The 142171-nt window shown below is 46.4% G+C and overlaps 3 protein-coding genes across 9 annotated transcripts; all 3 read left to right on the forward strand.

Annotated features, from left to right (window-relative positions):
- Positions 1 to 1114: 1114 nt before the first annotated feature.
- RAPGEF3 (Rap guanine nucleotide exchange factor 3) lies at positions 1115 to 30542 on the forward strand. Of its 5 annotated transcripts, none has more exons than XM_045829107.1 (30): positions 1115 to 1363; positions 5890 to 6088; positions 8477 to 8572; positions 9027 to 9239; positions 15543 to 15596; positions 15685 to 15791; positions 15996 to 16117; positions 16260 to 16428; positions 17061 to 17145; positions 17465 to 17525; positions 17637 to 17713; positions 17911 to 18057; positions 18556 to 18668; positions 18943 to 19031; positions 19342 to 19420; positions 19622 to 19772; positions 19856 to 19938; positions 20781 to 20820; positions 23168 to 23249; positions 23542 to 23688; positions 25698 to 25795; positions 26264 to 26389; positions 26479 to 26660; positions 26943 to 27033; positions 27189 to 27239; positions 28128 to 28215; positions 28572 to 28636; positions 29079 to 29133; positions 29228 to 29299; positions 30117 to 30542. In XM_045829107.1, exons 3-30 carry the CDS (start codon positions 8567 to 8569, stop codon positions 30233 to 30235), a joined length of 2772 nt encoding a protein of 923 aa, XP_045685063.1. In that variant the 5' UTR covers positions 1115 to 1363; positions 5890 to 6088; positions 8477 to 8566; the 3' UTR covers positions 30236 to 30542. The 5 variants fall into 5 exon arrangements, with proteins under 5 accessions (XP_045685063.1, XP_045685065.1, XP_045685066.1 ...); XM_045829109.1 differs by having other exon boundaries at positions 1115 to 1331; XM_045829110.1 differs by lacking the exon at positions 8477 to 8572.
- Positions 30543 to 39104: 8562 nt separating this feature from the next.
- On the forward strand, positions 39105 to 57312 carry ENDOU (endonuclease, poly(U) specific). 3 transcript variants are annotated; one of them, XM_045829746.1, is made up of 11 exons: positions 39106 to 40258; positions 40927 to 40997; positions 41315 to 41470; positions 48339 to 48410; positions 48910 to 49044; positions 49541 to 49712; positions 50056 to 50255; positions 53318 to 53431; positions 54012 to 54118; positions 54860 to 55002; positions 55922 to 57312. In XM_045829746.1, the coding sequence occupies exons 3-11, from the start codon at positions 41416 to 41418 to the stop codon at positions 56040 to 56042; spliced, it is 1119 nt and encodes a 372-aa protein (XP_045685702.1). In that variant the 5' UTR covers positions 39106 to 40258; positions 40927 to 40997; positions 41315 to 41415; the 3' UTR covers positions 56043 to 57312. The 3 variants fall into 3 exon arrangements, with proteins under 3 accessions (XP_045685704.1, XP_045685702.1, XP_045685703.1); XM_045829747.1 differs by having other exon boundaries at positions 40933 to 40997; XM_045829748.1 differs by lacking the exon at positions 40927 to 40997 and having other exon boundaries at positions 39105 to 40258.
- Positions 57313 to 60430: 3118 nt separating this feature from the next.
- RPAP3 (RNA polymerase II associated protein 3) lies at positions 60431 to 91220 on the forward strand. The gene is made up of 17 exons (XM_045830099.1): positions 60431 to 60504; positions 63647 to 63805; positions 64805 to 64945; positions 68859 to 68981; positions 69807 to 69934; positions 72775 to 72896; positions 73580 to 73650; positions 74891 to 75016; positions 75801 to 75928; positions 79053 to 79174; positions 80704 to 80774; positions 80890 to 80991; positions 84264 to 84502; positions 85723 to 85909; positions 87762 to 87859; positions 88344 to 88444; positions 91043 to 91220. Exons 2-17 carry the CDS (start codon positions 63653 to 63655, stop codon positions 91126 to 91128), a joined length of 1998 nt encoding a protein of 665 aa, XP_045686055.1. The 5' UTR covers positions 60431 to 60504; positions 63647 to 63652; the 3' UTR covers positions 91129 to 91220.
- The last annotated feature ends 50951 nt before the right edge of the window (positions 91221 to 142171 follow it).

Consider the following 142171-nt stretch of genomic DNA (forward strand, 5'->3'; position numbering starts at 1 on the left):
CTCACTGGCCTTTCTGCTTCTCGGATGTGCCCTGTTTGTTCCTGCCTCAGAGCCTTTGTGCTTTGTGCCTGGGAAGCTCTTCTCTGAATGCTCCTTAGATCAATCACTCACCACTCTGGTCTCAGCTCAAATGTTACCTCAGAGAGGCAACCCTGTTTTAACTGAAGGTATGATCCCTCACCTGACTTATTTCCCATAGCACTTATACTATGTGAAATGGTCTTATGCATTTGTTTATCCTTTCCACCCATGACCCTGTCACCCCATCAGAACATAACTTCCATGAGGGCAGGGGCTTTATCTGTTAGGGACCAACTTCCATGGCTGTCCTGGTTTTACCACTAAAAGTCCCATGTCCTAGAAAACCCATCAGCCTAGGGCAAAGCATGACGGTTAGTCACCCAATGTCATGCTTTGATCACTTCTGCATTCCCAGTATCTAGTGTAATGCCATGTGCATAGGGTGAACTCAATAAATATCTGTGCAATGAATCAAGAAAAGGGCTGGCTGTCCATAAAGAATTATTTGATCCTGGCTCTAGGGGGCAGCCTTCCCCAACCTCTGAATTGAGACCTCACTTTGCAAAGTTGAGCTAAAATCTGTGTATCAACTCAGGTGGTGAGTTCCACAGGATTCTCCTCAGACCTTACATGGTCCCCTTGCGCACTCCCAGCTCTGTGGAGTTCAAGTCTCGGGCTCTCTTTAAGGCAGCCTGAGGCTCTGTCTGACACAGAGGTGGATCCCCTGTCCCCACCACACCTTGGCCCCCCTCCGGCAGATTCAACCTCCTGAGGTCAGGCTTACAGACCACAGAGCAGAAATAACTGTTTTAGAGGGAAGGAGGAGGACCTGGCCCCATCATGAGCATCCTAGCCGCCCAGGCTGCAGGAAGGCATCCCGAATCCAGGGCTCAGATCCAGAGGGTCGCCTTGGCTCCTCAGTGCTGCCCCCCAGGGCTGTGGCTGCCTTCTGACCCTAAAAGGGAATGTCTTTACTTTTCAGGGCTAGAGTGAAACTGCTCAGCACCTGGCTTCTCACTGAGACCACTTCCTCTGCCTCCCCGCTGACAGCCAGGAAGTCCACACAGAGGGCAGGATGCTGAGTGAGAAGAGGCTAAGTGAGAAGATGCTGAGTGGAAGCAACAAGTCTCAGTCTTCAGGAGCCTAACGAGTATCTGAGGCAGGGTGAGAAGCAGCACGGGGAGGGGAAATGCGTGTGTCACCACAGCTGCAGTGGCATTTGGGAGGCAGCGTGGAGGGGCCCAGGCCTGCCTGCCTCTCCTAGTGTTCTCTGGCGACCTGCACGTCCTGACCTCAGCTCCCCAGTCAAGGTACCTACTCCAACTCTCTTTTCACTTTCACGGTGAGTTTGTTGTTGAGTGAGGGGTGGGGGGAAAGAGAGAGAGAAGGGTGAGGTGAAGTCTGCAATTAAGTGCTGCATGGCCTTGCACCTGGTGCAGTGGGGTGTGAGAGAACACTATACCTGAGGGCAGGAGGGGAGGGCACTAACTCCTTCTGAAGGGCAAAGCCTGGCACGGGGATTAGTACATATTTGCCATTTACATCTGAAGTTTGGGTGTGATTTATTGAACGAGAAAGTTAACCACAGAGCTTAACCAATGGACACGGGTCCTCCTCTGGTCCTGCTGCAAGAGCACTGGGTGAAGTAAGGGGACTAGAGTTCAGGTTGTCACCTATGCCCAGTCCAGGGCGTGGGACCCAACAGTCACACCCTAGAGAAGTCCAAGTGGCCACATCTGAGGTGCTTCCAGGAGGAAGAGGAGGATGGACGGAGGCAGTGAGGCATGGAGATCGGTCCAGAACTGTGTGGAAAGGTACCAAGAAGAAAGACAGATGGGGGCGGGGGCATGAGGGAGCTGAAGAGGACCTGGGGTAGAAGAGGGGAGACTGGTTTGCCTATTTAACTCAAGAAACTTTTCCCGAGGGCCTTCTGTGTCCTGGGTGCCAACTATGCAACTTGTGAGCCTGGAGCCAAGCAGGGCTAGTTCCTCCCCCCGGGAGCCCACGCTCTCTCGGAGGAGGGATCGCTCATAATAACTGGACAATTATTTGATTTCAGTGGTGGAGAGTTCAGACATTTGGCAAGGAAATATGGGGACCCCTGGCACAAGCTGTGGCTCTCTCAGGGAAGAAGAGCCGGGCCGGGGTCTCCGCTGCTTTGGCTGGCTCCCCGGGCCCCAGCAAGGACCTTTGGCTAAGGCCTGAGGAGCCTGCGGCCAGCCGGCCAGGGGAGAACGGAAGCCTCAGGGGAGATTAAAAGGACATTCGGGACTTTCCAGGCCTCTGCTTGGAGGGGCAGCCAAGAGCAGGAAGGACTTCCCAGACACCTGGGCTGGGACATCTGACATCTGAGCAGCAGGTGCTGCCTCTCCTCAGGGAGGGAAAAACTGACACCTCGCAACTGCAGACTTTCCTCTCCTTCCCATTTCCCTCTCTGCACCCCATTTCTCTCCACTTGCCTCTCTGGACCCCATCTTTGCAGCTTTCCCTGAGCTTTTACAGTGTCCTCTCTGGAGGGAGGAAACGGGCAGTGGGTCTGGTGCCTGGAAGTCTTTGAATGTTTGGTTTCCTCTGTGGCCCCAGCACTTCCTGAGTGGGCTTTAGGGGCAGGATGAGGGTCTGCCCTGATGCTAGGAAGGGGCCTCTCCCCTCGCCTGCTCTCCTGATTACCCACGTTCGTGTCCCTTCTTCGGCAGTGCTCTGGATCCAGACAGAACTGGGCCTCTATGAACAGGGGCTGGGGCTCTACTGGGACCCCTCTCCAGCCCCGGTAGCTGCCTGCCAAGTCTCTGAAGCATGCGGTCAGACTGCAGATGCTTTGAGTCCTGAGCAAAGGCTGCCCAGGATAGGTGGGAAGATGGGAGTGTTTGAGATGCAGGTTTGGAAAGGCTGGAAAGGGGAGAGGGAAGGGAGAGGAGGTAGTGTGGGTGGTGGCCAGGGGCTGGTGTAGCTGGGGAAAGGCTAGTGCAGACCAGAAGCTGGGGCATGGGTGCAGAACTGAGAGGAAAGGACACTCCGAGCCTGAGAAGTGGCCACAGCCAGACTAGAGCCACCATTTTAGAAGATGGATCACTCAAGGTCAGAAGCAGTGTCTCCTGGGTATTTGGAACACACACACATACGCACCTTAAAACGCAGCAGCTGGTGGGAGATTTCAGCTACTAGTTTATGCACATTTGTTCGTGTAACACCAAATTTCCCTGGTAGGCAGGCCTGTTCCCCTTCCTTTAGCACAGCTCCTGCCTTCTCTGCGGCTCTCCCTGCCTCTCCTTCCCTGTGGCCAGTGGCCACCCCCACAGGCCTGCTCAATGATTGTTTCCTTGCCACTCTCGCACCGGGGTAGCCTGAGCACCAGCCCAAAGAATGTGCCTCCAGGAAAGTGTGGGATCCCTGCGCTTGCCTTGGTCATCTCCCCACTGGTCCCCGGCCCTGTCTAGCCTTCATGACCCTCCTTCTAGCTTGCTCACCTACCCCACCCGGAGAAGGCAGGAGCCTGCCTCTCCTCTGCTTCCCTGCTCCACCACTTGTCACAAGTGGCTCCTGAGTGACTGGCTGTGACCTGCCAGTCCTAGGGAGGTTTGGCTCAGTGCCCATCAGCATTCCAGCCCCCGGTCTCTGCCCCCACCCCAGGAATGGGCAGGAAGGAGGTGGGAGAACTGAACTGGAACCATTCTGGGGGAAAGGAGCTTGGGCAAGCATCATGGGACCTTGAGCCTTCCAGAGCCAAAAGGTAGAGCCCCCAGGATGGCATCTGTCTTCTCTTCTCAGTCCCTCTTCATGTCAACCAGACACGGTCAAGGTAGAGTCCCAGGGGAGCTCTCTGAGGCTTCAGCGGCCCAGGTACCAGGCAGAGACCTTACACTCTCTGGTCTCCAAGCTGGCGCTTTCTGCAGGAAGCCTGGCCCACTGGCGGCCTGTTAGTTAAAACTTCCTCCAACCTCCCACTGTCCATTCTACCAATCAACCTCAAATGACATAGCCGTGTCTGTGAACAAAGTCTGCAGCAGCAGACAAAGGGAGAAAAGAGTGGAGGCAAAGAAGCAGCAAGGAGGGAGGGAAATGGAATAAAATGCCATGAAAAAACTGAAAGCTAAGACTGGTATAGCTCAGTGGGTTGAGTGCGGGCCTGTGAACCAAAGGGTTGCCGGTTTGATTCCCAGTGAGGGCACATGCCTGGGTTGCAGGCTAGGTTTCCAGCAGGGGACACATGGGAGGCAACCACACATTGATGTTTCTCTCCCTCTCTTTCTCCCTCCCTTCCCTTCTCTCTAAAAAATAAATAAATAAAATATTTAAAAACAAAACTGAAAACCACCCCCATCCGTTCCACCCTGCCTGGGTGTAGACCCTCAGTGGGCACCAGCTGACTTCCCACAGTTCCCATTCATTTCATTTCCACCCATAATCACTAAGCACCTGCTTTATGCCAGATGCTGTGCTGGGTAGGGAGGCCCAACCAGATTTGTGTGATAGGGAGACAAAAGAAAATTCCATTAGACTCTGCGGTATGGAAGGCCCGTATCTGCTCAGTTAGATCTTTAGTGTACAGCAGCGTTGCTGGCTGTACCTTTCCTTGCAGCACATGTTGTGGACTGAATCCGAGGTTCTGTGGCATCACCTAGGAAGGGCGAGGAAGGCAAGTCTGAGTGCAGTGACCAGGGAGGCAGTGCAAAGTAGTGATGAGGCATGCGGGCTCTGCGGTTGGACTGCCCGAGTCTGGCTCTGCCCGGTGCAATGTGTGACCTAGGGCAAGTTACTTCACCTCTCTGAGCCTCAGTATCCTCATTTGCAGGTAGGGATTGTTCTGAGGACTAAAAGATGATGTCTATAAAACAGTAAACACAATGCCCTGCACGTGGTCAGTGCTGGAAGAGGCCATCACTGGGCTGGAGCAGGTGCAATGGGGATGAGGCATAATGCACGGCTGTAACAGATTACTCATGAGCTGAATCGACCAGACTTGGTGGCTGATTGGATATGGGAGGAGGAGGGAATGAGGTCCCTTGCCTAGGTGGTGGTGAGGCTCCTAGAGTAGGGAGCTGAGAGGGGCAGGGCAGGAGGAGGAGCAGGTGAGTGGGAAGGGAGTTTCAGACCTGCCTAGTGAGAGGGACCTGTGGAGATCCAGGAAGCTGTGGGCTCTGCAAGTGTAGAGCTCATCAAAGAGGGCCGGGTGGAAGGAATACAGTCCAGAATCAAAGCCAGGGGCTGAAAAGCCCTCCTTACCCATTCACCCTCCTCAGCTATTCTTTGGGAGCCTCTGGAGTCCCCCTGACACCTGCCTGAAGGAAACGGGCAAAATGCTGGTTGTATGGGTAGACTGTATCAAGGCGCCCTGCTCTCCAGCTTCCGTCATCTGCCTGTTCCTCACCCGTTCTGGCTCTGCAGCCTGTGTGCCCCCCGGGCATGGGGGAAGTGATTCTGGATGTTGGCTCCCCCCACCCGCCCTTGGTGGGATCTATCGGTATATTTGAGAGGCAGGACTGCAGAGGGGTAAAGCACAGACTAAGTGCTTGGGTAGAATCCCTCACTGCTCCACATCTTCCTAGCCATGAGACCTTAGGAACATCGTTTGACCTTTTCATGTTTCAGCTTCCTCATCTGTAAAGTGAGGTAATAATAATACCTGTCTCTGAATTGTTATAATGATTAAATCAGGGATTGTACCTATGTAAACTGTCAAGGACAGGGCCTGGTACATGTTAGCTGTTATTATTATTTATCTGTCTGACGTGCCTGCCGGGCGTCCCATGATAGTCAGAGCGGGGTGGAGGCTACGTCAGGGCACGGCACGACTGTCCCCAAGATGACTCACTGTCTGCCTTGGGATGTCCTCCTCAGACACACTAACCTAGTCCCCTTCCCCTCCAGGCTGCAGCCGCCATCAAATGTCTGCTGAGCAGTCATTCCACGGGCCGGTCCCCTCCCAGGAATCCTGAGCCATAAAAACGTGCTCCGTCATCATTGGCCTTGGTGGGTGACAGAGGGCTCTGCCCGCCGCCGCCGGTTACAGGACTGGGACAAGAGGAAGGTCCAACACCGACGATCCCCCTTGGCTCCCAGTGAACAGGTGATCACCAGGCCACCTTCTCAGTTTGTGGGGGGGGGGGGTAAGGGAATGAGAGAGACACACGAAAAAAGAAAGGGCACGGGAACAGTGGTGTGGAGGGGCACACAGATGGGGGAGAAGTGGGTTTGGGACACTTTCATTTTCACCGATTTGAATGACTGTCTTTAAGCCCTGCATCCGCCTCTCCCCGCCCCTTTCCTCCGCTTCCTCTCTTAGACACACAGTGCAGACTAGAAGCACAAATGTGATGTCTACATAGTACAGCATAGCACGGGGTTAAGTGAAGCCAGGCAACTTGAGTGTAAGCCTCAGTGTCATTATATATCAGCTGTGTGGCCTCGATAAGTCACTTAATACTGGAGCCTCAGTTTCCCCAGCTGCAAAGTGGGAATAACAGCAGTACTGCTTCACAGAGTGGTGGCAGAGATTGCGCACATGTGAAGCATGTGGAACCGTGCCAGGCACTCACAGGCTGCTGCGGCCTGCCTCGGAGTCTAGAGAAGTGGACGTCCTGCCTCACTCCCCAGCTCCTTTCCCACACGCCCCAAGTAGGGGCAGCGTGCATGGTGTCCAGACTCCACTGAGAATCTCTGGAAGCTCCCTTGCGAGAGCTTCTAGACCAGGTCACTGGCCACCCACCGCAACCTGAAACTTCAACTCACTCCCTACCTCCACACCAAACTCCTCCTGAACACCCGTCTCCAAGCACACCTGTGACCCCAGCCTGTTATCCCTTCCTGCCAATATCCAAGCTGTTTTTCCTTCTTCCAGATTCCCAGAACTGGGATAGGTGGTTTTGGGCTTGGGGCCAGATTCATCCACAGGTCCCCCTCTTTCCCTGAGGGGCATTTAAAACTCCACTGTGGTTTCTCGAAGTGTGGACACAGCAGAGAACCTGGGGGCATTTATTCAAAATACAGATTTTCCATTTCATACCAGTAGGATTGAATCTGTATTTGGGGGATGGAATTTGCACTTTGATAAGCTCCTGGGAAGATTTTCTAATACACAATAAAACTGGGATTTTAATCAGAAAACAAGCAGCTCCACCCCAGCTCCAAGAAAACAGTCATCGGTGGAAGACAGGGGCTCCGCGTCCCGGAGCTAGGGGAAGGGTCGTTAGAGATGTGCTTTCCCCCAGTCCAGGCAGGCGCAGCAGCACAGGGAAAACGACACAGATGGGGCCGAAAGGGAGCGAGTCCTAGAAAGCCCGGGGCGGGGCGTGCGCCTCTTTCTACAACCCTCATTAACTTGCGGAGCAATTACCCGGCGCTGCGGGAGTCGAGTCGCAGTCGCAGTCGCAGAGCCTCTGTCTCTCCACGCTGTCAGAAGCAGAAGTGAGGCAAAGAGGACGGTGGTGGAAACTGAGGCCCAAGGAGGGGACACTCCTTGGTACAGAGCCTGCACAGGACTCTGCCGTCTGGGCTTCCACCCACACAGCCGCCGGGGAGCGCGGTGGGGGTGGGGCGGGGGCGTAGCTCTCAAAAACCCCCTCGTTTCTTGAAGCTCAGCCACAGCTTCATCCATCCCAAGGCGCATTCCTTCTTCTCCAGCCTCAACTTTCCCAACCGCGCCCGCCCCGAGTGTGCTCGTAGGGCGGGGAGTGGGGGCCTGTTGTGTGATTATGGGAGCGCAGCGGTGGGAGGCTGGGCAGCGGGCTTCCCCACCGGAAAGCAGCCGAATCCCTCTCCTGGGCTGTTCGAGACCCTGAACCGAAACAGGAGGTTGGACGCCCAGGCCGGGAAGCGCGGGAAGCGGCCCCAGCCCGGATTTCCCTCCCGGGTGGGGCCACAATGACTCACCCCCTCCTCCTTCCCCCCGGTTTCCTTGTTTGCATTTCTCTTCCAGGCCACGTGGCGGCCGGTGCAGCCACTCACCGCCCCTACCCGGTCACCTGGGCCTAGCGGCCTCGGCACACACCCCGCGGCCTCGGTACACCCCCCAGGCCGCTCCTCCCCACTGGGGTTCCTCAGGGCTGTGGCTCCTGCCCGCTCTGCATACCCGAGAGTCCGGTCTCCCCTCCAGCCCGTGACGCCCCATCCCCTACACCCTCCGGACTGTAAGGCGGGGAGCCTCCTCTCCGCCCCCTGGGCCAGTCAGGGAGGGGAAGGGGGCGGGCAGTGCAGGGGGTGTGACAGCTCCCTCCCGGACCGGTGCCAGCTGCAGCCTCGCTTCAGTGCCCTGTGCCAGCTGGCTCTTTCGTCTGGGACGGAGGCGGAGGTTCGGGGCTCCTGTCGCTGAGGGGGGATCCCCCCCAACCCCTCAGCCCTCTACCCACCCAAGAGGAGCCTTTCCTCCCAGCCTTGCCTCTGGCTGCTCTGGCAGGCGGTCGAGCTAGAAATTGGCCCTGGTCACTGCGCCTGGGACTTAGAGCCCGCTCCCCTCCAGGATCCTCCTCTCCGAGCTGGCCAGGACTCGCTGGGGGTCTCCCCAGCCTTTTGCTAGAGCCTGCACGGCTGGGCGAGCTTGAGAAGGAACATGAAGGTGGGTAAGGTGGGGCCAGGGGCGAGGAGAGGAAGCGGACCCGATGGGGATTTTGGGTTGGAGAGAGAGGGTTGAGGATTGGTCAGGGGTGAGGGAGGAGGGGAGAAGGGTTTGAGCTGAAGCTGCATTTCTGGGGGATCCAGTGAGTCTATAGCCTCAAACTGGAGGTGGTGGATATCCCTGCAGGGACTAGGGCAGCAGGGTGGGGCAGAAGTTCAAAGAAGACCGGGAAGGAGGGCCGATCTCCCGCCAGCCAGCGGGAGACCCCTAAGTGCGCCAGACCGGCAGGCCCCAGCGAAGGTCTTCCTGTCCCTCCCCCAGCTCCTGGCAGGGTTGCAGCACCTCCGCCTGCTCAGTGCGGAGGATTCTAAGGAAGTGGTGCTGCCTGGGGGAGTTGTGCCCTGGTCCAGCTGCCTCAGCCCCATGGCTGGCCGCTTTCCTCCCTTCCTCACAGGTTGGCTGGCCAGGTGAGAGCCGCTGGCAGGTGGACCTGACTGTGGAGGACAGTCCCGCTCTGGGAGCACCACAGGTGGGAGGCCTTCCGGACGTCGTGCCAGACGGGACGCTGCTCAACATGGTGCTAAGGAGGATGCACCGGCCCCGAAGCTGCTCCTACCAGTTGCTTCTTGAGCACCAGCGCCCCAGCCGCATCCAAGGACTTCGCTGGGTGAGTGCCCATCACCCCCCCCAGGCTAGGGACCAGGGCTGGCGACGTGTGTGTGGGGGTGTGTGGATTGGGAGCACAAGCATGCTGGAGGCGGCCCAGCTTGCTCTGGGGCTGTGGGGCGTACCACCGGATGGACAGTGGGTCAGGCAGCTTAGCCTCGGCGTGCGTGGGTGGCTCACGCAGCTGCCTCAAGTGCGTCTGTGTGTGTGGTGTCCAAGAGCCCCCATTTAACATGGAGGGAAGAAGCAAGGGATTTGCCATTTATCCATCACCTCTGTGTGCCTTGGGCTAGGTGCTTGTGTGCTCTCTAGGTGGGGGTGGGAGGCATGAGTGAAATACTGGGGACCAGGTCAAGTCAGGGGTGAGGTATGCTTGGTTACCATTCTCCACACATCACCGTGGCAACATTCTCTTAGTGAGCGACTGAGCTGCACCAGTTCTGCCTTTTGATTTTGGGGTGAGGTGGTCATGTGAACACTGCTTGGCATTTGGCTTTGGGGTGGGGCAGGGAAGGATTCTGAGAAGTTTAGAGGATCTGAGATGACCGGAGCCCCGCCTGCCAGTGGAGAACAGCTCGGAGCTGCAAGGGTGAAGGAGAGAGCCGGGCGGGGGTGGGGGGTAATGGTTGCAGCATTCAAATCGGCAGAGAAGCTCTCCTCAACCACCCAGACTTGACAGAGTGACTTCACCTGAGATACAGTGTGTGTGCCTACCTGTGTGTGGGTGTACTGGGAGGGCACTTGGATACTGGGGGGGGGGGGGAGAAGTGGAGGAGAAGCAGGAACAGGTGACAGACTTGGGAGAGCTTATCTCTTACAGGCAAGCCCCACTGAGTACAATGACCAGCACCTTCTGCCTCCTTCCTCCTGCCTCTCTCAGCCGCCATTTATAGTTACCAAAACCTGAGGCTGAGTAGAGAAAACGGAGGCCCACCAATATGGGGGGGTCATCTTGCAATCAGAATTGAGAGAGGACTCCAGGAGACAGTCCCCCAAGCCCTCCCTCCCAGTGTCTTCCAGATAAGGGGCCTCTTGGGCCGGGGTGCTCATGATGGGGCCCTGGAGGGGACAAGGGAGCTGGTCACTTCTGGGCCTAGCTCCCCCCCTTCCAGGTCACTGGCAGTAGCTGCTGCTGGGAGCCAATGAGCTGGAACACTCCCTCCCTCCTTCCCTCTGAGGCTATAATTACTTGTGCATTTCCTGTCCCCTTCCCAGCTTGCAGAGGCAAGGTGGGGAGCAGAGGAAAGGTCAGGTGCTAGGACAATGAGGTCACTGGAAGATCCCCTGGGACCCAAAGTCTGGGAGCGGGTAGAGGAGGCCGCCAGCCTGTCTCCTGATGCCTCCAACCCCTGGTGTGCTTGAGGAGGCCGGAAGGGTGGGGTGAGGGTCACTGGAGTATAAATGGGGTCAAAGGCACAGAAACAAGGCCTCTCCCCTGCCAGGTAGGGGGGCAGGTGGGAATCGCTGATCAGAGGGAACTTAGAGTTTTCAGGCTGGGACAGGGGCCCCACCCTCTCCTGATGACCGGCTCTGGGGAATGGAGGTGGGGTAGTTTCAGCCCATTGTGTCTGTATTTGAGACTCTGGGCACCTGTAAAGCTGGACCATTCATCTCTGGATGATGCCTTTGACCCATGAAGAGCTCACATGAGGGACAGTGCCAGGCAGGGAGTGTGCACACACAGGGTAAAGGGTGGACATTGTGAGGGGGTAGAGTGCTCGGTCCCAGGAGGGCAGTGCTGGGAGTCATGCAGCCCATGCCCACCTCATAGAAAACCTACCTCATGGAAAACCTCATAGAAAACTGAGAGGGTTGCCCTGGCTGGTGTGGCTCAGTGGGTTGAGTGCGAGCCTGTGAACCAAAGGGTCACTGGTTCAATTCCCAGTCAGGGCACATGCCTGGGTTGCAGGCCAGGTCCCCAGTAGGGGGCTCTCAAGAGGCAACCACACATTGATGTTTCTCTCTCTCTCTCTCTCTCTCTCGCTCCCTTCTCCTCTCCCTAAAAATAACTAAATGAAATCTTAAAAAAAAAAAAATTAAAAAAACAAAAACCCAAGGGGTAGCCCATCAACTTCCTGAGGCCTAAAGAGAGCACTTTCTGTTCCTGCTAGACCAGGACAAGAGAAAATAAAAGCAGATTACACCAGGAAGGCCTGAGGTTAGATACAGAGAGGACTTGCCAACTCTGACAAAGGTGACACTGGAATGGAATGGAATGGAATGGAATGGAATGGAAGAACCTCTCCTTTGGAAAACGTGAAGGGGGGAGGAGATTGTCTGGTGTCTGGGAACCAGTGGAGGAGGGACCGTTCGGTCTCGAGGCAGGGGCAAGATCTGGATGACCTCTGGGGGGTCCTGTGAGCTCAGAGACACCTGGGGATGCTTCTCTTTGAGTGATTGTTGTGGGGGTGGTGTCACTGTGCTCTAACTCATCCAACCTGTCTAAATAATGAGAGCAGCTGCTAGTTATCTAGGACTTATGTCCCAGGCACTCTTATGAGGGTACCTATGACGCATACGGCCTTTATTGTATCAAATACCCTCACAAGAGCCCTGTGAGACAGATGCCAATGTCATCATCTCATTTTAGAGATGAGAAAACAGAGGCACAGAGAGGCTAAGTGACAGGTCCAGAGTTGCACAGCTGCTAAGAGACAAAGCTGGACTTCAATCTCAGGTAACTTGGCTGCAGAGTCCAAGCTCATGGTATACTTTTTCTTGCTGCAGATGGTAACACTGACACCCCAAAGCATCACCCCACCACATACATCCTGTCCCTGTCCCCCCATGCATAGCTCTAGCCTGAGAGTCTAGCCATGGCCTAATGGAACTGGACAGACAGGGCCCCATGTGACTGTCTCGCTCTGTGCCTGCCCTGCCAGTGGGGCTCTGACAGTCAGCCCCACGGAGGGAGGGTGGGTCGGCCCGTGGCGCTGGTGCCACAGGAGCTAGCGACAACCCCTCTTCCACCCTGAGTCATTCCTAAGGAGGCGTGCGAGGGGGTGGTGGGCGAGGATCTTCACCCTGGCTCATACCTGCTACTTCTTTGCTATAGAGAATCCCTAAGCTGACGCTCAGGGTCATCAGATTAGGGACAGGGTCAGGCAAGGTCCATGTCTTGCAGTGTCCAGGTAATAGGTGCCCGTCATGAAATAAAGATTAATCAAGTTACTTAACATTTACTAAGCAGTTACTAAGAGCGAGGCACTGCTCCCAGTGCTCTCTCGTACTACCTCATCGGCCCCTCGTGCTGACTCTGCAGAATAGGCACTTTCACCACCAACCCCGCTGTACAGCTGAGGAAACCAAAGCACAGAGAGGTTAATGAGCAGTGCAAGGTCACAGAATCAGCTGGTAATGGGTGAAGCAGGATTTGCACCCAGACCCCACACACTGACCACTGTCCCTGAAGAGCACCCCCACCCCAACATGGTAGGGGCCCAGAGGGACTATGGTAACAAACCTATTGAACTTTGTTTTGCCCAGGGTTCTCCAAGCTTACTTGCCCAGGGAACATTCCTGAGGGCACAATACCTCTACTGTCTCAACTTCCGTGGCACAGTGGGGGAAACGTGGGGCAGCTGCCATGGAGACAGCAGGGCAGAGTGGCTCCGAACATGGGCTTTGGGACCAGACGGGCACAGTGTGAATCCTGGGGCTCACATGTACCTACTCTCGGGGCTGCTTATGTAACCTCTGAGCCTCCTCTCCAGTGTGAAGAGGAGACAAACACCTACTTTCAGGGTCAGCCTCGGTAGCAGTTTTTCGAAGGATCTTTCATTTCTAAGCAGTGTGCAAATTACTTCATCTCTCTGGGTACCTGTTTTCCTTGGCAAAATGAAAGGGCTGCCTTCAGGTCCCCTCCTCAGCTGTACAGGCCAGAGCCCCCAGCCTCTGACCCTCACACCCATCTCCTGGGGCAGGGCCGGAAATGGCTTCAGCAAGGCCTGTGGATCTGGGATCTGGGTGGTGACCAGCCTGGCCACATGACCTGGCACCTCCCCTCCTGATGTGCCCTCGGGGTCAGAATAATACCAGGAAGGGAGCGTGTGCTGGAGTCTGGGTCGTGGGCACCAAAGGGAGTTGGGGCAGGGACTGGAGCCACCTGGGCATTTTGACACGAACAACAACAAGTCATTAGCACTCAGCACTGTTTGTTCCAGGGGCTGGCTGAGGAGCATGCCTGCCGTTCCTCCTTCCCTGGCTCCTCCTCCTCCTCCTTATTTCCTGTTGCTAAGTCTCTAGGGCTCTGTGTCTGGCACCAGGCTGGGCCCCATGACCCAGGCAGGGATACCCTTGGGACACCTAGTGACTTCCGTCCAGCACTGGGCCAGGCGCCTACGCATGCCAGACCTCCGGCGTCTGCCTGGCACATGGTGGAAGATGCCAGAACTAGGGAAGAGGGTTCAGGCCCCAGGCCTGGTCGTACCCAGCTCCCCAGCCAGGTCATTTTCAGGGCCCTGAGTGCAGATGAGAAGGCAGGAGAACACTGGTGAGAAGAAGGGGGAAGGAAGCGGAAGCGGCAGGTGTGGTGGGTGGAGTGAGACCAAGAATGTGAGCACTTCTGGTAGGAACTGGAGCTGATCCACGGCTGTCTGGCTGTCTCCAGTGTGTATGACTGAGGTACCTAGTACTTCACCTCAAGAGTTTTGTTTCCTCATAAATCAAAGAAGACAAGTATGACCTGCCCCGCCTAGCTCACATCTGACCCTGTTTAATACAGGATCAGAGGGAATCACAGAGGTGCTCGCACTTTGTAAAGCGCTCTGACTTTGGGAGGGCTCTTACAGGGTAGGGTATCCTGTCCAGAGATGTCCACACATTTCAGTTCTCTGGTGGCAGAAGAGCAGGGGCGGGAGAGGTTTTCACGGCCGCCATCCCAGGACACATAGGGTGGGTGGCATGATTAATACAAAAGGGGGGAGACCTTGTTAACCCATGTTTCTGCATGAGCCCAGTCTTCCAGAGCCAGTCCCGTGTACTTCCAGGCCCTCCTCACTCTTCCGGGGTTATAGACTAGCAGGAGCATCTCAGAGAGGAAAAGGGCTTTCGAGCGAGCAGCCGCCCTGCGACTGTTCACAGATGACTAATAATAGCCAACATGTACATACAACCATATGCCAGGCAGTGCTTTGAACATTCACTGTACATTAACTCATGTAATACTTCCAAAAGCCTAAGCGGGTATTAGGAGTGTTTTATAGATCTTATAGACAAGGAGACTGAGGCAGGGAGAGGTTAAATTATATTTAGAGTGACACTGCTGGGAAGTGGAGGAGGAGGGGTTTGAACCCAGGAGCATGGCTCCAAGGTCTATGTTAACTTGCAGGCAGCACCTAGGCCCGCACAGGGCAGGAGGGTTGCCCAGCATCCCGGGGTCAGATGCAGACCCCGGCTCCTCAATCAGGCCTTGGGGCCCCAGCCCAGGAGCAGGTGTTCCAGGCCTCCCGAGCCACTCACTTCTTGGCCTCTCAGGTCCCCGTGCTCTCCTAGGTGCGGTGTACCTGTGTGCCTGGGCACACCGGGGCCTGAGTGAGCAGAAGTGAGATCTCGGGCTGCTCCTCTGTGGGGGGAAGTGCTGAGGTGTCTGGGGACGCAGTAGCAGTGTGGGGAAGAGGTGATGCCGGGCATGTGGGGCGCTCAGTGAGTATTTGTTTACAGTTGTCCCCTCTTATCTCAGGGCTTATGTCCCGAGACCCCCACCATGCCTGACACCAGGGACTGGACTGAATCCTGTGTACACTGTGCTTTCCCTACACACACACACACACACACACACACACACACACACACCCCCTTTTCACTTAAGGAAGCACTGTACTGCTAGTCTTCGGCATGCCCAAACCTCTGGCATCACTACTGGTGCACTTCGGGGTCATTATTAGGTAAAATAGAGGTTGCTTGAACACAAGCTCTGGGGTTCCACAACAGTGGGTCTGATGACCCAGATGGATGCTGAGTAACTGACCGGTGGGGCGTTTATACAGTGTGGACATGCTGGACAAAGGGGTGATTCACATCCCAGGGAGATTTTATCATACTACTTAGAATGGTGCCCAATTTAAAACTTTTGAATTGTTTATTTCTGGAATTTTCCATTTAGACCACAGTTGAGTATGGGTGACTGAAACCTCAGAAAGCAAAACCACAGATAAGGGGGAGACCGTCTTTATTGAATTAGTAGCTAAATGGACACGTTTGGAGTTGGGGACTGGGCCGGGGTGGGAGATGGGGGTGGGGGAGGGTCCAGGAGCTGGGTCTGAAGGCCTGGCCCTGACCTGTGGACCCTTCCCCTCGCCCTCAGACGCCACTCACCAACAGCGAGGAGTCCCTGGATTTCAGCGTGAGCCTGGAGCAGGTACAGGCTTGGTGGTGGAGCTGGGAGGGGGCAGCACGGCCTGGGCATCAGGGCCTGAGCCAGATGCTCTCCCCCCCCCCCGCCCCAGGCATCCACGGAGCGGGTGCTCAGGGCTGGGAAGCAGCTGCATCGACATCTCCTGGCCACCTGCCCCAACCTCATCCGAGACCGAAAGTACCACCTTAGACTCTATCGGTGAGTGGAAGCCTTGCTTGCCTCCTCTCCCATCTGCTCTGTTTTCTCTTGCTTTCATTCTGTCCCAGGCATCTGGGCCTGGCCCTGCTTCCAGCAGCACTGGGGCTAAGCCTAGGAAGATGGCTTTCGGATGGAGAGTTCCTCCCTCTCCCTTTCTGCCATTTGACTCTCCTTCCTTTTCCCTGTCCCCTTCGACTCTTGTAGGCAGTGCTGCTCAGGTCGGGAGCTGGTGGATGGGATCTTGGCCCTGGGGCTTGGGGTCCATTCACGGAGCCAAGCTGTGGGAATCTGCCAGGTCCTGCTCGATGAAGGTGCCCTTTTCCATGGTGAGCCTGAGCCCAGGGCAGGGCACCCAGGGCTGGGCAGGCCTGGGGAGCAGGCGTCTGTGGGAAGGAGGGGTGGGCATTGCAGTCTATACCCACACAGCCTCAATTTCCTCTCCTCCCACATGCCTGGGCCTCTTCCCAGTCAAACACGACTGGACCTTCCAGGACCGAGATACCCAGTTCTACCGTTTCCCGGGGCTGGAGCTGGAACCTACAGGAGTCCATGAGCTGGAGGAGGAGTTGGTTGAGGCCATGGCCCTGCTCTCCCAGCGGGGGCCTGATGCCCTGCTCACTGTGGCGCTTCGAAAGCCGTGAGTTGGCACTCTGCACCCTGCGCCGCCTGGCCCCAGGTCCCACATGGCACCCAGACTCCATGGTTTCTCACTTTCCTCTCCAAGGGGATCCCTTGCTTCTCACTGAGGGAAAGGAGCCTGGCTGGATCAGAAGCCCCAGCTCTGATCTGCATTTTGCCACAGACTTGCTGTGTGGTCTGAGCCCTCCTTTCCCCCCGGACCTATTTCTTCCTCTGCAACTTAGAATGTGGGGTACATGGCCTCTGAAGACCCTGCCCCCCTCTGAGGGGCAGTGATGGCTGAGAGAGGGTGGCCTTTGGAGTCCTCAGGAAGGCCTGGGTTCACGTTCTAGTTCTACCAGCTACTAGTTAGGTGGCCTTGGGCCTTTCTGCGCTGGCTTCCTCTTCTCTCAAAGGAGAGCGAGAATGCCCACGTCATGGGGGTGTTGTGAGGGCAGACTGGAATGCTGCACATGCAGTGCTTCGTCCGGGTTGGGCACACAGCGTGCACTTGGGAGTGGCTGACCGTTAGTGATGACAGTCCTCGCTGAGGCACCGGCTGACCCCAGACCTGTCCCCGGTGGGTGAGTGGTCTGCACCCCGGCCTTGGGTCCAGAATTCATCCTTTGCTTCTGCCCTCCTTGCCTGCAGCCCAGGCCAGCGCACAGACGAGGAGCTGGAGCTCATCTTTGAGGAGCTGCTGCACATCAAGGCTGTGGCCCGCCTGTCCAACTCGGTCAGTCCTCAGGCTCCACCCTGCCCTTTCCCCAGGGCCTCCTCTTCTTGTGAGCACCCTGAGGAGGCGCAGCTGCTGGCCTCCCCTTCTGCTGATGGCTTGGAAATTTCCATTTGATTTCCTGCTTCCAGCATCCTTGTGTGAAGATCCTTCTGCCTCTCTTAGCCCATTGCCCTGCTTTGCATGGTCTCCAGCCAAATCCCAGGCCGACTGACCAGCTACCTCCCTGCCCCTGAGCACTCACGTCTTTGGTCCTCACCTCTAACCTGGCCCTGGGCCCCTGGACGTGCCCACTGACCCTCCCCTCCCTGCCCCCCAGGTGAAGCGGGAGCTAGCGGCGGTCCTGCTCTTTGAGCCACACAGCAAGGCGGGGACTGTGTGTAAGTCGGCCACTTGACAGGCAGCTGGGCACCAGGGACCTGGGTGTGGGTGGAGGCCACGGAGAAGAAGGGGTGGGTACCGGGGGCGTGTCTGATCCGTGCGCCTCTCAGTGTTCAGCCAGGGGGACAAGGGCACTTCGTGGTACATTATCTGGAAGGGATCTGTCAACGTGGTGACCCATGGCAAGGTGAGTCCTCCCTTCTTCCCCAGCCCCCTGGGGGGTAACCACTCCCCGGTTCGTGCCCTCATGGGCAGTGCCTTTGGTGGGCCCAAGGCTGCTGATCACCCTGGTCTTCTCCCATCTCTGTGCTTCTCCCCGACACGGGCCTGTTCCACGAGGGCTGGGGGTTGGGCAGTTGGGCTGTGACTAAGACCTGGCTACAGGGGCTGGTGACCACACTGCACGAGGGAGATGACTTTGGACAGCTGGCTCTCGTGAACGATGCGCCCCGGGCAGCCACCATCATCCTGCGAGAAGACAACTGTCATTTTCTCCGAGTGGACAAGCAGGACTTCAACCGTATCATCAAGGTGCTGCTGCTGGGGATGGGGAGGGCAAGGGACATGGCCAGGACAGCTCTTTGGAGAAGTGTGGGGCAGGAGGAAGGACCAGAGAGCCTGTGAGGAGGCACGAGAGAGAGAGGAGATGGAGAAGCTCAGAGACAGTTGCTGGAGGTGGGAGCACAGCCCTGGGCCTGTGAGGAGGCCCACAGCATGCCGATGAGGTTCAGTGAGCCCTGTGAACCCCGCTCTGTGTGGGAGACCAGGGGCAGTGGGGCTACAGAGTGGTGGGGGCCGTGTAGTGGAGCGCTGGAACCACAGAGGGGTGAAGCAGAGGAGGGACTCAGGCTGAGGAGGGATGGGAGCGAGGAGCAGACCCAAGCTGGGGAGTTGAACGGGGTGGGAGAAGGGCTGAGGGCCCTTGCGGGGCTCAGGGTTTGGAATGGGGTGGGGGTGGAAGGAGAGGCCTTAGAAATGGGGAAAGAAACAGTGGTATGTGCTGAGCACTGGGTGTGGCTTGTTCTCCAGGATGTGGAAGCAAAGACCATGAGGCTGGAAGAACACGGCAAAGTGGTGTTGGTGCTGGAGAGAACCTCTCAGGGTGCTGGCTCTTCTTGCCCCCCAACCCCAGGCAGGAACCGGTAACATACCCACCGAGCTCCCTCTCCACCTACTCTCCTTCCTGTTCCCAGACTTTACTCGCTTCCTCGGTGTCATACCCCTGGCCGCTGGCCTTCTGAGGGTGGAGAGACATCCAGGGACTAAGGTGCACCCCCCTGCACCAGCCACTCCCACACCCCAAGATGGGGCATGGCTGGCAAACAGAGAGGAGTGATATGACTGGTCCCTGGCGTCTGCCCTAGTTGTGGTTGGGGGAGTGGCGGCACAGGGGCATGGATTTGCCATTTCTACTAGGTATACGGTGATGTCTGGGACTCCGGAGAAGATCCTAGAACTGCTGTTGGAGGCCATGAGGCCTGATTCCAATGCTCATGACCCAACAGGTAGGGGCAGGAGACACCTACCTGCCCTCTGACTCATCGGGTGGTCAGCCCAACCTGGGAGACAGCCAGGCACCTGCATCTGATCTCATGGGGTGCTGGATTGGTCTGTGGGGCCAGTCAGCAGGAAGTCCTCATTCCTGAGCTATTGGCTTGGGTGGGGAGTACAGTCACAGGGGCTGGGCGTCAGTGGTGCCTTGACCATGTGGGATTGGGGGATGGACACTCCAGCTGTGCATGTACCTGTGTACAGTGGGCTTGACCTAGGAAGTCCCACCTCCCACTTATCTCCCCCTCCCTTCCCCCGCTACAGAGACATTCCTCAGTGATTTCCTCCTGACTCACAGAGTCTTCATGCCCAGCACCCAGTTCTGCGCGGCCCTCCTGCACCAATATCCTTCCGGCCCCAGGGTGACTAGGACGCTGTGTGGAGTAGGGCAAAGGAACTGCTCATGGCATGGCTGTGCCAAAACCTCCAAAGCACCAGCCTCATGCCGGTGCCAGGCCCGGCTTGTCAGCATCCTGCCCCTCCTTTGCATGAGGTGTGGTGAGAGGCTCAGTTGGATGCTGTGGTTTCCTTGACTGGTACCCACCTTCCATGCGGAGCCCGCGGGTGGCAGTGAGCAGGAGCGTAACACCTACATCTGCAACAAGAGACAGCAGATCCTGCGGCTGGTCAGCCAGTGGGTGGCCCTGTATGGCCCCATGCTCCACACTGACCCTGTGGCCAGCAGCTTTCTCCAGGTACCTGGGAGTGAGGCAGGGCTGGACAGGGCTGCCCAGGTGGACACAGCTGCAGCATCTCAGTGAATCTTGGCTCCTCCCAGAAACTCTCAGACCTGGTGAGCAGGGATGCCCGGCTTAGCAACCTGCTTCGGGAGCAGTGGCCAGAGAGGCGGCGACACCACAGGTGATGCTTTGGCTCTGAGTTAACTTAGAGCCAAACGTGCATGACAGGCAGTGACTCAAAACTGAGAGCACCAGCTCTGGATTCAAACACGTGCCTTTAAATCCAGGCTATACCGCTTACAGCTGAGCCGCCCTGAGCACACTGCCCGCAGCCTCCTCAGGGCTTCGGGCCTTTGTCTGTAATCTGGGTGAGCACCCGCCTCATCGCATGCATGGAATGAGTTACTGCCCCTTCGGGGCGCAGAGCAGGGCCTTGCACAGGAGCATGCCATGCGAGTGTTGTCTGTGGTAGCTCATTGGTCTGGTCCTGCTTGTTTCAATGAGTTGTTCCCGCCGGTCCCCTCGCTGTTTGCCCTCACGTCACGCACTCAGCCATTCTCGCACATCACACCGTCATTTCTGTGTCACTCTCCTGTCCCGAGTGCACCTGCTGTTCTCACTTCCTCCACTGGGCACATGTTTATGACTGAGCTCCATCAGTGCCAGTTCCTGCCAGCCCCGCCCTGTAAATATCCTAGAGCTCGGCTTCCCCCTCCCAGATGTTCCCGTGGGGACGCTTACCTGAACTGGTGCCTGATCCATTTGACCTCTGGGCCCGCTTCCCTCTTGAACTCTTTTCCCTTCCCCCGCTGGCCTCGGAAAGTCGCAGGAGCTGGGGCCCCAGCTTCAGCCCCAGGGTCGCTCCTCTCTAGGTCACGTTCACCAAGCCCGAGAAACTCAGAGCCTCGGGTGAGGGCGGGTGGGATCCAGAGCTGGGGCGCCTCCCTGCTGCTGGCCCTGGGGTGTCCGGCCGTCAGGGCTCGCTGGCCTCCAGTCTCACCTCCCTTCTCCCTTGCTCCACAGGTTGGAGAACGGCTGTGGGAGTGCGTCTCCTCAGATAAAGGTGTCCGCTCTGAATCCACTCCCCCCACCTTCTTCCCTCTGCTCCTCTGGGACTGCACGGCCCCTCCTTCATCCCCCATCTCAGGGGCAATGCGAGGAAGGTTTCCCCCACACAGACACACCCTCGGGTCGGGGTTGGCACTCATGTGGGCTTCGTGTGGTGCTGGGGCCAGGTCTTATGGGGACACAGAGGTCTAAGGTCAACCCTTCACCCCACCCTCACCCTTAGAGCCAGTCAGCGGTTCCTGCCTGGGAGGGGAGGCATGGTGCCTGAGGCAGCCTCTGAGGCCCCGTGGCTCCTGGTGGCCATGCTGGGAGCCCAGAGGAAGGCAGGACCCTGCTAGGAGTCAGAGGTGGCCAGTGCTGTTCCTGGCAGGGTCCAGGGGGGAAGGGGGACGAGAAGAGGTGACTGGAACTGAGATATGGTTGAGTAATGGTGGGAAAAAGGACTGGAAAGGTAGGTTGGGACTGCTGCATTGGGAATAAAATCCCGAGGCCTCACCTGGGCTTTCTGGTGTCCCCATCCCCAACTGTCCCTCCCACCTCGCCCATCACCCCTCCTCCCTGCTGAAGATGCTTATGGGCTCCTTTTCTTCTGTGGGTAAAGCTTGTTCCCACCTGAGTGCCAGAGGGGACAGCAGAGGGAGCCAAGGATGCGGGCAGGGGCCGGGCATGCAGGGCCATGTGGGCCGTAGCAAAGGGTTTCGTCCTTGTCCTCAGAGCAGTGCAAGTCATTGGAGGTGTCTGCACCAGGGATTGACAAGACTGGATTTGTGTTTTGCAGAGGGCAGTTAGGGAGACTGCATTTATCCAGCAGACAGTGATGGCCTTGAAGCCAGGTTAGGAAGCTTCATCTGGCTGTGGTCAGGCAGATTGGAGGAGGAGGCAGGGAGGCCCTGGAGGGGTCAGGGCACAGGAGAATGGCTGGGCCATTGGAGTAGATAAAGTGTGAGGAGATATGGGCAGGTGGCACTGGAGGGTTGGCCTGGGCTGGGGAGGGGGGATGCAGGGAGACCCACTTCAAAGGACACGATGACAGGTGGTGGGGAAGTGGGTGAGGCAGAAGCCTTGAGCCCAGGAGAACGGCCAGGAGGAGAGGTCTGAGAGGCAGGACGAGGGGAGCCGGGGGAGCACAGATGCGGAAGGATCCAGGAGGCATCCGAGACCAGGGCTTGGAAGAGAGTTCGGCACCAGTGGTCTGGTTTTAAGAGTCTTTCACATGTAGATGGCGTGTGAGGCTGCTCGAGAGGAACTCGAGGAGAGCTCTGAGACTGGGAAATCCAGGGGTGAACCATGGTCTGGGTCTAACCTGAGCTGCCACATTCAGCTTTGAGGAGGAAGAGAGCTCGTACAGGGGTTGGGAAGAACAGTTGGGTGGGTAGAGGGGCTGTGGTACGGGGCCTTCGTCCAGCAGGGGCTGCCCCCTCAGCCGGCTGTGGCTGGGGCCCGGGGAGGAGGGGTTGTGGGTTTGGAGAGGGCAGCCGACACAGCCGAGTGCTGGTAGGTGAGAGGGTGGAGTAGGAAGGCGCAGGTGAACATTCCACCCGGGCCACTCAGCAGCTGTGCTGCCCTGGGCGTGGTACTTGACCTCTCAGCCTGGTTTATCTGATCTATAAAGAGGGAATAACAACAACAACAACAATATTTTTGTCAAAGGATTATCCTAAATATTTAAATACTATATTTTGCCATGCATAATGAGCAGCCATGTTTTTGGCCCAAACTTTCAGAAGAAAAACCTTTCATTTAAATTTTTAACCCAATTATTTATTTATTTATATTTAGATACTTGTTTTTTTGTATTATAAAGGAATTTTAGAATCTGTTTTTGAACATATTATGGTGCAAGAAGTTTTACATAATAGATAATTACAAAACACAAGAACAGATACCAGGTATAAGAAATGTTATGTACTGGTAACCAATCAGTGCTATCCATATATAATGTGCATTCTTATTTTCCCTCAAAAATTTGGGCAAAAAAAGCACATCAAAATATAGTACTTAGAAAAAGCGTGTCCTTAGCCGGGCATGTGGCAAACAGCAACCTAGCAAACGGCACCGAAGGACGCCAGGGAGGAGAAGACCAGCCGAGGCACGGTCCCATCAGAACAGCTCTGGGCCTGGGTGGTGGGGGCTGACACACTGCAGAGGGGCGCCCCCTCCGCCTTAGCCCTGCCCTGTCCCTCTTGGTCCCAGGGTCTTACCTGGCTTGGGTTCACTCAGTGAACAGGGCCCCCGGGTGGTTTGCATGCTGGGCAGGTCCCATGCTCCCAGTGACGAGGCCCCACCCTGGCCCTGCATGCTCCCCTCTGTGTCCTCCCGGCCTCACCTTCTTTTCCTCTCAGGCCCGGAACATGCCTGTTTGGCTCCCTAGCCAGGACGAGCCCCTCCCCAGCAGCAACTGTACCATCCGAGTTGGGGACAAAGGTTGGTGGTCTGAGCCAGCCAGGACATGGCCCATACTCTGCTATGGTCACCCTTGACCTCAGTGTGTCAGGCCAAGGATGGCACCCTATACTCCTTGGGGCATCAGTTCCAGCTTCTCCCTCTGCCTGGCTCAGGGTCTCCCACCTGCTGTGTGCCGTGTGCCCACCCAGGCCTCTCCTTAGCACCCTTGCCTGCCTCCTTGGGACCCCGCCCACTGCTGGCTGCCCTCTCTCTCCTGGGGTGGGGAAACCCAGCAGCCCCTCCCGCAGCTCAGTTTGGTCTTCCTCTCCAGTCCCCTATGACATCTGCCGGCCAGACCACTCCGTGGTGACCCTACAGCTGCCTGTGACAGCGTCAGTGAGAGAGGTGATGGCAGTGTTGGCCCAGGAGGATGGCTGGACCAAGGGACAGGTGCTGGTGAAAGTCAACTCTGCGGGTGGTGAGTTGTGTGTCTGAGTCAGGTGGCCCCACGGGAGGGAACCCCCTTAGAGCCATGCCCAGATCCCCCAATTAAAATCATTATCATCTTTATCATCTTCATCAATGTTAATATGGGAGGTTGATGATGTCTCTGCAAAGTGCTTTAAGTGTGGTGCTTAACAGCATGAGCTCTGGAACCTGCCACCCACATTTGATCCCAGCCCTTCAGCTCTCTGTCCGTGTGTCCTTGGGCAGGGTGCTTCATCTCCCCGTGCTTTGTTTCGTCACCTGTAAAGCGGGCGTGATGAGGGTACCTGCTTCAGGGAGGAACTGTGACGACTCAATGAACTCATCTGTGGAAGTGTCTAGAATGGTGTGTGGCACACTGCCCTCCTTAGGTATTAGCTGCTACTACTGTTATTATCGTGCATACATACTCATTTAGTCCAGTAACAATACTACGAGATAGGTCCTTTTATCCTGTTTTCAGACAAGGAAACTGAAGCTCACAGGGATTAAGCGACTCCCTCAAGCTCACATCGTGAGTGTAGCCAGCTGGTTGGGAGCTCTCAAGAAGAAAGAGGAAGGCCTGCCCCCATGAGGGGTCCCCCAGGGGGTAGAAGCCCTATCAGGAGGGGTCTCAGTATTGGGAGTCTGCCAGGAAGATGCCTTCTCAGGAAGTCCCATTCTTCAGAGGCCCCTTCACTCCCTCATGCCCATTCACCTTGTCAGTCAGCAAACGTATTAGAGGATCAGCTGTGGCCCAGCAATGCATTAAGAACTCGGGGTGCTGCGTCAGGGAAGATAATGCAGCGTGGTGGTTAGGAGCATAGACCGGACTCCCAGACCTGTGTTGGAGCCTGAGATCCACTGTTCCCTAGGTGTGCGATCCTGGGCAGTTGTTGAACCTCTCTGAGCCTCTGTTTCCTCATCTGTCAAATGTGAGCCATAACTGGACCTATCACATAGGTCTGCTGTGACTAGCAAATGAGATGGTGTGTGTGAAGCATGGAGCATGAGGTCTGGCACCAGGTTGGTGCTCAGAACATGGCCGCATGGGTTTTTGAGACCTGCCTTTGAAAAACTTGGGACATTTAAGAAAAAAATAGTTGTCTGTGAAGGATGCCACACAGGCCTGACAGCTGGAGCCCAGGGTAGACTGGAATTCGAGACATCCCGAGAATAGTGGCAAGGAGTGGAGGCAGAAAAGCAAAACCTCCCTTCAGGACTTGGGTAGAAAGGATGAAGTCACCTGTGCCCATTAGTGCTCTGGAAGCACTGCCCTCTGGTGGCCATCTGGAGAGTTGCAGTTGCCCAAAGCCAACATTTATTGACATCTTGTCAGGAACCAGTATTTTATTATAAACCCCTTGCTCTGTGTATATTTGCTTATAAGTCATACACATGAACTTCTACACTAAGGTTATGTAACTATAAAGTGGCACACAAAATAGAGTTGTAAAACAGATGAGAAAAAACAAATTTAAGTAGAAGAGCTAATATTTTTTCCTGGACAAATGGATGGCAAAGCCTACCTTACTTTGGAAGCTACTGGTCTAGGGAATGAGGACTCAAACGTGACTTAAAGCACAGTCCCAGTCCACATGAGCTGATGAAAACACCAAGCCTCTGCTAAGGCATTTCCCAATTTTCATAGGGCTATGAAAGGTATCGTATACTTTTAGCCACTACTTAAATTATTTCACTTGACTGTGCATAGTCAGGGCAAGTCTTATTGTCTCCATTTCACAAAGGAGGAAACTGAGGCTCAGGGTGATTTCCACCTTGCCCAAGGTCTTCCTGTCTCACTAAGCATCCTCTTTCATCCCCCTCAGGTGTGCTACCCTGGGCAGTGTGTGGATGCGTGGGCATGTGCACCTGGGTATTTAGAGCACTGGCCCAGGAATGTAATCCTGATCCTAGGAGAAGAACCTCCCAGCCCCCGCAGTAGGGCCACTACCCTGCCTCCGGCTGCTCCCTGGCCCTGCTCCCTGTTCCCACCCAGTGCAGCCTTTGCTCTCTTTGCAGATGCCATTGGCCTGCAGCCAGATGCCCGTGGTGTAGCCACATCCCTGGGGCTCAACGAACGGCTCTTTGTTGTCAACCCACAGGAAGTGCATGAGCTGGTAGGAATAGGCAGGGTGCCAGGACCCAGGGAGCATCTGTGTTTGGGGGGTGGTAAGGATGGGTGCTGAGGGAGGGTCACAGAGAAGAGGGAGGGGGCCTGGTCTGGCTGCTGCTGGGCCTGAAGGGGCAGTAGGGAGAGTGGGCCTCAGCTGATGGGGTATTCCGAAGGGTGGGGGCGGGGACAGCTGGTTGGGAGCTCTCAAGGAGAAAGAGGAAGGCTCGCCTCCATTAGGGGTTCCCCAGGGGGTAGAGGCCCTACAAGGAGGGGTCTCAGTGTTGGGGATCTGTCAGGAAGATTTCTTCTTGGGAAGTCCCACCCTTAGAGGCCCCTTCACTCCCTCAGCACCCCTGCCCGCCCCAACACTCTTCTGATCCCAGTACAGAGTCTCCCCCAAACTCTCTTCTCCCATCTGATCTCTTTCCTCTGGATCCCTTGGGCACCGCTCTGAGTACTCTCCTACCTACAGACCCCACACCCTGAGCAGCTGGGGCCCACTGTGGGCTCTGCCGAGGGGCTGGACCTGGTGAGTGCCAAGGACCTGGCAGGCCAGCTGACGGACCACGACTGGAACCTCTTCAACAGTATCCACCAGGTGCAGGGAGCAGAGCTGAGGGGAGGACAGCAGGGGGTGGGGTACCTCCGCCTGGCATGTGCTGATCTTTTGTGCTACCCCCCACGCAGGTGGAGCTGATCTACTATGTGCTGGGCCCCCAGCATCTACGGGACGTCACCACTGCCAACCTGGAGCGGTTCATGCGCCGCTTCAATGAGCTGCAGTACTGGGTGGCCACAGAGCTGTGCCTCTGCCCCATACCCGGCCCTCGGGCCCAGCTGCTTAGGAAGTTCATCAAGCTGGCAGCCCAGTGAGTGCCTGGGGGTCTATGGGGGTCTATGGCAGAGGCCCTAGGTCACTTTTTCTTAACTGAGCCCCCATCCTGTCCCTGGTCAGTGTGTTGCCAAATCTGCCATCCCCTGGTCCCCTGGAACCTCTGCCTCCCCACCGCATCCAGTTCCAGTCCCCACAGAGGCAGCGCCGGCCTGGCCTGCTTGGGTCTGGGTGGGTCCTAGGCCTGGCTGTTGTGTTGATGTGGGGCTCCGTGGGCGTGGCTGTTTCCCCTGAGGGTCTCTGGTTTTTCTGCTGTCAGCCTCAAGGAACAAAAGAACCTCAATTCCTTCTTTGCGGTCATGTTTGGCCTCAGCAACTCGGCCATCAGCCGCCTGGCCCAAACCTGGGAGGTAGGTGTGACCCGGAGTGGGGGCCAGGTCCCCCCCGACTCCCCCACCAGCTGACTCGGTCCTGAGGTTGGGCTGCAAGCCCATCCTGGGTGTCCTGGTGGGGACATGGCTCCTACCCCAGAGCAGTGACGTCTGCATCGCCCTCCCCTTCACAGCGGCTGCCCCACAAAATCCGGAAGCTGTACTCGGCCCTCGAGAGGCTGCTGGTGAGTACAGGCCTCAGGGCCTGGTTCCCTCTGAACATGTTCAGGGAGCTGGTGTTGAGCATCATAGTGGTGGAACACAGAGTGTCATACCCTTCGGGATGTGCAGGCACGGGGGGGGGTGGGGACCTTTGCTGTGGCTCTGAGGTCCTGTGTGAAGACCGGGAAAGGCACACTCGGTGTCCGGCCCTGGGTCTGAGGCCCCAGGGGAGCAGCAGGGGACACTGGGCCCCAGCCGCCCCGCCCCAAGCCTCGGGAAGCAGGCCCCAGCACCAGCACCCGCAGCGTGCCGGGGCCTGTCAGTGGGCCCTCGGGACACTCCAGGCGCCTGTGGGCCAGACTGGGCCAAAAGATGAGGAAGGAGTTGAGGAGACGAACTTCAGCTGCCAGGAACTGTTGGGGTTTTGGAAGTTTTTGACAGTGTTTGAGAGAACTGGCTCAGAGGTGTTTTTTTCTATCAGGATGACTCTCGGAGCTCTTGAGAAAAAAATTCATGTCATGGGGCTCAAGAGTTTCAAAGGAGCTTACCTGCTGGGGGAGGGGGCGGTGGACAGAGAGAGACACGCACACACAGACACACACACACACACACACACACACACACACACACACACACACACACAGGGGCAGAGAGAGAGACCCATGGAAACTCAGGGCCGCTGTGACTACCGTCCATGAAGTTCCCTTGGGGGCTAATTGGAGGCCAGGCAGCCGCACGCACACATAGCCTTTCCGCAGAGCCCGCCGTGGTGAGACCTGGGGCTGAGGAGAAGCTGAGCCCCAGCGGGGATGGGCATACGGCTCTTCTGGGTGGGGCAGGGCCTTGAGCTGTGTCGTGTGTGGCGGGTTATGGAGTGGGGGACCCCAGTCTCACTGACTGCTCCCCCCCAGGACCCCTCCTGGAACCACCGAGTGTACCGACTGGCCCTCACGAAGCTCTCCCCTCCTGTCATCCCCTTCATGCCCCTTCTCCTCAAAGGTAAGAGGACTGGAGCTTCCCCTCTGGCCTCCGTCCTGTTCCTCGCTCCAGGGCCTGTCTGTACGTCCACCCAGCCCGCTCGGAGTAGTTCCGCTGTGCTGACGCCTGGGGTGGGGGCACAGAGGTGAATTAGGTGTTCACAGGCCAGAAGCAGAGGCAGGACATGCAGGCAGACATCGGTGACGTTACTTGGCCTATGATCTGAGGCCGAAGAGATACAAGGAAATACCCCAGGAGGTCGGAGGGGAGCCAGAGGGAGAGGGCCATGCGGGGGCGGGACAGGCCCTTCACCTTTCCTGGGCTGCCGGAAGGGGAAGGCGTCTGGAGACCTCTGAGCAAAATCTGTTTCTTTGCAGACATGACCTTTATCCATGAGGGAAACCCCACCCTGGTGGAGAATCTCATCAACTTTGAGAAGATGGTGAGTTCAAGGAGAGTGGTTGTTTACTACTGGAGTGTTTTGGGGGACATGACTATGACCTTGGAAGGGAGCAGGGCGTGGGAAATGGTCTACAGTTATTAATAATGTGAATGTGAATACTTATGTTAACATAGTATGCCTAACCCCATTGTATCCGGGAGGGCCTGCTGTGGGGGGTGCTGGGGTGGCAGCCTCAACTGTCTCATGGTTCAAGGAGAGCCCCTCCCAGGCCTCTTCCTCTTGGACTTTTGTTCTTCTTCCCACGTCCTGGCCCCTGCTGGGCCTCTGCCTGTGCTTCGGAGAAGCAGACGTGACCCCCTCTTATGGCTTCCTAGTCTCTGGGAGCACCCCCCTCAGAGGGAGCTCGGGTTCCCAGCGGCTTCACAGGCCAGGCCAGGGTCCTGCCCTGAGGCCAGGCCTCGTGTCCTTGCTCTGTCCGCAGAGAATGATGGCCAGAGCCGTGCGGATGCTGCACCACTGCCGAAGCCACGGCTACGGTGAGAAGGCTGGGCCCCTGCGTGGGCGCCCCCCACAGCATCCCCTTTGGGGCTTGGCTCTGTCTCCCTAACCCCCGCCTCTCCCCCCACGCAGTGCCTCTCTCACCACTGAGGAGCCGCGTCTCCCACCTCCACGAGGACGGCCAGATGGCGAGGATTTCCACGTGTAAGTGGGGGCAGGGTGGGTGCCGAGTTAGCCGTGGCTGGCATGTGTAGGCGCTTGCATGCATGATACATGTATGATACTCACTGATAACTTTACCACGCCTCCGGGAGGAGGTGGATGTCACTCCAGTGTAAAGGTGCGCCAGCGGGCCGGTGTCCTGAAGTGACCTGCAGGAGGCCGCACTAGTTAGCGAGAGAGCCTCGACCCAGGCCGTCTGGCTCCCGGCCTGCATTTAAAAAATCGGCCCTCAGTTGCATGAAATGGGATTAACCATGCTCCATGGTCCCGGCCACACTGTTATCATGGGCCCTTTACTTTCCTTCACGTGCGTGTTTATTCTGATAGTGTCGGGAACATTCTTGCACAGCCCAAGCACGAGCATGTGGTCAACTCTGCTTCTCTCTGTGTGACGGTCCCCTCTCCTGTCCCCTGGCCTCCCACCATACTCACTATGATCCTGAATTTTGAGTTACTTGGTTTCTTGTTTTTGTAAATATACATATATACATATATATATTTTAAATGCCTCATTTTAAGTGTGTGTATATATATACATATATATATGACAACAAAATATTCTTTAGTTTTAATTGTTTTCGAACTTAGTAAAATAGGTATTGTTATGCTATATGTAATCTTGGGGGCCTGCCTTTCTCCTGCCCCCAGACCGGTGTGGGGCGGGGCAGCCAAATGGCAGGGTAGATGGCAGAGGGCAAGAAGGCCGGTTTGCTCCTTGGAAGGGGAAGGGATGGACTCTACCAGTGGTGTCTGTGCCCTCCCTGAACTGACCCTGCCCCCCCCACCCTCATTCCACCAGGCTCGGAGCAGTCCCTGGGCACCCGGAGTCCCAGCAGCACCTGGGCCTACGTCCAACAGCTGAAGGTCATTGACAACCAGCGGGAACTGTCCCGCCTCTCCCGGGAACTGGAGCCGTGAGGAGGGGCTGGGGCCAGAGCCAGAGCGGCAGGCACTTCCCGCCTGGAAAGCCAGGGCACGCCCGGGCCGGGCCGCGGGGCCCACAGGCTGGCCACAGCTGGGTAGGGCTCTCCGAGAAGCTGGCTTGAGGCCCTGGATCTGGCGGCGTGGAGGCAGCTGTCCCCTGTGATGACTGTGGGCCAAGGAGGACCTCAGAGTGGGATGAGTGGGCCTGTGCCAAGGAATGGGGGGCAGAGAGACCCTGGAGTGGGTGGGAGAGCAGAGCAGGCGCCAGGACTCTGTGTTCAATAGAGCGCTCTCCACACCAGGTTTTTTCCGGATTCTGTGCTTATGGCTTTGTTGTCTGGCGCCCCCTGGCCCCTGGGGTTTGTCTCCATGAGTGTGGCATGTGTGTGGCAGGGGTAGGGCCGGGCGTGGGGAGGGCGGGTCCTGCTTTTCTTTCCACAGGACAGAAGATAAACACTTGGGTGTGGTCAAGGCTGTTTGTTCTGGAGCGGTGGTCCCCAAAGAGCCTTATTATTACCCCGAATTAACAGATGCCTGTGTTCTGAGCCCAGCCCTGTTGTGGGGGTGCTGACGGAGCAGCTCCCCAGTCTGAGTGTGGTCTCCGGGACCCAGGCAGGGCTCCCAGGTGGCTGACTGCTGTCCAGATCCGGCCCCCGCTCCCCCGCCACCGCACCTGCTGGAGCCCGGAGCCCCTGTTATCTGCTTGCCAGTGAAGCCCTTGGCTCCTGATGGGGGTCTGAGAGGACTAGGACAGCCCAGCTACAACTCGCTCCTCTCACTGCCTCCTCTGGCTCCACTTCCTGTCCCTTGGCCTGGAGCTCATCCTGGCCTGTCCCCAGGTGCTCACACTGAATCAAGGCCTGGCGGGGGGCGGGGGGGTCAGTGTCAGAGAGGACGCTGAGTATAGGCTTCTGTGGGGAGTCCATCCCTTGCTGAGGCCTCACAGGCTTCCAGGAAGTCAGGAGTTCTCATCAGTGGTGAGAATGGTCCCAGCAGGCTCTGTCAGCATTAAGTCCTCTTTTCGGCATGTCCCTTGGGGACCAGTTACTGGGAGGACCCCTCCCTCCCCTCTGCCCCCCATGGCCCTGGGCCTGGCGGGGGGAGGTGGTACACTGTCTGCCCAAGAGGGACCTCTTGGTGTTGGGAGTAAGCCTGGGGCAGGTGTGGAGCGGCAGGCTCCAGGGCCCGTAGAGGAAGTCGGCCCTGCACCTGCTCAGTGGGTACACCTGCCAGGGCTCAGGCTGGACACGCCCCGCCCCCCTCACCCCTACACTGCCAGACCTCATCCCGTGCTCACAGACGCATGCAAGCTGCTTCCAGAAAGTGTCAGAACCCTTAGCAGGAGGCAGCACAACTGGGATTAAACCTCAGGTTTCCAAGTGAATCTGAGCCAGTCCATGAACAGTTCTCTGCCTCTGTTTCTCCATCTGTAAGATGGGTGTGATCTCAGTCCAGTTCTTGGTGACAAGCCAGTGAAACTGCAGCACTGCCCCCACAGCTGACATGACAGCTGTGGGCAGTCCTGTGTCCTCAGCCTGACCGAGGGATAGCATCGCCTCGGGTGAAGCCAGGCAGAGCCCACTCCCCAGGGAGAACCTGGGCTGGAGCAGGTGGCGGGGCAACCAAGCCAGTTCCCTTGCCTGGGGTGGAGATGGAGGACCACTGGCACAGAAGCTTCCAGAGCTGAGCAGTCAGGACAAGGCTGAGCCTCAGTCTTCATGAGTCAGGACTCCCAATGGCTTTCTTCTCTTCTAAACACATTGTCAGGATTTCGGCATGACCGCAGCCTGCCACGGCCCAACCCCATCCTCTCGGACTCAAGGGAGACCAGCCCTGTGCGATGGGCCATGCCTGGTGGGGGCTGGTGTCCCCATCAGTGTTTCTCCTTTTCTTTGTGGTCACACCTGGTCCCTACAGGACTTTGGTGACTTGTGAATCTCCCTGCAGCCTAGGCTGCCCGTCAGCTTCCCAGCTGCTTCCTTCTCGTCTCTTGTGCAGGACCCCCCTGAGCCTGGTGGGACAGGCTTCCCCAGGAGAACAGTGCCCGGGGTGGCAGGAGGACAGACTTGGAGTGAAAGGCCCCAGTGACTGGGTCACCGCAGAAGGAGAGGCTCTAGATCACAGTGACTCTAGCTCTGAGGGGTGTAACCTTCTGTCTCCCTGACTGCCCAGGGGTGGGGTGGGTGGGGCGGGTGGGGCATCCTGGCAGCCCAGGCTGTGTGTGTGTGTGAGGGGCGGGGTGGTGGCGGTGGGGCTCCCAGCTTCAGGAGAGCCATGATGGGAGGAGGAATTCATGGGATGGCTGGGAGAAGGAAGTGTGAGATCAAGCCCTTAAAATACTCCTTTACCTAAAGGGAGGTAGAGCAGAGAGGCAATGTGTGTGCCTTGCAGGGCAGAACAGGATGGAAGGGGCAGTTCTTTCTCTCAAGTACACACACACTCCTACCCACCCTTACCCCTCATCCTCAGTTTCCCTGTGCAAGACTGAGGCAGGCTGGGGGCCAGGTCAGGACTCTACATTGTGGGGTGCACACCAGGGAGGCACATGACTCCAGCAGGCTGAGCAGGATCTGGTAAAGGAGTAAGGAAGGCTGGGAAGCCCAGCCCTCCAGCTGCTCCAGCTTCTCTCCCTGGGAGCCAGCCCCCCGCCCCCTTCTCTCTCCAGTCCCACTTGAGCTGGTGATCTAGCACCCTCCACCCCTATTGCAGTCAGTCAGCCATGGTGGTGGCTGCGTGCAGTTAGAGCTCACGGTGGGGGAGAGAGGCCTTGATTTGCTTTCACCCTCTCTGGGCTTTTGTTTTCTCAGCGACCCAAGTTGCAAAGATTAAGCTTCTTAGTATACTTGCAGCTGTCATTCCCAGTGCAGTCATACCTCGGTACTCCTTGGCTTCAGAACTTGTCAAACTCGCATTTTGCTGAGAAAAGATGTTTCAGCACTCGGCGCTTGCTCGGGACTCGTACTCGCTAGAACTTGTGAGTTACGATGCCGCCCCACAAAAGAAAATGCTTCGTCACTTGTTTACTCATGGGTTTCGGATTCACCAGGAGTTCCAGAATGAATTGACGACTAGAACCGAGGTACCACTGTACTTACCATGGTAATTGGTTTGAATCGTTTTCATTCTTTCTAATACACTTTCTATTGTCTTATTTGGACACTGATGATAGGGTAGGTGTTTTCACCCCTGTTTACAGTCGAGGAAACGGAGGCACAGAAAGATTTGCCTGAGGTTACATTACTGGTAAATGATGGGGTGGACTGGTGAAAGAGCTGCATGGGTTTCAGCCATGCCCACGCCATGGGCCTGCTCGTCTATAACCTCTCCTCATGCCCCAGGGCCCCCAGCTGCAGTCTCCCCAAACCCCAACACTTCAGAGCCCTGGGCATGTAAGTCCTCTTCTCCTTCCACCCTCCCTCCCTCCAGTTTGGAAAACTTACTACGGGCCTGGTAGAGGCCCTGAGTGAGACAGGCAGTCCTGGCCCCTCAGGGGGCAGAGCACCCAGCCGTGTGGATGAGTGCAGAACACAGCCATCAGAGGAACAAGATGCCTCAGAGGACCAGTCCAGAGAGTGGTGGGTGCCTCGGGTGGCAGGGTCTCACTGCTCACCCCCAAGCATTGAGGCCCACGGCTGCTCCCGTGTTGGGATGCAGGCACCCAGCCCTAGTCGTGGCAACTTCCGCCCCTCCCACCCGCCCAGAGCCCTGCGCACCAGACTGCAAAGCTCTGCCTCCCAGAGTTGGGGGTGCTCTCACTGTACCCCCAGTACAAGGTGCTCCCCACTGGTATAACCGTGTCCTGAGTATCAGATACAGTGGCTGGGGCGAAATCTTTGACCTAGTAGTTGCTGCTCCCTCCCTCGCCTCTGTGGACATACAAGCCAGAATGTGAATGCACTTCTGAAATGTGTCCTGATACCTGACCCCTGCACAGAGCTCTGGGCTTCTCACTCATCTGCCAGGGCCATGGGCTTGAACTGGGCCATGGGCTTGAACTAGCCCATGTGCACTCAGTCCTGTCCAGTTGCTCTGGGCATCCCTGCCCGAGGTTCTGGACTCTTCAAGGCCTGTGCCTCACCCTCCTACTGCCCAGCCCGATGGGGCACCTGACGGGGCATCTGAGGGCAAAGGGGCTCTCTTCCCAGGGCACAGGTGGCTGCCATCCCTCCCAGTGAAGATGATGACAGGCCGCTCTGAGAAGCTGTGCTTTGAGAGCTCCGAGCCTGACTCAGCTACACTCAGAGAGCGTCTTCTCTCCCATGCCTGGGGCCTTCCCGGGGCACGCGGCCTTAATGAGGCCACAGGCGGCTGCTGGTGGTGGTAGGGGATGGAACGCTGAGGCAGGAGCCTGCACCCTGTGACTCCTCGGAGAAGGAAGAAGGCTGGGCTCAGAGCCCAGGCCCACCATTTTTTTTTTTTTTTTTGAGAAAGCATGAGATTCTGGTGGCTCATGTGCATTTAGACTGATGAGCATGGACTCCAGGCCAGGGACCTGGACACTTAGGACCCTGCCTGACTCCGTCTGTCATGCTCTTCGCCCTTGGGAAGTGCCCCCGGCCTGTTTTCAGGCTGGGGTGGGAGCCTCGGGCAGCCAGAGCTGTTTCCAGGGTGCTGGGTGGAGGAGAGTGCAGGCTTTCCTGGCACTCAGAGGACTCAGCCAGCAGAGGGGTGGAGACAAGGTGACATTTTGCTAGGGCCATGACAGCAGGGCATTTTAAGCTTATTCTGCTTTCCAGAAAAGTGCTGTGCAAACCAGAGTTAGGCGGCGCCGGCGTGAGTCAGGGTGGTCCTCCCACAGTGAGCCGTGTGTGGGGTGGAGGAGTTGGGACTCAGCAGTCACATGGCCCTGGGCGGGTCCCTCTCGCTCCCCAGGCCTCAGTTTTCTTACTTATAAACAGAGATTTGGACTTGGAGTGTTTGGGGATGTGCTCCTGCCATTAGTGTCAATGGCTTAGGCAGCTCAAGGCATCAGAACGAGTGAGAGGGCACAGACTGCCCTTGGTCATGAGGCCAGCGACCCCTCCAAGCATCTTCCCAGCTGTAGCCTCCAGCCAGACTGCCATCAGGATGGAGAGCCAGCAGCAAACACCGTTTTATTAGAGGGGTCCTCAGAGAGGTTGCTGTCCTTCCACATTGCCTCTTGTAGCTCGCCTGAGTCCTGCTGGTCTGTGGAAGGTCCCTGTTGGGTGGATTTGACTTGGTCATATCCTCCCTGATATGACTTGGGAGGATTCTAAGGGGAAGAAGAGGAAAGAAAGAGCCTTGAGACAATGGCATTAGGGGAGCTGACATGACATGGGGCAAGGGGCAAGGTCCAGAGTTTTCCCTAGCACATATTGCAGTGGCCCTGGGAACACAGAGCACCCCCCTGCTCCTAGGGGAGAGAGGTAGATGGCCAGCTCTATCTCCTCAACTTTGCTGGAGCTGGGCTCTGCAGGGGCAAAACCTGTGTACTGGAGGGAGGCTGGACCCCGGTGGCCCACAGAGGAGGTCAGCCTTCTCCGTTTCTCCTCCCTCTTGGTCCTTGGCTGTTGCTAATCTCATCATATAAAGCAAAAGGTGCAGGAGGCTGGAGCTGTGGGTTTATTCCCCATTGAGGCTCTTGGCTTCCTGCAAAGCAAGGCTCAGTTCCCCGGAAAATAGGTGGTTACCTTTGGCGACCAAACCTGGAAAGCTAGACGGTGTAGGTCATTAATGACTCATCCCTAGGACTCAAAATTATTTTTAATGCACATTTGTTTTTGGAATTAAAAAAAATCAAATTATGGAGAGGTTCAAGAAGCTTCCACTTTGTGTCTGTTTTAAATGCCATTTTTCCAGGGAGTACTTTCCTAATCATCACATGTAAATAAGGTTTTCCGTGGCCCTATTTTTTTGTTTAATATACATTTATCTGGTCATTTTATGTGCTGTGCATTTTTTAAAGAGCTTTGCAAGTATTGACTCATTCAATCTTCACAAAAGTCTTGTAAAATAGTCTTACTAGCTCTATTTTAAGTTACAGGGGAAACTGAGGCATAGAGGTCAGGAATATTGCCTAGGGTTGAGATGAACAGCTGGTGAGTGGAAGAGTTAGGATTTGAACCCAGGCAGTCTGGCTTTAGAACCGGTGGTCTCAGCACTGTGTCCTACTGCCCCAGTCATAGATTTCAGTGTACTTGTTCCATCTTCTCTGTCCCCCTTCAGATCCTGAGCTCCTCGCCTTTGCATCCACTTGGCGTAGCATAGTCCAGTGAATGAACGAGTGAACGAGAAAGGGGGAAATTAATTGCCCACAATCCAACTACCTTAGCACACTAATTACAATAATTTTGACAGATTGTAGAGCTGATTCAGCTCATGGGTCAGGAATGGCTCCCGCCAGGGCATCCCATCATCATCTTTGTGAGGAGAGAGCAGCTGGCTGTGCCAATGCACCTGGGGCGAGTGACCAGGGAGGTGCCTCGCCCCAGTGCCTGGCTTCAGTCTGGCCTCCGCCAGGCTCTGTCTGGGTCTTGCCCTCGCTCACACCCTTCCTGTCTCCCTGAGCCTCCCTGTCGCTGTCTGCCAGCCTCATCCTCTTCTTCATTCTCACCCGTGCCTCCAGCCTCTCCGAAACCACTGGCTTTGGAGGAGTGAAACAGAAATTTATTTTCTGATCACTGTGGGCATGTGAGACAAACATCAGCATAGCCAGCAAACACGGAGGCAGGTGGTTGCCTTGGGATTCCCCAACCTGGAGTCCCACGTTCTGCCTGATCCCTGTAGTGGCCACCCTTTGCAGTGGTGGTGCCAAGGGGCTTAGGTCCCCCAAATTCCCATTAGTCCCAAATATACATATAATACAGCTAAAATGATGTGTTTGCTATGAAAACACAACAACATGTAAGTCCCTAGACTCCATTATACCCACTGCCCTTGAGCCTCCCTCCCCCCATGAACAAACTCTGGAGCCTCCAGGTCTCCTAGAGGAGTCCACCAGCTCTCTCTGCTCTGCTCACCATCTTCCCTTTATAACAAGTGGGGCTGGAAGGCTCAGTTCATTTGTTTGTTCCTTCCTGGTTCCACGCACATGTGGACAGTTACCTATCACAGGTTGGATGACAATACAAAGCAGTAGAAGGGACCCATGAGACAGGGTATCAGTGTCAAGGAATTCCCGAGGCAAGCTGAAGACACACCTGTACAGGTGAAAAGTTAGACAACAGTGCGTGGTTAGCAGCACATTGGCAGCAACACCTCTCAGAGGGGGCTCTGATGTGTCACAGGACAAATACCAAGAACTGCGTCCATAGTCAGGAGGGGTCCTGCGGGCTGGAGGGAGGAAGCCCGGCTTTGTGGAAGGGAGGATTTGCACGGAGGCTGGGGGGTGAGCAGCAGACGGACAGCTGGCCGGGGGTGGGGGGGCAGGAGTTCCAGGCAGAGGATCGGCATGGGGCCTGGCCAGCGGGAGCAGAAGCATGGCCTGGGACTCTGTAATGAACGGCTCAGGCGGCGTGGCTGGCTGATGTGCCCAGGTCAGGCCATGAGTGTGGCACTGAATGTCAGGGCTGCGCACAAACTTAAAAAGTGCCTGGAAACCCACATGTGGCACGCAGTGTGCCAACCAGTCTGGGAGAAAATCGCTCATGGAACCTCTCTATGACTCATTCAGTAAGAAGATGCGACAGACTGATGTGGTTCACAGGTGATCAGGTGCGGGTGACCGTCCTGGGCCTCTATCTTGGTGCACCCACCTGCCACAGTGGGATGGAGACTGCAGACCCAGTGTCTTCAAGTGCCAGGGTCCCCTTAGGGGGGCGACTCCAGGCTGCAGCTGAGCTATACAGCTGCAGGACCCCTCCTAGCTCTGGTCCTGTGCTGGAAAGACTCCGTCTTGGTTTGACAGAGGACAAGGGTGGTGAAATAGGCTGAGCTGGGTGTATGTCCCCTGTGTCAGCCTCTCCCATAGCCTTCTGGCCCTGAGAGACCCCTGACCACTTTGGTACCCCAGACATGAGTGGGGTCTACTTCACAGTGGCCAAATGCTGGGATTGTTCTCTGTCCCAGTAGAAACCAATCAATTCCAAGAATAGTTTTCCAGCCCAGCCTGAACCCTGCCAGTCCAGGGCCTGCACAGACCAGGCCCACAGCAGGCACCAGTCAATACGTACAGGTGGAATCCCCAGGCCCCAGATCGCTGACCGCGGACTGCTTCCCAGAGCCTTGCCCAGGAAGTGTCACCCTCTTCCCCACCCTCCCAGCCTCCTCAGAGGCCACAGCTGCACCCTCTCCTCACTTTCTGACGTCTCTGTTGGTGTTCACATCATGTGCATGCCACCACCATGCACTCCTCACCGCTGTCCCCCCACCCCAGGTATCCAGGCCCCAGCCTCCTGGGACTCTCCCCTTGCCGGCTGCCTCCCATGGCGGCTCCTTGGGAAGTGTTTTCAATCAGAGGGAAAGCGGTTGTGAGGAGCTAACTGGGAGGAGAACTTAGAAGGCTTAGAAGAACTTAGAAGGCAGCAGAGTTTTCTGTCCAGACCAGGCCAGCCAAGAAGAGAAACCGTCCGCAGTGTAATAATAACACAAGAATAAACTCTGTTTTGTGTACTCACAACTGTAAACCTAGTCTTGCCCACCCCTGTGTGTACATATATGCGTGCACCTAAGTTTATCTATGAGGCCCCTTTGCACGAATGTATGGATATATACTCATGTGTTGACCGAATGGATGTTTTTCTACTTTTCTATCTACTTTCATCCACGTCAGCCTGCCTTGGGCTGCAAAGTCCTGGGGTTTGGGAACAAGACCTGGGCAGGGGAGTGGGAGGGGGGTGAGCAGTCAGTAGCCCTGAGGAAGCAGGGTCCCTTAGCACCACAAGTATTCAAGTGGAGGCAGGACAACCGCTTAGGATTGTTTAGGGCATTGCACCATCATGTAAGAAGTGAAACTAGGTGGCCTCTGAGGTCCCTGTAATTCCAGTGAATCTGATTCCAGAGCTCATTGCATGGTCATGCAGACATAATGGCATGGTTGCTGTGGCGCCATAAAGGTGTGATGCTTTGGGTGACGTGGCATTGGTGCTCAGTGGGGAGGACTCTGGCCAGAGACTTGGCTGCATAACTTCATAATTGTGTGCTCCTGGGCACATCTTCTAACCTTTCTGTGCCTCAGTTTCCTCACCTGTAACATGAGGACGACAAGAGTGTCTGTTAAGAGTTGTAGTGAGAATGAAAGAGCACACAGGAAGTGCTTCACGTGTGACACATGGTGAGAACAACCATCAGCACCGGTGGTGGTTGTTTAGCGGACATTGTGGTCTTGTCGGAGGACCTGGTCTGAAGCACCTGGGTCCTCAGATGACCCACCTGGCTCTATGGGGTCAGTCTAACTGTCTGCCCAGCTCCCAGCCTGCCCCTGACCTAGAATTCCCCTGATGAGGGGCGTGCACACACCCTCAAAGCTCCATCCCACAGTCAGTTCAATCAGACATCAGGACAATGCTGGCTAGAACCACTTCCACTCCGATAGCTTTGGTCTCAGCCAGTGTCCCCGCTGCGGACGCTTGGAAGGGACAGATCATCCAATCCCAGACTCTGAGGTTTCATTGCTTCCTGGCTCAACCAGTGACACTCTGCTTTATTTCCTAAGCTAACCGGCATCTGAGCTATGCTCATGTGCTGTAATCTAGGAAGAATGAGAACACGGGCTGGCAGTGGCCCAACAGCCTGCTTTCGTGTTGTGCAAATGAAACTCATGCAAACAAAACAGCCATTTCTGCTCCTACTCCCTTTACCTGGAATTCCTTCCGAAGAACAGGGCTGGACTTCCTCTTCGGTTGTTTCCGGGGTGCGTCCCTTCCCAGGTGGCTCGCCCAGACTGTCCTCTCTGCTCCTGAGACCACGGCATATGTGACCTCATCTCTACACAGCAAGGGGTTGGGAGGTTCTCCTTAACCTGTTGACAGCTGCTCGACCTGGGACAAGGGCAGGAAGCCTCAAAATAAAGCTGAGAACTTGGAAGGGATTGTCAGATCCAACCCCATCTATTCAAAGGTGAGAAAATAGAAATTGAGAGGAAAAAAGTTCTACTGTTAAACTACACTGGCTGAGGACGGCATGCAACCCCCATGGTGGGGGGGGGGGCGGGGAAGTCACTGGGGAAGATTCTTAGTTGTTGCCTTAGAGTTTTGCCTTTTTATATGCGAGTTTTCCGAGAGGGCTGGGAATCCCCGTGCAGCGCTCTTTCTGGGAAGGGCTCTGCACTTAGCAGATGGACTCTTTAGTAGGAGGGGAAACTTGGCCGCCCCAAGTTGCTACACCTCTGTTCTTAGACTTGGGAAGAAAGGACCCCTGAGAGGCCTCGTCTCTCTCTGGGGAGGGTCTTTGGGGAGAGGAGTGTGAGCAGGGGGAAAAGGGAGTGAGGCCCTGGGCTCCCAGCAGAGGAAGGGTGGCTCCTCTGGCTGCCTTGAAGAGGCCTCCGGTCCTTCTCGGGCCTCATAAACCTGGAACCCATGAGAACCTGAAACATGTAAGAGCTGAGATGCTGACTCAGTAAGAGTTAGAGGCCCATTTGCATAATATTTCTAAGGTGACTGATTTATATGTGGCTTGATGGTAACAAGAACAGCCTTTGTTTTCAACCCACTAACCCCGATGCTTGCTTGAGCACCTACTGTTAATCAAACTGGTGATGATCATCTTACTATGTTTCTCCCACTGAGGACCAGCAACTCCAAGAGGAAGCCAGCCTGCAGCCCCTTCCCTGTGGAAAAGTCGGGCTTGAGGCTTTCAGGTGAGGGATGTTTGGGAGACATCAGCCAAAGATAAGCCCATGGGTGCCCTTAATGTGGACAGAGAACCCCCTAACTTAGGCCCATCTTGATAAGCCTGCTCATATGACCTATTTTCTAGCTACAGATGGCTAGCTAGCATTACCTGTTCTAAACATCTGGCATTACCTGCTGCTAAGTCACCTTCCCTCTGGCTTCAAACAGCTGGAGGGCCCCACCCCCTCTCCACCTCCAATCCATCTGGGATCCCTCCCTCCTTTTTTTTCTTTTTGGAAAGATCTGGAGGTACCAGATCCACAAGTTCTGATGTCTTTAAAAGGGCCAGCCTGAGAAATAAGGCTCATTTGAGAGCTGCGACATTCATCTTGACTCCAGTGGAAGTCCAACAGCCAGTCTCATTTTGGCCTCCAGCTGGGCACCATGAAGGCCTGTGTCCTCCTGCTACTGGCCGTGCTCTGTGGCCTGGCCTGGACCGGTAAGTCTCTATCTGGTGGCGGTAAAAGTGGTCCTGGGGAAAGAAGCAGAGATTTGGGGGATGTGGTAGAGGGTGAAAGTAGTGGGACGAGGAAGGATCAACTCTGTCCCAAATTCATAGAGCACCTTAGAGGGGTCCTTGTCTGAGGTGCAGGAGTTGCCTCTGGAGCAGACTGGGCTGTGAAGGGAGTTGTGGGGGCTGATGCACTAACAACACGGAAGCCACTTCCTGACAGGTTGGGAGGCCAGCCACAAACATCCTTTAGTCCAACCTGACTTTCAATCTCTCCAATGTTTGGGTTTTTGGAGTCATTGTATGATATAAAGCTGGGGCGGTGGCCTGCTGGGTTTGAGTGGCCTGCCTGCCCTTGGTGACTCCCTCCACTGCCTGGGGATGGGTGAGGTTGTCTGGGGTGGGACCTTTCTCTAGGTAGAGCCTTAGGAGAAGGGCAGGCTCGGGGGGAAAACTGGAAGGAAGCGCCCCAGACCAGGAGGCAGGCTGTGTGCTATCTGGGGCTAGACACATGGTCTGAGGAATCAGTCTTGTCCCAGTGTTAGAGGAACGAACACAAAGAGAAGGGTCCTGGCCCACAGCTACTAGCGGTGCAGGGGATGGGATGGGATGGGAACACTGCTGTTCGGTAGCTGTGCAAAACGCTGATGCCAGTGTGTTAGCTGTGGTTAGTGAGTGAGTAATAATGAATGCCAAGGGAGGGAGCTGAGCCGAGATGTGGGGAGAGTGCTTGGCTGCCTGGAGGAGAGAGTCAGAGCTTGACACCCACTTAGACTCAGTGGTTCCTGTATAGGAAGGACTGTTGTAAGGACTAAATAAGATAATGTATAAAAAGCACTCTACATGGGGTGAGATCTCAGTGAATTGGTGCTTTATGATTATAAATATTTCAGGAGGAACTTACTCTCGGAGTCATTTCCAAGTAGGTTGTGGATAAGGAGACCCCTAATGGGATTCCCAGGTGGAAAGCATTTGGAGAGGAAACTATTCCCAGGCCTCCCAACCCTGGACGGGATCGTGTACCCGCACTTTGCGATTATGGCAGAGCAGTTGGAAATCAGCTCTGACTGGGCCCCGGGTGGCCCAGGGCCAATGGTAGAGAGTGAGGGAGGACATGACAACGCCTAGCCTAGCTTAGTGGGGAAGAGTGGCCACTGGCTTGGTGCATCCCAGTCTCAGGAGAGGACAGCAACTGAAGACTTTTGGTCCCTGGGTGAGGGTGGGGAAGGCAGGCATCCCTGAGGGCAGAGGCAACAGCAGTTTCACATGTGCCAGTGGAGCTCTGACCCTTGGGGGTGGTGACCTGATCTGGCTGTGGGATTGATGGGAGAGCGAGGTTCAGTGGCTGATGCTTCCTTCTTTCCTAAGGTGGGAGGGGAGAGGCTGTGCTTTGTCTATCCTATTTCAACATCTCAGAATTTTGATGCAAGAATATGAGTCACATGGGGAGTCATTGGCTGAGGCAGAAAGCTGGTCCTGAAAATGAATTTTCTGGTTGACTAGGTCTCCATGGAAATAGCATCCGGGCCCCTGGATAGGCACAGATATAGTTGCTCCAGCCATCAGAGGGGCTCAGCATTGGTACATAGAAACACCTGGGCTCTTTTGGTGGGCGGTCTGGGTAGGGAGTGAGCATTCTAGTATACTGACATCTTGGAAGGTGCAGAGAAATTTAGTGTTTCATTGTGGGGTGGGGGTACCATGGCTAAGGTCTTCATGGGAAATGGAAGGACAATCTGAGCCGAACAGAAGAGAGACAGGGGCAGAGATGGGGCAGCGGGATGGGGTACGGGGGAGGCAGATGGGGGGCGGAGCAGTGATTCAGGTGCCTGGCATCAGGTGGTGTGCTGGTGTGAGTACTCAGGGTGACTAGTCATCTGAATGTTCCCCAGCACAGCAGCACACGGAGGGGCCTCTCCACCCTCAAATCCCAAGGTCATTTGAAGCCCACCAAGTTTACAGGGAAGTGTGAAGGATCCCTGGCCCAGGCTTCCTACTGGGGACAAAGTTCTTGAACAGACATGAGACAGCCCACTCCCACCGGGGCCAGTGGGGGTGTGCTCCTGAGCACTACAGAGCTGACTATTCACTTGCAGCCCGTCTCAACCGGTGCCAGCTGCTGGAATGAAGTGAATTCTTTCCTTGGACTCTGCTGATCTGGCCCATTAAAAACGTTGCCCTTTTTGTCTGAATTCTCTCCCTTTGGATTCTGGGTGTACTGCCAGGCTGGCTGGGCAGGCAGCTGACAGAGCCTTTCTGCCCGGCTGAAAGTTTCTCTTTAAGGTCTTTGCATTCAGGTTCTCAGGGAGAATCATTTAAGATTCAGAGGAGTTCCCCTGGGCCTGAGGGGAAGAGGAGCCTTGGGCCTGGTCTTTCTTAGGGACAATTCACTGGACCTGAGGCCTGCACACTGGGGGCCCTGCACACAATGCGAAGTTGCCTCAGGACCTGGGTTAAACTTGGTCTGACACCTCTTTGATGTAAAGAAGACGGACCTATAATGATGATGTCAGCTAGGAAACTGTCAGCAACATAAATGCCCTGGCACCTAAGCCTACCTGCAACCGAGGGAGGGAGTCAGCTAGACAAGCGTGTCGGCAGGGAAGGAAGACTGCTCCAGCCAGTCTGAATTCTGGTCACGTCGAAGACGGGCATACACTATTGCCACTGTTTGTTTGTCTAACAAACACTGATATGGTGCTACTCTGTGTCACGCACTGTGCTAAGTGCTTTACAAATATTAACTCATTTAATTCTTATAAATATTCTACAAGATGGCCTCCATTATTACACACTTTTACAGATAAGAAAACTGAGGCACAGAAGGTCAAATAACCTGCCCAAGGTCATGCAGCTAGAAAGCAGCAGAACCAGAATTCCAGCCCCAAGCATTTCGGTGCCAGAGTCCAGGTTCTTGACGTCTCTGCTGTCACCCTCATTAGCACAGTACAAGCCCTGATCCCAGAATCCAAAGCAGTAACTAAACCCATATTCTTGACACTCACCTCTGCCCCAAGCCCAGGCTAAATTGAGATACTATACCTGCATGGAATCACAGTTAGTGCCAAATCCCAAATCCAGTCTAAGGCAAAACTGGGCTAATTCCTTCTCTCCCAATCCTGACCCATTCCGCAACCCTGAATGTGATCTGAAACCTACCCCCAATCTTCACCCAAACACGAATACAAAACTGTTACTTCATCAATAAATTTAACTGAAGCCCAAATTTGAACTGTAGCTCTTAATCTAAACCTAGCTAACCCCAACTGTGGCCTAAATTAGGTTTCAGTTTCCTCATTCACACAAATTCCGATGCTGACAGTAATTCCGACTCTGATCTTGACGTTCTTAGGAACCCACAGCCTGACCCTAACTAACCCCAGCACTCACTACATCCAAACCTCAGGAACCTCAAATGGAAAGAAAGGCTCCGTTATCGCCCTTAGAAGCCCAGAGTGGAAGGAAGGGCCCCCACAGCCAGCTGTCGCCCTGGCTTGAATCCTCCACTGTCTCTGCTGTGGTGGGCGTGGTGGGGCTTGTTTTTTTAGGGGTGGTAGTGGGTTTGTACCATTTCTTTTAAAATTTCTTGTTTTATGCCCCTGTGACCAAAAGCTTGTTTCTGCAAGCCATTTGGCTGGAGTCAGGGATGTGGTCTGTGGTTACATAACAGATCTTAGTCCAGAGGCCAATTTTCACCCACACCCACCTCATTCCCCACCCTGAGATAAACTCATCTGAATGCATTCCAAAGATTCAAGAAACAGAAAGATATGGGGGGGGGGTGGGCAGACGGGGGAGCGTAGGATGCAGAGAAGACCAGATGAAGGAGAGGAGAGAACAAAGAAGCAGGAAACATAAAAGGCACAGGGTGAGAGGAAGGGCAGGAGGGGTCGGGCCAGAGGGGAGAGGGCGGGCGGGACCACTGGAGCGGCAGCGACCCACCTCCACCTACAGCACAGGTGAATGGCAGCCCACAGACCTTTTTCTTTGGTCTGCCTGAATTTTTTAGAAATTGGAAAATTTCACAGAAAAAATGAAGTCTTCTCTTGGAAGACCTAGAGGTGTGGCAACACGGAGCCCACATGCCAACATGGCAGCACAGGGCTAGAGCTGAGGGGGGCTGTCAGCTTCAGGCAGGGCCTTGCTCCAGTTCATCACAGACCCCACCTCTTCCTACAGCCCCCCTGCTCCTTCGCTCAGTGATGGTGCAGGTGCAGCCCCAGTGGGTGTCTGTGTCGGTGAACCTGGTCTGCATGGCAGGCCCTGGAGCATGTGGTGCTGGGCGGCGGGCAGTAGAAGGAGGTTTGCGTTGTGCATGGGAGGCTGTGGGTGGACTTCCCCCTTGCGGACAGCAATGGCCTTTCCTGCCAGGTGGGGCCCCTGCCCTTGACTCGAGCGTTCCAGCATGGGTGCCTTGATTAGGAGAACAGGATCTTCTCTGAGCTGAGTTTGTGACCTTTAAACTGCCTATAGGAAAAATGGACTCATGTGCATCTCACTGTAGTGAGAAATTTAACTGTGATGCTGCCTGCCAGGGTGACCGCTAGGGTTGCCAGCACCAGAACTGCTGTGAAGACTATGAGCACCTGGGTATTGGGGAGGCGCCTTGTGGGAAGAAGGGCCTGGAACACACAGCAGGCTGAGCCATGTCCAGGCCCAGACCTCCTGACGGCTGCTGGCTTGGATGGCCAGCAGTCTAGGGCAGGGCCGATGATGAGGCTCAGAGGACCTGGGAGGAGGATGCTTAGGGACACGGCAAGGGTCAGGGATTTGGCCACCACTTGTCCCAGGTACTGTAAGATAAACCCAGTGTAAAACCCCAACTTAAAACTAAATTGAGGCCCGGAATTTCTGTCTGAATTATCAGGGTTAATAATATCTTAAAAGTTTAAACAATTCCAAAAAAAGCAAAATGATAAAAAAATGTTATTTTATTATGTATTCCATACCAGTTGTTACTCAACACTTTGTCACAAAAGTATAAAAAGTGGTAGCAAACCTTTCCAACTTACATGCCACCAGGAAGGCTTCATGGCATCACAATGACTGTCCCCACTGACACGACTCTTCCTACAGCGAGGAGACCGAGTGGCTGGACATGTCCGACCCGTCAGCCTCAGTCCAGCGATTAAATGGGACATGCATTGCCCTCAAAAGTCAGTCCCTCTTCTGCTACTTCAATGGCACAGTTTTAAACGAGTCACTTAAAAAATCACTTTGAATAATCACTTTGTCTGTATGCTGCTAGTGTTTCAGACTCCCAGACAAGTGATCTTCTGCTTTATGGCAAAAAGCCATGCTAAGTTCACTGTCAGGCTATGTGTCCTGACTCCCAATTTGGAAAGTATGCTCACTGAAGCCATGGTAGGTCCTGGCCAGCAAGACCGCTGCGTGTGCTCGTGTAGATGGCGCACTGTGCAGGGGCACATGGTGGGCAGGCAAAGCAGACCGGAGCTGAATCTCTATCCTTCTTGCTAAGCTGTGCACCAAGGGCTGGACCTGTGCCCCTGAAAAGAAAGGAGTGCCTCTTCCTAATTTGCCCAAAGGTGGTGTCTGCTGACCAGCCATGTGCCCACAGAGCTGCTCTCACCCAGAAGGGAACTTTATTCAATAACACGAAGAACACCATATGCACTAGCAGAAGTTCTGCTGCGCAGGCTCAGGTAGGGAGGAGCAGGCCCAGAGCTTACTGTCAGAATTGGAGCCTGCCTGTTTCTGCTGCCTCTCTCCTCGCTGAGCAGAGACACAGGAAGGCCTGTTCACTGTAGACCACCAGGCTGGCCTTTCTAGATAGAGATTATATTCAGTTTAGGAGCCATTTAATCTCCAACTCTCTGATTTGCAACTCGTAATATTATAAATGATGTCTGAGGCCCTAGATCAGCTCACGAAGGTCTGTCAGCACACAATGTGACTGAGTTGAGAACCCTGTGAACTGTCGGCACTCAGAACACAGCCTGGCACAGGATAAGTGATCGGAAGACTTTTGGTGGCTGAATGGTGACCTGACCTGTGGCTCTAATGGTAATGACACAACATTACCCAGTGAACTCACTAATAGATTCTGAGTCACTTGGTAATAGTGTTGCTTCTTTGGGGGAAATTATTCCACTGTGTGATGACAGAAGAGCTCAGAGTCCCCAGGAAGATTTCTCTTCTCCATCCCCACCCCACCCCATCCGGCCTCACCGGTCTAAGGTCTGAGGCCAGGACAGAGGCTGCAGTCACTCAGCCTCCAGGCTGAGGGAATGGAGCAGCAATAGGAACCCACTGTTCTGAACATGCCCTCCCCTCAAACACAGCCTCTGTGGCCACTGTCGAGTGCATTGCAAAGAAAGAAGGGAAACTGGTATCTCAGGAAACAATTTTTGTTCTGGGAGGTCCTGGGAGAAGCCCACCCTTGACTCCAATGGGATGTCAGTACAGGTGTGGCATGTTCCTACGTAAGGGCCTTTTCACCTGGAGAATGTCAACCCTATCCATCTATCAACTTCCATTAGAGAAAAGCCGTAGCCAAACCTGAGTTTTCAGTCCAGAAGGGGCCACCTTCGGTCTCCCCTCTCCTTTTTACAGACGAACACACCGAGGCCCAGGAGGGGAAAGTGGTAAGGAGGGATGTCACCTGGGGAGGTGCTTTTCACTCTTTATAACAGTTTTCAACAATCAGCCCGCCTCTGTCTTCCGTTTTCAGTTTTTCTCCTCCTTCACTTGGTGTTTGCTCATTGGACCCTAGCTCCTGATTTGTATTTTCTTCCACTGCATATGCTTGTCCCTGAGGCCGGAGAAACTGAGAACCAGAGATAAAGGGGAGGGATCCCTCGGAGATGGCTGGTGACTCTGTTTCTCTGCCCTTCAGCTAAAAGGGACCCCAAAGAGCCAGAGCCATTCCTGGAGCTGGAGGAAGACACGGAAGAGGCCCCGGCTAGCAGTGAGTCTGCCTCCCCAAAGGGGACCTGCAGGAGAAAGGAGAAAGGACATGAGAGGGTGGCAGGGGAGGGGTACACATACCTACCGTGACAGGCCCAGGCCGAAGCCAGACAGACCCCAAGCCCAGCCCCTGGAGGTAGTTGCTGGACTCCTGGGGCCTGGGCAGGAAGAAGCCTGAGGACCTCAGTAGTCTGGGGTGGGGCGGGGGCGGTCAGCAGGAAAGAGAGCCTGAGGCCCGCACAGAGGCCGGAGAGGGAAGTGGAAGAGATTTTATTTTTAGAGTGGGGAGATTATAAAAACAACAGGCCAGAAAGTCGAGCTGGGCATCAGAAAGGACTTCCTGACTGAAGGGTGTGCACCAGTGAAGCTTGTTTGTTTTCCTTCCCTGGAGATCTTTAACGGAAGAGTCAGGGGAGCAAAGCTAAGTAAGAGTGGGGAGCTAGCCCTGACGGAGCGACCCCTAGAGGTCGGCCCACACACACCTCGCCCTGTTCTCTCAGACCGGTACTCGGCGCCCAACTCCTGCCACGGCCGCTGCCAGGAACCCTTCGACAGGCGCCGCCCATGCCACTGCAATGCCCGCTGCCCAGAGTTTGGGAACTGCTGCAAGGATTTTGAGAACCAATGTGGCCACGGTCAGTCTCCTGTTCCCTTTAGCCTAGCCCCGGGGACTCTCCAGAGCAATAGTCCTCCAAGTGGGGTCCCTGGGCTGGTGGCATCAGCTTTGGGAATTTATTAGACATGCTTTACCCCGGACCTACTGAATCAGAAACTCTGGGAGTGGGTTAACCCTAACCCTAACCACCCCCCCCAATTCATTCCCCCCATCCACCCACCCCTCTGTTTTAATAAGCCGTCCGGGTGATTCTAAGGCATGTGAGACTTTGAGAACTGTCCTAGAGGAAGGGGCCAGTGTGAACATTCTCTGGACTTTCTGTGGGCAAGGCTGTGTGCTGATTTTGAGGATACTTAAGGCCCAAGGCCCCTGTCCTCTGGCTCCTGGGGGGCCTGATGGCAGCCCCTCTCCCTTGCCGCCAACTTCTGGAAGGTGCTCCGAAGGTGAGGCACACAGACATGGCCTCCTCCTGGCCTCCCTCTGGCTCTGAGACCGCCCTCCCCAACCCCTCCCAGAGGGCTTCTCCCGCAGCAGCGACGCCATAACCGGGAAGGAGCTGCAGGCCATCTCGGAGACCATCTACAGGGTGGACACCAACAAAGCCCAGAAGGAAGACATCGTTCTCAACAGCCAGAAGTACATCTCACCCTCCGAAACCAGAGACCAAGTGGACCACTGCCCAGAGCCGTGAGTTCCCTTTGCTTCTCTCTCTCTCAAAGTTTCTACCCCAAAGTTTCTCCCTCAGTTCACTTCTTTGGATGCCTCAGGTCTTTCCTCCTCCAGGTAGGCAGGATCAAAGGGAAAGGGGAAAGATAGGTCTCCAGAGGCAAACGAAGCCATGTTGGGGGGGGGGCGGATTTCTGTGATTGGCTAGGCTGATGGTGACCTCAGGCATGGGCTTCAAGAGTACCTGAAGTCCCCACTCTGCTCCTCAACCCAACTATCGCGGGCCTGCCCTGGCCCACCTGGCCATTCCTGGAGGAGTTTCTACTCCACCTTCAGGCCTCTGGGCCTCTCTCCACCTCTCCAGGCTCTTCACATATGTCAACGAGAAGCTGTTCTCCAAGCCGACCTATGCTGCTTTCATCAACCTCCTCAACAACTACCATCGGGCGACGGGCCACGGGGAGCACTTCAGTGCCCAGCAGCTGGCCGAGCAGGACAACTTCCTCAGAGAGGTCCTGAAGACGGCAGTCATGAAGGAACTCTACAGCTTCCTCCAGCACCAGAGTGAGTGAGCCCTCCCCAGGCCCCGCAGAGCAGAGCTGAGGACTCGGGTCTGTCTGCAGGAGAGCCAGGAACCTCTGGGGCCTCCACAGTGGGCAGGTTAAGAACATGTGTGGGGACTCCCTGGAGGTCAGGGTACATTTGGGAGGGGCAGGGATACCGGGCCAGAGAGGAGCCCAGAGAGATCATGGACCTAAGCAGGAGCTGAAGAATCCTCTGCCTGGCCTGGAAGTCACCCCATCTTTGGAATTCCTCTCAGCTGCCTTGTTTACACTCCCACTCACTGCTTCAGTCTCAGGGTTCTCTGCAAGGCCGTGAGCCCCCCACTCCACGCAGGGCATGTGTCAGCCACCTTGGCTGATCCAGCATCAGGGCTGCTTTCCAGGCTCAGAGACTCCCCGATTCTGCTCCTTCCTCCGGCTCTAAGTGCAGGAAGGAGGTCAGCCCCCTCCACTTTTTTGTTGGGAAAACAGCAACAGAAGATCAACAAGACTTCAGAGGGGAACGTTCTACCAGGCAGAGTTCTGGTTGGAGTGGCTCCAGACAGAGACATGTGAATCAGACCAAAAAAGGTCGGGGCTGCAGGGCTTCTTGGCGCGGGCTGTGTTTGTCAGTGTCCTCCAGATTCCTCTCCTGAGCTCTAGGCAGCCGGCCTTTGCCTCAGCGCAGCTCTGCCCAGGTCTTCCCTCCCTGGCCACAGGATGGCTTCGCTCCTGCTCACAGCTGGCTACCGCATTCCAACCAAGGACCTCCCAGTTCAGAGTTAGAGACACGCTCCGTGTTTACGTAAAGTTGGTGACAAATAATCCCTGTGAAGAGGACACAATCCTGCACTGCCCTCTGGTGTTCTCTTTGTACTAAACACATGAGAGAATCTTGGTGGTCAACACTGAGCACTTCTACTTTTTAAACGAGAGAAATGGAGGCCCAGACAGGCTAGGTGGCTTGCATGAGGCCACAGGAAGTTGTAAGCAGAGGCAGGCTGAACCTCAGGGTTCTGATACCGAGGCCAGGCTGTTCCGTTACTCGCCTTGTCTTCATCCGGCTCCCTGCTCAGATCCCACTTGTCCTTCAAGTCCTAGCTCCCACCCCACTGCATTTATGAAGCTTCACTTGCCAAGCTTACAGCTGGCTCTCATCATCTCTTCAGAGGTAAAAGGTTTGGGGTGTGGCCCCAAACCACCTTGGGCCAGGGAGACTTGATTACAGTCCTGGCTCTGCCACTCACCAGTGACGCGTCCTTGGGCCAATTATTCTACCTGTCTGAGCCTTATCTGTTGAAATGGGGTCTTGGAGGATTTAAGCTTGTAAAGCACCCAGTGGAAAAAGCCTGGTACCAAGTAAGTGGTAGCCCTTTAGATTGTGAAACATTCTGTTATTTTGTGTATATTTAGTCTTGCTTTCCAATTGTGTTTTAACTCCTTGAAAGAAAGGAATCTGTCTGGCAGCACTTTTGTATCCTCCACACACAATTCTGAGATTCGAACAGTCAGTATTTGATGGCTCCTTAATTTAGACCCCCCAGTGCTGGCCTTTGCCTTGGGTCCCAGCTGCCATTGAAACAGCCCTGCCTGCCTATCCTATGGCATCTCTTCGGAACTTAGTGCAGAGAGAACTCACGGTTCCTGCCCCTCCTCATCTTCCCCGTCTCGTACATGACACCACTCAGGGGTGTCCAACCTTGTGGTGTCTCTGGGCCACACATTAAATATACAAACATGAACGAAAACTGATGAACAAAAAAAAAGCTTCTAAGTAAATTTACAATTTTGTGTTGGGCTGCATTCATAGCCATCCTGGGCCGCGTGCAGCCCGTGGGCTGCAGGTTGGACACCCTCATCCAGTTGCTCAGGTCAGAAGCCCAGGAGTTGTATCTGATTCTCCGCTCTACCTCACTGCACCCCATCCCCATTTCCTCCACCAGTGATAACATCCGTCACTTCCACCTTCAAAATCTATCCCTGGTCTGTCTGCTTCTTACCCATCCTGCATGGCTGCCAGCACAATCTAAGCCGCTTCCACTGGGTACACGGGCAAAGCGTTAGCCTCAGATGGGTCTCTCTGCTGCTCACAGGCCCCATTGACCTTTTTACATACACAACCAAAGTGATTTTTAAAAAACAAAGCCCACAACACAAAATTCTCCTGCTTAAAACTCTTAGTGGCTCTCCCATCACCCAGCAGCTATAGAGTCATTAAGAGGTCGGTCTCTGGAGCTAGATTGTGGGGGTTCAAGTGTTGTCTCTACCTCTTAATAACTGTGTAATCTTGTATGAGTTGTATACCCTTTGTTTGCCTCAGTTTCCTCATCTCTAAATTGGGAATAACTAGCACCAACCTGATGTGAAGATTCAATGTGAGGATTGAAAGCACTTCAAATAGTGCCAGGCACAAAGAACATTCTTAGTAAATCCAAAATATTTTTGTTTTTTTATTGCTGTTTGACTGAGATCCAACCCTCCTGCCGTGGCTTCCTTGATCTGGCCCCTGCCTACCTGTCCCCTTCTGCTCATGCTGCTGCAGCTGCATTGACTTTCTTTCAGCTCATTGAACATCAAGCTCAAGTTGTTCTGGAGCTTTCACACTTGCTGTTCCCTCTACATGGAAGAATCTTTGCCCCAGACCTTTGCAAGGCTGGCTCCTTATCTTTCTGGTCTCTGATTAGTGCTACCTTCTTAGAGTAGCCTTTCTGGTCTTCCTTTCTCAAAGAGCTCCTACCCCATCCTCACCTTCAGTCTTCATGGGATAATCTTTATTTTCCTCATAGCACTTATCTGAAACTGTTGGTTACTTATGGTTTATTTTTTTATTATATGTCTCCTCTACTGGAATGTAAACTATAAAGACAGAGATCTAGTCCTTGTGATTCCCTGCTAAATCCTTCGCGTTTGGATCTGGGTCTGGCACAACACAGGTGCCCCGTAGATCACTGTTGAATGAACAACTGAATACATTTGGTGGTTGAACCCACGTGTCTCAACATGATGGAGCAGGTGTTCCTTCCTTCCTTCCAGGATTTAATCCTGCCTCCCATTCTCCTAAGTCCTCTCTCTTCTTCCCCGCAGACCGCTACAGCTCAGAACAGGAGTTTGTTGATGACCTAAAGAACATGTGGTTTGGGCTCTATTCAAGAGGCAATGAAGAGGGGGACTCAAGTGGCTTTGAACACGTCTTCTCAGGTGGGGTCACTCTTCTTGGAAAGAAAGAGATGGAGAGACAGCTTCCCTCCAGAGCAGGGCAGCACTAGGCATTGAAGAATCAGCAGCCACGCCAGCTAGCAGGGAGGGACATGTCTACTCCCAGGCCAAGAGGGTGGCATCTGAGGGGCCACTGCGTAGGGAAAGTTTCTCGGAGTGTCTAAGGGAGAAAGAGGACCAGATGCTGGGGGTCCCAAGGGGCACATGTAGGGAGACCTTTTTGGGGCTATGGCTGTCTATCTCTGAATGGTCCTCTTCCTCTGGGACTTGGTCAGCTGCTTCCCAAGGGGGCCTTGGTTTTTCTCCCCACTACACCAACCCATAAAGCTTCCAGCAAGTTTGGTCACCAGAGTCAGCCAGGAGGAGGATTTCTCCCAAGGGCTTGAGCCTTCCTGAAGTGAAAGTTAGGGATGTTAGGGACTCTGAGAAGTCTGGGCAAGGGGCTGAGCAGATGAGCAATCTAAAAGTCAGAGACTTGAAAAGAGAGATGGCCTTGGCTTGGGAGGGGAGGAAGGGGTTAGGAGGGAGGCTCAGATCAACCACCTTGAACTCTTTATTATAGGTGAAGTCAAAAAAGGCAAGGTCACTGGCTTCCATAATTGGATCCGCTTCTACTTGCAAGAGAAGGAGGGCCTGGTCGACTATTACAGCTACATCTATGATGGGCCTGTGAGTACTGAATGCGTCCCCCTGGGCTGGAAAGCCTTGTTATACCCAGACTGCTGGCCCTTATTCTGTGTTCCGAACAGTCAGACTTGCCTCTCACCCTGACCCCCTAATGGGGACTGTGAGTGTGACTTCCCCCCCTGTTGAACAGTAGATTGAACCGGCCAGGACACTGGGATTCCCTTCCAAACAGTGGAGGCTCCACAACTTCGGGGGCAGGAGGCGGAGGACACCACTTCTGGAGAGGGGTAGGGGCAGGAGAGGGTTCTCAGAGGGGAAAGCCAGATGTGCCATTACTTCTTGCCTGGGTGTTCTCAGTATGTGGTCTCTGCTGGAAATGTCAGTTTGGCTGGTCGGAGCTAAACTCCTCATATTTTATAAAATTGAAACCTTTGCTGCCTGATGCCAGAAAATAATCTGGGAGCAATAAGTGGTCCTTTCCTTCCATATGTGAGGGCACAGGGAAGCTATGTCCCTGTTCCCTAGCATCGGCCACCTGGCTGCTGACTCTGGCTGCCCTGAGAGATACACGCTGGCAGCTCCAGACAGAGGGTCTGAGAGGGGCTTACACTTCGCAGCAGGACAGACTGTTTACTCGGTTGATTTAAAGAATCCAGCCACCCTGGAAAGCTTATACAGACACCTAGTGGGCCCTCAACAAATCCTGGCTGAATGCTGTCATTTGCCACCCCTCGGCCAGCCTCCAACTCGGTGTCATTCACTATACCCCCTCTCCGTCCACAGTGGGACTCTTACCCTGACGTGTTAGCCATGCAGTTCAACTGGGATGGCTACTATAAGGAAGTGGGCTCAGCTTTCATCGGCAGCAGCCCCGAGTTTGAGTTTGCACTCTACTCCTTGTGCTTCATCGCCAGGCCAGGCAAAACGTGAGTACTGGGCCAGCCAGCCCCGGGCGGGGTGAGGGGAGGATGTCCTTAGCCAGGACTGTCAAGAGACCTGGATTCTGCCACTCAGGGACTTCAGAGGGCATGGACGAATCACAGTTCTGGGCCTCAGCTTTCTCCCTTGGGAAATGAAGCTGTTAGATTGGTGGCTGCCCACTTCATCTGAGCAGCAGAACCCTTGTCCCTCTTTCCCCCAAGTGAAATCTTATGCAGGACCTTAACGTATAAAACTGTGAGAAATGGCCCTGCCTGGCGTGGCTCAGTTGGTTGGGCATCATCAGTCCCCAGTTCAATTCCCAGTGAGGGCACATGCTGGAGTTGCTGACCTGGTTCCCACTTGCGGGCATGTGAGAAGCAACTGATTGCTGTTTCTCTCACACATTGATGTTTTTCTCCCTCTCTTCCTCCCTACCTTCCACTCTCTCTAAAATGAATAAATAAATAAAATCTTAAAAAAAAAGTGAGAAATGGAGTTGCCCTGATGCTCCAAGCCTCTCTAGTTGCCTTCCCCCCACCCCACCCGAGGTTGCTTGGGGAACCTTAGAGCCCCAGAGAGTTCAGTTGGAACCACTGGGCCTCATATGCACTAACATTTGAGGACTCTGGGTTCTGCTACTTTTAAACCCTAAGCAGACGTTTAATTTCTGGGGGCTCGGCTCTAGAATCTGGGATTTTAGAATACTGCTCTGGGAAAGATGAGAAGCAATGTTCTTTAAGAAGACAGAAAATAAGGCATAGATTTTGAAAGGGTTCCATGCAGGCAGGGAGCTGGAGGCAGTGGCTTAAGTAAGCTGCAGTAGCTTCCTTAGGGGCCTTTTAAGACAGAGTGGAGTCTTTCTGCATGAGATGGGACAGAAGTGAGTGAAGCAGGGGCCCCATGATTTGACAATGTTTTCTGCAGGTGCCAATTAAGCCTGGGTGGGCATCCCTTGGCCATCAAGACCTATTCCTGGGACAAGTCCACCTATGGAAATGGCAAGAAGTACATCGCCACTGCCTACGTGGAGTCTTCCACCCGATAGACCTTGGAGCCAGAAAGGGGCCTGAGGGCAGTGAGAGCTCTTGCAGGACCAAGGTGCTATCTGCTCTGGGCTGGAGAGGGGATGGAGGAGACCGGGAGGGATTCCCAAATCCAGACACATCCAAGGGGAAAGAGAAGAAAGACACAAATGAAAATGAAATAGAAAAATGCAGAGAAACAGTCAAATCTTCATGCTCCACCATGTTGGAGCAGCATCCAGACACGGAAGATGCGGCCCTCCATAGCTCTTTGCCTCGATGGGAGCTGGAACTGTGAACAAGTCCTTGACCTCTCCAGGCCTCATGTTTCCTTTTCATGTAAAGGGAAGCGTTTGCCCCCTTTTCTCTTTTTGGGGTTGGTGAGAGGAACCTGATGAATTATTACTGTGAAGGTGTTATCTATTGTTCTTAGGAAGAATGGCTGACAGAAATTCAAGATTACTGTAATGGCTGTTATTGTACACAGCCCTGCAAACTGCATTTCAGCCCTATGTTGGAGCCTCAGAGATATCGGGCCATGGAAATCAAGCATGGGTATTTGGTCTTTTCTAGGGCTACATCCTCTCAGAACAGGGTCTGGGAGAACTCAAACACTGGACGGAGAGGGGAATGGTTGACACAGTGAGCGGGGAAATGGACTTCTCCAGGCCAGAAGGGTTTTACAGCTAGCTCATTAACTGCATCAAGAACGTTCCTGCTTGTTGACATTTAGTGCAATTATGGAGCTGCATTTTGATTCTGAATAATTTGTGGGAGTGCTCCCATAGGATCATTTTGCATCAGAAGAAAGGAGCCTATAGCTTGGTGTCACTAGTGATTATTTTAAGGTTTAACCAGCAGCCATAATTTGTATAAACTCTAGAAGGGAAGACCAGGGTGACTGCATTTCAAACTCAATTATGCATTTCTCCCTTAACCCTGCTGGGAACCAAACACTGTTTCACAGAGCCAGGTTTGAACTATAGTTAAGAGCAGTGATTTTCAAAAAGAATTTTTAAAACATGCAATACCTGACTCTAGTCAGGAACACTGATCTCTTTTCCCTTAGATTGTCAAAAAAAAAAAAAAAAAAAAAAGACAGCAGCCAACATAACAATACTTATCCAGTGTAAATGCCCTGTCTTAAACCATAAATAGATAGGTCATATGATAGAGTTGCATCTTATTGGTCATGTCACATAATAAGGTTGTACTGGATTGGTTAATTCTTGGTACCAGAAATCTTTATATACAAATATAGGGACCTGTTTTTTAAAAAGTCATTTTGGAGCAAAAGGGACAGGTCATGAAAATTATTATTTTTTTTTGTAAATCAATCAAAATTATATCTATTTTTGTTAGATCAGCACAAATATATATTTTTTGGTGTGCCACAGAATTTTAGCAATTAGTTTATGTGTGCTATGAGATGGAAAAGGTTGAAAATTACTGGTTTAGAGGGTTCAAATCTCCAATTAAAGTCATTTAAGAAAATCTGAAATGTGTCTCTTTGTTGGCCTTCATACTTCCTATCACACCCAGAACCAGTAATTAGAGACAAGGACTGAATCTTTATGGGCACTTTATTGAGACGCCAGTAATCTAAGAAGACAGTGGGTTATGTACCCTAAAAAGCATCTTCACACCTCATCTCAAGCTGTCCTTTTCATAAGGAGAAGAAAAGGGTAGGTCAAGGGTTTGGAAAACGGTTAATCTGATAAGAGTTTCAGTCCTGTGATCATTTTCCTTGTATTTCTTTATCTACTGATCAGCAATTCTTTATCTACTTCTTCCTCTGGAACACACTGACTCAGATACTTTACTTGCAGACCCCCTGGAGCACAAAGATTAAATTGCTTGTTGAACTCCTGGAGTCACAGAGGTCACTTATTCCAGTTTCTAGAACAACAGCTTTCCACATGCATTAATCACATAAGCCTATCAGTTATAACTAAAGCTAAAGGCTCTAACTCTTGAGTTCTTGTATCATCTTCTTTGTAATTGGCCTTCCTCGAGTGTCTGTCTCCCTGCCTTTTCCCAGGAGCAGGGCTAGGAATGATGCTTCTGGTTTTAGTGTTTCATCAGAATGGCTTGGATAATGTGGTATCTGGGTGAAGTCCGTGAGGACTCACCAATTCTCTCTAACCAAGATGGGGAGAGAATTCTTCCTGGTGTACTTGTAATGTGAAGAATGGAAGGAGTGTATTTACAGCTTCTAGTTCCCCACATAGGAGCTTGGAAGTTGACACTCCATTCTAAAAACAAGTAGACAACTGAGTAGACTGAAAAACCAACAACCTTTCTTGGATCTATAAGAGAAGGGAGGACACAGACAAAACACTGCCCTCAAGATTGGAAAGACAGGAGAATACAAGGCTTACTGGGGAAGAGATTTGAAGCACAAAGCAGTGCTGGGGTTTCTGACATACGCAGGAGAAAGAAAACATTTCGAAATACTCAGAGCACTCTGTCCGTCTTAATAAAGCCTGCTGTCAGGGGCAAATAATTAGCCAGAGCCTAACCTGAGGTGGTATTATCAGTGGGAGGGGCAGGTTTGTTAAAGCTCTTACCATGTCCCAAGCTGTGCTAAATAGGCCTTTCACATACATTTTCTCACTCCTGCAGCTATTTTTATCTTCACCATTTTAATTATATCTAAACGACTGAGGTTTATATTAAGCCTTACTTTACAGATTACATTCTCAGTAAGTAGCAAAATCAGGACTACAAAATTCAAGCCTTTTTCTCATGTTATAGTGAGTCTGGATTTCTAGGAGTTTGACTGACTGATTGATTGATTGATTGTTTGATTGATTCATTCATTCATTTTTCAAAGGATACTTATTAAGGCCTGGGATAGAGGTTCCTGGTTGCTCCTCAATATCTGCTCTTCTCTTCTTATTTATTGAATTATTAGTTTTCAGATAAGCACATGACTGCCAAGAGTTAAAAACTCTCACTCCTTTGGAGAGAAGGGGGGTCCCAATACAGGCATAGATTTTTTGTTTTTTTTTTTTGTATGACAATGGGAACCTCAGAATTGGGTGATGATGGACACCAAGACCTTTGGACTAACTCTTCTCACTTTGATTCTGTACTCACTAAGCAGCTGTCTGACTATTGTAAACTGAGAGAGAAAAGAATTTACCCAAGGGTCTAGTAAAATGAAATTTTGTAGAGCCAAAAAGAGCCAGCTGTAGAGCCAGCTGGCTCTTTGCTCTTCCATCTCAATTGACTCTGCAAGAATTAATAAAAAATTGCTTTTCTTAAGAAAATCTATAAACCAATATCTACTTAAAATTTTTAGTATTAATTTTAAAACACAAAAAATGCAAGTCAGTTATCTATCCCTTTAAGACAAAAACCTAAAGAATAATTTCATCAGAATAGTTTAATAACACTTAATAACTACTATGACTTTAAAATACAAAGATACCAAATAACTATACAGTGAGAAAAATGTGACCTAAATATGTGACCTTGTAAGGGAGGTCTCCAGGGTGGCTTTCCATTGACCATTACCTGGATTAGTGGCTCCTCGTCTCAACTGCACAGCCATATTCTATGCTTTAAAAAAATCATGAGCCCGGTTACACTAATTAAATCAGAATCTCTGGGTATGGGACCTAGAAATCAATTTTTTCCGTGCTCTCTAGGTAATTCCAAAGTTCAGTCAAGCTTGGGAGCCACTGATCTGGATTTTTGGGCTAATGTTTTAGAGCACAGAGGTGTTTCAAATGGAAAGTTTTTGCTTGTTTCTATTTGTTTTCGTGGAATTAATTATTTCTGTTTTACAATTAGCGTTGTCATGAAAATGAAAAAAGCTCACTCACATTGGAAGCAGAAACAAGAAATGTTACAAGCTTCATATTCTTTCTGCTTTGTAAGCCAGGGCGCATCTAAAGACAGACCTTAATACTCATACGCGTTCTAGAAAGAGACAGACACAGAAAAGGAAAAAGTTTACTTGCAAAGGTGTGGGGGGCGGACGGCGGACTGAAGATCTGATTTACCAAATATAAGCACTTAAAGGGAAAAAAATCCCTGTAACACTGCCAGAGTTACAAGTTTACATAGTCTGTTCGCGGCAGGGAAACAGTAACTTTCTCATAAATTTATCATACTCGGAAAGATCGTGACATACCGTTAGACAACAGCCAGGCAAATATCAGGGATTAAATCGTTTGAGGGAAGTTCAAGGAAATACTTAAAGTGTTATTATCTTGGGAACAAGTGAGGACGACCCTGCAGGTTTTGGGTTATTACCTCCTAAGAAGTTTGGTCAGACTCCGCTTTAAGACACCTATCAATTCCTCAACCTAGTTCTACCGAGGGAAGACGTGCCGTATCTGACTGTCTGCGCATGCTCCGGGGGGCGGGGGTGAGGCACGCAGGGACTTGTGGGAAAGCGCAGGAAGGCGGGGTCTCGCCCGAATCGCTGAGGGCTGGACTGGCTGGAGGTGTGGGCCGTAACGGCGTGGAGAGGTAAGCCGACTTTTCCGTTATCGCCGAGGAAGCTTTTGGGGTCGCCCGGCCGGTGAAGGGGGCGCGGCCGTGGGTTCCGGGTGAAGCGTTGCGACTGAGGGCGGGCGATGGGAGCGCGGCGTTGGGTTGCCGCGGTGGTGTCCTGGGTAGCGGCGTCCGGGAGCGCGTTCCGGTCAGGGTTCGCCCCGCGCGCCCGCGCCTGGGCAGTCTCCTTTGCTGAGGGTCGCGCACCCCGTCTGCTCCGGGCGTCGGGCTGCTTGCGGTGGTCAGGCCCTCAGATTCCTCGCGTAGAGAAGACCGCGGTGGGGCCCGCCCCCTTTGGGCGTGGGTGTGCCGTGCTTGCCTGGATTTTGGGTGTGAGAGTGATGCTACCCGAAAGCGCTGGACGTTTCTGGTTGCTGGACTGGACCTCAGTCAGCCCCACCGCAGGTTGCGTGAGAGTCGTTGGGCCTGCGGGAGTAGCAGAGGTGATAGGTGAAATGGGAACGGTTTTGACCCCCTGCATATACTCTTAGGGGCTTGCTGCACTTTTATTCATATTTTTGAGTCCGCAGCAAAGCATTGTACTAGTCTTTTAAAGAATTGTTCCTGCGTGATCAAACATGGACACTGCCCAAAAGGAGCTTACTCTTACTTGAGTTTCTGAGTCTAGGCTGGGGGTCAGAAGACCTCTCTGCGTTTGCAGTCATCTCTTCCTCCCCCTAAATGAATCCCTTTTCTAATCACTTCTCTCTCCCATCCAACTCGCCCTTTCCCCTCTTCCTTTGAGCTTGGAATCCCCTCTGACCCTGTGGTAACCTTGCCCCATCACTTATCCTTTTTCTTATATCCTCTTTTACCGTGTCGCGCCCCAGACCCTCCAGCAGCCCTGCACCACTGAACGATGAAGATGAAGATAACTATTCTGGGAATAGTTATGACAAACGCGCGGATAGGCGATTTGTAGTGGTACAGAAGTCAGAGGCACTTGCACAAACTTCGTGCTGCCTACTGCACGCCTGGGCTACACGCTAAAGCTTAGTGGCCCTGGGCTGCGGGCCTGTGCGGCGCATTACTGTGCAGAAGAGCTTTGGTTAAGTGACGCACAAGAGAAAATGGTGGGTGAAGAGTCTTGGTAAACACGAGATGGTGTATGAGGCTGCTGGTGTAACGCGGCATCCCGTTTTACAGCAGCCTTTTTTTTAATAAGTAGAAAGAGTAAGTATAGTGTAGTAACTACGTAAACTAGCAGCATAGTCTTTTATTATTATTATTACTATGAAGTACTATGTACTGTATAATTGTATGTGCTCTATTTTTGTATGATGGTCAGTGCGGTCGGTTTGTTTACACCAGCATCGCCACAGACACTTGAGTAATGCATGTATTACAATGGCTACAGCGTCACTAGTGATAGAAAGTTTTCAGCTCAGTTATCATCTCATGGGACCCCAGTTGGATGTGTGGTCTGTTGACCCAAACCTGCTTATGTGGTGCATGAGCAATCTTACATTATGAAAGACAAAATGATGTCAATCTTTATATAGTAATCTCATTTACTTAGCTCATTTTGTTTCCATTCTTTTTAAAAACCCCATTAAAATTCAATAATCTCTGCATGACTAAATGTAAAGACCATATTTAATTTTTAAAATTTTCTTTCCCCCATACACCCTCCGTGGCATTTGGTACTGCTAACCTATCCCACCTTCCTGAACTCTTGAAAATGCTGTTCTGTAACTCCAAGTTTCCCTCCCAGCTCCCTGGAAGCTATTGCCCAGTTTTTCCTATATCCACGTCTCTTTCTGGGCTTGTTTCCTAAATATTAGTGTTCTCCAGAACCGTCTGTAGTCGTACTGCACCCCAGTAGTCGTAGTATTTTAACATGTCCACATCCCATGGTTGTAACTTCCACCTTTATGCTGGTGACACCCAAGTTTATAACTCTAGCCCTCTGTAACTACCTACTAAGATATGTCCTCTTGATGTCCCATAAACACTCAAATAAAACATATCCCAAACTAAAATATCTGTCTTTTCATTTGTCCTCCAATCCTGAAACCTCTTACCCATTTACAGTTGTGATTCCTGACTCAAAATGTCACCACTGACCTAACCAGGCTCCCTAACAAGAAAATCTGACACTAAGTCTGTGCTCCACAATTCCTCAATCTAGTTAGTCATGTCCCTTTTATTTTACTACCTCAATACTTTCACATAGCTTTCTGGCATTTCAAGATCAGTTTTATTTCCACCTTGTTAGCCTTCTCTTCCGTGGAAGAGTCCCTCCTAGTCCCTCACTCTGCCTGCCAAGCCCTTCATGTTAAGTCACTTGACTGGCCCCTTTTGAAACTCCACTAAAGTTACAGCTCCTCTGGGGATTCTTTTCTTGAACCTACCGCCCTACCCTCTGATTTATGCCCCTCCTTTGTGGTCATTCTCATAGCATTTGCTTGTATCTCTAAGCACAGTGTTTCTCCCAGGGGTTATTATGCCTCCCAGGGGACATCGGACAGTGGAGACATTTTTGGTTGTCAGAGTCTGGAGGCGAGGTGCTGATACCATCACCTAGTCAGTAGAGGCCAGGGATGTTGCCAACCATCGACAACACACAGGCCAGTCTCCCTCCAGTAAAGAATGATTCAGCCCACTATGCCAGTAGTCCCAAGGCGGAGAAACCCTGCCTAGCATAGTATTTTGTTACTCAGTATTTGATTGTTTCGTTTTCTTCACTAGACGAGGGACTTTGTCTTACTTGTTTTTGCATCCCTAAATCTTGATACAGGACCTATGATGTAACAAGTTTAATAAATATTGAAAGAAAAAGGAATTAATTAGGATAGATTTATTAACTCCAGAGATGAGCAGCCAGTCTGCCACCATGGACTACTTGGCCAGTTTCATTGATTCTCTCCCCATTGCCTTTCTTTCATATTGCATTGTGGAGATGCCTAAACTAGTTTAAAAAATTTTTTTTATTTGTTTATTCAGCAAATACCCATTTTAAAAAATAATATACTGATATTTTCTTCAGCATCTCTTCTATCCATACATCTTGACCATATACGAGAGGTAAAAAGTAATTGATTAGCTAGGTTTCAAAAAATAAACCAAGTAAATAATTCAGTTTCTTATTAGAGGTTGGTTGGTTCAAACTCTGCAGGCTGTAATGACATCAACTAATAAAGCAATTGAATTACAACTGCAAGTGAAACAAAATGCAGAAGAATTGCAAGACTTTATGAGGGATTTAGAAAACTGGGAAGAAGATATTAAACAAAAGGATATGGAACTAAGAAGACAGAATGGTGTCCCTGAAGAGGTAAGTTGCTTTTTTTAATGGCTAAAGATTTTTTTAAAAGATTTTATTTAGTTTTAGAGAGAGGGGAAGGAGGAAGAAAGAGAAGGAGAGAAACATCAACAGGTTGCCTTTAGCATGCACCCCCCCGCCCCCCGCCCCACCTGGGGACCTGGCCAGCAACCCAGGTACGTGCCCTGACTGGAAATCAAATCCACGGCTTTTCGGTTCGGAGGCTGATGCTCAGTCCACTGAGCTGTACCAGCCAGGGTGTAAATTTGCTAATTGAGTTCTTACTTCAGAATCCAGCAAAACTATTTATTTTAAAATAAAGCAGCTTTTAAAATGGTTTGTGAAAGTACTGGAATTGAAGTGATTTGCTTCCTGCTAACATTTAAAAAAATTCTCCTTTTGAAAGTATTTGCAATAATTGTGTTAACTATAGTAAGACAATTTTAAGGTTTAGTGAATAGTTGGTTACTGAAAGGAAGACCATATGATAATTCTTAAGTGAACAGCATCATAAAATATGTAGGTGTGTACATATATCTCATATATCATATATAAATATATACTCAGTGACATTAACACACACTATTGCCATAACAATGTAGAAAGTACCTAGGTTCAATCAACCTTTTTCTAAAGACTGCATTTTTCATGCTTTATGTAAGGATGTGGAAGCAGTTTAGTTTGCCATTGTACTATTGCCAATTCATTGTACTAAGGCTGAAGATCAGTAAGTTTTTGAAGTTTGAATTTAGGATTGTAAATTAAGTATATAATTAAAATTTCTGGGTAATAACTTTTCTTGTGACTAAATGCTCAACATTTGTCAAATAATGAATCAAACTTTTCAAGTATAAATTATTATAAGTGAAGGTAGTAAATTGGTATTTTTAAGCACTTGGAAATTAAATTTAAAAATACTTCTTACATGAAATAATTTAGTGAGAATTTTAAATGTTGCTAGTTATACAAAAAATTAATAGAGTGGTGCTCAAAACATATTTTTCCCCCCAGAATTTACCTCCTATTCGAAATAAGAATTTTAGGAAAAAGAAGAAAGGTAAAGCGAAAGAGTCATCTAAGAAAACCAAAGATGAAAACACAAAAAACAGGATAAAGTCTTATGATTATGAGGCGTGGGCAAAACTTGATGTGGTAAGTTAAGTTAGTTATGTACTTTTTAGTATTTGAGTAAAATTTTCTTGGCATTAGTTGAGAGTCATGAATTAAATGAAAAATAATATCAAGTTCTTACAACTCCTTTTTTCTCTTGTAAACATTTTATGTGTAATAAAAATTTAATTATATAGTTCTTCATTTAACCAGATTAGTTTTTCTCCTGTAGTTCTTTTTCAGTGAACAGTGGCTAAGACAGCCAGGATTCTTTTCTTTTTTCCTACTTTTCTTTCTTTGCAAAAATAGCACATAGAGGTCCTGTGTATTCTTCACCAAGTTTTCCCCAATGGTTACATCTCAACTATAGTGTAGTATCAAAACCGTGAAACGGACATTGGTGCAATGAATGTGTATTTGTGGACCATTTTATCACATGTGTAGATTTGGGTAACCGCCATTGCAGTGAAGCAGAGATCTCCCTTGTGTTACACAGTTGTAGTTGCACCTACTCCCCTCCTCCCCACCATCTCTAATCCCTGAATTTTAAGGTAGTAATACTCAGAAAAGAACAACTCTACCAGTATTTTTTTTTATATAAACTGAAGGACCTGTTGAATAGTAGCCGAAAGAGAATGCCTTTGTGTCTAGACTTAGGACTGGGGCTTATGAGAGTAAAAGCAGGTCTGTCTTGATGTCAGGAAGGTGGGCTTCACCCTTCTAGACCAGGTTTAGCAAAGTGTAGTGCGTGCCTTCCATCTCCTACCGTGACACACAGTGTAACTGGAGAACCGGTATTCTGCATCGGAGCTCCCTACCCAGGGCTCTAGGCAGCCACTGTCAAGTCAGGGAACCTGTGAAAGGGGACTTGAGTCTGACCCATCTTAAGGGGTGATTTAGTTAGGTTGATTTGGAGTGTACATTCCCTTTCAGTCTTTTAAACATGTTTATGTAATATTTGATTCATACAAAAGAGCATATGGAGATACATGTTCTGAATCATAACAATAAAATGAACACAGGGATGGGCAAAAGTAGGTTTACAGTTCATATGGAAAACAATACAATAATTAATAAGTAATAATATAAGAATAAAATTTGTTTTGCTTACTCACAACTGCAAACCTACTTTTGTCCGACCCTGGAAAGAAACCTGATGCTGGGCAAGAAGTTGAAAGGCAGAAGAGAAACCTGTCAGATCGCTGTTGGTAAAGAGTCAGCTAATGGTGGCTTAAAAAATTATTGCACATTAATTTGCTGCCCACCTACATGTCTAAAACCAGAAAGAAGTTCTTTTGGCGACTCTACACACTGTAGCAACCATGAAGGCACCTACATTACACTCAACAAAAACAAGTGCTGTCTTAGTTACCAGACTGAGAATAGCCCAACTCAGCAAGAAGTCTAGTGTATAGGGATGGGCAAAAGTGGATTTACAGTTGTGAATATTCAAAACAGTCTATTCTTGTACTATTGCTTATTATTGCATTATTTATTTGTATTACAAGTGTAAACCTACTTTTGCCCACTCCTGTATGGGAATCCACCATCTAATTTAAAGAGAATTTTTCCAGTCTTGTTGAAGCTGCCAGTTTGCTCCTTTCCTATCCCATGTTCTTTTCTACCCCTAAATGTAACCACTATTTTCATTTTTATGTTTATTATTCTTTGCACTTTTCTGTTAAGCAATTTTATTGAGATATACATGAAGTCCAAAAAACCTTAAGTTTATAGCTGTCTTGATTTTTACTCATGTATTTACGTGAGAAACCACCTTCCAGATCAAGATACAGAACATTTCCAGCATCCCACCAGCCTCTCTTTTCAATTGATTATCTCCAAGGGTAGCCACCATTGTGATCTCTAATACTATAGGTCGGTTTCGCCAGTTTTGGAACTTCATGAAAATGAATCATACAGTGTACATTCTTTTATGTTTGGCTTCTTTTGCTGCTGTCATCTGAGATTAATTTGTATTGTCAGTAGCAGTTGTTTTGTTTTTAAAGATTTTACTTATTTATTTTTAGAGAAAGGGGAAGGGAGGGAGGAAGAGGGGGGAGTGAAACATCAATGTGTGGTTGCCTCTTGCACCCCCCTACTGGGGACATGGCGTATAACCCAAGCATGTGCCCTGACTGGGAATCGAACTGGCAATGCTTTTGTTCACAGTCCTGTGCTCAATCCACTGACCTACACCAGCCAGGGCTGTAATTGTGGGATTTTTTTAATTGCTGATCACAGTTTCATTGTGAATGTATCAAAATTAGTGTATCCATTCTATTGGTATGCATTTGGGTTTCCAGTTTTGAGCTATTATGGTAAACCTGCTGTGAACATTTTTGTACATGACTTTTAATATAAGCATCTGTGGTAGAATTTGCTGGAGCATAGTTTATATGTACATTTAGCTTTAGAGGATACTGCCAAATGGTTTTCCAAATTAGTTGAATTTTTCTTAATAAAATCAAGTAAGGCTAATTGACTCAGGAGTGCTGGCACTATTACTTAAGTAGTTTGCCATCTGTAAATACTGTAAATTCAGTATTGTCCTGATGTAAGAAAAATGTGGTTTTGGGTCTTGAATTTATTGATGTTGGAAATCATACTTTCTGAACATGTGAGTTACTCTCTGCTTAGTATTATATAGTCTGCTTTCATTTTTTGTAACTTTACCCCTTTCTTATAAAGCCTTTTTCTTTGCATAAGTCAGTATCTTATAATGCTTTTTCCTGAAAAGCACCATCTCAGATGATTTTTTAGAGAGGTGTTTTCTACACAGTCATTTACTCATTCAGCAGGTATTGACTGAACTCCAGTTTTGTGTGGCCAGTGCGTCATGGTTGTGCTGCATTGCTTGACCTTGTCAATCTGGTGTATCTATACAAGATAGAGGTGTTTGCTTACCATTCCATTCTGGTTTAGGTCTCAGCCACTGCTCTAGTGCACTGATGTCATAGATTTTCTACACATGTCAGCGTGACAGGTTGGGCAGTCTTGGCTTTAATGTTGGTAAGCTGGTGATAGTTTTAGAATTTTCATGCTAAAACAGATAGCTGAATTTCAGTCCATTTTTTAACATTCAGTGAAACTAAGCATAGGTTACATTTTGTTTTTAATTTATTAGCAATTTTTTTCTAAAGTAAATTATTTTAAATAGTATGTTATTTGTTAAATGCAAAGAGGATTTCGTTTATAGAATTAAAATTTTTGTTTAAATGAGCTTCAATGAACTTTTTAATGCTTACTGGTTTAAAAATCACTGAAAATTATTTATCATATATGATAAAGATATGATTTAAAAAATCTGTTGGGGTTCATGAAGCGATTTATTACCTTGAAAGGAATGTGTGAGTCAGAAGCAATTGGGAATTGCTAGAGTAGCATATTACATATTTTCTTTGGTAGAGCAGCTACATTTTGAAGTGTAATGCAAGACAGTATATTTCAGTTTCTGTGTTTCAGTTTCTTCAATTGAAGATCATGGGTAATTATACCTACTTCATAGGTTGTGAGAATCAGGAGTTAATGATGCTTTATAAGCAATTATTGTTTTAAAAATAAGAAAGAAAAAAGATTTTTAGAAAAAAAACATTTCTTTGTTATTGGTTGCTGTTACGTTACTTTGGGGTTGCTTGCAAACTTTGCTTACATTAAATCATAATATCTCACTGCTAATAGTTTGTGATTTAGGGGTGGTTTGTAGACTCAATATATTGATTTAGATTACTTTATGAGTTCAAAGTCAGATTCTTTAAGTGGGTTGGATCTTGGTTTTCTAAACAAGGTACCATTTTCTCTATATGTAACTTAACAGTGAGAGATTATTTGGGTTGCTTTTGTAGGCCTTTCAGTCTTTAGAGCATAACAATTTAAGTTCTGTTGAGTGTCCTTTTTTTGTAGGTCTTTTTTTTATATGTTCATGTACTTATGAGCACTGTTTTACTTATGATTTCAGGAAAGTATTCTTGATGAACTTGACAAAGAAGAGACTACCCATGATTCTCTGTCTCAAGAATCAGAGTCAGAAGAAGATGGAATTCATGTAGATTCACAAAAGGCCCTTGCTCTAAAAGAAAAGGTACTCTTTAATAGTTAGCTTTAGGTTCCTTCAGATGGGAAGGATATATAGAAAATCATGTGGATTCCAAGATTTCTTTAGCATAGTTTAGGGATGTTCATCTTCTAATTGTTTATTGGCTGTATCCCTCTCGGGAGGCACATGCTTAGTGGTTAGGAGTGTATGTTCTGAAACTAGATTACCTGGATTCAAATCCTGTCACACGTTCTTTAAATTGTGTGTACTGAGTTTTCTCAGCTGTGAAATAGGATTAATATTATTAATAAACCTCAGTGGGTTATTGTGAATATTAAATGGATTCTTTCATGTAAAGTGCTGGGACTGTACAGAGGGTCGTTCCAGGGTTTTAGTAGTAGGCGGGAGTAACCTAAAATCAGCATATGACTCTTGACATGAATATTACATCCACTCCTCCATATCTCAGTCCATCTGTGGTTACTTTTTGGAATGTTCATCTCCCTGAGGAGTGCCTCATAATTATAAAACTAGATATATTGTTTTAAAAAAAATGTGGCACTCTTTTCACGTTAAACTTAATCTCAATACTTTTTTATGGTTACATTTCTTTGGGTTATTATTGTCAATAAAAAGTATATAATGTAAATATTTTACTCATTTTTCTGCCAGGACTCTCGGATTGTGCTCATGCTATGACTGTATAGTGAATTTCAACACTTGTAAAAAAGACCATTTGCTTCGCCTTCTTCTATTCCTGTTAGTCTTGATCACACAGCTAATGAGTTATATAAACACATGGATAATATTAAAAAAAAATTGGCTGTATAATTCTGTGCCAGTATATATCTGACTTGTATGCTTTTTCAGGGCAATAAGTACTTCAAACAAGGAAAATATGATGAAGCAATTGAGTGCTACACCAAAGGCATGGATGCCGATCCATATAACCCTGTGTTGCCAACAAACAGAGCATCAGCATACTTTAGAATGAAAAAGTAAGGAATATCTGTAAACTGTGCCTATTTTATGTATATGGAGACTGGCATTTTAAATAATTTTTCATGATAAAATGTGTGGGAAAGTTGAAAAAGTACATTTCTTTTCAGCTGTAAATTCTTATAGTTCATTTCCTATTATTGAGCTATTTTATTTAAGCCATTTTAAAAGTCAGATGCTCAAACAATATCCCCATAACTCATTTTACTGATGTGTTCCTCCTCCAACAATCAAATAATTCACAAAATAAAAAAGAATTTGGTTAAACATTTTTAGGAATCAGTTTCCTCCATTATTTTGAAAAATGATTTATCTACTTTTTACCCTAGAGAACTTTCATTATGGTAAACATAAAATATGTTCCAACATTTATCTCTAAGTCATACTGACTGTTTAAATACATTCTTACTGTTGAAAAACATAAATGTGTCATGGTCTTATTATAGGCAGGGAACTGACCTATCATAAGAATTTTTAAAATGACAAATCAAGGAAGACATTCTTACTGTTTTAATTATCATTGGGAAGTATGAATTATATTGGTGTCTGAATTTTTACTGTTTTAAATAGCATATTTTTAGATCTTTGAAATTTATGCTATTAATATCCTGATAAATTAGGTGGATATTTACATTTTATAGTATTTGATATCTATAGTATGTATAGTAAGTGAAGAATAATTTTAAATAATTCCATATGAAGCCATCATATACTTTTAAGAACCAGGATGTTATTATTTTTGAGGCCACCTTGATAAGCCTTTTACATATCCTGACCATTCCCCCTCTCAGTTAACCACTATTTGAATTGTATATTATTCTTTTGATTAAGAAGTTTATTATCTACGTATCCCTGCCTAAGGTATTATATACTTTGCTTATTTTTGAACTGTAAAAGATTATTACACTGAATGTAATCTTAAATTTCTCTGAATATTAAATTTCTCAGATTTGTCATGTTTTGCATATAGCTGTAGACCTCTCTTTTTCCCTGTTAGATATGGTTTCTTTTTAGGAATATACCATTATGTATCCATTCTCCTGTTGCTGGATTGTTGATTTCTTTCTTTCTTCCTCTCCTTCCTTTCCTTCCTTATTTATAAACAGTAATACTATGAACCCATGAACACTTTTGTACGTGTTTCTTGGTGCTGGGTGTAGGGTGCACATGTGTTCAGCTTTAAATGGTGACGACCAATTGTTACAAAGGCAGTTGTACAAATTTACATTTCCTATTAGTGGTATGTAAGAATACCTGTTCTGTATGGTTTTTTAAAAAAATTTTTAATTGAATCTATTGGGGTGACATTGATTAATAAAATTACATAGGCTTCAGGTATACAGTTCTGTAATATGTTTGCATATTGTATTGTGTATTCGCCACCCCAGTTCCTATTCTCTATCTTTACTAGTGCTGATATAATAGGGCTTCTTGATTATTTCCAGTCAAGGGATTATAAAATGGTAATTCACTGTGGTCTTAATTTGCATTTCCCCAGTTTCTAAGGAGACTGATCATCTTATATGTTTATTCACTACTTATATTTTCTGTAAAATGCTTGTTTTGTCTTTTAGCCCCTTTTTTGTTAGGTTGTTTTACGATTAATGTTGAAGAGTTCTGTATTCTGGATACTAATTCTTGAGTGTTTGTTTATAATAATCATTTCCTAATTTGTAGCTTATCTTCTTTCCTTTCTTTATGGAATCTTGATAAACAGAAATTCATAATTTTGTTAATTTTTAGAAAAAATGTTAGCACTTTTTAAAATACAATTTGTTAAAAGTAGTTTCCTTTCCTGGGGTCATAATAGTCTCCTATATCCTAAAAGTTTTTGTTTTACTTTTCACATATGCTAAGTATAGCATATGTTTTACTTTTTATGTATGCTAAAGGTAGAATTCCAATTTCTTATCTTTTCATAGAGCATCCCAATTGTTCTACTCCTAGTTACTGACTGTCCATGCTTTCCTTGTGGATCTACAGTGCCACCATGTCACATGTCAAGTTTGCATAGGCCTCTTTTTCATCTCTTTCCCTGTTCTTCACGTCTCTCTGTTGCCTATTGCTATACCCATTCTACACTGTCTTTAACTACTATAGCATCATAGTTATAAGTCTTGTATATGGTGTAGGGCATGTTACCCTACCTCATTCTTCAGGAATGTCTTGGGTGTTCTTGAACTTTTGTTTATTAGTATAAATTTTAGAATCATCTTATCAAATTCCTTGAAAAATTCTGTTTGGATTTTGATTATAATTGCTTTGGATTTGTAGATTAGTTTGGAGAGAATTATATTGTTATGCTTCTGTACCTTATAGGTTAATGTGAAATATCTCCACTTGAGTCTTCTATAATATTTTTAAAGACAGTTTTACAGTTTTCTGCATGTGGGACTTCTACATCTTTTGTTAGATTTGTTTTTTGTTGCTGATCTGTAGTAAAGTAGCCAGCTTGCCAAACTTTGTCATTTGTAACAATGTCTCTACATTGTTTTGAGTTTTTAGGGAAACCATCATATCATCTGAGAATGTCAGTTTTGTTGCTTTCCAGTCCTTTTAGCTGTCTTTCTTTCTTATGGGACAGTATTACTAGGGTTTATAGTAGAATACTGAGAAAAAAACAGTGATAGTGGACATTCTTATTTTTTGTTTTAAAGGTATTGCTACTTAATGGTTTACCATAAAAAATTACTGCTTTTAATAGGCTTATTAAGTAAAAGGAGGTGGGAAACATCCCTTTCACTGGAAAATTAATTGCCTTTTTGGGGATTTCAGAAAGAAATTTTGAAGTTTTAGTTTAACAAATTATTTTTATTAACTTTAATTTTTTAAATTACAGGTTTGCTGTTGCTGAGTCTGATTGTAATTTAGCAGTTGCCTTGAATAGAAGTTATACAAAGGCTTATGCAAGACGAGGTGCTGCTCGATTTGCTTTGCAAAAATTAGAGGATGCCAAAAAAGGTATTAATATTTTCCAGGTCATCAGTATCTAAAAAACTTCTTTAACGGTTTAATTTAAAAGATATTATACAAAGAATATTGGATAATCACAGTTAATACTTTCAGAGAGCTTTCTGTATTTGTATAAAGTTCATTTTTATAATTTAAAAGTTATCTTGATATTTTGGGAAAGAATGCATTATATACCGCCAAGTAGACTTTGGTTCAGATTCTCATTCCACCATGTACTAGCTGTGTGACCAGGGGAAGGTTATATATCTTCTCTTATTTTCAGTTCGTCATCTGTAAATAGGGATGAAAACATCTTGTTGGCTCTTGTGAGGCTAGAGATAATGCATGCAAAGCTCTTAACACGTTTGCATCATATTACTCCATAAAATTGGTTTGTGTAATGTAAATTATAGTCTGAGTAAAGTTGGTATCTAAAAGAGTCTGTTGCGTTTGGTTTTATAATGACTTATGACAGCAAGCATCCTTACTGGGGCTGGTGGGAGAAGGCGATCCAGTAGGATTTTGTCTGTCTTGGGGGAGAACAGGGAGAGCCCAGTAGCCTAATGTTAGTATTTCTTCATTCCTTTCAATTTTGCTGTGGGACAGTTGCCTGTTTGTCACATGTAGCAGCAAATGATTATTGTTTTTATATATGTATCTTTCAAATATTCTTTATCTTCTGTTTTACTCAGATTATGAAAAAGTGTTAGAACTGGAACCAAATAACTTTGAAGCAACAAATGAACTCAGGAAAATTAATCAGGTAAACCAGTTATTTCAATTAACTATATTACTTATTGCCTTTTTTTATGAAGTAAGGATTTTAGCATAGATTTTGTACTGTAGATTATTTTTAAGATTTCACTTATTTATTTTTAGAGAGAGGGGAAGGGAGGGAGAAATAGTGGGGGAGAAACATCAATGTCTGGTTGCCTCTCACATCCTCCCAACTGGGAACCTGCCCTGCATCCCAGGCATGAGCCCGGACTGGGAATGAAACTGGCGACCCTTTGGTTCACAGGCCTGCGCTCAGTCCACTAAGCCATACTAGCCAGGCTGTACTATAGATTATTTAATATGGACATTTTTCTAATTTTACTTCTTTATACTATAGAGTTTCACCAAATTTGCAAACAAGGTGTAGTATAATGATATCTAAAGAACCTTAATTAATAATCATTTTAGAAAGTTGTTTGAGATCTTTAGAACTACTGTTGCTTTATTTTTTCACAGGTAGACAGAACTGTTTTTCATTATCTGATTTTTTGTTTGTTTGTTTTGGCATGTGTTTTGATTTCTGTACTCAACTTTTGCACATTTCTTTGATTTTGTAATTTTTAAGTTGCATCTTTGTAATTTATATCATAGCAAAAATCTTACTATTTTTTTAACAGTAAGAAAATAGTTATTACTTAAATGTAAAGTTTGTTGTCAGATGATACTGAACAGTTACATTCCTTTCACTTTGCCATTGAATTGGTTATAATTATTTTACCATATGTTGAAACTGAGAAAAAAGTGATGATGATTGGGAAAAATCTGCTTTTAAATATTGCCATTATTTATTGCACATAAAATCTGTTGGTAAATATATCAATTTGTTTATAATTGTGAACTGTATTGTATATTTTTGTATTTTGTCCTAGATTAAATAATGGCTATGAAAATTAAATTTGAGAAATTTGGTGATGTAGTTCTAATTACCTATTTTAGTTTTGAAAATAGTTCTTAGAACAGTACCTTGTTTGTAGAAATTCAATAAATACTTGTTGAATAAATAAGTGAATACCTACATTCAGTGGATACTACTTATTTTAATTGCAATAAGATGCACATTAAAGTTATTATCTTTTTTTAATAAGTAGAAAGACTTTGAATTAGTAAAAATGTTATTTTGAGAAATGTGACAGAAATTCTAATATGCTTTAGTGGTCTAGTGTTTTAGAGTCAAATATATATGCATCTTGCATTACTTGTTTCAGTTTAGCTGCTCTGTCTCCTAGGCTTTACCATCCAAAGAAAACTCGCAACCACAGGAAGCCGACATGGTGATTAAGTCAACCGAAGGAGAGAAGAAGCAAGTTGAAGAGCAGCAGAATAAGCAGCAGGCCATTTCAGAGAAAGATCTGGTAATCCAGAGTTCCAACATGTATATCTTTTGCTGAGTTTACTCTTAGTTTCTTATATATTAGTTAAGTTTCTCTTTTCTCTCCTATTATACTAAAATTATTTTTCAGTAGGAACTAAAAGTAAGTATAATAAAACTTTTGAATTAAACTATTAATTCAAAATTTGAGTAATTGATGACTTAATACATAATTTTTAAAAAAGCATTTAATTTGGGGGAACAAATTACTTATGAGCATTTTAACATATATTTACATGTGGTTATAAATTTAACAGAAATAAATTATCATTCATTCTTATTTATAATTCTTTTTTTTATTAGTTCATACTAAACTATTTCTGATAAAAAAATCCAGTAGAAATCCTGAGTTGAGATTTATATATTTATAGCTTTCAAGGACCCACAGAGGACCCTAGTAAATAGTTATGGAATGATTATTGATTGTGATTTACCTGACTTTGATTATAAATAAATGTTACAATAAAATCTAGTATACATATTTCAATGCAGTTTTTTTTAAGATTTTATTTATTTATTTTTAGAGAGGGAAGGGAGGGAGAAAGAGAGAGAGAGAGAGAGAAACATCAATGTGCGGTTGCTGGGGGCCATGGCCTACAACCCAGGCATGTGCCCTGACTGGAAATCGAACCTGCGATGCTTTGGTTCGCAGCCTGTGCTCAATCCACTGAGCTACACCAGCCAGGGCAGTGTTTCTTAAGATTTGAATTCAACTAATTTTTGGGGTATGTTTTCATCCTTTTCCATACTTTTATCCAAAATGATAGGGGAATGGATTTTTCAAAGAGGGAAAATATGAAAGAGCAATTGAATGCTATACTCGAGGAATAGCAGCAGATGGCACTAATGCCCTTCTTCCAGCTAACAGAGCAATGGCCTATCTGAAGATTCAGAAGTAAGTATTGGTTACATTTAATGCTTTTCAGGATGAAAATGAAATTTACCATAAATTGGCATATTGGATAAATAAATTAAAATGTATTTACTCTTAAGCATTAAAGTTAAAATGAGAGGGGGAGAGAGAGAAAGGCAGTGTGTGTGTGTCATAGTACGTATAAAGTAAATTTACTCTTGTAAATGATTTCCACTTTAATAGTCTGGCATTACACAGTTTAATGCTTTTTAAATTTCTTTATGCATGTTATTCTGAATTAGTGATTTGAAAATATTTTTAACCTTATAATCCTTTGGGCAAAGTCTCATCTGGAAGTGTTTTTTTGTATACACACACACAATGCAAAAGGGAATTGCTGTCATGGAAACGACTAGTTGATTATATATGCAGCTAAAACTTGGTCCTGTGATAGTCACCAGCTGTTTCTGGATACACTCAGAGGTTCCAGGTTGGGCATTCAGCAAGATAATATCTGATGGCAGAAACTGTCTTACATTTCTTTGTATCTTTCGTAATAATACTTCACACACTAGTGACAGAATTTTTTTAAGGCTATAAGTATTATAAATAGGCATTTTAAACTTCTTTGTGCCGTGGACCCCTTTGGCTACATTACGAACCTTTCTCAGAATAAGTTTTAAATGTTTAATTACACATTTAGGATTATAAAGGAAACCAATTATTTTGAAATAAAGTTTTAAACATGCTAATATTTGCGATGTACATATAAAATTTGCAGTGTATAAAATACATACAGTGGTATGTATACTTTTTAAAAAGCACTACATAATGAGAGAGTACATTTAATATATAGGCAAGTTAAAGTTAAAAATATTTTAAAGACAGTAATATGAAGGCTTGAATAATGACATTAGAATTGGGTGATCTTTGACACACCTTCTACATATTGATTAACCAATAAGTATAGATAAGAAATACTCAGAGAGGAACATCAATGATTATGTTACTAGTGTGATAACATGTGACTTCACTCTGGCATTTGATCACCTGCTAGGGATAGAGTTGCCCAGCTGTTAGCTAGCTACGTTGTAGGAGCATCTGAAACAGGGATGGTACCATCACATTCAAACAGCTAGAAGGTTAAGCTGCTACTGTAATTCTGAAAAGCAGTATTTTGAGATAATCTGCTTTTACTAATGTGGTTTGTTACTATAGTTATAATTGAAAGAAAAGCAAAATTTTATTTAAAAGTTAGTGAAAATAAGGATGTAATATTTATCTCACCCAAGTTGTCAGATCTCTTAAAGGGCCTCATGTTAGGAACCCCTGTTGTAGAAGTAAATTTTGGTTGTATGTTTAACCTCATTGAAACTAACAGACATAACTAGAGATACATTTTTTTGATCAAAGATCATTGTATGTGTTTCTAGCTTATGAAAATGTTGTATTTTTGCTATTTACAAATTGTGCATGATTTAAAAATTGTAAGACCTGGATTCTTAGGTTTGACTCATGCCAAGAATAATACCTTCTAATAAGTGAGAGATGATACTTTATTTATTTACTTATGTATTTATTTTTAATAGTTCATTTTTTGTAGTGTTTTCCATTACTGTTTATCCCCACAATACCCTGTTCCACCTTTATCTCCCCCACAATTACTGCATATATCTGCATTTATATATATAAGAGCTCTGATTTATTTTACTGTTTTAGTTGATGATCACATTAGTATATTATAGCAAGTTAATGGTATATTTTAAGTTAAATATGACTCCTTTTGTATTTTTTTTCTAGTGTATCTTTTAGATTCACACTTAATGCAAAGGTGGATTTTCTGTTCCACATGGTGACTGTTGTCAGGCATTATAGACTAGAGGAGGAATATGAAAAGGGGCAACTTTCCAAACAGGAGTTTGAACTGAACTGATCTAAAGGGGCAGTGAGGTGAAAAAACGCATTGAGTGACCCAGTGGAGGTTCAGAAGCTTAGGAGTGGGAAATTTCATGGTCACTCCTGGAAAGGGCAAGTGGTCTGTACATATTGCAGCTGTCACACAGGGGATAATGGCAAGGATCAGGCTGGAGAGTCAGACAGGCCCCTGGCTTTGTGTTCTGCAAAGGAGCTTGTTTACCCTGGAAAGTGTGGGGGCTATGCAGGTGTCATGAATGGAAGAATGGTCAGGCTGTAGGGTAGAAAATGTGTTGATACAGGCATGGACACACAGACCTTGCTTTCTTGTTGAGAAGTGAATTAAAGAATTCAGAGATGTCTAAGTTACTAGAAGATCTGGTTTTATTCATATGAGGTCTTGTTTTGAGGGTAGAATAGTATTCACTTAGGCCTTGGGGAGAATGTAATCATAAGAGATTGTTTAAAAAATATTTTTATTATGAAAGTTTTCAAACTTTATGTACCAAATCATGTAGTTTCATAAAGCTATGCCTTCTTTTGTCATACTTATTTCAGCTTTCCCCCACCCTGAATTATTGTAAATAGTTGCAAACATTATGACATTTCATCCCTAAAGGATAATTCATACATAACCACAGTACTGTTATCATGCCAAATAAATTTACAATAATTCATTAATGTCATTTTAATGTATAAGAGGGTCTCAAGTTTTTGTGTTTTAGCTCTTCTTAGCTGCCTGTTATAGAGCAGTACCTAGTCAGACCGAGTTGATGGGTTGCATGGCTGAGTAGAATTTATGGATAAAGCGTCAGATGTTATACTCTGACACATAATGTTTTGTGTGGGTTGTTTTTCCTTAGATGATGTGTACTACAGGTAAATATTAATGACGTTTTATTAGAAATTAATGTCGGTTATCATTGTTAACATAGAGCGTGTGCATATTGAGGGCTGGAGGGGAGGTAGACTGCCAGCAGTGCTATTCTTTTGTCTCTTCTGCTCATATTTTACCATCCTAATCCCATCCTTTTCGGACTTTCCTTTAATCTGGTACCTTTCCCCTCCTTACCAGATGCTTCCAAGATTTGGTGACAATATAAAATTTTACAATCACTTTCCCCCCTCAAACACAGAGTTGGGGGTTGGTAATTATAATTAAATGCATGCTTTTTGTATTAGAAACTCAGTCTGTATGAAGTTTTTCTGTAGGCTGTGTTTTTTCAGTTGGTAATTATATCATGTTTAATAGATATGAAGAGGCTGAAAATGACTGCACACAAGCTATTTTATTAGATGGCTCGTATTCTAAAGCTTTTGCCAGAAGAGGAACTGCAAGAACATTTTTGGGAAAGTTAAATGAGGCCAAACAAGGTATGACTCTCGGAACATCTGGCATTCACTCACTCATCCTGATGAGATTCCCAAGTTACAGAAGCAGGTTGTGCAGCTTTTCCATGGTTCAAGGTTACAGAACTTGCAGAAGTACATTTTCTTTCATAATTTAGGTCATAAACAGGTGGGCAGATTTGAGGGAATGCAGCTTCTGTAGTAGACTGATTATCTTTTAATAACATATAGTGTACTCTGGCTAGTTGCCAGTCGAAATGAATGAAAGATTTGAACTATAGGTGAGAAGGAAAAAAGCAAGAACAAGGCAAGAATGAAAGGGAAGGGAACCAGCAGCTAGGGTACAGGATAATGTGAGGTCTGTAGTGATGCCTCCTCCCCATTTTTCTTGATACTAGCTATATGTTTTGTTTTTTTTAAAGATTTATTTATTTATTTTTTAGAGGGGAAGGGAGGGAGAAAGAGAGGGAGGGAAACATCAATGTGCATTTGCCTCTTGCGTGCCTTCTACTGGGAACCTGGCCTGCAACCCAGGCATGTGCCTTAACTAGGAATTGAACCAGTGACCCTTTGTTTCACAGACCAGCACTCAATCCATTGAGCCACACCAGCCAGGGCAGTTATATGTTCTTTTATTGTTCCATGATCTGCCTTTTTAAGTATTCATTAGTCTTTTTGAAGAACCTACTTGTTTCTGTTGTGTATGTTTTCTGTTTTATTTCTGCTCTTTATTTTCTTCCTTCAGCTGTCTTCAGGTTTACGAGTAATTTGCTGTTTTTTAAACTTTTTAACAACAGTACTTAGATAACTGTTTTTCAGTCTTCTTTCTTGATATGTGCATTTAAATCTGTCAGTTTCTCTCTAAGCCTGGCTTCAGCTGTAGCCCATGCATTTGTTCATTATGGTAGAATACACATAAAATTTACTGTTCTAACCATATTGAGTACATTCACCTTGTGCAACCATCACCATTATCCATCTCCAGAACTTTTTCATCATTTCATTCTGAAAATTGTACTCATTCAACAATAACTCTCCATTCTCTTTCTCCAGCCCCTGGTAGTCACTGTTGTACTTCCTATCCCTGACTGACTATCTAAGGTACTTCATATAAGTAGAATCATACAGTGTTTTGTCGTTTTGCGTCTAGCTTATTTCACTTAGTATACTGTCTTCAAGGTTCATCCTTTCATCCATGTCGTAGCATGTATCACAATTCAGTTCCTTTTTAAGGCTGAATAATATTTCATCATATGGAAATATCTTAGATTCTGTATTACCATGCCATTTGTTAACAGTGGGAACTTTGGATGACCTCTAGGCCTCAGTTGTATCATCGGTAAAGTGGGGTTTTAGTGAGGGATATATGAGAATTCATACAAAAGCAGCACTCAGTAAATGTTAGTTCTTGTTATCGCTCACCTGTTTCCTAGCATCCTGAGTAAAGCTTCTTGAGATAAACATGGGATTACTTAACTAACTAAATATATCATGTCTTGAACTTTATAAAGTGTTTTCACTAGTTTATTATATTTCTTAAAAATTCATTTTAGATTTTGAAACTGTTTTACTTCTGGAACCTGGAAATAAGCAAGCAGTAACTGAACTTTCCAAAATTAAAAAGGTAATTAATTTTTTTCACCAAAATATGCTTTTATTTTCTGCAACATAAACACATTTATTTGTTGCATAATTAATGATAATATTTTTATTCTCATGATTACAAATTTATTTTCAAGGAATTAATTGAGAAAGGACACTGGGATGATGTCTTTCTCGATTCTACTCAGAGGCAAAACGTGATAAAACCCATTGATAATCCACCTCGTCTTGGATCAACTGTAAGTAAAGCAGCTTTGTATCAGTGTATTAGAGATAGGAGATAGAAGCTGTTGAATTAATTTCTTAACAGAAACGTTGAAATCTCTTCCTAGGGCCATGTTTAGAATATTTAAAAAAATACTTTTTAGGATTATTGATGTAATAATGTTGAGGGGGGAAATCGAGCTATTGAGAGTTCTGGGGTAACTTTTAAAGTGCCTTCAGTTTTTAATACCTTACATTTAAATGTTTCTACATATTTTCTCATATTAAAGGGATTTAAAGCAGCTTTACATTTTGTAATACTTAAGAATGTTTTATTCTTATTCTTATTTGAGATTGGGATTGTATTATAATAGTTTTCCATCTCATGTGGAGTTAGGTCTAAAAATCAGCACTTAGGCAAAATCTTGTATAGGCAAGATTGTGTTTTAAAATATGTACTACACATTGTTTTTGGTATACCATACTGTTTTTCATTAAGTCTAATAACAAAGCTAAGTTTTTTTCCTGCAATGTTGGAACAAAAAGAGTAGCTGGCATGAATTCAGAAGTTTGTCTTGTGCTAAACTTTAAAAATTGAACTCATTTAAGGCAACTATATAATGTGACTCTAAGGTAGTTTCCATCATTGACATAGTCTTAGATATTATATATATGTATTTGAGAGGTAAAATACATACAGAAAAGTACACAAGATAAATTAAGATTTAAAAAATAATTATAAAGTGAACACCCATGAGACTACCAACCTGGTCAAAAAATTGGAAGGCATCAGTGCCCTCCCCCGCTCCCGAAATTTCCCCACAGGCTCCTCACTGGTAATGATCCTCTCCCTGCCCCTGAGGAATAACCGTTACGCGTGGATGTTGCTTTGAGAGAAATAACAACTATAAGAAATCAGAGCAGATATTTTTATTCTATTTTTTATGAAGAAAGGAAGAGAGGCAAAACATGTTTTAATTAATTGTTTTGCCAAGTTCATATTTCATAATAGTAGCAGATGGATGAATCCTTAGTTTAATACCTTTCCACTGTTCTTCCCCCCCACCCTCACTGTTCTAATTGTGACTTTATTCTTGAATTTTCTGAGACAATACTTGTTTCATATATCAGGCATAAATCTAGTTGCTTTCATAAGTTATATTCATTTTCTATTCTTTTCAGTAAAGGTGATTAAATGTTTAATTAAATGTGATTTAAATTTCTACATCTTTGTAAGACTTCTTCACAAAAATGAATTCACAGGTTTTAAGAAAGCCTTGGCAGACTTTCCTGTCTGTACTTATAAAGACATTGACATGTTATATATCAAATATCAGTATATGTAATGTCTCGTGGCCAAGATACTTTCAGAAGCTTTTACAAATCTGTGGGGTTCTCTTCTCCCTCACTTTAAAAATCATTTTATGTTAATAGTTGTGAGGATGCAACATGAATTTAGTCTCTTGTGGCACAATTTCAAAACAAAACACCTCTATGAAATGAGAGATCTGGGGTAAACCATTCTATAAGCGATCTAACATGAACAAAATTATTAGTAGAAAAGGGGAAAATGGCTGTTTATTTTTATAACAGGCCTCCATAATGAAAATGTGGGCATTATTTAAAAACAGAAGGTGCAGTTTGGCATAATGCTTTGGGAGAGTTGATTTGAGTCCCCCTCTTTATGAACTTTCAAATCTTAGGCAAGTTACTCAGTGCCTGTGTGATCCTGTTTCTCAAGTTGAAAATAACTCACAGATTAGTTGAGATCAAAAGAATAATGTCCATTAATACTAAGGCAGTGTCAGGCGAAACAAATGTTAATTTCCTTTTCAGACACACATTTGTGAGTCTACCTGGTCACTGAGGAAACTGGTTAGGAGAAGAAGGGAGTCTGGGAAATAGGGAGTTCTAAGGTTGATTACTTTACCCAAGTGAGAGTCTAGGTCAAGGTAGCCTGTGCTTCAAGGGCTGGCAGCTTGGGAGTACTTTGGGCAAATCTCCAGAGAGGGTGTGGGAAACCATTGATGTAGGTAAGCTAAGCAAGGGCCTGTGGGTCCCTGATAGGGTGGTAGTAAATGAAAGTTTTCCCTGATTGCTTAGTTTCTGCTAAAATGAGTGAATGAATGAATATTTATTATTTTTAATCCTCACCTGAGTGTATGTTTACTGATTTTAGGGGGGCTGGAGGGAGAGAAAGAGAGAAACAGAAACATTGATGTGAGAGAGAACCTTCCATCAGTTGCCTCCCATACTTTCCCTGACCAGGGATCGAACCTGTAACCTAGGTATATGCCCTGACTAGGGATCAAACCCACAGCCTTTTGGTGTATGGGATGACACTCCAACCAACTGAGCCACTTAGCTAGGGCAAAAGTTTTTATATTTATAAGTTTTTGACTTAAGATTGAACTATACAATTAGATTGAACACTTAATAGCATACTGAAGAAAGTTCATTGTTAAAAATAAGCACAGTATGTAAACTTTCAAAGAAATAGAAAATGTTTGACACTGTAATGATTGAAATAGTGAATGCAATTTATTTTACTAAATTAAAAACCATTGTTATGGTCAAATACTTCCTGAGTTTGTAAATATTATTTGGCAAACCTTTAATCCTGGGCTAGTTTTTTCCAGCTGCTGCTTTTATAGAAAATGTGCCTAGGTTTTAATTTTGGTCTGTTTCATATGGAATGCTGATTATTGCCTGGCCTTGTCCTTCTTGCCCTCCATTAGCCCACAATATTGCTGTCAGTTTGGTCATATTTTTTCCTTAGCTTTATTGCCTCTAGGATAAAGTCCAAACTTTTTGACATGGACGCAAATCCCTTCATTAGCTGTTCTTAAGGAATCTTGCTTGCATTCTTTGTCTCCATCACTCCTCCCTTTGCACCACCCCCGCTGGACTTAACACCTTCTCACTGACCATACCGTAATTATCTCCCACACTGCTATTCTTGTGTACTTTTTCTGTGAGGTCTTGGCTAATGCCAGTATTTATTATTTTCGTCTGTGTTCTCTTAGAGTTTTGTCCTTTCACCTTTTATGGTGTGTCTCCCATTGCCTTGTTCTTATTTACGTATACATATGCTTTCCCCCATTTAGACCAATGTATAGTGGATGCTATGCATCTTTTTATTTGTATTCTCAGGCAGAGCATGACTCCTAAGTCTGTTTAGCCATCAAGTGGAATTTACTTACAATTAGGACATTAGCTGTAAGAACACTGCAACCTTTTAATTTATAACCCTAAAATAGAAAACCTTTATGTATTGATTTAAGGAATTGATTTTTAATTGTTTTAGAAGCCACTAAAGAAGGTTATTATTGAAGAAACTGGTCATTTGGTACAGACTGTTGATGTGCCAGATAGCACTACTGCTGCTGCTCCAGAGAGGAATCCTGTTAATCTAGCAAATGTAACAGCAACCACAAACACTGCAAGTAAGAAGAGTTCAAGCCAGGATGACCTGTTGCCCACAAGTGATATTCCAAAAGCAAAAGTATTGAAAACAGAAGAAATCAGTGATACTTCAGCCCAGGAGTAAGTGGAAATACTCTTATTTGATAATCTCTAGAATTGTAAAGCCAGATCCAGGATATAGTAATTCCCCTAGAAAATTGATATTATCAATGAGAGTTTTGGTTTGTAGTAATCATTGTAATTTTTTCAACTGTCCAACTTCACTTTCTAGTTTTTCTTTTTTGTTTGTTCTTTTCAGAGATGTTTTGCATAAGGAGTGCTCACTGTTCCTTTACTGTTGTGGGGAAGTCAGAGATCATAAGAAACTGTCTTTAACAAATTGACTTCGTTCATTTTTTTCTAGAACATTAGTATATTGTTTCACTTCTTTTAAAATTTTTAAAAAGATTTTATTTATTTATTTTTAGAGGGGAAGGGAGGGAGAAAGAGAGGGAGAGAAACATCAGTGTGTGGCTGCCTCTTTCGTGGCCCCTACCAGGGACCTGGCCTGCAACCCAGACATGTGCCCTGACTGGGAATTGAACCAGTGACCCCTTGTTTTGCAGGCCTGTGTTCAATTCACTGAGCCACAACAGCCAGGGCATACTTCTTAATTCAGCAAAAAAATTAATTTATTAAAAGGAAGATTCTAAAAAAATGTAGAATTCAGGCATTAACATCACTCCAGCCATTCATACTTAAGATTATTTGTGAGCTGTTTAAATTTTGTTTGGAATTTTTAAAATTAGTCACGTGTTTCCTTAATGATGAGAATAGGAAAATATAGAGTAGGTTTGTTTGGGGTATTGAAACTTCATTCATATATTCTGCATTGCACTCAATCCTATTGGAAATTTTTTTTAAGCTTTGAATTTTTAGTAGTAGTTCTGTTTAAAGTGACAGTATGGATTGTGGGAAAATACTAAATAGGTATGTTTTTTTCTTTCTCCTAAAGGAGGAAGTATTTCTTCCTTCTCAGAATATCTTTTTTGAATCTGATAATTCATATTTCTGAAAGGTTGAGTTGTAAGTGTATGTGATGCAATAATGCAGTGTATAGAAATGATGTGCTCAAAAGGTGGCCAGGCTAATAGCCCAACAGATTGCAGAGGCATAATCTGTCTTGCAAAAAAATATATTGCCAGCCAAAATATATTGCCAGCTATTTACTATTAGAATGTAAATAGATAAGGCAATATTAATAAAATCAGAAATTTAAAAGTCTCTATTGATGTTTTCTTATATAAGCTTTGACTAATTTTGGTTCTTTTCAATTGTTTGATGTCTTTGAAATATTTCAGACCTCGAGTTAATTTGAAACCGGATGTATGTCAGTCTTTCAGTGAGAAGATTTCTATAGAGGTAGACAAAATACCTGCTCAGTTTATCACAACTGTTCTTCCTCCAGTTCCTGCAAACTCCTTTCAGCTTGAATCTGATTTTAGACAACTGAAAAGTTCTCCAGATATGTTATATCAGTATTTGAAGGTAAGAAAGAAGAAGCTAGTAGTTCTGTTGTAAATAAAAGGTCAAAGAACGTCTTTGTCATTATATAAGCCGGGACCCAGAAAACCCCAAATTTATCTTCTAGAGGGCAGGCCTTGCACTGCACTCAAGCCTGTACAGCAGTACAGGCTTCCCCCCGCTAGGTGAGTGTTCTAGGACCCCATCTGCATCAGTGCACCAGGTGGTGATGTCAGGAGAGGCTGTGTTCAACTTCAGTGAATTTTTTTTGAAGACTCTTCAGTGCATTTGCCCATTTCGTGATGGGTGATTTTACGAGCTCACCTGCCCACACTACACTGAGTGTCAGCAGTTTTTGACCAAAAATGGTGTGACCCCCATGCCCACCCCCCATACACCTGATGATCTCACCCTGAGTGACTGTTTTTGTTTCCCAGAGTGAAAAAAGTCCTCAAAGGGAAATGTTTTGCTGATGTGGAAGAGGTGAAACAAAACTGTGTCTAAAGCACTAAAGGGTATCAAAATCCACAAGGTCAAAAACTGTTTTGAACAGTGGGAAAAAAGTCTCGATTAGGTGTATTGCATCAAATGGAAAGTAATTTGAGGGTGACTGAAGTTTAAACATGTAAGAATAAATACACAATTTTTTATAAATAAATTCCATTCTTCGGGTCCCCCCTTATATAATAATAGTTGCTTTTTGTGTAATACGATTGTAGAAAATGCTTTTATTCACCCTTTCCTGACACATAGATCACCCTGGCCAGACCATTTTAAGTATTTGCAACCAGGAAACTTTTGGAAGTAGGTTCTTTTTTGAACTCTCTTCTCTAAAAGTAGCTTAATCTGATTTCATATATCATAATTTCAACTTAATTCTTCATCCTTCAGGATGGGAAAAAAAACTAAAATACATTGAATACCTTCTTTGTGCAAGGTAATGCATGCAATATTTAGACAATCATTCTCCTCAAAATGAATTTTTATTTGCTCTAAGAAAAAGAATAAAATCAGGAAATTTACTGAATAATGGATTAACAGTTTTTCTCCAGTGTAATTATAGTAATACTCCCTTATAATTATGCAGTATACAGTTATTTCCAAATATATATTATCTCATATAATTTTATTTTAATTTTTTAAAAGATTTTATTTATTTATTTTTAGAGAGAGGGGAAGGGCAGGAGAGAAGGAGAGAAACATCAGTGTGTGGTTGTCTCTCTTGCACCCCCTACTGGGGCCCTGGCTTGCAACCCAGGCATGTGCCCTGACTGGGAATTGAACCAGTGACTCTTTGGTTCACAGGCCAGCACTCAATCCACTCAGCTACACTAGCCAGGACCATATAATTTTATTTTTTAAACTCTCCATTTTTATTGCCCCTTTAGAGCTCTCAAATTTCCTGTCTCTCTCAGGGTGGTGTGCATCTCTCTCTTCATGAGGTTTTTCTGTGACTTGTACGGAGTGATTATCTTACAGTGCCTCTGACCTTCTTTCCTCTATCATTAATTACATTTCGGTGTGACCTGCTGCCCCAGTAACTCTAATGCATAGTAATTATTCTTTTTTTTTTTGAAGATTTTCTTTATTTATTTTTAGGGAGAGGGGAAAGGAGGGAGAAAAGAGAGGGAGAGAAATATATGATGTGTGAGGGAAATGGCAATCAGTTGTCTCTCTCACACCGCCAACAGAACCCAGGCATGTGCCCTGACTGAACTGGCAACCTTTTCGTTCTGCAGACTGATGCTTAATCCACTGAGCCACATTAGCCAGGGCATAGTAGTTATTCTTTACTATATTCACCTAAGCAGTTATTATATAAGTAATTTATATGTGAATGTTGCCATAATTTAATTTTCTAACTTTTTTTCCCCAGAAAATTGAACCATCCTTGTATCCTAAGTTGTTTCAGAAAAATCTAGATCCAGATGTATTCAATCAAATCATTAAAATTCTACATGACTTTTACATTGAGTAAGTTGAAATTTTTTTAGTTATACTTGCATGTTGTACTGCTATGCGATTTCTAGTGGTTTGGGAAATTGTTTTGATATTATTACTACATTCTGTGTAGCAGAATTAGTTCTCTAGTAAATTTTACTATAGCAGAAGTTGTAAAGAGATGATAAGTGCAAGCAGTAATAAGAGAAATTATTAAATAGGAGGAAAAAGGACTAATTTTTTTAAAGAAAAATAGGATATGGAAGTGACAAGTGTTAATAGCAGATTAATAACGTCTGTGCTAATCCAGACGTTTATTCACATTTATTCACATTTGAGAATATTATAATTTCTTCAATTGATTTGATAAATTTCTTTATCTGAGCTCTTGAAGACAGTATTCAGGGGAAAAGATAAGTGAAGACCTTATTTATATGTAATTAGACATACTGTGTTAGTAAAGACTTAAATGAGCTGCTTTTAACAGATCACTTGTTTGCTGTTTGGTTTATTTCAGGAAAGAAAAGCCATCACTCATCTTGGAAATTTTACAAAGGCTTTCTGAACTGAAAAGGTTTGACATGGCAGTGATGTTTATGTCAGAACCTGAGAAAAGAAGTAAGTTCTATGATGGAAGCTTTTCCATCTCTCTGTAGTCTTACATCCCTTAATTTTTAAACAAATGATAGCAAACATTTATTGAACGTTTACTATGTCCAAGGTACATCCAATTAAACTTAAATTAATTGTAATTAAATTAAGTAAAATTGAAAATTTTAATCCTGCCAGTAACATTATGAGGTGTTGGTATGATTAGTGTTTTGCATTTACAGAGGAAGAAACTGAGGCACGGAGTGATAAGGGAAGTGGTGAAGGTCATATAGCTAAGGAAGTCAGACCCAAGATTTAAACGTAGGCAGTCCCGGTCTGGAGCCTGGCCTGTTCTATGTGAAAATGCAGTAATAACAGAATGGTTGGGCTCCTGCCATCATGGAATATGTAAAGGCTCCCTGCTACGTGGGGCATAACTGGGCGTGGGTGCACTGGAAATCTAACCCCTTCTGTGAGAGCATATTTCCTTGACTTTATTTGGTTTAAGCCCAATTCTCAAAGAAATGCAGGATTCAGTTAGATGGAGTGGGTAGGGAAGAGTTTTAGACCGAGGGAATGATGTGTTCTGAGGCTCTGAAGCAGGAAAGAGCCAACTGAGTTTCAAAAAATTAAGAGAAGTGCAGTGTGGCTGGATTGTAGAGTTACAGGGGTAAAGAGTGGCAGGTGATGAGCCTGAAGAATTAGATCCCTTATTTTTATATCTCAATCTTTGGCAGAAAGTATCCATTTTGGTAAACCCTAATTTAAATAAGATCAAACTCTGCAGAAACTTCAATTACTTAGAACTTTGGGCTGTACTGTAGTTTTAGGGAAAAGAGAAAAATCATAGAATACCAGAGTACCAGTTTTTTTAAAGATAACAAAAACCTGTACCACTTTCAGATCTCCTAGGTTTAATGTACTCTGGGCTCCTTATTTCTTTATGTTTCCAGCAATGACATTGAATGGGAGAAATGACATTAGTAAGAGAAATACTCTTTATGTTGTACTTAAATTTAGAGAGATTTTTTGAGTTTAAACCAAAAGAAGTTTCTGCTTTAAATTCAGTCAATCAAAAATTATCCCTGAAATTTCCTGAGAACTATTACTCTTACTTATTACTACTCTGATCTTATCTTCTACCACTTTTCTCAGTCACTGTGCCCCACCACACTACTTTGTGTTTTTTTAATATACCAAATTGCCAGAGTTAATTTAGCCTCCAGCACTTTGCATTTGGCTGTTCCCTCAGCCTAGAATGCAGGGTCCAGCTGAAGTAAGGCTTGCTTGAGTTGCTTGTGGTTGGCAGGGTATGTGATTGCCTCTCACGAGATGGACAGCAATTTGAGCATTTCACCTAAAATGTCATATGGTGTGCTTGAGTGTGATATTGTCATGTTACAGAATCACGTGCCTATGATTTTGTAATGAAAAAGGCATTATTTGGGTCGGACCCTGTATCTTCCCACATATCTTCACCTTGCCTGCTTCCTCACTTCATTTAAGTTTCCCCTAACAGATGCCACTCCAGAGATGCCTTTTCTCACCAGCCCTAGTTAAAATAAGTGCCTGCCTACCCTCTCTTGCCACCCTGTGTATTCTTACCCTGCTTTTTTTCCTTTCATAATACATAACTAGCTGATGGTATTTCACGTACATGTTTATTATTTCTCTCCCTAATAGAATGAAAGCTCCATGAGAGCAGGAACTTTGTCTACCCTGTTTTCTAGGCCTTAGGCATAGAACAGTGCTTAGTACCTAATAATCTTTCAGCTTAAGCATGTTGAGTGAATACATTTCCATCTTGCCACCATAATGTGGTAAGTTCAGTTGTACTCAAGGAAATGGGAGTTGGCTCTTCAGACTGACTTTCTGTCTCAGTCGGGTCACCACTGTCCAGTGAATTAAACATGGGAAACACTTATGGTCCTGACATGTAACTGAACATTCAATAAATATTAGCTGCAGTTATCTTCTTTTGTCACAATTATCATTAACAATTATTAGCTAGTTCTAATGTGGAGAAATAGATGAACTATAACAGCAATTTCCAAAGGGATGATTGTGGACCATTCAGTGGTGAGAAATATAAAGATTTTATGTGGTACACAGGAAGATCTGTCAACTCTTCATGGTTATATACTTTGTTTTATTATATATTATACAACTGTATAACTGACCCATCGAACATGATTTTGTAGATATTACTGCTAATTTTCAATTTAGAGTAGTGATACAAAATTTTCTTCTAAAATGATTTAAGTTTGAAAAACAGTTGATGATAATCCTAAGTGTGAGTACACTTGTTAAATACAGTAAAAGTTTTACGAAGCTCAAAATGAATTAAGGTTAATCTGCAAAATTAATGTCATTGAGGTCTTTGGGAAATTTTTTACAACTAAAGCAAAATATTCTGGTAAGAAACATTATTGAATTACTGTATAATTTTCTATTCTCAGGTTGGCTTTTTTAAATATCTGAATTAGAATTTATAAATAATCTTAATGATTATTGCTTCCCAATGTAGAGTATTTTATTTGACACATAAGATCATTCCTTTTAATTTTTTTTCACTGAGTTTTTAAAAATGGAGATTAAAATGGACACTTTTTTTTTCTTTTTCAGTTGTACGTGTATTATTCAATCACATAGAGAAATCAGGATTGAAGGGTAATTCCGTTGAAGAACTCAAGAAAAGATATGATGGTTGATTTCCATTTTTACTGGAATTATTGTCTGACTTTCACTGTACATTTTTTTCTATTGAAATAAAGTGTTTTGTTCTCTTTTTAAGAAAATGAAATCACAGGAAAATACAATCTTTGGATATAAGTTAATTAACTATAAAATGAATCGAGATTTAACTGGTGAGAAATATATTCAAGTAAACTATAAGTCTTTTCTGAAAATAAAGATATAAATGAGGTATACTTGTAAAGATCAGTATTTTATAAGTCATTTACAATGTTGGACGTAGATACATATTTCAGTATCTGTAGATACATTTTGTATTTTCATGAGTTTTGCAAGCGCAATGACAAGGTTGCTTCGTTAGCACATGAGTAAAGTTGTGTTTGTATGGAGGGAGTTGCACAGGTAACTAGACTGGTTCTTTCTAAGACTTTTTAATGTCATTGTGTCAGCTCACTAACAAAACTACTTAGTTGCAGGATATATATTTTTAGTTTTTATGTTGAAAGGAGACTTTCAACTAGACTTTTTTTTTTAAGATTTTATTTAATTTTAGAGAGGGAAGGGAAGGAGATAGGGAGAGAGAGAAACATCAATGTGCGGTTGCTGGGGGCTGTGGCCTGCAACCCAGGCATGTACCCTGACTGGAATTGAACCTGTGACACTACAACTAGACTTTCTATACTGGTTAATTGAAAAGTCACATCCTCCTTAGATTTAATGCTTCAGTTTTTTTCCTGATGATATCCACATCATATGTTAACTAAGGCACATAATCTAAAGCAAAGCAAGGTGTAAAAATACTAAAGACTAGGAATGTTTCCGCAGTCATCCGCATATAGGGTGCATGTGTGAGTGTGGCACTGGGAAGTCTTTGAGAGCAGGCTGGTGCTCTGCTCGTCCCTGTGCAGTGCCTGGCGTAGTCCTTGGCCCCCGGTTAGGTGCTCAGTTGATATTTATGTGATCGAATGTAGTTTGACAGCAGGAATCGATTTTAGTGACTGTTAAAGGAGCAGCCTAGCAAATTTTGGGCATCCCATCAATGTTGTTAAAATCAACTTCATTTTAGAGGCTGTCAAGTTGTTAAAAAAAATACTAGGTCACCATCCCATAGCTGTTATCAGCGTCAACAGTACAGTCAGATTTAAAAGTTTATTTTATACTGTTGATAATTTTTGTTGCATCACACATTATTATGCTTATAGTTGCTGGAATAATCCTAATCTATTTGCAAAGGTAATTTATCCAGATATAAATTATTGAAATGATCAAAATTTGTATAGCCTCAGTGTTTTTGCAATACATTTAGGGTAGAATTTCTTAATGTTATGCATTGTTAACTGTATTTATGGTAGACGACAGGCAATGAAATTTAACCTTTTATATGTAGCTTACACATGTGTATTGAGTTTTGAATGACCTGAAATTTCTCAAATCATTAGTAAGAAGTTGACTTAGATCAGCAATTTTCAACCTTTTTTATCTTATGGCACATGTAAACTTTTTGGTAAGATTCTGCAACACACCAAAAAAATACATTTTTTGCTGATCTGACAAAAAATGATACACTTTCGATTCATTTACACTGGCTGGCTACTGTTGTGTTGGTCGTTGTCATTTTCTTATTTCATAATCTAAAGGAAAGGAGGTCAGTGCCCCTGACTAAATAGTCCGGTGTTGCATGTAGTGACAGTCCCGGTGGCACACCGGTTGAAATCATTGGCCTAGATGAATAGAAGAATATTCCCAGGGCAAACAAGTCCTCATATTTTCTTACATGATGATCCTTAGAAGAAACTTCCAAGGTAGGGAGGGCAGGTAGTGTGATTGCCACTTTTAACATGAAAAAAGGAGATTCAGAGTAAACGTTTCCATGACTGCAGAACCAAAAAATAGCAGAGAGCAGGTTGAGAACATGCTGTCTTCTAACTCTTAATCTACAGCTATTTGAACTATTCCAGTTGGAGTATTTATGTTGTGTTTTCTTGTAGTGACTTGGCCTGAAGAAGTATATAAATCCCAAGATTTGCCTTATAATTTACATTAAAATTTTTTTGATGTTAGCCTGCTTTTCATTATTAGCTCAAGGGCTCATCATTTAGCTGCGGCATCCATGCTATATTCTCCTAACTGGTCCGTGTTCCCAGCTACATTGCCACAGATCAGCTCCTTATCGCCACCAGAATGAACTTAAAACTCAAGTCACATGTCACTTCTTTGCTTAAATCCTTGAGTGGCTGCCCATCACTTTCAGAAAACTGGCTTCTTTGTCAATGCAGAGAAGGCCCTTCATGAGCTGGTTCCCGCCTGCTCACCCATCTCCCAACAGCCAAGCCCCCACAAGCATCCTGCTGCCTGCAAATCCCTGGTCGTGTCCTGTTCTCAGGCTCCTCCATCCCAGGCTGTTCTCTGCCTGGACCCTGCCACCCTGGATCACCCTTTCTAATCCTTCGTGTCTGAGCCTAGACATCTCCTCTTTGGGGATGGCTTCCTCCATCCCACTAGGTGAGCTGTGTCCTGCATCTTGGGCTACTGTCATTGCATTTGTCACCCTTTATAATAGCTGCTAATTCTTGTCTGATTCCCCTTCTAGTCTCAGATCCTCAAAGGCAGAGGCAGCAGCTTTAATTTTTATATTTTTAATAACTCACAGTGCCTGGCATATAGTGTAATGCTGCTGAATTTAAAATTAAGTCCACAAATCAGAAAGACCTTTGTGAAATCATGCATTCCAATATTAAGTTCAAAAGACCATCACTATCCTACAAGAAGTGTTCATGGATGACGTGGTAAGTGGATTCAGTGGGAACTAAAATGAGTCTTCGTATCAGTGGGGCTACAAACATGCATTGTGTTTTCAAGGGATGGCTTTCCAAAGCATGTTACTTGGCACGTAATATAAAGTTAAATAATTGCTGAATACATGAATTCAAGGATTATAGAAGGAGATGGAGTATCCAGATGAAGAGTGTTTTGAATTTGGCTCAAAGAACTTGACTGAACATTGAAGACCTTTTCATCATCAGTGGGGATTAATTTAATTCTCTTTTACAGATTGTGTTCAGGTAATTCCTGACCCTTCCCCCCACCAACAGCTCTTAAGAGGGATAGGCATTTTCTGTTTCTCCTGTGGAACTCCTGTTGGTCTTATCAGTTCAAGCAGGCTTAGTGATTGATACAGCTGCTATTTATATGCACTTTATTGTGTGGTAGGCTCTGTGCCTGGGGCTTTGCGTAGATCCTCTCCATTCCAGAAGCAGGCCCTGAGAGAGAAGTTGCCCTGCGGAGCTGGGAGTCAGGTAAAGTTTTGTCTGACAGGCTCTCAGGCTCTTCCTTCTACACTACCGTCAGTGCTGAACAGGTCATGATAAACAAAAGCAGAGAAGCTGGAGAAGCTACCAGCAGCTGGCATTTCTTTGGTATTACTGCCCCCCTCTGGATCTTTTGAAAATAGCACATACATACCTGAAAGCATGCTGGTGAGAATCAAAGTGAAAGTGAATTTTAATTTCTTAGCGGTGCTGCTCAGTATCCATAGAAATCATCCAGCAGGTCTAGCAAACACGAAGGCGTGTGCCGTCTTTGATCATGTTGTCCAGTACTGAAACCTGGGAAGAGAAGATGGTGAGAGGAGGGAGTGTGGCCGACAGTTCTGCCTGAGTTCAGTCAGCCACAGACAGGTCCTGGAGGCCGCCTCTGCCCCTCACGAAGTGGTGGTTGCATTGGGTAGTTGGGACATGGGACAGGGATTTGTGTTTATTTGGGCCCTGTGCTGAGCATGATTCACTCTGTCCTGCTCTAGGTGCCTGATCCCTGTTCCCTGGTCATACTGGGAGGCTGTGAGGTCAGCGGGGGAGTGTCACCTCAAAGTCAGTGCCCAGCCATGGCCGCTCCAGAAGCTCCAGCTTCCTACACCAAAAAAGCCCCTTTTGAGTGTGTCATAGGGTCTTTCTAAGGACATGGAGGGAGTCGTTTGAGGGGAATTCCTTCTTCAGTACTTTAGTGCATGGGATCTGGGTCCAAAATAAATGCCAGACCAGACTTTGAAGAGGAAGAGGTGTCACAACAATGCAGTCACAAGGGGCTGAGAGGGAGGAGGTGTGCCATTTTGTGTGTGTGTGTGTGTGTGTGTGTGTTGGGAAATGGCTAAGAGTCTGTAGGGTACTTGGGCCTGTTTATTTTTTAAAAAATAATTTCACAAAATTTTAATTTATTGATTATAGAGAACTTGGGTCTGTTTAACTGGCACACAGAGATTCCTGTTTCTCTTCTACTTTCCCCGCCTCCCCATTTCTGTAGTCAGTAAATTGTTTTGATGTTTACTTTATGGAGTCCATTTAAGTAATGGTGATTTTGGTGTTTGTTCTCACTGGGATAATTGACTATGCGTGTAACCTCAGAGCAAAAACTAGTAAGAAGTCAAAGCAGATCCTGAATTAGAGTGAAATAGTGCATTTGCAGTGACACAGGCTTGGTTGAGACCAAGAAGTGGCCATAGTTCTGTGGTCATCCCAGAGATTTCCCAAAGATTTGCCGTATTCAATCCTCTGTTTTCTACTCTGTACCAAGCCTTTTGTGAGTGCTGAACGTCCTTGAATTCTTTGTGATTAGTTACTGCTCCTTGGGCAGGTGGTGGCCTGTTAGGATAGCGAGAGGACGGAAGGACTCATCTATTTATGACTCAGCAATAAATAGAGAAAACTGACATGCCAGTCTGGTTCTCTAGCTACCGACCTGATTATAGCACGGGGAGCCTTCAATTCCGAACCCAGGGCACTGTTATCCTGGGAGCCTGGCCGTGGTGGAAGCTCTGACCATGTCGTCTTCTCCAGCCCTGGACTGACCGACAGCCATGGAGAAGTGCTGAATACTTCTCCCCTGGCATGCTGCAGTGCCTGAAAAACCTAGTCTAGACCTCTTGGAGACACAAACAGTTTTACCTTGGCCCAGGCAAGTTAGTATTATTAAATAATACATTATTTATAATTCGAAAGAAGTAATGTTAAGAGCTAATTGGTCCATTAGCAAAGATAATTTTATCTGATAATGCCCATAGTACCTTCAGGCCTGGAAGAGGAGGATTCTGAAGGAGTGCAAAACCAAGGTGGAGTTTAGGGCAATCCAGACCTGAAGAGGGAGTGATCTGAGGCACCGAGAGGAGGAGGGCAGACTAAGCCTATTCACCTTCCACGGGCCAGAATTTTGCTGAGTGGGGCCCGCGGGTGCAGAGATCCCAGGTTCACAACCTGACGTAAATATCTGGGTCTCTAGGGTGAGTGTTCTGAGTTGATTCGCTGCTGGCACTCATAATTTACAGCTCTGGTTACTGTTACCTTAGTAACAACTAGGGTGAGGTGGGATGCTGTAAGGTAGGCCCCCACCTCAGCCCTTCTGTAAACCAAATAGCAAGGTTGCCTGAAGCCCCCATTTGCAGACTCCAGAGAGAGCACCAGGTTCAGATTGATGTATATAACTGTCACCAGGTATCCTCAAGGGCTCCAGCTCTAGGGGGTCATTCATCCCTTTGATGGTCCAAACAGCCTGAGCCTCCTTCCTGTGTCCCGTGGAAGACATCAGTCTTTCCTGGGTCTCAGAAACACCCAGTCCAGGGAGTGTTTACACATACACAAATCTGCCCTGATGGCCCCTTGTCAGCTGTCTGGGCCGCTGCTGCTACAGGCTCCCCTGCCGTGGCCGCCTCTAGCCCCTTCTCCCTGCTTCTGTTCCTCTGCTGGCCTGCTTAGCTCCAAGCATGCCCTGCTGTGAGCCTCCTGTTCACTAGAAGGCACGGTCTGGTACAACGTAACTAATACTTGAGTATGCAGCCAGAGCACTAAGGGACAGAGAAGAGGAAAGGCATCTGTGCTCCTGGTGTCCACTGCGTCTTAGCAAACCACCTCCCCTCAACCCCCACCTCAAGTCCATAATTCTGCTCTACCAGCTGGCGGAAGCCATAGGAAGCAAAAACCAGCTATTGTCCGCAGAAGTTCACTGCACTCTGAAGATGGGCTTTACTTCTAGCACCTGGAGCCCTCCTCCTCCCAGGACTTCCCTGAAAGAATGGGTAAGCACTTACTTAGACACGCTTGGGCAAAACATAAATTGTGTTTCCAAAACAATGGGAGAATCTTCCCAAAGGAAAAAGTCCAAGAAACACACAGGAATGCAGAAAATGCTGTAATTGCCCTAGCATTGGCTTTAGTTGTTTGTTTTATGTCAGTTACCTTCTGTGCGTGGGGTTTGACTTTGCCTTTTTACTCACCCTCTCGCCTTCTCTTCCATCCAAGAAAACCTGATTTGGATAATTAGAGTCAGTCAGTCAAAATCTTCCAACTGGGTGTGTAGGCTGCGAGCCAACTCCAGCCCTGGAGTCTGAACCCGGACAAAAACAGGCTGCCCTGCATGTTTGTCGTCTCATTTTTCATCCCACTTGATTTGTCGTTGCATTTGATAGAGCAAAGCAGAACAAAGTCTTCACTAACCAATCAAGCAAAGACATCAACCCCAAGAGGATTTTGAATCCAGGCCTGATAGAAATTCAGAAAATCATGTGAGGGCATGAGGCTCCTTGGATGAACTTGGAAGATCCTGTTACCAGGTCAACTTTCTGTAAATCACCTGAATTCAGCTCTAAGATTTTCATTACTATAGTGATCAATATTGATTTTAGTTACATTACCTGTAACATTTGTTAGAAGGAAAGCAAAGAGTCTTGTATAATTTTCTTAGACCGCCTTTTGACTTGGAGCTGCATTAGTCCTTCTAAGGGCTGCATTATTAGCTGTGACCCAGGAGAGGGCAGTGTGCCTTTCGTTTTGGGATTTGGATGTGAAGTCAGACCTCCCCCTGTAAGCTGTCTGTATAATAGGGTGGTGCATTGCGAAATCATGATGTAATGCACTTGTGGATCTACTATATACATTAGAACATTAATAAAAAATGGAATCTGAAATATAGGAATGGGGTCATGTTATACATTCATAAAATTTTTTATTTTTATCAATCAAGTAGTGATCACTTAATACCATACTGGATATTCAGTGGGTGAAATAGAAATATGTGAACTCACACGGCTAATAAAAATAAAACAGAAGACAGCTACATACTAAATGCATTAGGAATTAAAAGAAAGGAGTGATTACTATGGTCTGACATGGGCAAGAGGACTTTTCAGAGGGAGGTGGTAATTTAAAGGATGGGTAGGGACTTCGGGATAAAGGTGGGTGATTAGACATTCATTCCCCCTGCCCAGGTCCTACTAAAATAGTAAAGGATTAAAAATGAATAAATCATAAACAGCATAAAGGCAACAGGGCATTAGGAAATGTATCAACAAATTTTGGAGGAAAGATGAAGGTGGAGGTAGTTTAGAAAGGATTTGCATGAAGGAGCAAAAGGAAGGTGTTACAGTGTGAATTGCGCTCCACCCCAGAATTCACGTGGTGAGGATCTTAACTAACCTCCAGCACCTCAGAATGTGACTATATTTGGAGATAGGGTCCTTAAAGAAGGAATTAAGTGGGCCCAATTCAATATGATTGTTGTCCTTATGAGAAAGATTAGGAGAGTTCTGGATCTAAAAAAAAAGAAAGAAAGAAAGATTAGGACATAAATAGAGAGAAGACCACAGGAATGCAAGGAAGAAGGGCCATCTGTAAGCGAAGGAATCCAGAAGAAACCAACCCTACTGAACCTTGATCCCAGAATTCCTGCCTGTAGAATTGTGAGAAACTAAATTTTTACTGTTTAAGCCACATAGTCTGTATTAGCTATGGCAGCCCTAGTGAGCTAATACAGAGGTACTCTACATTCCAGAACCCTTGATAGACTCTGGACTAAAGGAAACCAGGTATAATAGGTAGGTGTCTATCATTAATTTTTTTTGAAATTCTCAGTATTATTGCTTTAAACATTTCTTGTTGAAGTCCGCCCTGCCTGGTCTCAGGAAGCTGTAACCCCCCGTGACTTAGGCTGAGTGAGAGACCTCTGAACCAGGAGCCACTAAGGAGACAAAACTTATTTCCCTGGCATGAACGCTGCCTGTTCTGTGCCTGGCCTCCTATGCTTGATCAATTAGCCAATGATGGGTAAGATTTCCCACGGGGGGAATTGCCTAAGACAGGTATGATCACGTGAAGGCCTCAGGGAAGAGACTCGGGGCTGTGGAAATGAAGGGGTGATCGACATCGACCTCTGCCCCCTCGGCTTTGTCAAAGCCTGAGTCCTTGTTCTTAGTTGTGAGAAATCCAAGTCTCCTGGCTGCCTTTGTCTCCTCTGTTGACTCAGACCTGCGGAAATAACAGGGGCGGTGCCATCCAGACCAGAGTCGGCAGACCCCCGGGGTAATTGGGCCTGGGACATAGAATATGCAAGATCCTGTGAGATCTGCTTGCTGGAGGATGCTATTGAATTAGAATATGAAGGCACAGGCAGGAAATGAAACTAGCCTTTTAGGTCCTATAATCTTTTTAAGTGATAAAACACAAACTCTAAGCCCAGAATCCCAGTGGGAGTTCTGTCCGTCCCTTTGAAAACTACCTATTCCTTTTGATCTGCCAGGCTGTAATCCACAAACTGTGTCTGTATTCTTAATAAAAGCCTACTCAGGTGGGGACTCGGGGCGCTCTCCACTAGAGAGAGTGGCCATTTCGTCCCTATTTCTCCACAGGACCCGGTTGTCCCTGTGTATGTTTTTCTTGTGTTTCAACGAGCATCCGCAGCATTCCAAGGTCACTGCAGGCCGGTAGCCATGTCAATTTCTTCTTTTCTTTCTTCTGGTATTCCTATCACATGTATGTAACACCTTTTGTAATTGTCCGATAGTTCTTAAATATTTTATTCTGTCATTTTTTTTTCTTTGCATTTCAGTTTTGGAAGTTTTGTGTTCTTCATTTAGATCTATGAGTCATTTTGAGTTAATTTTTAGAAATTGCGCTGGCCAGATCTTCCAGTGTCATGCTGGATGAAAGTGGCGAGAGTGAACGCCCTTGGCTTGTCCCCAGTTTTAGGGGAAGCAGTCTTGCCCTATGAAGCAGAGTGCTCACTGTCAGTTTTGTTTGTTTTGTAAATGCTCTTTACTGAATCGAGGAAAGTTCCTTCTATTTTTATTTTTCTGAGAATCTTTTTAAAAATCAAGAATGAACATTAAATTTTTTCAAAAGCTTTTTCTGTACATAATGAGATCATGTGATTTTTTTCCATTAGCTTTTTAATATGGTGGATTACATTGATTGATATTCAAATATTAAACTAGGCTTGGATCCCTGGAATGAACCTCATTGGATTATGGTGTAGAATATTTTTTATATAATGCTGAATTATGTTTGCTAATATTTTGTTAAGGATTTTTTATATCTATATTCATGATGGATACCGGTTTATAGGTTTTGTTTTGTTTGTTTGTTTTTGTATGGTCTGTGTCTGGTTTTGGTGCCAGAGTAATACTGGCTTCATAACATGAATTGGGAAATGTCATCTTCTATTTCTATTTTCTGGGAGAGATCATGTACGATTGGAGCTAATTTTTCTTCAAACGTTAGATCACGTTCTTCAGTGCAACAATCTGGGCCTGGAGATATTTTTTGTGGGAGTGGGGGTACAGTTTTAATTTACAAATTAAAAGTTTTAAATATTATCAAATTATTTCACATTGAATGATAATGGTAGCCTATGTTTTTGTGAGGTATTGATCTATGTCTTCTAAGTTGTCAGATGTGTATATACAGATTTGTTTGTGATATTTTTTATCCTTGAAATAATAATTTCAATCATTTTAAATTGTTGAGATCAGTTTTATGGCCCAGGACACGGTATATGATTTGTGGGCACTTGAAAAAACTATGTGCTCTGCTGATGTGGGTGGAGTATCAAAGTTTTATAATTGCCAACACATTGGTTGATGGTGTTGCGTTCTTCTGTGTCTTTGCTGATGTTTGGGTCCAATTGTTCTATCAATTGTTAAGAGGGGACCGTTGATGTCTCCAACTATAATTGCAGTTTGTCTACTTCTTATTTCATTCCTATCGGTTTTTGCTTCCTGAGTTTGCAGCTCTGCTCTTTGATATGATACATACACATTTAGGATTGCTATGTTGGTGGATTGATCCTTTTGTCATTATGTAATGTCCCTTCTTGTTTCTAGTAATTTTCTTTGTTCTGAAGTCTACTTTACTTAATATAGCTACTCCTGCTTTCCTTTGGTTAATCTTTGCATGATATGCCTTTTTCCATCATTTTACTTTCAACCTTCTTGTATCATTACATCAAACTGAGTTTCTTGTAGACAGCGTATAGTTCAGTTATGTTTTGAAATCCTACCTGCTGATTTCTGCATATTTAATTTGTATATTTAGACTATTTATATTTAATGTAATTATTGATAAGTTAGAATACATCTGCTGTTTTGTTTTTTGTTTTCTGTTTGTTCTTATTGGTTTTCACTTCCGTTTTCTTTTTCTTGCCTTTGTGTGTTACTGGAACATATTTTAAAATTCCATTTTGATATATTTATCTTATTTTTAAAGTGTATCTTTTAATATAGCTTTTTTATCAGTTGCTTGGTTTTACATTATATGCGTATACATAACTTACCACAGTCTACCAGTGGTGTTGTTTCACCAGTTTGAGTGCAGTGTAGATACCTTACCTCTCTTTCTGTCCCTTCACCCTCCCCTATTTGTAAGTCTTAAACATTTTCTCTGTGTACATTTAGGGCCACATCAGACAATGTTATAAAGTCCAGACTCTCCATCAGGCCTCCTTTGAAACACCCTGTCAGGGAGGGGGTTGGGCATCTCATTACTGCTGAGTGGGGGCGGGAGCCAGGTTGCCCCATGTGATCACCACTGATACCATGAGTGGTTGGCCTGCTGGTTACTGGCCAGTGGGGACAAAATTCCTGGCTCTCTATTTGGCTTCACTTACATCTGCCTTTTTGAGTGCGGGAGCTCCTCATTAGACCCTCATTAGTGGCAGCCTAGGCTTCCTGTTTGTCCTTTGCTGGAGTGGATGAGAGTGGAGCTACAGATTCCTCTGTGATGTTTGCTGGAGTAGAACAGCTATTATGTAAAAGTTTCTGTCTTGTTCCTTTCTTGATCCTTTGGCGAGAGAGAACAGAATTTCAGGGGGCTTTTTAGGTATGTGCTCCGTGGTGTTTCCAGGCTGCGGTTCTCTTCAGCAACGCATTTGGAATACATGAAGCGAAACCCTAACCCAGAGTATTCACCCCTGTGTTCTCTGGGTCCTGAAGCCCCCAGTCCCTTCCTCTTTCTACTTTTCAGTCTTCTTATATTTGATTTCTAAGTAACGTCCAGAGTTTTTAATTGTACTTAGCAGAAAAAAATATGGAAAAGTACACCTGCCACTGTTTTAAAATATTTGATGTACTTTCAAACTTAATCTCACCAAGTAAATTAGATAAAAAAAACATGTGCATTATGCTCACTTTCTCTCATTTTCCATCAGGAAGTCATCTTGGCTCTATCTCTGAAACATACTCAGATCCTCTCCTCTCAGCCTTCCATCAGCCAAGGTCAAGACAGCATCTCCTTCCTAGACCACTGCAGTTAGGAGTAACTGGTCTCTCTGCTTCAGCTCTTGCTCCTACAACTCAGTCTCTATACAATTGTTAAGAGTAAACTTTTAAAAACAAATTACTTCATGTCATAACCCAGATTAAGAACCTCTAAAAAGCCCTGGCTGCTGTGGCTCAATAGACTGAGCACAGGCCTGCGAACCAAAGGGTCTCCGGTTTGATTCCCAGTCAGGGTACATGCCTGGGTTGTGGGCAAGGTCCCCAGTAGGGGCTGCATGAGAGGCAACCACACATTGATACTTCTCTCCCTCTCTTTCTCCCTCCCTTCCCCTCTCTCTAAAAATAAACAAATAAAATATTTTAAAAAAAGAACCTCTAAAAAGTTTTTCATTACACTTTGAATAAAATACGAATTTGTTATCCTACTCGATTAAGTTCCCAAATATGTACCCCTACATGTCCAACTGCATCCCCTCCATTCCTCCCTTAAATCAAAGTGCTCCCATCATACTTACCTCATTTTTCTCTTTTAAGTCCTGTATCTTGTACCTGCCACAGGGCCTTTGTACTTGCTACTGCAGAGCCTCGAGTGCTCCGCTCCCAGGTCTTTACAGGGTTCCTTTTGCTCCTGCCGTTTCCAATTTAACCACGACCTCTTCTGAGAAGCCTTCCCTACCACTTCCCTTACCCAAATTACTTTCTGTATTAACACCCTATTTAATTTTCTCTAGTGTTTGCCACTAATATCTCTGGTCTATTTATTTGTTTACTAATCATTAGCCATCTTTTCCCTCTAAGACATAAACTTCATGAAATTAGGGTCGTTGTCTAGTCTGTCTACTGAGATACACTGGGGACACAGTAAATAATTTTTACTAAAAGTGAATTTAACTCCCATTGAACTAATTATGTATAAGGGTCTATGTTGGATGCAAGACAGTATTTTACATCTGACATATCATTATATCTGAACATTGACCTTTGGTACAGATATCTTTATAGAGGAGGAAACTGAGGCTTGAGGAGATTCAGGACTTCCCCCAGTGGGGATGAATTCGATTCCGCCAACATTCACCGAGGGCGCACTGCATGCCGTGCTCAGCGCATGACGCCAGGAGCACGTAGGGGATCACAGCAGGGCTGGTGCCCGCCCGTTGCTCTGGCTGGTATGGGAGACAGAGCGCAGACCTCCCTTTGTACTGCAGGGCGATGTGCGAGCCCGCACTGGCAAACCTCATTCCAAAGGTAGGAACAAAACACTGAAAGATAAAGAATTGTGTGACTAATTTGGTGGGATGGTTGGATGTAGATTTTGAAAAGCTTTACAGAGAAGATGGTGTTTGAACTCGGCCTTCAGAGATGAGCAGGGCTTTGCCAGGTGCAGAAGGGGCGATAAGAGCTTCCCGGGGGAGAAGAGATGAGAAAGCAGAGAAGCCAAAAGAGCGCACCTCCCAGCTAGTTAGCTGTTTGAAAGCAGGCTGGACCTCCACACACATACTAAGGTCAGCATTAATGTGAATCTGGCTGAAAAACTGAATAGGCTCATTCTTTTCTGAGTTAATGAATTTTTGATTTATCTCCTAGAGTCAATAAAAGTTAGCTTTGTATAATTTTTTTGAAGTGTTATATGATTTTTTCCTCAATTAGCCTCATCTATTTGAATGAACTTTGATTGCACCACGTGGGGAGTGGGGCGGGGAGGGCGTGGTACCCGCACAGATAGCCCAGTTTGCTTGTTCATGCACTTGGCACAGGCTGATGAGCTGTACCGGGGAAGGCTCTCTTACTCCCTGCCAAAGTGACCACATGGCATGCCGTGCCATGGCTAGTCATGCCCAGCCCTGACGTGCCCAGTTCACGGCTGAACTAGGAATTCTGCTGTGGAGTCAACCTTGCTGATTGGAACACAAACAGCACTGGAAGAGAAACACATACAACTGTTACTGGATGTTAAAATCTTCAGGAGAGTGAACTTGTGAGCATCCTCCCTCGGTGCTAGCCAGCGTCCTTAGGGACAAGGGAGCGGGGTTTTGGTTGTGGGGGAGTGACCAGAGAACAAGGACGAGTATCCAACGTCTGCCAGATACGGACCTAGGTGCTCTGGTGCTTTCTGCATTTTAGTATATTCAAGGCTAGTCTCCTAAACTTGCAAGTTGGCTCACTGAAGCACATAGAGGCTGAGTAGCTTGACTGAGGTCACACAGCTAGCAGTTGTAAAGCTGAGATTCAAACCCAGGTCTGCTTCCAAATGACACTGACCCTCTACACCGCCTCTTGCGGTAGCCTGGGTCACTGCGGTGATGCGGGGGGATAGGGGAGTGGTGAGTGGCAGGAGAGGAATGGTAAGGGGGTAGGTAGAGTGTGGAGGTCAAAGCTCACTCAGTGTACTGTCACACTTTGGGTTGGCCCTGGGAACAGCACAGTCTCTCTAGTCCAGGAGTTGTCTCCTTGACCTTATCTCTGTGCTATCTTCTGAGCATTTGGAGGGATAGAAACATTATGTGGATTGGCTGGTGAATTTCTTGACAAAAAAAAATGTATCAGACAAATATTTTAAGTGGCCTGCATGCTTACTTCCTGTGGTGAGTCTGCGGCTTGGAGGTAATCAGAGACCCTTTCATCAGATGGCATGCCACAGAGGAGTCAGGCAAACAGCATCAGGTGCAGGCTGGCTTGAGCCCACAGTCCCCCCCATCCTTGGGAAGACCAGTGTGATTCTTGGCCGAGTTCCTTTCCTGCTCACACTCAGGTCCCTTGGAAGCAGCAACATGACTCTTAAGAATCTGTCACCCGGAAATGAGGATGATGGTGTGCAGGGAATGGCCTCTTCTGCATGTTAGGTAAATTTTGTCCTTCAGAGATTAAAGAGGATTGTACACAGAGCCAAACAAGAAAGCTATTGTGCAAGTTGTGATTGGGGTACCACACACACACACACACACACACACACACACACACACAGCAGTGGCCTGCCCATCTCCTACTCCTTGTGTTATAGACATGCAACAAAATACAAACGGCCTTCAACTGGCAGGCAGTTCTCCACTCTCTGGTTTCTAGCCACCAAACAGGCTCTCGTGTGCATATGGGGTTAGTGTCAGGGTCTCAGTCCCTGCAGGCCACGCCAGGCTGTACCTCCTTCCTCAGAGCCAGAAGCTGGATATTGCTCACTCTTTCACTCCTTTAGGGAACAAGCGTTTTATTAGGTGACTATAACTACATGCACCTTGAACAGTCACTAAGTTCTGTGGATTCAGTGGTCAAGGAGATAATGTTGGCTCTTTATTACAATGAAAATAAAATCTCATCCACATCAGGGAGACTCTGCTTATCTATTTCACTCCAGCTACACTGCTTTCTATTTCTCGAACACGCCCGGGACCTTTCCCTGAGACTCTTGTCCCTCCTCACCTGGCGGGTCTCAGCTCGGAGGTTACCTTATAAGAGAGGCCCTCCCCATCACCCAGCCTGAAGCTATGCTCTCTCTGTGGGCCACACACATGCACTGGTCATGCTCTAGCCAGAACATCTGCTTCTTTTATTGCAGCCTTACCATTATTGCCATCACTACCTGATTTATCTCTTTAATTTATCGGATACTTGTTTCTTGTTTGTTTTCTCACCTCCAGAATGTTAGCTTCTTGCAAACAGGAGACTTGCCTGTTTACTATACTCCTGGCACTTGAATAGCTCAGAAGAATCTGTAGTAGTTGTTCAATAAATTTCGTTGCATGAATGCATGAATAAATGGCAGTGTTCTAGCCTTGCTGCTTACAGTCTAGAGAGGTGGTATCACATTAGAACTTAACTTCAAGAGTCAGGCATCCGGGGTTTGAATCCCAGGTCTGGGGCCAGTGATCCAAAGTCCCTGAACTTCAGATTCTCCATCTTTAAAAAGAAGGTAGTACTCAAACACCTAACTTCACAGGGTTGGTATGATGATTAAATGAGAAATTTCACCTAAAGTGTGTGGTGTTAGGTTTGCAACATAGTGACAGTAAATGTGTTATTACTGGGAGTGAATCTAACGGCAACCAAATAAAATGTAAAAGCCTGTAAGAAAATGTAGTAAGTGGGATCCGTAGGTGGAAATGTAGTAGGTGGAGGACAGGCAGCCCCAAATGAAGAGCCATATCCAACCAGTTAGGCCCGTGACCCAAATCAATAAACCATTTGATGAGGGTCCTCCCTGGCATGCTAGTACTGGGAGGGTCCTACCCACGTTCTCCTTGGCCCTTGGTCACCCTGCCCATTCACCTGCAGCCTCAGAGTCAGGCTCTTCATCACGGTGGGGGTAGCAGCCATCTAGCTGTGAGCACTTTGAGATCACTTTCTCTCGTTTGCAATAGATTCTGGGTCACGCATTGGAAGAAACGCACTAGGCCTGTATCTGCTGTCTGTTCAGATTTCATGCTTCCTTCTACATGTTCTATCTAAATTAAATCACTGTTTCCCTGAGGAGCCCTTTGGCTATCAGCTCCTATTTTTGGAAAAGTAGTCAAAACTTGGATCTCTGAAAACACAATGCCCCAGGCTCCCCACTCTAGTCTAGGCTCCCCCGACTGCTCTGCATATTCGCACCGGCCACAGTGGCTCTGGGGGTTACTGTTTCTTTTTCTCCTGCCACTGGGAAATTGTTCAGCCAGGGACACCAGTGGCATCTTGAAGTCAAGGCCTTGTCTACCAGTAATTCCAGGATGTTCCTCGCAGGCTCCGAAGTCAGCGCCCCAAGGATGGCACTGAGGTTCTGCCTCTCACGGCTGTCTGGCTTGTTTGTGGATGAGTAGATAGACTCCTGAGAAGAAATGACATGTGATAGCAAGCTAGGGGGTCTGCAGGGGAAGAAGTAAACTTGGAAACTCAGATTTACATACTGGGTTGAGAATGTTGCTGAAAGCCAGCTGTTAACAGTCCTGGGCTCTGTTGCTGTTTTCAGTAACACTTGTGGGTAGAGCCGGGGTCTGGGGATGCAGGTACCCGATGGTGCTCCTGTGAGCCAGCTATGTGGAGGTCTCTCTTGCAGGGCTGAGGGACCCGTCAGATGGGGAAGTGTGGTGGGACCAGGGGCTAGGGCTTGGCTTTCGCTCGGGGCACTTACCCTGGAATGGGCACTGCTGCTGCTGGGCCTGGCTCCCAGGGTGGGGGATTAACCCTGAAAACTGGGGCCCACAAGCAGAGGCAAACCCCTTTCTTTGGTTACCCTCAGCAGAACTTGGACAAACTGGCATTTTCAAGAGGATTTTATCAAACTCTAAGAGAAACATAGACTATAAATGAAGACAAACTTAAAAGCATAATAAGCTTGACTCACACCATCCAGGTCCCTAGTGTCACCCTGGATAGTCTGTGCCCTTCTGCTGTGTCCTGTGCCCCCGATCTCAGCTCCTAGGCTGCCTCCAGGTGGGTGCCACCTCCTCTCTTACCTGATGGCAGAATCTAGTTTCCCAGATGTCAGCACTTAGTTTCCCTGATGCTTTCAGTTCTTCAAGGTCAAGGCCAAGGCCAAAGCCAAGGCAAAATGCTAATTCTGCCTCTCATATAGGGACTTTCCACTCAGTTTTAGATGCTGGTCTAAAGATGGGCCTTTCTCCAGCTACCCAAAAAGATGGCACATTTCAGGTGAGATCTTTCTCTGCTTAGAGAAACAGTTTTGTCCTTAACGTGCCCAATGGTGAGACAATAATGAACATTCACTTGAGAACTTCCAACAGAGCTTCATGGAGGAATTCCCTGATAAATGGTGCTCCAGTGGGGCAAATTTATTTTTTAAAAATATATTTTATTAATTATTCTTTTACAATTGCCCAATTTTCCCCCAGTCCTGCCCAATACCCCCATTCCCTCCAGCATTCCCCCCCTTAGTTCATGTCCATGGGACATGCATATAAGTTCTTTGGCTTCTCTGTTTTCTATACTATTCTCAGTCTCCCCCTATTTTGTACCTACCAATTATGCTTAATCCCTGTACCTTTTCCCCCTCCCAGCTGAAAACCCTCCAAATGATAACCATATCTATGATTCTGTTCCTGTTTTGGTCATTTGCTTAGTTTGTTTTATAGATTCAGTTGTTGATAGTTGTGAAATTGTTGCCATTTTAATGTCCATAGTTTTGATCTTCTTTTTCTTAAAGAAGTCCCTTTAACATTTCATGTAATAAGGGCTTGGTGATGATGAACTCTTTTAGCTTTACCTTGTCTGGGAAGCACTTTATCAGACCTTCAGAGTAATCTAGACTGTAAGTCCTTGCTTTTCATCACCTTGAATCCTTCTTGCCAGTCCCTTCTTGCCTGCAAAGTTTCTTTTGAGAAATAAGCTGATAGTCTTATGGGCACTCCTTTGTAGGTAACTTTCTTCTTTTCTCTTGCTGCTTTGAAGACTCTCTTTATCTTTAACCTTTGGCATTTTAATTGTGATGTGTCTTGGTGTGGTCCTCTTCAGGTCCAACTTGTTTGGGACTCTCTGTGCTTCCTAGACTTGTATGGCTATTTCCTTTGCCAAATCAGGGAAGTTTTCTTTCATTATTTTTTCAAATTTCTTGCTATTCCTCTTCTCCTACTGACACACCTATGATTTGGATGTTGGTACGTTTGGAGATGTCCCACAGGGTCCTTATACTATGCTCATTTTTTTAAAAATTCTTTTTTCTTCTTGCTGTTCTGATTGAATACTTTTGCCTTCTTTGTGTTTCAAATCATTGATTTGATTTTTGGCTTCTTCCCCACCACTGATGGTTCCCTGTAGAGTTTTCTTTTCTTTTTTAAAGATTTTATTTATTTATTTATTTATTTATAAGATTTTATTTATTTATTTTTAGAGAGGGAAGGGAGGGAGAAAGAGAGAGAAACATCAATGTGTGGTTGCTGGAGGTCATGGCCTGCAACCCAGGCATGTGCCATGACTGGGAATCAAACCTATGACACTTTGGTTCGCAGCCCAGATTTTTCTTTATTTCTCTTAGTGTAACCTTCATTTCTTCCTTTATGTTGTTGCCATACTCAGTGAGTTCTTTGAGCATCCTGATCCACCAGTGTTATGAACTCTGCATCTGATAAGTTGCTTATCTCCATTTCACTTAACTCTTTTTCTGGGGTTTTGTTCTGTTCTTTGATTTGGGCCTTATTTCTTTGTCTCCTCAATTTGGCAGCCTCCCTGTGTTTGTTTCTGTGTATTAGGTAGAGCTGCTTTGCCTCCTTGTCGTACTAGCATGGCCTAATGTAGAAAATGCACCTGTATATTGGGTGGCAGGGAGTCTTAGGTAATTGCTAGAGTGGGGCAACCTGCTTCACTGCTCTGTGGCTCTGTGTGCAGGGAGGGCTTGGAGATGAGGCTGTGCCACTGTCTGGCTTCTGGAGGTTTGCCTGGAACTTACCCTGTTTCCAGTCACTTCACCCACTTCCCGTATGTGACTGGTGCCCTTCCAGCTGTTGCCCTGGTGGTGAATCCCACAGCGGGTAGGTTTGTGTACATTCTAGGTCTGTGGAGGCCCTTTAAACAGAGACTCCTGATAATCTGGCAGTTTCTTCTGCTGCCTCAACCCCCACTGGTTTTTATAGCCAGAAGTTATGGGGATTTATCTTCCTGGTGCTGGAACCCTGGGCTGTGTGGTCTAACCTGGTGCTGGGATTACTTGCTCCCAAGGCATCCTTTCCAATTTTTATCCACCACACGTGAATGTGGGACCGTCTGTTCCACTGCCACTGGCTCTTCACACCACACCGCATCTTGCATCTCTCAGACTGGCTCTGCGATTCTGCCCCTTCCTACTCGTCTGGATGAATGTGGCTTCTTTAAATCCTTGCTTGTCAGACTTCCATACAGCTTGATTTTCTGATGGTTGTGTTATTTGTTTTGAGATCTAGTTGTAATTCTTTCTATGGTTGCATGAGGAGGTGAAGCATGCCTACCTATGCCTGCATCTTGACTGGAACTCCCTAAAGAGAGAAGGTTTAGAAAGACACAGTTTGGAAACCTTTCCCTTTGCCTCAGTGCCTTTCTCGGAGTATCTCTGTTTTGGTGTCACTCACAACATTCACACATTTAATATATTTCTTGTCATTCATTATACCCATGAGCTTTTATAAGCTTCTCTGCCGGTGGGGTTTCCACACTGTACAGCATGCGAGGAACACCGCCTTCACTGCAGCAGGAGGAGTCTTGTCTCTGGGGTGGGGGAGGCGGGGGAATTCTTTCTACAGTGTGAGATGAAGTGTTTACTGGACTGGATGGTTTCCGCATTTTTACTCCTAAAGGTGCCTTTTATACCTTTCATATCTCAGTGAGCGCCTTATTTTTCGACCAGGTATACTACCTTTAATAAAACATGTGCATTCTCAGTTTTTCTTTTCTTTTTAAAAGAAATTTACTTTTCAATGACAGTTGATATTCAATACTATTTTATATAAGTTTCAGATGACTTGCTCAGTTTTAAAAATTAAATTTGTTGGTCTGGCATTGGTTAATAAGATCATATAGGTTTCAAAAGTACATTTCTTTGATCCATGATCTGTATATTACACTGTGTGCCTGGCACCCACAGTTAAATCTGCTGAGACATGGAGACAATCAAGGTGTCCTTCGATAGAGGAGTGGCTAACGAAGCTGTGGTACATATGTGATATGAAATACTACTCAGCCATAAAGAAAGATGTAATACTGCCATTTGTGACAACAAAAATGGACCTTGAGAATATTATGCCAAGTAAAACAAGTCAGTCAGAAAAAGCTAAGAACCGTATGATTTCACTCCTATGTGGAATGTAAAACTGAAACTCTTTGACACAGACAACAGTGTGGTGGTTCCTTTTTTTTTTTTTTTTGGATCCAAGATTCGGTCAGCCATTTGTTTTTATGACATAACCAGTGCTTCTGCATTGAGGTGGTAATTCCAGAGCGAGGCAAAGAAACTTGGACATATTAGTTAACAGCTAAGCTGTGTAGCACATGTGATGATTTTTCATGTTTTAAAATAGCAATGTAACCTTCTTAATGGTGCAAGGGGACCCCAGGTAAGGAGGTCGGAGGAGGAGTTGGTTATGTGAACCAAAAGGGGTTGGTACAGCTGAAGTAGCTGTGGGTGGTGGGGCATGAACTCAGCAGTCCTGTGCAGTGAGTGTGGAGAGGCAGCGGGACGATGGGGCCACTGCAGGCAGGGTAGTGAGGTGGGGCTGTGACTGGCTGTGCCGAGGGGTCATGGAAGGTGGAGCTGAAATGCGGCAGACTGTGGATACCTCACACCCCAAACCGAGCAGGCTGGAGAGGATTTGAGCTCAGAAGCAATCTGATAAGCCCACCTTTAGGAAACTGCCCTGGCTGCCATGTGCAAGATGGCTGCATTAATTTTAATTGCTGAGTTGTAGACAGCAGTGCATCGAATGAGGAAACCATAACCTATAAATATTTTATTTACAAAAACATAATATTTACATTATGTTGTGGATTTTCAGATACTAATGGAACATAGGTTTTCTTCCCTGCACTTCTGTCTGTCTCTTCCACATTGGTGATTGGTTGATCCTGTGCCCCTTCCTGCTGGGCAAGGGATGTGGGAGAGAGATGTGTGTGGGCATCTTCTTGACTTCTGTTTTCAAAAGCCTTCTCCTCCAAGGAACAGGAAATATATTCTGAAGAATAGAAAAAAATATCCTGGCCAGAAACTGAAGAAAGTGCCATTTTTCAAAGACTAGAAAAAGAAAAATCTCCATCTTGTCCCCAACGGTGAGTGTGACCTGCTTTCCAGCCAGAACCCCCCAGCCAAGGCCCTGCAGGGGCACCAGGATGAGGCGGCCGTGGGCAACTCCCTAAAGGCCTGGGACTCAGAGGGCTTCATGGACACTGCCCAATATGAGCCGATGACATGCTCACCAGAAGGGACCCTGTCCCTCCAGCACCTGGCACTGGGTCGGATTCCAGAACTGTGGCTGGAAACCAACACTTCTGCGTGTCTCCCCTTTACTCTCACACTACTGCCCCTCACAGCACTTCTGACCTCCCATGTGTGGAGGTTTCTCCCATGCCAAGCAATTCTCTGTGGCACCAGCTGGGGGCCCTGCAATTTAACTCAGTTCTGACACTGTCTACCTGGACATAGTGTCAGATTCTGCAGGTTAAGGGCTCAGTCCCAAGAGACCGCCCCCACTGCAGATGCCAACGCTGAGTAGTAGGTCCTCAGCTTGTTGGCACTTCTGTCTGACTTGGCTGCAAATCAGAAGCTCCCATGATCTCCTCTTCCTTGAATTCAGTTATGTGCTAGAACAGCTCGCAGAACTTAGGGAGACATGTTTATTGGTTAATTTAGAATAAAGGATCTGATAAAGGATATAGATGAACAGTCAGATGAAGACATACATAGGGGTCTGGGAGGGTCTGGAGCACAGGAGCCTCTGTCCCTGTGGAGTTGGGGTGCCTCACCCTCCCAATGTGGATGTGTTCACCTACCTAGAAGCTCCCCAAACCCTCTCCAATGGCAGTGTCTGTGGAGGCTTCCTCACGTGGGCACGAGCAAGTATTGCCTCCATCTCTGGCCCCTCTCCCCTTTCTGGAGGATGGGGGAATGGGTCTGAACACTCCCAAGTTCTAGTCACGGCGTGGTCTTTCTAGTGACCAACCATCCCTCATCTGGGAGCCGCCCAGAGTCACTCATTAGCACAAAAGTCACCATTGTCATCCAGGAAAGTCCAAGGGTTCTAGGAACCCTGTGCCAGGAGCCGGGACAGCGACCAACTGTGCATTTGCTGTTGTCTCACAGTGGCTCCTTCCAGGGAGAGGCGGGGGAAGGCGTGTCTCCACTCTCCCAGCTGCAGCAGGATTTAAAATAGCAACTAAGCTGAGTTGTAAAAACTAAAGCTATAATTTTTGACGCCAGGGCATATGGATTGAGATTCATACCTGCTACAAGGTTAATTTAGCAAGAGTGAAAAATTTCAGTGTACATGGCTATGTGAGTATCAGACAGAAACAGATTTCTGTAACTGTCCATTTGCAAACCCGGGTGGGGAGTTCAGGACCCCGGCCCCCGGGGTGATGGAAAGAGCCCTGAGCTTGGAGACGCCCTATCTTGGAGAGAGTCCCACACCGCCTCACACCAGCATGGTGGCGGAGCCAAGGTTGCCATATAAACACAGGATAAATAATGTTTGGGACATCCTTACCCTACAACATCATTTGTTACTTATCTGAAACTCAAATTAACTGGATGTCCTGTGGCCTTCTCCTCTAAGCCTGGCAACCCTACTTTGAGTAAGTTATTTAAACTCTTGGAACTTCAGTGTCTTCATCGGAAAGACAGGTGGAGTGACGCCACGTTAGAGGCTGTGGTCAGCTGCAGCGGGATCGCTGCAGGGGCAGGGTCGGTTCCCTGCACCCTCTGAGGGCCCCTGGCTGGACGGCACACAGAGTTGTTCAGTGTAAGTTTTATGTGACATGGGAGCCTTCATAAGGAAATGAAGACCTGAACAAATCTTATTTTCTTAAAGATTTTGTTTATTTATTTTCAGAGAGAGGGGAGGGGAGGGAGAGAAACATCAACGTGCAAGAGAAATACCGACCAGCTGGCTCTGGCACGCCCGCAACCCAGGCATGGGCCCTGACCGGGAATCAAAGTGGCGACCTTGCGGTCGGCAGGCCGGTACTCAGTCCACTGGGCCGCACCAGCCAGGGCAGAGCTGAGTATTTTTATGTGGGATTTGATTGGGAGCGGACAGTCGTGGAGGAATGTGACAGGTTAGGGGATGTGAGGTGGTGTGTGCGCTGGGGGAAGCTGAACAAGACCTGTTTGCTGGGATTTTTCTCTGCATTCCTCAGTTTTCCAGAAAAGAACGCTCCTTTCTTCTGGGCCACAGGGAGGGCCGCTCTCACAGGAGAGCTTTATGACTTAGTTCAGGGGAGAAGGTCAAAGGGACCTTTTGCATCTTTGGTTTTCTAAAAGTCCTTCAGCTTAAAATATTCAATATGCCAAGGTACCGTATTTGGGGGTAGAGTGTCCTGAACCCCATCATTACGGTGGATAAACGGATTTAGAACCAGTAGTCCTATGCACTTCTACAATGGTTCCATCATAGTTAAGTCAGGCAAATTCAGGTTTAATTCTTCTGCTAAATAGGTGTGTGTTCTTGAATACCGATAAAATAAGATAATGCTATCTACCTTGTAGTATACTCAATGAGGCTTAAATGAATTGAAGAATGTGAAGCATTTAGCCCCAAGTGTGGCACATTATACTGCAGTGATGCAAATACGATGTGACGTTATTACAGTGAATTGAGAAGACTTGGAAATGTGTCGTGAACCAAGGACGGTTTATCGAGTGCCATCCCCATACACAGCACAGATGGGCCATATCCTCTCCATTAGTTATCAGCAGAGCACAGAAATTGCCAAGTTTATCTGGAAAATAGCTTTACAAATTTTCTTGAGTATGTTAAGAGACAAAGATAATACCTTTGTGAGCATTTTCAAAATCACTAAAAAATTTTCCCGAATCTCCGTGCATTCTACACACTCAGAAAAACACACCCCGATGCCTGCCTCTCCCCCCAGGCAGAAACCTCCCTCATAAACAAACTGGTGTTCTCTGAAGCCTTAGATGTATTGCTGGCCTGAGGCGGAAACTCTCTCTGCTTATTAAATAAAACACGCCTGATCTGGGTCACAGAATTAGTGAGCGGTCAGCTGGTCTCGCCTGATTTCTCTAGATCCCTGAGCGGAGGAAGACAAAAAGAATTAATCAAGCAGAGCCCCACCAGGGGAGCTTGAGGGGAGGCTCTGATTCCTTTTAATACAGAAAAACATTAAGATGTAACCACATGGAAAGGCAGAAATAGAAGCTAGATATTAGTGGCAGCAGCACTGATTTAAAAAAAAAAATTGAGCTCATTCCAAAACCTTGAGTATTTGTTTAGCTGCCTCTCGTGGACTATCAGTGCTGACTTTTGCAGGGACTTCAGAGATTAATGGAAAAGTGAACTGCTAAGCAGGTGCGTGGGCCAGCCCCACCGAGCACCAGAAACCCCGCCTCCCTCCCCAGCCCCGCACTGGCCCTGAGCCCTCCCTAACGCGGGCTGCAGGCTTCTCTGAGCTGCTCCCCATTTTTCTCTTTCAGTCTTTCTCTCCAGTGTTTCCTTTACCAAGTCCTTCTGTTCCAAAGCTTTTACACTACAATCCTCATGTTGCTGCTGTGTGTCATTTTTAACATTTGGTTGGTTTAATTGCTCAAGTAATTATTTTTTTCCCCCTGAACTAATGTGCTGGGGTGTGGAGTGGAGTCACAAAGTGAATATATATCTGCTTATAGCACTTGAAGGCTGATAAACAGATTTATATCCATCAAGCTGCATAGTCTGAACTGACATGGAAGATGCCCCTTGGGAATATTCTGATTGTTTTTGTTGTTGTTTTATTTGGTTTTGCTTTCTTCTCCTCTCACTTCATGACCTTTTGAAGATTTTAAATATGGCAGGCTCATTATGTTGAAGAATGTCCCTTGATTTGGGTTTGCTTCCTCATGACTACACTCAAGACCCTGCAGTTTGGGCAGGAATGTCATACAAATGCTGTGTGTTCTCATTTCACCTTATCAGGTGACGCATAACTTCGAATGGTTTCACTGCTGATGATGTTGACTTGGGTAGGATGGTCTACTATAGTACTCTTTTTTCCTTTGTAGTTAATAAGTATTTGTGGGAAGAGATGTTGAAGCTATGTAAATATTCCGTTTCTCAACACATTTTTGATTAATTAATTAATAACATGATTTCCTATTTTATTTATGGATTATAATTTGTTACTGTCATTATTTACTTGGAGACCCAAATTTCACAAATTGAATTAGTGGCAAGTCTTCCAGTGGGTTTCTGTGCCCTTTTGAGAGGGCTTCATTATTCTTTGAGTACTTCCTGGCCTTCTGACCCAACATGTCCTCACGTTGGACTTTCCCTGCTGCAGCCCTGGGATCGACCTCTTCTCCAAGGATCCCTGGTTCCTTTGTGTAGCGAATGGTGGTGAGGAACTAAGAGTTACGCGCTCGCTGTGCTCACTACCATTGGGGTGTCGCTGCTCTCAGGAGGTCTGAGTACAGACCAGTATGTGTGTGCTTTTTTGTGCATGTAAGTTTACATCTCTGTCTACTTCTATGTCGCGTGTATATTTCAAACACTGAGTTCGCCTCGATATCTCCAATTCCTATCTCATGTCACAGGATTGACTCTAATTTTTCCCCTTTCCATGATTTGTAACCTACTTCTTTGACACGGAGAAACCGGGCTCCTATTTTCTTTAACACAGTCACTCATTTGTTCAATCCCTGCCCCCCCGCCTCCCTCACCACCCCGCACCGTATGTACCAATCTCCCATCCCCACCAGTACCTTGCTCCCCCATGCAGATGCTCTCCTCATGCCCTCTGATACCTGCATCAGTCCTAACCGTGCTGGGGCTGCCGTAGCCCTCCCAGGTGAAGTCCCTGCTCACCCTCCTCAGGCTCTGACTGCCTGTGCCAGGCTGCCACCACCTGTGGCTGCCCTCCTGACAGGGCTTGCATGCTGGCTCCCTACTTTGGACCACCGCAGCAATCCCTACCTTCCGCTACAGCCACTCACTTTTACTCTGACCCACCTAAGAGCTATAGAATGGAATAGTTCGGAAAGGCAAGGGAGGAAGGAGGAAGGTGAAAAAAGTGGAAGCACATACACTTTTTAACTCTTGAACATTTTAATATAATTTTGATTTTTTTGACAAATAAATATTTTAGTATTTAAAGAGAGAGTTCTTAAAATTGAAAACAAATAAATGTAATTATATACCAAACTGGTAACAAGCACACCAAGAAAATAATTGTTTCAAATGCTTTAGAAGATAATATTTTAACATGCTTAATGGAGTATGTTCTCAAGATAAAAGAAATTTCAGATTTAATTTAGGAGTTTAAAGTAATTATAATACTGATATTATTATTTTGAAACTAATATACAGGGAAGGGCAAAATTAGGGTTACGGTTGTAATAACCCTAACCTGCATGTCTTTTCCATACAAACTAATGTGAACCCACTTTGCCTACCCTTGTATATTGCAAAATAAAACAAATAAATGATATGTTAGTGTTCTTAGCAACTAAGTTATTAGTGTAAGAAAAAAGCAATGGGAGTATGCCGAGGTCTGGCCGCAGCTGGTCCAGGGGTTTCTGAAGGGTGGGTAAGGCGTCGGCCATGCGAGACAGACGACAACACGTCTCAGAGGATGGTGGTGCTCTGTTCCGTTTATTGTAAGTACAAGCAGGTTTTTATATTTTCATCTTTGGTAGTGATTAACATTTACGCTTAGGTGAAGCAGAAAAAAATTAATACAAAGGTAACCAGGAAAAGTACGAAAGTTTCCATAGATTCAGTTATATTAAACAGAGATTGTTGACCAGGAGAGCCATAAATCAAACAATTAGAAATAGCTGTAAGTACAGAGTTTGAATGTCTTATTGTTTATTAAAGTTCTCAGAATTTGTCATGGGGCAAAAGGATATGCTAGATTGAGTAGAGGTTATAGGAAATTTATTATAAGGCCTTTATGATGTCTAACTTAGCTGTTTACCTTTTCTGTCTAAAATATTTCTCTATGCACCATGGACTCTGACTCCCTGGTAACTGTTTCTACGTACTTAGTTTGTAATAGCTAACCAGCTTTTCTTATTTCTTTGCCTGTCTAATTCTAATATATATTCCTATTCAAAGTAAAGGAGGGGCTGTTACTCCAACAACTTTTAGACATTCAGGGGCTATTTCATTAGAAGGGATTTTGTTCTCTGGTCAATAAATTATTTTTCACAACTTCATTGGAATTATGCAAATTAATAAACCTGAAATACAGATGTCTAGCAATCCCACCACCTTTTGATCACCAAAACAAACATGTAAGGAGAGATAAACAGGAAATCCAGCCACAATAAACCTTTTTTTCTCCTTAGTTAATAAACACCAGGGAGGTCTGCTTCCAGCTAGCCTTTCCATGAAATTTAGACTATTATAAGGCACTTGGACTCCATCCTTATTGACCATTCTAATGCCATCCTCATTATATATGCTCCTTTATAAGGCAATGGGGGATCTGGAGCCCTCTGGGGACTATTAGCTCCTCTTGGGGGATACCATAATTTGCCATTAATCCAATATGCTACCCAGGGGTATCCCTGGGCTGTGGGTAGGGGTCTATATAGTTTTTTCTTGTTTTCTTGAAAGACTCTTTGCATCTATGGGTGAGGAATAGGTGTGGGTAAATCTGCCAATAATTCAGCCTGTTGTAACTGATTCATGAATTCTTTTATGGGAACAATCAGGGATAATTTCTTATTCAGGTTTATAAACACCTTGTTTAAACAATTTGGGCAGGATTCAATAGTCTGAGGAGAACTAGTTGTCCCTTCAGAATTTCCCTCAAAGTTAATTGTTGACTCACTTCGAGCCTTTTTCTCCTCATGGCCTGTTCTTATGGGAATCAGGGTACAAAGTAAGACCATGATCAATATTAGCAAGGAAATTATTAAGAGCAATCCCCAGGAAAATTACCACCCTCCTTTGTATGCCACAGTCTCTTCCAGGATGATGGATTCCTTGAATTCCCTCTTTCCACGTTCGGACCTTGTCAGAAAACATGGTTGGAAGAGGGCGTGGCAGGAGTATAAAAATCAAAAGTGTTACAGTAAAACCTTTGTGTTATTTAATTTGAATTGGAAATTTCAATATGAACATACAATTTAAAACATACACATGTGTATTTCTCCCCAACTCTGTCCATTGGAAGGGCCTAGAAGCACTGACAACCCAGTTGTAATGAGTACCCCTAGCACCAGGAGTTTTGGTCTCTAAGTACTATTCCCACTGAAAGAAACATGGGCTCTTTAGAGAAATGGTCGATAATGGGTCTGGGTGAGGGGGTGTACAAGGTGAGCCTGGGACATCTGGCTGTACTTGAAAAAGAGCCACTTTGAAGGGACACTTACTGGCCAAAGATGGGACAATTTGAGCTTCAAAAAGGATGACTGCAGTGGAATGAAACACACTGAATACACAAAAATCTGTAAATCTATAAAATAGTACTCAGAAAAGAGAAAACCAAAGACAAAACAAAAAAACTCCACATGTCATTTGCTCCTTACTCTGAAAAGTGAAGATTCAAAATAACTATTTACCTTGCTTTTCCAGCAGCAGTTGAGGAGATAAAATCTCTCTCTATTTTGCTCTTTCTCTTATAAAGATTGTCAGTTAATAAACATAGAATGAATAGTAGAAATAGGAAAGTCATCACTTAAAATCCCCTAATGAAGCAATTGATTAAGGCAAGAATAGTTAGTAGGTGATACAGCAGTTAGATGAGGGAGCACTGGATACTCTCAGGCTACTGAAGAATTACTCCACAGATGGTCTGATGGCTTAAAGAGAGAAACAGAACTTTCTAACAGAGTGAAGCCACCAGTTTGCCATCACCTAATGCCTGATCTGTATTTAAATTTTGCCAACTGCTCCAAAAATGTATGCTCTTTCTCTTTTAACAATTTTAGCAAAAAATATTGATGAGACAAAAAGTGTTAACAATAAAATCAATGCAAAAATTGCAATTATTAATTAGGCAATAGGTATATGGTTGGTCATTGTGCCCTATTTTCTCTGGCTTACTGATAATGAGTCAATTAGATATGATGAACCTTGTGACCTGTTGTAATGTTACACAGTCTCAATAACCATGTCTCGCCTAAAATGTTTAACCTGAATGTCATCCAGCCTCTGGGCCGAAACTCTAGTTTCCTGGGAGTGCTTGGGTGAGTGGAATAAGTTGAATGACCCTACAAATTTAGCAGTGGGACAAATTCAGAAAGAAGGCCATTCTCAGGGAGCGGCTGGACTGCCTTTTCACCTAGTTAATGTCATGCCAAAGAAAGGAGTTGGAGGGACACTCTTCTAGGTTATAAGTGAGTTAAGAGATACAGCAATGTAATGTGAACTGGATCCTGGTAAGACTAAATTATGAGGAGCATACATTTTTGGAGCAGTTGGCAAAATTTAAATGTAGATCAGGCATTAGATGATGGCAAAAAATTATCATTAATTTTTCTTAGCTCTATAATGGTGTTGATTTTAGGAAGAAAAATGTTCTTATTTTCATGGTGTCCATAAAACTTACTTAAACAATTTTAGCAAAAATATTGGTGAGACAAAAAATGTTAACAGTAAAATAAGTAGTTGTAAAAAATTGCAACTATTAATTAAGTAATGGGTATATGGGTGATCATTGTACCCTATTTTCCCATGTTTGAAAATATGCATAATAGAAAGTTAAAAATAATTCTGATTCCTAAGCCCCAACCCAGACCTGCCAAATGAGCCTAAACCCTAGATGTTATCTGTCTGTGATCAAGAATCCCTTCTCAGTGAGGGAATGGATGGACAAAGGTCTTCTTCATCTGTGTGATCTTCTTCAGCAAGTACTTATCAGGTCTTTACTACGGGCCAAGCACTGTTCCAGGTGCTGAATTTCAGCAGAGAACAAGACACATACAAGGGACACATACAAGGGATCTTAAACCCATGGAGTTGGCACACTTCCTCATCCATAGTATGTCCCTTAAAACAAACTAACTTTTAAAAGTTGTTAAGTACAACACAAACACAGAGACTGCATAATGCAGATGGACAGCTTAATTGTTAGTCACAACCCTGCCCTCCGCAGCACCCTGCCAGTCCGCAGGAGTTTTCCTTCCTTGCTCCCTTAACTCACAACCTCACCCCCCCTCCCCCTCAGAAGCATATTTTAGGGCACAGGTGGCAAACACAAGGCCCACAGGCCGAATCCGGCCCTCCACCTTGTTTTATCTGGCCTGCACCTTGTTTCTCCCTGGCGGAAGCGCTGAGCTCCTTGTCCCTAGTTAAGGAGTAGTTACATGTATACAGTCCTAAAATTACATTCAGCCCTTTGAAGGCAACCTCGAGGCTGCTGTGGCCCCTGGTGAAAAGGAGTTTGACACCCCTGTTTTAGAGCTATGGGAAGAAATCAAAGCCGAAGTTCAGAACCCTGCCCTCGATCTTCTTCTGGGTGTAACTCTACCCACCAAAAGCGAGATTTTACATTTTTTCTTTGTTTCAAAAGCGTTTTCAGACTCCAAGCTTTACAAAACCGCACCACTCAGACGTGCACTATTAGACGTGACTTTCGCTTTGCAGTATCAAGTCAGCGGAGCAGCTCTGGGGCAGACTCCTTCCTGATCACAGTGCATTCTGAGAACTTAATGTCATAAAGGATCTTCAGATACCAACGCGTAATTCTGTCACGGTGGGATGAAGAAATTAAAACGGTATTCAGAACTGCCTCAGTGCCAGCCTCGCAGGAGTGGCGCTGGTCTCGAGAGATGGAGCGCGGAGCCGTCCTGCGGCAGCGGTGTTCACGGGCGACCAGAGGCACGGCTTGTCACCTGGGCCGGCTGGACCAAATGAGAAACAAGCTTTTTTCTCCCTTTAAAAAAAGAAGAAAACACTCAGACAACTTTAATCTTCTCCCATTTTGTATGATTGTTTGCTCTTCTAATTTAGGTCTTCCAGACCCAGAGCTGAAATACTGCAAAAATGGATGATGTGTTCCTGACTAGTCTCAGAATGTGCAAATCTTGGTGACAATACAAGGACTGGAAAATAAAGACACGTGCATGTCATTTGGAAGTCTCAGAGCTCTAATACCAGGCAATTTTTAATGCCCAATGGCATGCCATGTTCACCAGTCTGTTGTGTGCATTAAATAAAATGATCAGCACATGGTGTGGCTTGGAGCACACCCCAGGAGTGCAGGGAGAGTTTGGGAGGCAGCTGAGGTGGGTGGAAAGGGTTCCCGACTGGGTGGGAATTGGGGCCCCTTCCAGCCACTCCGCCCTACCCGAATAGCCCGTGTGGTTTGGTCAAACCTCAGTCTCCTCACAGGTAAACGGGGGAGGGCACCGGTTCCTCACAGGGGTGCTGTGAGGGTTAAAGACGGCGCTCACCATGGGCCTGGTACATGCCGTGGGCCTCTGTGTCTCCTTACATTGTCGCCTCATATATTCTTCTCAAGGTAGCCACCCTCTCCGTGTTGCTCATGAGCAAACGGGAAATGTAGGAGACAGAATTCTGTTTTAAAAGGCGATATTTTTGCCATACTCGTCCCCTTCTTCCAAAACAGGAGGCATCTCCCTTGCATCCTGGGTTCTCATTTAATCGTTTTAATCTCTTTCGATTTACTTAATCTCTCAAAACCTTAATTTCCTCATGTATACAATGGGGACTAAAATAGTCCTTTTCCGTGGGGTTCCAGTGAGGATTACATGGGATAGTGCATCTTCGTTTTTATCAGAGACTGGACTGTTAGGGGGCCTCGGATCCTCTGCCCCTGAGGTGCTGGGAGGACTCCCACCTCATCCCTCCTGGTATGAATCCGGTGGAGGCATCTCAGAGGCAGTGGCTGGGGCTAGAGGATGACAGATGTGGCTGGGGGCATGTGATGGAAACTCCTGCTACTGCCCGGGCTCCCCACAGTGGGCAGAGAGAGAGGGGGAACTGTGTGACCTCCTCTTTCATCTGTCACTTCCTTTCTCCAGTCAGTGAATGTCTCCCAGCTGTTGCCTCTCAGCATCTTTCTTGGGGTTTAGAGCTTTACCCTTTAAGTTTTAATGAGGAATAATAGCCATAGGTGGCTCTTTCCTTTCTTGTGCAAAGCCTTATTGTTGTTTGCTTTCTGGAAGAAAAATAAAAGTGTATTGCCTTGTTGGTCCTGGGCTGGACATTGAATATTGTAAAAAGCGTCAAATTGAAACGAAATGTCAGCAACAGGGCTCAGCTTTGGCTCCGGGTTTTCAGAGCAGGAGCTTCCTGGCTCCTGGGGCCCTGGGAAGAGCAGCTCCTCACAGGAGGAGCTAAAGGCACAGGTTGTTTCTTTCTGGAAGATTCTGAAAGGGCCTATTATATCAAAAAGCCATTGGGCTACGTTCTCAAGTTGGATGCTGCCTACTGTCTACGCTTGTTTTCTCCTTGTGGTGTTTATTTGAACACAGGATGTGTGCCCAAGGGTGTGAGGGAATTGGGCTGCTCTGAGGAGCTTCGTGTCCCCAAATATCTTCTTTGCCCACTAGCCTAGAGTCCTGTCACTGGCCACCATCTGCAGAAGGCCACTGTTTAAGTGCTACCCAGGCGGTGTTCTGTCCCACAGACTCAGTCCCCTTCCTCGGAGAGAGTAGTGTGGGCACAGTGGCCTCTGTGCTGCCTAGGACCCCTTCTTTCAAGCTGGAGGCTCTGGGCCCCTGACGCCCTGGCGCTCCTTGCCCACTGTCCCAGCTCTCCTCACTCTCTGTACCCCCAGGCTCAAGGGTATTGCATCCAGGAGAGCATTTACTGGCGAAGTCTGGCAACTTTTTATTCCCCTGAAAAAAGTACATACGCTTTTTGTGAAATACATTTTATGGATTAATTTCTTCCTCCATTGTAAAATTCCTTGGCATGCCAAATGTGTTGAAAAGTACAAAATTTTTTTAAATCTCCCTTCTGTTCCAGGGAGTTAAGATTTCCAGAATGCAGCAAATTTCTTTCCTCAGTGCAAATAAAACAGCAACAAAAAAATCATACCTTTTCTTTAGTAGTGTGATGTATGAGCAATTCTCACAGGAAATGACACATAATTTTTTCCTGTTCTTTACAAATATGATAAAGTCACTTTGAAACTATCCTTCTTTCTTTCAAGTGGAATGAGTGTCATAAAGTTTACTTGTATGTTTCTAGCTATTGATAAGTAAAGTATTTACTTTATGTGTATACTTACATGACCCAACACACTTCATTGGGTTCTTTGTCTTTTCTCTGGGGATATCTGTCATTCATTCATTCAGTTACTTTTTTTTTAAAGATTTTATTTATTTATTTTTAGAGAGGGAAGGAAGGGAAAAAGAGAGAGAGAGAGAGAAACATTAATGTGCAGTTGCTGGGGGCCGTGGCCTGCAAGCCAGGCATGTGCCCTGACTGGGAATCGAACTTGCGATGCTTTGGTTTGCAGCCCACGCTCAACCCACTGAGCTATGCCAGCCAGGGCCAGTTACTTTCTATTAATTCATTCAATAACATTTTTAAATGTCTTCTATCTATTAGACATTGTGCAGTCTACTATGGGGATGTTATGGAATACCTCTGGTCACCAGCTAAAATACTACATTTGTCAGCCATCTGAGCAGCTGGGGTGGCCCTGTGCAGCAAGCTGGGTTATCTAGAAGCAGACTGGAGATGGGGTTCAGGATGCACAGTTTATTAAGCCTTTACTCCCCGTTCTGGACAAGGTCCAGTGGTGTTTACACTGTTCTGAGATTCAAGAGAATTAATTCTCTTATTTTAATTTTAAATTTTATTTCCCTATTGATTTTTTTTTAGAGAGAAAGGAAAAGAGAGAGAAAGAGAGACATTGATTTGTTGTTCTACTTACTTATGTATTCATTGGCTGCTTCTTGTATGCGCCCTGACCAGAGACTGAACCCACACCCTTCGTGTGTTGGAATGGTGCTGTAACTGACTGAGCTACCTGGGCAGGGGAAGAGTGAATTCTAATATTAGCTCTGCCCCTAACAACTGTGTGATCCTGAACAGACTGTGTCACCTCTCTGGACTCAGTTTTATAATGGCAAAATCTGGAGGAGAGGTTATACATTCTACAAGGTTCTTTCTCATCTTAGCATTTTAAGTAATACCTCCCATTTCATCTGAAGAGCATATAATAATTATGTTACTGCTTACACTTGGATACTTCATCATTTATAGATATAGAAAATCTCAGTCTTTATGACATCCCTGTGAAAGAGGCTGGCAGAGACATCCAAATTTTACATATAAGAAAATAGATTTGGAGAGCTTAAGCAACTTTATTAGGATTACATGGTGGTCAATTTACCTCAGTGAAATCATCAGATCAGGAGTGTAAAATAGTTCCTCAGTTCACCCTGGGTCTGGTGGCTTTGGAAATGGAGTGTTTGCTTCGAAGGGAGGGGACTAATATTTACCCAGTACTTACTCTATCCAAGGCACCTGATTCTTTCATTGTGTGTGACCATGTTCCTGTGTCATGTGTTATCCCCATTTTACAGAGGAGAAAGCTGAGGTTCAGAACAGTTATGTGGCTTGCTCTAGCAAGAGGTGGAGGTGGGTTTACACATTGTCTCTTCTTACACCAAAGCCCAGACTGCCAGGGATCGTAGAGCACAACCTCTGACTAGACCATTCCCGTGGGGCCATCAGACGGGGCTTCTCCCAGACTGGGGTGGTCTCGGCTGGGGTGAGGGTGCAGTCTCAGCCCGACTATCCCAATACCCACCAACTGTCTCGAACCCCACTCAGTCAACGAGGTTCATGGGAACCCCATGTCACTGCCACTGTCAGTGATCTCACACGTCTGTGCAGCAGGCCATGTCCTTCACACGTTAGTCACGTCATTTTCAAAGGGCAGTGGGGGCCTGTTTATTTGTTTGGCCTCCTCCGATGGATAAACATAGTCTGTTAGACTGGCTCCCACTAAAATTTGTTATTAAAACATTACTGAAATATAACCAACTTCCTGGTCTCTAGGGCTTATATGAACCCTCATGGTATTGGTACATTATCCATTCTACATTTGAATGTTTACTTAGATTCATAATAAATCACTTTGTCCCTCTTTCTAACTCTTACTTTGACATAAAGTTTGGCTTAATGGCTTGTTAGATACCCCCCAATAGCAAGCCTTTTTATAATTCCATTTTTCCCCCCAGAAGAGGACAGGAAGTTGTGAATATGTGCAGAGCAGGAGAGTGTGGGAAAAATAAATTTACAGCTCTTGGTAACCTTGGGCGAACCACACACAGCATCAAAGAATTGAGAAAAGTTTGGTCTTGTGGGCAAATGTTTACTGGAAAATCAGCACTTGCCGTAAAGTCCATAGATTTAAAAACAAAATTTCCACTGATTATTTTTCTTCAAATTTTTAAACTGTCTGATTCATCAAGGAAACATTGTTTTTAGGTAGTTGCTGTGGATCAGGGTTATAAATGGACACTTATATACATAGTGTTTATTTCCTTCTTAAGGAATTTTGAGCTTCCGAAGGACTTTAGAGGAAGTTTGCTTCCCTCCCGTTGACAGAGGGCTCAGAGGCAAGGACACTGGCCTGAGGGCACACAGTTGGCTGGGGCTCAGCTGGTAGGAGACCTGGTCCACAGCTCCTGCTCCCTCTGCAGCGAGCCCTCCTGTGTGAGAAACAGAATTTCACATGTTGGCTCAGAGAGCGTTAGCACACATTGGGTGACTGGTTACAGATGTTTGTCATGCTACGTACTTGTAAAAAACTCAAACAATAGGAATGTGTATGAGAGTATATTACAGTGAAAGCCCAGCACCCCCGGGCCTCCTCCCATCTGGTGCCTAAGAGCTCCACCGCCAGGCTGGCCTATAGCCATCTGGATTCTTCTGTGCCTGTTTAAAACACAAAGCTTATTTTTTTAAATTAAAGTTCCAATTGTCTATATAGACACAATCTTCTGTAATTTGCTTTTTTAGTAAAAACATAGAGCATGTGCTTCTGTCCTTGTCAGTATGGACAGCCCTACCTGCTCCTCTGTGTGGTGCTCCTGTGGGTGGGACAGAATGTGTTTGACCGAATTCCCACTGATATAAAACTAACTGTCTTCTAACGACAATTAAAGAAATTACAAACCATGCCATGAAATACTATGTTAGTGGAGCACACACCATCTAGTCCACCTCTCCCCTCTCCCTTGCAGTGGCAGGAGTTCCTTCTGCCCGTCTCCGATGGCCAGTCAGTCTTTGGGCTGATTTCCCCGGTGGGGCAGTGAAGTCACTACCGGGATGTGCTGGGCACCATGCAACACAAGTTCGAAAGTCCCGCTGAACCTATTTTGTGCTCCTGTAGTGATTCAGAGTTTTGCCAAGCTGTGGGCTCATTTCTTAAGCATATGAACAACCATCATTCTGTAGAAGCCAGGCAGTGCCAGGTACTAGAAGCTCGGACCAAGAGAATGTCAAAGTCATCAGCTGATGTTCACCTGAAAAATGCTGTGCTGTTTCATTCTTTTTTAAATATGAGAGTAGAGAGACTTAGCATCTGAAATTAATAGATTTAAAAAATTGTATATATTACCCCTTATTCATAATTCAACAGCCATTTATTGAGTGCTTACTGTATGCCAGGTACTGTGTCAGACCTGAAGCGTCAGTGCACGTGACACATGGCTACTACCAGAGATGCTCATGGCACAGGAGAGACCCTGATGCTTGAAAAGACAGTGTGTTCTTTGGGGGGTATTGGATACTTTGTTAACATTTAAAACTTAAAAAAAGAAAGAAAATAATAAAAGATGATGATAGAGGAGGAGGAGAACTCTAGTCTGAGCCTTGTGTTGAAAATGAATGAAGAAGACAATTTAGGTGACACAACTCTTCATGAAGCGGGCTGTCTCGTTTCCCAGCTTCCAGAGAACTGCAAATGGTGGGGGGGAGGGAAAGGAAGATGCTTTTATTGGCTACAGAATGAGGAAAAAGGAAGAGAAAAATAGAAAGTGAATAAGGAACAAGGAAGTATATAGAGCCCAGAGTTGTCTTGGCACTTGGGGATTGGCTGACCGGGTAGACTGTGTTTCTGGTCCAGCGGAGCACTTACAAGAACGCCCCGGTTGTCTGAGTTTCTGTCCCCTCACGCGGCACCCCTCGCAGCAGCGGCTCCATCGTGGGCCTACAGATTTATTTCCATACCTGAGGTCCAGGGCAGCGGTTTCCACATTTAGCAAGTATCAGAAAGGTTGGAGTCCTTGTATTCAAGCACTCATCACTACTTTCGTAAAGTATTAGGAAGGAAAGAAAGAAAGAAGGGAGGGAGGAAGGAAGTGAGCACACAATAAGCTCAGGGCAATCTTCCTTTTGTTTCCTGTGTTTCTCCTTTCACCAGCGCCCGTCCCCCTAACTCTCCAGGCCTTCACAGCTGGTCCCTAAGGCTGTCCTTCCCCCACCCCCATCACTGACCCCCAGCCACCCTTCAGGGGGAGAGAGGGGCCCCATCTGCAGGAATTCAGGTTCTCAGCCCCCTTCCTAATCTGCGTTGTTGACTGGACTTCCTGTGTCATATCTCGTTCTATCAGAGGAGTCCCACTGCTTTAGTGGAACTAAGCAAACCAAGTCTGAAAGCTTACCGTTCACCTGTTGATAGACACCGGGGTTGTTTCTGGCTTATCTTTATATAATTCAGCAACTGTTCAGTGGCACAAAGCAGGGCTTAGTTCTGCACCCCCTTTTGTAAAAGCTAAATATTAACAATTTGAAACCAGCTTTGGTTAATGGGGATGCCCATCTGTCGGCTGGGGAACACAGTGGGGTGGGTTTCTTCCGTGCACCTGCATCAGTGTCGCAACCTGGAGGTGGCCCCTGTGGGCAGTGTGCCCTGTGATCAGGCTGCTGACAGACAGAATGGCCTGAGATCAACTAATTTACGATTAAAATAATTATGTGGGTGTTCTCCAATTGTAGTGATTCTAAGTTTAATAATTCCATTCAACCAGCTACATTTTAAGTTATTTATAGCAGTGGCATGCCAACTGTTTTAATTACACAGCTCATCAGTGAAAAATATGTCATCATGCTTTCCCAGTCTGTATAGATTTATTTATAACTTATATGCAGTCCCAGTCTGTATAGATTTATTTGTAACTTTATATATAATTTATTATATATTGATAAATAAATTAGTTCATGTGCTATTATATCAGTATGCTATCTGTATTATAAAACATCCATAAAGGATGTATGCACGACAAAAAGATGACATAAAGATGGAATAAAGGGCTTTTTCCTTATCTTACCCATTATTAGAAGAATACCAGTTAGCTACAGCAATGAATGTTCTGGCTGCTTCCCGTTAAAAGTTTCTCGCTCATCCTGATACCTTCACCCTGCTGTTAGCCAGTATCAAAGGAACACTGCAAAGTCAAGGCAAAGTTCATAAGGAGCAAGAGGAGAGGTAAATCCATATTTTAATTCTTTTGATTAATTTTAGATGTGGGATTTGCCTTTTTGTCGGATTCAAGCAGGCCCTTCTGTTACCTCACAATGTGGCTGGTGGAAAGCTGGTGTGTCCTCAGACCGAGGCGGCCCCGGCGCTGCCGTGTGTTCCGTCCGCCCGCGTGTGTCACTGACGTCCCTTCAGCCCTCCGGGTCCCAGCGGGTTTGCTTACCGCAGACGCTGCATGCATTCCGCCCCTCTGCCCCACGGGACACCCCCGAACTGCAGCACGGGGCCACACGTGAAGGGAACCGAAAATGTTCCCACTCTCTGTGTAGGGAACCCGCAGTGTTCCCTCAGGATCCCCCGGGAAGCACGGGGGTAACGGGGCAGGTAACGTCCGGCAAGCTGCCCAAGCAGGTGGGGCACTTGGATCAACCGGAATATTTAAACTGCGTTCCAGCGTGGCTTCTCTCATATTATCGCATACAGAGATGTAACTCCTAGCATCTCCTTCCCACACCCCGGCCTGGCACAGGCCCTGCGGTGCGCAGGCTCCAGTGGGGGGGGGGGGGCGTCTGCTGCGAACTCGCCCCGGGACACCTGTGCGGCTCGCGGCCGGGCGCCCAGGTGGGCGCTGCCCTCCCAGCGCCAGGTGTCCACGTGAGAGCTTCATACGTCTGGCTTCCCTACACACCCTCTGGACTCTTGCTTAATCAATACTGATATCTATATTAACTGACTTTTGAAACTGAAATTTAATTAAAAAAAAACATTGTGTCACTGGCAGGAAAGGAAAAATGTGTATCATTTCAAGTTGTTTCACAGACCCCAACTTTTTTTTTTCTCTGACGCCTCCCTTGAGGACATATGTTTGTTTGTTTGCTTGTTTGTTTATTAATCTTCACCCGAGGATATGTGTATTGACTTCAGAGCAAGAGGGAGAGAGAGAGGGAGGAAGAGAGAAACATCAACATGAGAGAGAAACACTGACCGCACAGCCCAGTCCTCACCACCGTCTGCGCCTGCGCCTGGCTGGGCCCGTCCGGGGGCCGCAGCGGACAGCCCCGCGTGCTTCCAGCCCACCTCCCGGCCCACCTCCCGGCCCACCTCCCGGCCCACCTCCCGGCTGTCCTGGGCACTCAGCCGTGTGAGGTGGGTGCCTGAACAGGAAGGGCATCGCCCTGCCGCCTGCTGAAGCGCCTCTCAGCCCCGAGGGTGGGGAGGGAGGGAGGGTGGGGCGGCGGTTGTCACCGCAGATCAACTGGTGTACCTTGCTTGGGGAAACACATCTCTTTTGACTTTGCTTCTGGGAAACGCAGAACCAAACATCAGACTCAAATATAGTCGTGATATTGTCCTTATGGCTTCCATATTCGGGGTAGTGTCTCTGGCCACTCCCAACCCTGGGTCATGATTTTCTATTATCAGGCACATTTTTCTACTTTGGTTACTTGTTCTTATATATAGTATGCTGGTATTTTTGTGGAAAACTTCGAAAGCAACCTCACAACTTCGTGGAAAAAGGAAAAAGACATAAATACATAAAATATCTCACACAACATTCCCTGCCCCCAATGCCTTTGCCAGCTTTGTCTCCAGTGAGGGTGTGAGTCGGTGTGTCTTATGGATGGCAGCACAAGACAGGACACATCAGCGACGTCTTGCTACATTATATCTGCTTTATGACTCTTCATGACTTATAAATTCTACGCAGAGACGGTCTCATTTAGTACCCAAGACAGTGCTGTGAAAAGGGCAGGCCAGAGAACCTGGGAGAGGCGTCAGAGGGCCAGTGTGGAGCCTACGCCTCATTCCCTTCTCCCCTCCCTCTTTCCTCTGTGTCTACCCCGACTCCCCCCCCCCCGCCAGGCACGCCCGCCCCACCACATGAGAACAATCCCGGGGGAGCCTGCTGGAGGATGAGGTAAACTGCATGCAGCCCATGCAGTTCATCACAGCTGAAGCCATCCTACAGCCACCAGCTCCCAACTGATCTGCCAGCTGACCCCAGGTGGACGAGCCAACCCCGGGTGAGCTCAGGTTGAGCCTGTCCCAGGTCTGCAGAACCACCTGACCAATAGACGTGTGAGAAATTGTAAGTGCTTATTGTTTTAAGCCACCATGGTATGGGGTGGTTTGCTCCATGGCAATAGCTGACTGGTACAAACATTCAGAGATTTAGGTTACATGACAGTCTGTTGGTGGCGAGGCTGGGAGTTGAATTGTGCTGCTTTTTATTGCTGGTCTAGATGTCTGTCCACCACACCATCCTGCTGAATCCATCTCCCTGCCTTCCCTCGATGACCTGACCTCCTGTCTTCTGAAGAGCGACCCCCAGTGCACTCTGTCCCCTCGGGGAATCAGCAGCGGCCACTCGGGAGCACAGACAGCCTGCGTCGGCAAAGAAGATGCATTTGGATGTTGTAAGATTAATCTGTTTTGGAAGACACAGTAAACATCCTTTATTGTTCTGCAACTCTCTGGCATCTTCCTCTCCCTGATTTTCACATAAAATATTTATAAACCAAATCAAATTAGCTCTATTAGATTTTCCATCTTAATATGTGGCAGTAAAATGAGACACCACACTGTCATCAGGAGGTCATGAGCTACATCACGGTGATTTCCTGGGGGTTTTCTTTTCTTTAATTCTAGAGGTCTATAAGGAATGTTTCCAGGTGGACCTCCCTCCCACCCACCCTTGGCTCGAGGTTCACTTCTAAGTGTTCTACGAAAGTTGACCTACAGCTTGTACCGGGCTTGATTGTTAAGGCCACACCCATTCGCACGCTTTGTAAAATCTCATAACAACATAGTAAGAAAGGTCACTCGACAATGAGACAATTAACATGTTTCCTCCCCATGAATGAAGTGTGGTGAAAAAAAAGAAGCAAAAATAGTGCCAGAAACAAATTACTGGCTTATAAACATGTTTATTAAGTGCATCATACTTGCAGCACCAGATGTGAGGAAGACAGAGGCTAAATGCCAGCAGCAGGGCTGCTCAGTAAATTGCGTGGCGCATTGCTGGTAATGAAGGGCTGCACTTGAAGGGAGTTGCCACAAAATTACATGTTTCTGCTGTTTTGTTCCTTAATGAGCCGTGATCAACTCTAGGAATTGTTTGGATAAGTTTTCTTTTTGGTGTTGATAAAAAAAGATAATTCTCTCTAAAAAACCTTTATAAGTGCCAATATATATATTTTTATGAATTCACAATTTCTTTATGTCTTCATTTTGGGTTGTTTGTTACTCAGCAATAAGTAAGTGAAATTGTTTAATATATAAATCAAATGTAAATTATGGTTACCCCTAATTTTTCCTTTTCCTCATACCTTGCCAAAAAAAATACTGTTAATTTGAGTTATGCCTAAGACTTAGAATGAGCAGAAGGAAGAACCTAGAAGGATGCTGCTGCTTTGTTAGCATTTCCAAATACATTTCTGCTGCAGAAATGGGCAAATCTTATAATAAAGCTGCTGATTTGATTAGTCTAATTTGTAACAAGACTACTAATTACACACTGTAGTGGCACTCTCATGCACAATCTCCTATTCATGGATCTGACACTCTTCCCATTTCTTGTTTAAAAAAATATTTTCTGGCTTGGCTGCGAAGAGTAAGTCACTAGAAGCTCCAGTAAACAGTTCTGTTTGGGGTGTCCATTTGAGCCAGCAGCTGTCCTTTGAAAATTGTCTTTATAGTGTGAGGCTCCCAATTTTGCAGTCAGGAGGTCGTATAAAATCAATTAAGCCAGAGGATCTCTAGCCAGTCATCTCTGATAACTGTCATCCTAGCTGTGACTACGTGCCGACTGCCTTTCCTGTGTCACTGGAGCCCACGCACTGGCCTTCATCTCCTGGCAGCACTGTGGTCCCTGTGGGCCTGCCTCGCCCACGTTAGCTTCTTCCCTTCCCCATCCTTGCGGGTCTAGCCCAGGCTGCACATCCCTGAGTCTTACCCAGGCTCTCAAGAGATGCCCGGAAAATGACCTGCTGGTTTAAGAAGTGGTGGCTCTCAGGTCCTCCTTGCCAACAGGTAGGAAGCTGGAAGGAAGTACCACAAATTGCTGCTGTTGCCATGGCAACCAGAGCTGCTCCTCAGAAAAGCTGTTAAAAAGGAAACACTTCTCTAGCCTTTTGATCTATCTTTCTATATCTTCCCCTCCCTCACCCCTTTTTAGGCACCTCAAACAATCATCTCTTCTTGTCTCCCCACCCACCTCCCCCTGAGAAAATCACTCACACTGAGGCTTAAACAACCGAAGAGCCTCCATCCTTTAATAAGGCACAAGATCTTAAACCAAAAGAAGGAAACTTCATATTATATCTAATGTTATAATTTTAAGCATCAGTTGGCTGGATGGGGAAAGGACCTTGAGGTGTAGGATAGAGAATTCATTCATTCACTTATTCATTCATCAAACACTTATTAAATACTCACCAATAAATACCAGGAAAAAAATGCTAAACACTGAGGATTCAGAGGTAAATGGCACACAGTTAATACCTGACAGTCTGGAGAAGAGGCAGATGTGAAAATACATTCCCACAGTTAGGTATCACTGGTGTTTGATAAAAGTCTTTCTGGGCCTGGCCGGGCGTACGTCCTTCTGTTGGGAAGGAGTGTGCATGGGGTTAGGAAAGGCTTATGGTGGAGGTGAGCTGTGCGGGACGGACAGGTGTGCAGTGAGCACACGCATTACTCTGGAGATCTTTTATACTTCCCTGAGGTTGTTACTGTGACTTAATTCATTGGCTAGTAGTTCAGACATTGGAGGCCCAGAGAGCCTTTGTGAAAAATAGTTTAAATGTGACTTCAGAGAAAGACAGCGGTGTCTCACTTGTGTGTACTTGGATGGAGGGGGGTGGGAATGAAGGAAGAAGGGGGAGGCTGGGAATGGGGAGGGGCCCCTTCAAGGACCTGCATGGGAGGAGAGGTCTAGCTAGAACATTGGACCAGGCCTCTGAGAGGTGGAAGCGAGGGTGGCTGGAGGCTAGTGAGGGAGCCCAAAGCTGAGTGGGGACACGGATGGAGGAGAGCCGTCTGACTGTTACTGAGGGTGGTAGTGGAGTCTCATGGTGAGCAGCTGAGCTTTGGGATTCAGCCGATTTGGACAAGTGACAGTCTTTCTGGGCCTATTTCCTCAGCTGTAAAATGGGAAATACATATTCATCATTGATTGAATTGTGTCTTTCCCCCAAATTCGTATGTTGAAGTCCTCACCCCCAGTATTGTATTTGGAGGTAGGGTGTCCAGAATTGACCATATTTGGAGACAGGGCCTCTAAAGAGACAGTTAAGTTAAAATGAGGATGTTAGGATGGGCCCTGGTCCAATATAACTGGTGTCCTTGTGAGACACTTGGACACAGACACATGCAAAGGGAAAATAATGCAAAGACACAGGGAGGAGACGGCCACCTACAAGTCATAGAGAGGCTTGGAACAGCTCCTTCCCTCACAGACCTCAGAAGAAAGCAATTCTGCAGGCACCTTGACCTTGGACTTCTAGAATTCCCTTGGGTTGGTGAGAATGAAAGTCTTTGTTACTGAAGCCACCCAGCCTGGGTGCTTTGTTATGTCAGCCCTAGAACCCAGTGCATGGACTACTGTGAAGAGTAGTATAATACATTATATAATACATTAAAGCATGGGAAAATATTCAATCTATGGTAGCTGTTATCATCAACACACTAAGACTGGCTCTACTTCAAATAAAGACAAATCCCCACTCACTTGCATTTTGGGGTTGTTAAAGCCACCTAGAGTAACAGGCCACTCTGGTTTCCCGAGTGCCACAGCCCTTCGCTTTCACTCTGATGCCGAAATCTTTTAAATATGGTTCATCCATCCTTACACTGATTGAAAACTGAGACTTTTAAAAAAATTTACAGGCCTGAGTGCCTCTCTTTAATTGCAAGAGATTAAAACTGAACAAGTACGGTTTCTAGAAAGAAGTTTCATTTTGTTTTTAATAAGTCAATTGTCAGCATTTTCTAACAGTTTCCTTCTTTTTTTTATTTTTTCACAATGGAGTGCTGAAAATTCTAGTTAACTTTAAGGTTCTAGACAGTTGGGCAGATCCAATGTGTCAACGTTGTTTACTGCCCCTGAGCACATTTTATGAAATGTAGTCTTACATAACTGCTCTGCAGTGTAAGCATTCAAACTTGTTTCTGAAACCTTAATTATAATAAAATAACACATGCAAATTACTATCATTGTCTCTATTTATTTAGGGCCAGCTGCTTCTAAACAATCAACAAATAGATCACGTAAATGTAATTAGTTAGAAGAAATACCAGGCTTCAAACAGAAAACAGAAGAAACTGAATCTACTTACCATCTTCCAGATTGTGCTTCTCGATTACATTTTTGGGAGCTGGTACCAAACAGTAAACTGTACTTTATTATTGCCCTCATCTGACATTTCTTCTTATCTTTCAGAGTAAAATTTGTTTAGCTTTTCTCCCTCAGGAAGAAGGTTATAGGCTGTAGAACAGACAGTCTCCACTGGTTCTTATCTACCTAGAAGATGCTGTGCCTGGAATGTCAAGTAAAGAAGAGTGAGGTCTTCAGCTTAATGTAGGGAAAGATGGCAGTTTAGTGCCCCCAGGGCCTGTGTTAGCCTGGGCTCGTGCCGGTTCCTTGGGTAAGATGCAATAATATTTATTGTGGGGGCTTATCCTTCCTATTTTATTTAGCAATATTAAGTTTAAGGGGAGTACATATTTATTAGTCTATTAAGTCTAAGGGGGAGGACATATGTATTGATGTATTTAGAATGTGAATTCTTGATCAAGTGATTAGAACCACAATAATTTATTTAGGAGGGTTGAAGAAACATGGGCCTGGGTCAGGAGACTGGGTTCGCCACACGCTCGCTGCGCTGCGAGGTTCAAACAGTGCAGGTGAGAGGTTCAGTGACCAGTCATCAAACTGCCAGGTGCTCACCCACCCCCCTCTCTCGCTTTCTTCCTTTCTCCCTTCCTTCCTTCCATTAAGATTCTAGGTACTGGCAGAGAGACATAGTGGACATGTGCTGCTTCGAGATTAATTTCTGAAGCTAGCTGTGTCTGGTTAAATGTAAAAGGATGCTTACCTGTGGCCAGAGGATGCTTTGCTCTCTTGTGCACATCTCTAGCTGAGGTGGTCCAGGTCTGGAGTTTTAAGTAGGGCAGCTCTCATGTGAGGGTGGAGGTTCAGCTCAGAAAATAAACACTCTGTCATTTCTGCTCTGGACCTAAGGAGCACGCTTTTGCTTTCATTTTTTAACTGTAGCAGGCTTTCAGCTACGGAGATGGTGGGAAGGGGTTCCATGACTGGTGAGGGCCCTCTGTGCCCCCGACTCTGTGAAAAGGGCACCCTCTTTCAGAGGCCGACGCACAAAAGGCCCAGGAACATCCTCGCCAGCTCCGGGCAGTTCCATCTCTGGGGTTTCTTTGGGAGCTGCTGCCCAAATCACGTACACTACTGACAACCAAGAGTAGAAGGGGAAGCATTTTTGTAAAACATCTGTACAGCGTCCACTTCCAGCAATGCTGGGGAGTGCTGGGAAAATTAATGGTTGTTTGGACAGCCTGGGTCTTCCAGCTGAGGCACTAAAAAGTACTTTTCACTCCGTTAAATACAGCTTCCCTTCCTTCCTCGAAGTTGAGATGTAACAATGGATGATTACTATGCGGAGGCTTCTTTATCTTGGCTATTTCTCAGTAGCTCACATGGGAAGGTATTAATCACAGCGATCTTTGGAGGTTAGGATAGAATGATTTTAGTCTTCTTAATAGGTTTGACATTAAATCGGTGGAAGTACACACTGAAATGTAGGCAGCCTCATAACATGTTAGGGATATTTATTATCTCTGGGATTTCAGGGACTAAACATATGAACAGTTCGGGATTACCTCTTTACCCAGATGCCTTTTATGTGGAGGGATGGATTCTTGGTTCTCTGAGTCATAGATGCAGGGAACCAGACCAGTGTCGAGGATAGAGTTTTGGGTTTAGAGTTGGACCACTTGGTCAAAGGAAAAGGAGTTTGTTTTTATCTAAACATCACTTCGATTTTCAGATGTCCAACCAGTTGATGGCTATGGCAGACACTGTGGACTGGCTGAGTCAATTCCATTTCCATCCACGTTCTCCTTGTCTGCTTCTACCTGAAAGACTGTAAAAATTATAATGTCACCCTCCAGCCTTTCTGACAACCAGGGGTGGCCCTGTGCAGCCAAAGAGATGTGGGAGAGTGGCTAACTGGGTTCAGGATGGGAGCTGGCCATGCCAGCAAGCCCAGCCTTGTGCTTGGGGGGCTGGGCCTTCAAGCCACAGGATATGAGCCTGACTTTTTGGGGAAGGAGGAGGTAGAGACTGAGTTCAGTCGTATGGCCAGTGAGCCTGTCAATCATGTCTATATAACGAAACTCCAGTAAAAACTCCAGCTACCCACAGCTCCGGGGGGGGGGGGGGCCGGGGTTCCCTGGTTGGTGACACACAGCAGAAGGCCAGGAGGGTGATGCTGCCCAAGGACACAGAAGCTCTGTGTTCGGGACCCTCCTAGACCTTGCTCACTGGGTCTCTCATTTGGCTGGTTCTGATTTGTATCTGTCTGCTGTGATAACACTATTGTTGTAGGTACAGTGCTGTCCTGAGTTCTGTGAGTCATTGTAGCAGATTGTTGGATCTGAAAGGGTAATAGGAACCCCTGAATTTGTATTCAACTGGTCAGAAGTCCAGGTGGCCCAGGAACCCCCAAGCTTGTGGCTGATATCTGCAGGGAGGGTAGTCCTGTGGAAGACTGTGCTCTTAGCCTGTGAAATCAGATCTGACTCCAGGCAGTCAGCATCAGACTTTCACCGCAGGGAGGAATGTCTTCTTCTAAACAGAAAGAAAGGCAAAAGCGTGTTATGAGAAATCCCTCTGCCGTTCATCCTTGGCCCTTCTTTCTTCTTCCTGCCTGGAATGTGGATACTGTGCTTGGTGGTGCCGAAGACACTTTGTAACAATGAAGACTTTGTAACATGAAGAAAACAAATCCCTATGTTTTCAAGCTCCTCTTGGTTGGGTTTCCTGTTATTGTGGCTAAATATGATATATTTCTAACTGATAGCCCACTCCCCATATGTCATGTATTATGATAGTTCAGAAAGGTAGACAGATTAGGCAAAATTTTATGTAACACAAATTGAATATTAAACAATGTGTCTTATTTCTTCTTTTTTTTCTGAAATGACTGCTTGACATATATTTGGTGTGACAAAAGGAATTATGCTCAAAGAATGAAACTTTTTTTTCCTGACATATTGCTGAGCGTTCCTTCCATTCTAAAGTATTTTTCTGCTTCTTACAACCTGGTGAAAATTTGAGATGACATCTTCCATAGATATCAGCAGTTGTTGCTCCACTTCAGACAAAAATAATTTTAAAATTAAAGTTATTAAGTTTATTCTATCTGACATAACTATATTTGTCAAACAATTGGTGAGCAAATCAAATTGTACCTGTTTATGGTCCTAAACTAACAAACTTACCCACAGTTTTCAAAATTATTTGTTATCCTTAGAAATCTGTAGATGAAAAGAAACTTTATAGAAATATGGACTAGTCGCAACTTATGCACCTTATTTGGATACTGATTTGAACAAATAAAATGTTAAATTTGTGAAACAATCAGGATATTGAGACAATGGCTGGACGTTTAGTGATTTTGTGTGTTTTTGGGGTGTGGTGGTAGTGCTGTGGTTATAGTTTGGAGTCTTTATCTTTTGGAGACACATCCTGCATTACTTATGGACAAACTGCCTTGGACTTGACCATGAGCTCATTCCATATGTTCATGAGGCTCACTGGTCAATCTGGGAGCTGAGGTTCATTCTATTGGTCTCTCAAGTTTTCTGTATCTCTGTCATTTCCCATAACAATATAAAAACAAGCAGACAAATGTGATTAAAGAAGTGATGGCGTTAACAGGAAAAATAAATGGATAGTTCTGCATGTAAGGAGCATGGAAGTCCCCACTCTAACAACAAGAAAAAGCTGAACAGCCCTGGCTGGTGTGGCTCAGTGGACTGAGCACTGGCCTTCGAACCAAAGGGTCACCAGTTCAATTCCCAGTCAGGGCACATGCCTGAGTTGTGGGCCAGGTCCCCAGTTGGGGGCGCATGAGAGGCAACCCACATTGATGTTCTTCTCCCTCTCTTTCTCCCTTCCTCTCTACATCTCTAAAAATGGAATCTTAAAAAAAAAAAGAAAAAGCTGAACAGACTGAAAAGTCATCAGTTCTTGTAGGACTACAAGGAGGTGAGGAAATGGTAAAAAACTGCCTTTCTGGTTGGGGTGCATGGGAGAGGCAAACAAACAAGGTTTCTCCCTCACATCGATGTTTTTCTTTTCTCTCTCCCTCCCTTCCCCTGACTCTAAAATCAATAAGCATGTCCTAGGGTGAGAATTTAAAAAAAGAAAGATTGAAGAGACAGACAGGTGAATACAGAGCATAACAACTTACCTGAGCAGAGACTCAGAAACTACCATGGGAACCTGTGTGGGGCAGGAAAACCAGAACTTCAGTCAACAGATTGCTGGAGGCTCAGCGTGAGCTCAGTGCGGACAGCTCTGAGCACTGAGAACTCCTGAGTTGAGAGCCTGACCATGTCCCCACAGTAAATATCAGAGAAAGGTCCCCTCATGCCCTCGGCCGGGAAAAGGGAAGGAGAACCGTTCTGAAATACCTGGAGCACGCTGTCCTTCTTTACAAGGCCTGTCCGCAGGGGAACCAGTTGACCGGCACCTCCCTCGCTGTGGTATTTTCAGAGCCTGGCTGGCCTGGGGAGGGAAACACTGAACTCCAGCCAGGTCTAGCCTTCCACGGGGCAGGAGGGAAATGCCCAACCCCAGCCCACCTTAGCCGTCTTGTCCCGCCTAAGGAGGTGGGGTGTGAAGAAAACTGAGAAACACTTGTGAAGCTCACAGTCCAGTGGTGTGGGCTCACTAAAAGACCGAGACACAATCACAGGACTATTGAACACTTCTTCTCTCCCCACAGCTTACAACCTCATTACTAAAGGCCATTTATAGCAGTTCCTAGTAGGAGGTCTGTCCAGAAGAAGTCCAGCCATTGTTAATATAACAAGTATGGTTTGCATGACATCATGTAACTGGCAGCCAAGGAGAGTGGACTGGAATGTGCATGTGTGAACAAGGACTACCTCACTGTATCAGTGGGGGCTGTAGACGCTGTTGAGCGAGCATGTGTGCTGTGTGGCCGTCACATTCAAAATGACTGAACAAGTAGAACAATGAACTTGCATCAAATTTTTCATTAAGTTTGAACATTCCTCTGTGGAAACAATTCTGAGTGGCAGCTTCATTGTGACAACGTGTCTGCTTTTGCATCATGTGTCGTGCAGAATTTCTTGGCAAAACATCAAGTCAGCCTCCCTATAGCCCAGATATGGCACCCTGTGACTTCTGGCTTTTCCCGAAACAAAAATCACCTTTGAAAAGGAAGAGATTTCAGACCATTGAAGAGATTCAGGAAAATACAACAGGGCAGCTGATGGTGACTGGGAGAACTGTGTGAGGTCCCAAGGTGCCTAATTTGAAGAGAACTGAGGCGTCATTGTCCTGTGTACAAGGTTTCTTGAATCTTGTATCTTCTTCAATAAATGTCTCTGTTTTTCACATTACATGGCTGGATACCTTCTGAACAGACCTTGTACATCATCCCTGGTTATTAAGAAAAAATTACAAAATATACCAAAGGCAACCCCCCCCAAGCCCCCCACAATTTTAATTGAAGAGACAGAGCAAATATCAGCACCAGACATGACAGAGATATTGGAATTATCAGAGTGGGAATTTAAAATACCTATGATTAATATGCTAAGGGTTCTAATGGATAAAGAAGCAGGCAGCCTGCAAGAGCAGATGGACAATACAAGCAGAGAGATGGAGATCCTAAGAAAGAACCAAGAAGAAATTCCAGACATAAAAACAACAAAAACACTGTAACAGAAATGAAGAACGCCTTTGACAGGCTTATTGGTGGACTAGGCAAGGCTGAGGAAGGAACCTCTGAGTGTGAGGTTATCTCAGCAGAAACTTCCCAAACTGAAAAACAAAGAGAACAAAGACAGAAAAAACAAAACAGAACATCAAGTACCACGGGACAACTGTAACAGATGTGATCCACATGAATGGGAATGTCAGAAAGAGAAGAAACAGAGAAAAGAGAGAAAAAATATATGAACCAGACAAATGTCAGACACCGAACCACAGATCCAGGAAGCTGAGAAGCACCAAGTGGGACAAATGTTCTCTAAACTATTCATTTCACCAATGTTTTCCATGGTGTGTCAAACACTTAGCATTTAGAGTCCTGCTTTTTGTTGTTGTTGTTGTTCTCTGCATGGATTTTGGACAAGAGAGATGTTCAGAAAAACATTCATGTGATGGCTGGCTCTGGTCGTTTGTAAGGCTTTACAGAACTACTTACATCTTATTTAATATCTATATGTGTTTA

This window comes from Phyllostomus hastatus, unplaced genomic scaffold (genome assembly GCF_019186645.2).
Source record: "Phyllostomus hastatus isolate PE091 unplaced genomic scaffold, TTU_PhHast_1.1 phas_scaffold_93, whole genome shotgun sequence".
NCBI lineage: Eukaryota > Metazoa > Chordata > Mammalia > Chiroptera > Phyllostomidae > Phyllostomus > Phyllostomus hastatus.

Coding starts and splice junctions, on each gene's coding strand:
- RAPGEF3 (XM_045829107.1), top strand. Junction 19,773..19,855: donor TGGCCAGCAGCTTTCTCCAG/GTACCTGGGAGT, acceptor GGCTCCTCCCAG/AAACTCTCAGACCTGGTGAG. Junction 20,821..23,167: donor GTGCGTCTCCTCAGATAAAG/GTGTCCGCTCTG, acceptor TTTTCCTCTCAG/GCCCGGAACATGCCTGTTTG.
- ENDOU (XM_045829748.1), top strand. CDS start 41,416: ATGAAGGCCTGTGTCCTCCTGCTACTGGCCGTGCTCTGTGGCCTGGCC. Junction 48,411..48,909: donor GGAAGAGGCCCCGGCTAGCA/GTGAGTCTGCCT, acceptor CTGTTCTCTCAG/ACCGGTACTCGGCGCCCAAC. Junction 50,256..53,317: donor CAGCTTCCTCCAGCACCAGA/GTGAGTGAGCCC, acceptor TCTTCCCCGCAG/ACCGCTACAGCTCAGAACAG.
- RPAP3 (XM_045830099.1), top strand. CDS start 63,653: ATGACATCAACTAATAAAGCAATTGAATTACAACTGCAAGTGAAACAA. Junction 80,992..84,263: donor CACCTCGTCTTGGATCAACT/GTAAGTAAAGCA, acceptor TAATTGTTTTAG/AAGCCACTAAAGAAGGTTAT. Junction 84,503..85,722: donor AGTGATACTTCAGCCCAGGA/GTAAGTGGAAAT, acceptor GAAATATTTCAG/ACCTCGAGTTAATTTGAAAC.